This window comes from Electrophorus electricus, chromosome 11 (assembly GCF_013358815.1).
Source record: "Electrophorus electricus isolate fEleEle1 chromosome 11, fEleEle1.pri, whole genome shotgun sequence".
Classification (NCBI taxonomy): Eukaryota; Metazoa; Chordata; class Actinopteri; order Gymnotiformes; family Gymnotidae; genus Electrophorus; species Electrophorus electricus.
The window spans coordinates 17447990-17569968 of record NC_049545.1 but is presented as its reverse complement, the minus strand read 5'-3'; the positions used below and the strand labels follow the sequence as shown (position 1 = coordinate 17569968).

At 42.1% G+C, this 121979-nt stretch overlaps 7 protein-coding genes across 13 annotated transcripts; 3 read left to right on the top strand and 4 right to left on the bottom strand.

The window, feature by feature from the left end:
- The first annotated feature begins 1507 nt into the window (after window positions 1-1507).
- Window positions 1508-9851, top strand: cnih1 (cornichon family AMPA receptor auxiliary protein 1). Of its 2 annotated transcripts, XM_027010575.2 has the most exons (6): window positions 1508-1647; window positions 3144-3212; window positions 3453-3500; window positions 7789-7901; window positions 8042-8185; window positions 8488-9851. In XM_027010575.2, exons 1-6 carry the CDS (start codon window positions 1567-1569, stop codon window positions 8513-8515), a joined length of 483 nt encoding a protein of 160 aa, XP_026866376.1. In that variant the 5' UTR covers window positions 1508-1566; the 3' UTR covers window positions 8516-9851. The 2 variants fall into 2 exon arrangements, with proteins under 2 accessions (XP_026866376.1, XP_026866378.1); XM_027010577.2 differs by lacking the exon at window positions 3453-3500 and having other exon boundaries at window positions 1512-1647; window positions 8488-9847.
- On the bottom strand, window positions 8586-13725 carry cdkn3 (cyclin-dependent kinase inhibitor 3). Its single transcript, XM_027010574.2, has 8 exons — window positions 13680-13725; window positions 12807-12898; window positions 12667-12722; window positions 12535-12579; window positions 11899-12121; window positions 11247-11278; window positions 11016-11119; window positions 8586-10787 (listed from the first exon to the last, which is right to left on the bottom strand). Exons 1-8 carry the CDS (start codon window positions 13689-13691, stop codon window positions 10692-10694), a joined length of 660 nt encoding a protein of 219 aa, XP_026866375.1. The 5' UTR covers window positions 13692-13725; the 3' UTR covers window positions 8586-10691.
- Window positions 13726-14243: 518 nt separating this feature from the next.
- Window positions 14244-22143, top strand: LOC113577725 (rho guanine nucleotide exchange factor 33). Of its 3 annotated transcripts, XM_027010555.2 has the most exons (16): window positions 14244-14488; window positions 14796-14862; window positions 15301-15345; window positions 16295-16459; window positions 16950-17050; window positions 17393-17547; window positions 17637-17702; window positions 17805-17925; window positions 18068-18206; window positions 18477-18578; window positions 18815-18898; window positions 19826-19971; window positions 20172-20384; window positions 20502-21174; window positions 21482-21570; window positions 21966-22143. In XM_027010555.2, the coding sequence occupies exons 3-16, from the start codon at window positions 15304-15306 to the stop codon at window positions 22069-22071; spliced, it is 2202 nt and encodes a 733-aa protein (XP_026866356.2). In that variant the 5' UTR covers window positions 14244-14488; window positions 14796-14862; window positions 15301-15303; the 3' UTR covers window positions 22072-22143. The 3 variants fall into 3 exon arrangements, with proteins under 3 accessions (XP_026866356.2, XP_026866355.2, XP_026866354.2); XM_027010554.2 differs by lacking the exons at window positions 14244-14488; window positions 14796-14862 and adding an exon at window positions 15169-15226 and having other exon boundaries at window positions 20175-20384; XM_027010553.2 differs by lacking the exons at window positions 14244-14488; window positions 14796-14862 and adding an exon at window positions 15169-15226.
- Window positions 22144-23667: 1524 nt separating this feature from the next.
- Window positions 23668-45702, bottom strand: sos2 (son of sevenless homolog 2 (Drosophila)). Of its 2 annotated transcripts, none has more exons than XM_027010524.2 (23): window positions 45088-45702; window positions 40343-40468; window positions 40091-40222; window positions 39537-39701; window positions 39139-39342; window positions 38514-38657; window positions 37925-38035; window positions 37141-37239; window positions 32650-32777; window positions 30182-30840; window positions 29882-29963; window positions 29566-29688; window positions 29326-29438; window positions 28930-29152; window positions 28550-28669; window positions 28298-28460; window positions 28031-28148; window positions 27751-27923; window positions 27459-27575; window positions 27080-27341; window positions 26925-26966; window positions 26289-26392; window positions 23668-25522 (listed from the first exon to the last, which is right to left on the bottom strand). In XM_027010524.2, exons 1-23 carry the CDS (start codon window positions 45169-45171, stop codon window positions 24977-24979), a joined length of 4038 nt encoding a protein of 1345 aa, XP_026866325.2. In that variant the 5' UTR covers window positions 45172-45702; the 3' UTR covers window positions 23668-24976. The 2 variants fall into 2 exon arrangements, with proteins under 2 accessions (XP_026866325.2, XP_026866326.2); XM_027010525.2 differs by having other exon boundaries at window positions 23668-23893.
- A 2060-nt stretch (window positions 45703-47762) lies between these two features.
- l2hgdh (L-2-hydroxyglutarate dehydrogenase) lies at window positions 47763-55597 on the bottom strand. Of its 2 annotated transcripts, none has more exons than XM_027010564.2 (10): window positions 55421-55597; window positions 54725-54837; window positions 54437-54588; window positions 54168-54299; window positions 53689-53851; window positions 53520-53554; window positions 53248-53415; window positions 52535-52692; window positions 52298-52429; window positions 47763-49599 (listed from the first exon to the last, which is right to left on the bottom strand). In XM_027010564.2, the coding sequence occupies exons 1-10, from the start codon at window positions 55516-55518 to the stop codon at window positions 49404-49406; spliced, it is 1347 nt and encodes a 448-aa protein (XP_026866365.1). In that variant the 5' UTR covers window positions 55519-55597; the 3' UTR covers window positions 47763-49403. The 2 variants fall into 2 exon arrangements, with proteins under 2 accessions (XP_026866365.1, XP_026866366.1); XM_027010565.2 differs by having other exon boundaries at window positions 54725-54857; window positions 55421-55547.
- Window positions 55598-57130: 1533 nt separating this feature from the next.
- Window positions 57131-60363, top strand: mrpl2 (mitochondrial ribosomal protein L2). The gene is made up of 7 exons (XM_027010572.2): window positions 57131-57223; window positions 57601-57698; window positions 57816-58017; window positions 58366-58507; window positions 59213-59439; window positions 59545-59618; window positions 59772-60363. Exons 2-7 carry the CDS (start codon window positions 57624-57626, stop codon window positions 59982-59984), a joined length of 933 nt encoding a protein of 310 aa, XP_026866373.1. The 5' UTR covers window positions 57131-57223; window positions 57601-57623; the 3' UTR covers window positions 59985-60363.
- A 1927-nt stretch (window positions 60364-62290) lies between these two features.
- Window positions 62291-118357, bottom strand: zmp:0000000755 (phosphofurin acidic cluster sorting protein 2). Of its 2 annotated transcripts, none has more exons than XM_027010531.2 (24): window positions 117998-118357; window positions 83655-83742; window positions 77609-77698; window positions 77401-77526; window positions 76144-76303; window positions 75077-75168; window positions 74831-74911; window positions 74023-74082; window positions 73293-73444; window positions 72509-72602; window positions 70980-71060; window positions 69457-69587; window positions 68833-68959; window positions 68491-68595; window positions 68255-68355; window positions 67813-67967; window positions 67530-67640; window positions 66837-66939; window positions 64388-64430; window positions 64261-64303; window positions 63783-63915; window positions 63382-63605; window positions 62705-62836; window positions 62291-62466 (listed from the first exon to the last, which is right to left on the bottom strand). In XM_027010531.2, exons 1-24 carry the CDS (start codon window positions 118207-118209, stop codon window positions 62351-62353), a joined length of 2760 nt encoding a protein of 919 aa, XP_026866332.2. In that variant the 5' UTR covers window positions 118210-118357; the 3' UTR covers window positions 62291-62350. The 2 variants fall into 2 exon arrangements, with proteins under 2 accessions (XP_026866332.2, XP_026866333.2); XM_027010532.2 differs by having other exon boundaries at window positions 62705-62818.
- Window positions 118358-121979: the final 3622 nt, after the last annotated feature.

Sequence of the window (121979 nt, the reverse complement as noted above, 5' to 3'; positions counted from 1 at the left end):
TACTACACACTACTATAAGGTATATACTATATACACTTACCAGTACGGGTTTGGCAAGTTAGAGCAACAACTATCAACACTTACACAGCTGCGTTTAAGAAAAAACAGCGAAACCGGAATGAAAGACATCTGGGCTCGACAGCGACCCGTCCAAATTACAAATAGAATCGATGGTCCACGAACATCGGCATGAGGAGGGAATCGGGGTTTCTGACATTTATAGGTTAGCCTATCTGATTTCGATGCCGGGACATACGCTAAACAAAGCCTGAAGGCGCACAAATCTTTGACGCTGGGTTGCACAATAGATATTAGTATTTTAGTTGTCATTTTAAAAGTTGGAATTCAAATTAACAGTTACTAACACTATTAATATTACCATTGCTAATCATACCTATAATTTAAACCAAAATTATATTGTTTTTACATTTTATTTTAATCTCACTTAAATATGTAAAAGCAGGAGGAACCTCGCGTTTCCTTCTCTCTTCCATTTATGGCAGGTTGTTAGCAGGCAGGTGTCTTCCTCAGTCCCTGAGAATGTTTTACATGATTTGTAATTTTAACTATCCTTTGCTACCATCACACCTAAATATAAAATTATTCTCGGATCATGCTACCAATTACCATGTTCAGGCTAACTCGAGCTCACACCTCAGCAGGGAAACTATATAATGCTAGCTAAATTAGCTAACGTTGCATGTCAATTAAGCAATATTAGCTACTGGAAGACTTATTAGTGAACTATATCAAACTCTCTTTGAGTTTATGTATTACATCAACATTGGTATTAAACCTAAAATATTAAGGACTCGTATTCTACCTGCCATCTGCTACCTGGCTAAATGGCTAACTCCACCTAGCGTACCTACGAAGGCCAAACACTACTAAAGTGAAGCTGATAGCTAAGTTAAAGTAACATGCAGTTCAAACAGATTTCTTACTAAAATAACAACCATATATGTTTATTAATGTATTTACTGTTTCAACGAAAGAAATCCAAGTTGTACTGATATCTATAGACCGTTCGCCTGCAAGTCGTCGCTGAACCACCTATGTCGTCCACCATTTTTTCTTTTTTCCAAGTTTCCAGGCACTAGTAGTTTCCAGGCACTTTTCCGTTTTGTTTTTTTTTGCATTACATTACGGGACGATAGTGTCAATTCAAACCAAACTCAAAAACGCCCAGTTCCAAGTATGCTTCTTGGATTTTTGAGTATACTCAGATTTGACAGCTTTAATTACACTACATACTATATACTAAAACCTAGTTAGTATTAGTAAATAGTACGCAATTGGGACTCAGCCTAAGGTTTTTGTAAAACCCTAACGTACGTAGTGGAGAGACAAAAACATGCAACCAACCATAAACGTAGTATTTCCAAAAATATTTAGATGTAACCTACGTGTGGCAAAATGCACATTTGGTTGATTACATGTTTTATGTATGCACACCACAGGCATATACATGCATGTCGTGTCATAGTTGGACGTAACTGACGTCACGTTCAAAGCTTGGCTGTTCTGGTGACGATTCACGCGCTAGTTCCACTCTAGCTAGCTAAAATGGCGTTCACATTCGCGGCCTTTTGTTATATGCTTGCGCTATTGCTTACAGCGGCTCTCATCTTCTTCGCCATCTGGCACGTAAGTAACGCTACTCAAATATAGGGACATACATGCTGAACGACATCGGGTGGTGTGTGTGCTAAGCACCGTAACAAAACGGCTCTGGCAGGCACACGCGAATGAATGGCACGCTCCCGGCCTTGATATGAACCGTCTTGGCTAACTAGCTAGCTGCCCAGCTAACAGTTTACGAGAACCGTGTCTTCGCTTGTAATTGGATTCAGTGGTTCTATTCTTCATGGAGCTCGCTGGCTAACTAATCAGACTGCGTATGGCTTTATTGAATTGTTACACATTCTTCTCTTGTCGTGAGCCGCCTAGTTCGTCTGGCTAGATAGCATGTCACCTAAAGTAGGCAACGCTAGCTAAAGCACATTCAGCTCAAAACTGCTTGTGCATGATGATGACGCGACCCACAGAGGCCGTTCTTTCTTTAAACACACGTAAGCCGATTTAGGCAGTCGTTTAAAGACAGATTTGACATTTTGTTCATACGGCATCCAGAGCAGGCACTTGTTTACTTAAAGGTAAATAGCTAGCTAAGCTAACTAGCTAGCTGGCCAACCTTTTATGTTTGTGTAGAGCTATCCTAGCTTGCTTATCATCTTACACGGATACTGCGGTTTTGTCCCCCCTCTCTAACTGAATATGATTTGATGGGCTAATTAATGTCTGGTTTTGTTCAACGGGTGTAAAACGGAGAACCCAACTGGTCCGAATGCCGAGCAGTTCTTTGGGTTATATTGACTACGCTTGCATGTTGCCGCACCTGCAATCGATTTCAGTTTCACAGTTCGAAAGGGCTTAGACCACATGACCGTGTAGAAAAGGATCTGAAAGTCGGATCACAATGAGAACGTACTCTGCTAACATGTCCTTTATATATGATGGCGTAATAAATCTGAGAGTCACATGTGCGGTTCGTAGTGTCTAGCTTGCGGGCTAGTAATTCCTCAGCTGCTTTCTGGTCTTAATGTATAGCTGCGCTGTTTCCCTCGTATTGTCAAGCAGTTGGTGTACCTGCGTAAGAATACTTATCCAGTCCAGGAAAGCTACAATCGCATGCTGGATGTTGGGCAGAGTAATACTGGTGTTCAATCCAGACTCTGCTGCTTGCTGAGGTCGGTGTCTGGACCAGGTTTTGCATTTCATGTTGAAGAGAAAACTATTCCACAGACCAGTGGTGTTGGACCTAAATCAGGTGGCTACTAATGTAGGTCTAGACACACCTCCTTTGAACAGCACAGCCACCGTTGGGGTCAGATCTTTCAGTACTGGCTTTTATCTTCAATAATATATTTGAAAAGAGGCTGACATGAGGGTTAATGTGCTTTTAAGTGCTTTAGTTCAAAACAATACCTGCTCCCCTGTCTTCAAACGGTCTTTGTACTGCGATGACACTTGAGACATTGGCCTGTCACTGGGAACAGCAGTCCTCCTCTGAGTGGCGCCAGACACCTGTTCTGTGTTGCTTACACTACTGAATTTGTAATGCACATGTTTTCTGAATGCAGATAATCGCTTTTGATGAACTGAAGACTGACTACAAGAACCCTATAGATCAATGCAACACGTTAAACCCGGTGAGTGTGTGTGTGTGTGGTTGTGAGGTGTAGCACGCATGCTGTTTGACACGCACTCTAACCGTGTTTCTCCTCTCCTTGCAAATTCTGGTGAGCCTCTGCATTCTCTTGCTAAACTAAATATCGCTAATCTTTAGTGACTGCCGGCTTTCCAACACTAACACAGTTTTCTTTCTTGTTTTCCTGTCTAAATTTTTTGTTTGTTTTTACTTTATGTTCCTTTATCCAATCGGCACAAAGACAGTTGAGAGGGTGAAAAAGATTAAAAGGGTCAGGCTTGCCCTGAAGGTTGGTACCAGTCACCAGTTCAGCTGAATCCTTCAGTCTGTGTATGCACGAGGAGAGTGCTTGCAAATGTCTTTTCAGTTAACGAAAGCACCGTGGCCCTCTAAACCTCCTGGAGCACTGGAAGACACCAGCACCCTGGCCGGAGGCCTGTCCAAAGCGGACTAATTCTGGGCTGCTGTGTTTGGCGGTGTTCCTTGGTGCTCTAGACAAGGAGGCCTGGAGTTAGGGATTGTGATTCCAAGGGTTCCATGCCCAGCTGTGCAGGTCTGCTAATGAAGTGTCCACAGATTGCCCTTGTTTCCTGAGCACTGAATGGGAATTCCACTTTTCCTCCCATATTCCAAAGGTGCATGTTTGCTAGATTGGCGTCTCTAAATTGCCATGGCATGAATGAATGTGTGTGCGTGTGCCCTGTGATGAACAGGCATCTTGTCCATGGTGGGTTCCTGCCTTGTACCCTGTGCCATCTGGATGGGATGTTTTACTGGCATGTTTTCAGTGAATGTCTGCTGTCCTTCAATGAATGTCCTGTAGTCCAGGACTAGACTTGCTGTGTCCAGCAAGTGGAGTTTTTCCACTGTACTCTCCTAGCATTGTGAAAAGTGCCAAATACTTGGCAGATCTCTCACACACACACACTGTTCAGAATGTATGAACACACATGCAGACACTCCTGTGCTCCTGTTGGCTTTCTCTTGTCTAAACAATGGATCTGCACCCTGTCCAGCTTGGAACACTGGAGAGTTCAAAGGGGCTTACTTTGTGTTGCATTTAATTCTATTTTAAGGACTAATATGCAATATTGACATCAGTCATTTTAAATGGCCACTGCAATCCAGATTCAAAATATTGGAGAGAGTTGTCTGCCCATGCACCCTCCCCCATATAAATCATAGATAAATCATTTCACATTTGTTTAGTAGTAGTAGCCTACTGCTCTTTGTTGTAGCGCAGGGCATGTCTGACGTGATGCCATGAATTACATGATGTGATACCGTCACAGCCGTCCTGTCAAACAATTAGTTCAAAGTATAGAATATAGATTACTGACATGATGTGTTGTTGCAGTAGTAGAGTACAAGCAGATCTGTTTGTTGCCAAGCTGGTAAACATCTGTGGCCCATCCACTCCTCCGTCAGCTAACTGACTGATGGCAGTTAGCTAGTTAACATAACGCTAGTGTGTTATCATGACCGCTTTATCCAGCACTAGTTGTGATCATATCGTTGTGTTATGTCTCTCAAATATTCACTGCCTTGATAACCCAGCTGCACATGTACCACAGAGTATGAATGAAAGTACTTGAATGTTGAAATTACTTAAAATGCCCATTCCTACTAGTAGCTGTGATCAGTTAGTTAAGACTTGCTAACCGTAGCTGAATATGGATGTTTACCTGTTCAGGAGAAAATTGGCCAATTTAGCATCAGTCTTAGTCTTTCTGGGTTCTAAGCTGTCTCCATCTTTCAAATGCATTGCCAGTATTTACATGCATTTTACTATGTACCCAGTCATGGAGCATTTTAGAAATATGCTGAAGCTTTTTAGGTTGGGTAGTATCTAACATTTAATTCTCTTAATCCAGTTCGTTTGCTTGCTTGACAGATGCTGTGTTTGTTGCATATCTGGCAACCCAAGATGTCAAAATGGTACTAGGAAATGTGTTGTGGGTGGGATTACAGGCCAAAACAAAAACAGACTTTCTGCTTCAGAAGGGAAATTACAAAGGACAACATACTGGCTGTAGCTCTATTGTTGGAGAAGCCTGTGTTTCAACTTGGCATGTTTCCTTAATCTCTCATCACAAATCTTGGTCATATGATTGATTTAGAAGAGTAACTATATTACATATTGTTCGTTTCAAATAATGGCAATTTGTCGGTGCCAGTCAAGTATTCATAGAACAAAGTGTTTAAAGCAGTATTTTGTGTTTGTGTGTACGAGCGTGCGCACCTGTGCTTTTGTGAGACTAAGTGTGTCTAAGACTGTGTTTGTAGGTTGGGTTGTGGTTTACACAGATTACAGGTGTTAACTGAAAAGACTTGCAAGTGCTCACAGCATGCATGATCTCTGCCAGCATCCCCCACCCTGTCCCTGTTTTTCTGTTTGCATTCAGCCACAGGGTTGAACCCCACCCATCATTCCCACCATACTCCAGAGTGGCCCACTAACGCACCTACGGCTCGTCTCTACTGTGAAGCACTATTTAAAGCATTCGTGTCACCAACGTTTTCGTTATCATAAAAGAAGTCTTCACCAGTACTCGCATAGCCCTGGGTAAAATAAAGAGCTGGTTTCGGTTTAAGGAATGTGTGGTGTGGTTCCTGGTCTGCTCCGGAGGGAGGGAAGGAGGTGGGGGGGGGTTGGTCATGTAGTTGATTTGGGAATAGGCTCTACCACATGGTAGGATTACAGGAGAACCTGATCCCTGCCAGTTTAATCTGGAGATGTATCTTAATGGATTAGTTACTTTATTGGCATATGTAGCCAGAGATTCAATCAAAACATTATGTAGCTAATTTTGACCAGGCACCATTTGGTCACTCACGAATTAGAAAGAAATGAGAGAACCATCACCAAGAATAATGGTCCAGTTCTGCATGAAAGTATATTTTTGGTCATGGAGGGGTATGCATGTCTTAAGAGTAGATTAGAGCCCAGTGTCTCCAGTATAGATCACTGGGGGGGACACGACCAGATGGAGACCTTCCTCTGCAGAGCTCAGCAATTTTCCCCCACAGCCAAGCAAGCAAGTGAGAGGGAGGGATAGAAAGAAAGGAACCTTTTTAAGAAAAATGAACATGCACAGTATTTTAGCCCTGATTTAATATTCCACATCACGTGTACTACTTTTGCTTCATTCCATTACAGTGTTCATTTTATATTATTTTATATTATATTATTATATCATTCACAAGGCCTTTTATACAATTATTTTTTGTTTGTTTCTTTTCATTTCTCATTATTTCAGTTAAATGTGTTAAAGTGTTGGGTGATGGCAGTGCAGGATCTGGCTGTTCTCTAACACACACGTGTGCATGCATCCTCCCGCACACACACACAAACCAATCACATGCACCCCGCCACACTTTATACATCATGCTCATCCTGCATGGCTGTCATATAGTGCTCCCATCTGGCCATTCCAGTCAGGGACTGCAGGTTGTAAGGTCAACTCTTCACCCTGCCCCTCAGCATGCCTCTGCCCCACTCCTGTCTTCTGCTTTAGCTGTATGTTTTAGGGAAGGGAGTGGAAAGGTAACGAATACACATTTCATAATGTCACATTTTGTCTTGAAAATGTGACGCTTATTCACCATGTAGCCTATGCTGATGAGGCTAAATTGCAGCAGCATACTGTGTAGTTCAGTGGTATCTTGGACTCTACCCTACTGTACTGGCTAGGATGCATTCTATGAGTAGATGACAAAGCACTTTTGTAAATTGCTCTGGATATTATCATCTTCCAAATGCCTAAAATGTAAATGTGTCTAACTTCTTTAGCAGATTCCAAGCATCCTTGCATCTAACGATGTTTTTTATACTAAAACATGGTCAGTTTTGTGGTTTTTGTTTGTTTGTTTTTCCCTGAAAAGTTGTTCAGAAAGCAGAAACACTTTTAGCGCATTCATTGTATACTCCAGTGGTTGTCATGCTTTCTGAGTGATATCAAACTCATGGTCTGGTCTGCCCTCCATGGTCTTGTACAATTGGTTTAAAATTTAAGCGTCATCTCTCCAAAACTGAAATGTTAGTGCTTGGCCTGCATTCTTGTTGTACTATATAGATGGTGTGATTTCCATAGCTACAATCTCAACCCGTTGAGGCCTTACTGTAAGATCATTAGTGTGAGCTTGGGAGGCGAAGTTATAATGGCAGGGCGGAGCCAGTGTTGGGGGGGGGGTTTGAAAAGGCTTAGCATGTTCGTCTCAGGGCTGAGTTGTGTTAGGGACACAGCAGACTCCTCTTCTCCCCCGGCTCTGCTTCTCCCGTTTGGAGAAAGTTGTCCAGTTGGACTTTGGTCTTCTGCACTGGATTGTGTCTTGGCTTTGGGGGCTTTAATCCAGTCCAGAAGGCAAAATCTGGTCAGATGTCTCATAAAAGAGGGGAAAGAAGCAGTTTTGTCTGTTACAAGGTCCTGGGAGCATCTAGTAGAAAGCCATTGGCTATGCAGCTCTGCACCACTTAAGCAGTGTCTTGTAATGGGCGTCAGGGCACAGTAATGGTCATGCTACAGATCACACAGCTAAACTTTAGCACTGAAATCTGGACACGTGACCTGTTTCAGCTGGTGCTGCCAGAGTACCTCATCCACGTGTTCTTCTGTGTGATGTTCCTGTGTGCCGCCGAGTGGCTCACACTTGGACTCAACATGCCCCTGCTGGCCTATCATGTCTGGAGGTAAGTGGGACCTGCTGCGTTCGGCTAGTCAAAGTCCAGCACCCTTCAAATTCATTTGCCAAAGAACAGTGTGATGGGACTTGTGGTGAAACATGTTTAACAGGTCAAAAACTGTTCTTGTCCTGATTTTGTGTGTACAGGTACATGTCTCGCCCTGTGATGAGTGGTCCTGGTCTCTATGACCCCACCACCATAATGAATGCTGATATTCTGGCATACTGTCAGAAAGAAGGCTGGTGTAAACTTGCCTTCTACCTCCTCTCATTCTTCTACTATCTTTATGGGTATGTACACCTGCACCTCCACATGAGACCACCCAAGACTGCATTGCACAACTAGTGTTGTTATTTTTACCTCTAAAAACATCTAAATGACTTGGAATGCCCTGTCACAAGTGTTCACACAGCCTTTTTGCTCTGCACTGGACTTCCGCTACCTGTTTGTCATTGTTGTTTTTACAGCACTGAATTTAGTCTCTTTTGTCAGATGTATGTTTGGGCATTAAACAATGGTTATGAACTCCTCCATTTCTTGATCCAGACCACAATGTCAGCAGCACTGTTTTGAGGTTTGTTTCTTCATTTAGGATGATCTACACGTTGGTGAGCTCTTAGAGCGGACGCCGTGGGTCTGGAGAGATGTGCATGCAGGAATGTGAGGCGCATCTGCCTAGCTGAATTCGGACTTTGGCCATCTCTCCTAGCGCACTCCGGTTCTGTCCCAAACGGACATCCTGCTCTCTATACCCTATTTCCCCCCCTAGGGCTGATACAGGACACCAACAGCCATCAGTACAGCAGCCTGCCCTGCCCCACTCCCACACACCCCACTACATGAACTGTTCCACTCTCTCAGAAACTCCCCTCTCCTTATTGCATTTTTTTTTTTCATTTTTTAAAAATGCTATTTTTTGCTAAGTTTTTTTTCCCTTCTTTTTGATGTTTACTAAATATTTTTCATGATTTTATAACTTCAGATAGACATTGAAGTTAATTTTTAAATAACTATGGTTTGTGTGCCAAGTTGTTATGTTTTAAACCAGATGTGTTGGTTTCACCTGTCAGATCGTAGAATGCTTTGTGCTAAAGTTGGCATTTTGCACTAGGCTTAAGAGTGCAGCACTTTTGCCATTTTGCAGGATAGCAGACATGGGTAGAAATTTGCATGCTCATGACCTTAGGCCTCTCAAAGTGCAATTCTACCAAACTGAAATGCTCTATCCTCTTAAATTATCCAAACCTTGATTCAGATTTGTTGGTCATTACACCATCGTTATCCTTTTTGTATTGTCCTACTAGATTTCACAGGAGTGCTTCACTTCAGATACAGATGCAGTTCTTTGGCAGGTGCCGTTGCACCAATGCTGTTGGTGAATGGGTGTGGTGGCAGTGAACCCTCCAGGCAGAGAGCCAGCAGGTTGAAGGGTTTTATCTTTGCAGTTGCAACATTGCAGCCTCATGTATGAATCACAGGCCAGTATCAGATAAAGAACATAACAAATGTATAGCATCACAACAGTGGTGTCAGGTGGGGCTTTCTTTCTTTTCTGTAGAGGTCCATTTGGACTGTAACCCTAAGACAAGCCAGGCCAACTGCTGTTCAGTGATCCAGAGTGGTGACACTCCAGTCAGCCTCTCTGTGTAAACATGTGTTTAATGAATATGTATCCAAAAAGGCTGAAATACTAGTAATTTTAAATTAAACATCTTCTCACAGAATTGATCTACTCAAAGTGTAACTCAACCTTATACTTCAGCAATGAGGAAAGGCTGTGTAGTTCTGATACATGAAAGAGTTCTCAGTTTATCATAAAGATGGTGGTGTGAGAAGTTCTGGAGGATGCAGTTTGCACTGTTGGCGTTGTTCTGAGTTGTGTGTCTTTAGTTAGAAGTGAAACACATACCACAGAAAGAAAACGATAATAAAACTGTTCCACCTTCTTTAAACATGCATTTGGACAGTGTTGTGATTACTTCTCACACAATAGCATAGACTAATCTCAAGTAGTGTTGGGTTTATAGAGGACACTGAAGAAGTCATCCCTCCTCTGAACTGCTTAGTCCCCTTCAGGGTTGTAGGGATGAAATCAACATCAGTGAATTACTCTAGACCAGACCATATCTAAAAAACAAAATGAAGATTCTCCCTTCATTTGTATTTTAAAAAACTCGGCAAGGTCAAATTTATAAATATACACAGACTAAGAACCACAGCTTTGTCTGGTTAGTGAAGTCCAGTGCAGTTCTGCACAAGCAGAGATTAAGTTCTTAGACTGCCTTAAAGGCTATATTTTAGACAGCAGATTACTTCTCAATTAATTATTGCTTTATTAATGGGTATCTTTCCTTAAAGTTTAAACAGTAATCACATTAACAAGATCTTCAATTAACTCATTAATATCTGAACTGAAATAAGAATTATGAAGAAAATACAATTGGAACAGTTGCCCTGCCATTGAACTGTACCCACTGTGCTGCTGGGTTGGTCAGCACTTTTGATCATTTGAAAGCACAATTGAGCCATTGGAAGATATATTTCTGAAAAGTGAAACAATTCATAACTCGGAGCACATACTGATTTATATGTAGATTCTGGTTTAAGACTAATGTAAAACAAGATTTTTAAATCAGATATGAGAAATCTGTGTTGAGTGTCATTAGAGAAAAAAGCCATTAATGTTTAAATTACATAATCACAGGGAAAGACAAAGTTGTGATTTATATTCTCTTCTAGTCGGTAAAAACGATTAACGCTGCATAAGGCAGAGTGGCCACAGCAAATCAGATGTTTTCATCTGGACACAGATCTCTCTGAAATGGCTGGCTCCACTTTGGTTTCCTGATAAGCTGCAAACTTCTCTCGAAACTCATGAAGAAAGTTGTATTGCTATGAAGAAATGAAGGAGATACACAGATGGGAAATGATGGCTGGTGTAAAGTGTGTGTTGGTTAAATTTGTATACTAAAGCGTTGGCACATTTATAAATGTAATGTATACATACCATACAGGTATCTTATCTTAATGGAAAATTTGATTGCAAACATCTCACTGGGATCAGCTATAAACTCCTACATAGTTTAAAAGGATAGACAAAGCTCAGAGGGGGTGACTCACCTTGACAGTCTGGATGGCTCCGCCCCCTCTTACATCTCTAATAATGTCAATGGCTTTACTGGGTGTCATGGAAATGGAGAGATGTAGTAGCAAGCACGCAGCAACTGGGACAGTGGAACAAGCCAGAGCTCTTACACAGCAAGTTTAAACTGCTAACAGGACTGTCAGCGTTTCAGAAAAACCTATAGTAATTTAACAAATCTTTGGTGAGACTGAAATGCCAATACTCACTGAGCCCAGAGCGACCCAGACCCCCATAACAGCTGAAAGAAAAACAAAATCTACCATCGACTCCTTGCTCATTCTCTTAAGTAAAGGGAACATGGACTAATTGTACAATATCACATAGCACATTATTGTTGAAATAAAGGCCAACTAATTAGTTAACACGGAATTAATGTAAAATATAGCAGCTGCCAGGTTATGAGGTGCATCTCTAGCAGTGTGTTCTGTGAGCAGAGTGTCTACGATTGCTGTTCAGGAATGCACGTAGAAAGAACAGGACTGGGCATCCCCTAACTGCTTGAAGGGTGTGGGCCACTGAAGCAACGGAAACTGCGGCTTTCTGGAACCTTCCACTGGCAATACATGCCTTGTGACATGGTGCATTACCATACCAAACGTGTTTTTCCAAATGTAGCCATGATGGGATGCACTTGGTAGGTTGATACAGAGTCTGATAAGTAGCACATTTTGTGATGATTTGGCTAAATCAATCTATGACCTGCTCAGTTTTTTGCTTTAACACCATTCTTGGTAAATCATCTTAATGGGTGTGTAGCCACTGAGGTTGGAAATACTGATCTGAAGTAACTTCATAGAATGTATCATTTGTGTTAAAGAAGGGGGGGGGGGTGTATTTGCATGTGCACATATGACTCACTGTATGACAGTCCTGTGGTGGTTTTGCAGACTCTGCTGTAGCTCCTCTAAAATGCGACAGCATTGAGGCAACTCAGGGGTGCCCCCATCTGGGAAAGGTAGGTGGTGCACCCTCAGTCCCCGCTGCGTATAACACTCCAGTAGACACGGCACTCTGTATTTCACCAATTCTGCTCTCGTACAGAATACAAACACATCCTCCACTCCCTGCTCACACAACTCAGCTGTGCATGTGCACAAACACGCATACAAACACCCCCCCCACACACAGTTCAGATACAAAAATTAGCATGCAAACACACCATGTTCAAATGGTACATTGCATAGTACATATTGCAGATGTGTTCTAAGACATCTAAAAATATCAGCCTATGCTGCACTGCATGACACACACAACTATTTTACCCTCAACCTAACCATAACTGTACCCCTAACTCTTATTGTTCTACTTGATCCCCAGTCCCAGCTTTGATGTGGTTTACTGGTCCACCAATGTTATGCTGTGCACCTGCGGTTTAGTGTGTTTTAGACACATTATTTCCAATTATCTCCAAAAACAAATCTGCTATACTACTCCAGAAAAACAATAACATCTATTCATATGTATAAAGTGTATGTATGTGTCACATTGACTTACCCACATCTTTCTCCAGGTTTCTTCTGATGTCTTTATATCTGCATCCTGAGAGAATAAAAAAACTTTAAGGACAAAATGTTTAACTGGTCATTAATATAATAATGAGAGTGAGATGCCCACACTTGATTTTACCTGGCAATGAACATATGCCAAGAAACTGAGTGCACTCTACCACTGACAAGGACAACCTGTAAACATACAGAACAACCTGTAAACATACAGGTAACAAAACACTGGTAATAAACTGGTAGTCAGGCCCTCGTGATACTCACCAGGAGATCTGCAGGGGAGTGTGCTCTGCCTCCCCTGCCTCCTCTTCATCAGATGAATCAAACTCACTCACTCTCCTCATCATCTGAGGACGCTAAAAACGAACGTGAATCAAAGAAGGTCCAGATGCAATTTTAATATTCTTAGCGAGCTTCCAAGACAACGCTCGACAATCGCATAAAAGGTCGATAAATTACTGCATCATATCGCATAAAACTCTAGCTAGCATGCAAATAAGATCGGGCACTTGTCAAGGGGACAAGACCGAACATCTCGAACAATCCCTGTGTTCAAATAACCTTCGGCGATGTGACCAAATGAAAAGGGATCAGCGTCTCTAGATCATCCCTGTTAGCGTGTACTCGACACACAAACTGACGACCCGGTCAGAATTTGATATTTCGTGGCTTCGGTCTTTTACTTCGGTAACGTTAATTATCTAAGCTAGCATTGTTACATTACTGTCATTAACAAATTTCGTTCGTTAGCTAGGTTAACTAGCTATCTGGCTAATTAGAAAGTTTGCACCTTCTTCGCAATAAGATAGCTAGCAATCACACTGTTTTATGCTAATAATAACGTGGTAATAATTACTATGTGCTAATAATCTTGAGGTTTATATAGATATCTTAGCTAGGTTAGTTATCTACCTGCCTTGTAATTAGCTACCGCTAGCTAACTATCCGTAGTTGTCATTTGACGTGCTAATTTAGTGATAGTTAATTAACCAGATAACTTAAATTAACGCTACGTGACTAAAACGAGAGAGAAACTGAACACAAGTAGGTTGTCACTATCTGAACAAAATGATGGTGACATATTATGGGTTTATCCTACTCCACTGTCAGATAGTTAGCTAGGGTTAATGGACTTACCAGCTTAACCATACTCCTCTACTCGACCACAGCTAGCTTGTGTTTTGATATTTTTAAAAAGGTCAGCTAGGGGGACATTAACCAATCAGATCGGAGATTAAACAGAGACACGCCCACTTCATAACAACATAACAACCAAGCCGTTTTCGTGTTTTCAATGGTGCCAACAGCGCCATCTGAAGGACTCAGGTCAGACGTTTGGTGCAGTTTTCGACAGACACAATTGGATGCACAACAAATTTAGAAACAAAAATCATCATTCTTATATTAAAACCAGGCTGTATTCTAGAGCTAGCTAATACAGTAGGAGTAACACCTCAGTGCAGCACACCGTTTAATTAAAAAAGCAAGGATGTCTGTTAACATATCTAAAAAACGAAATATGAATAATTTTGGAACGGTTAGTGTAGAAAATGTCCAAAAAGTATAGTCGGTAATAGTTTTTGTAACGCTCAAAGGTGCTCCACGTGGCGTAGATGAGCTCGAGCGTAAAATGCGTTTACGACGCATTCAGCTGCCGGTGTAACGGCGCTATTCTGCGGACTGCACGTGCATAAGCGCTGACGTACCAGCGGGACGGAGCGGCGCGCGGTGTCGGGTTTTCGTCCTCGTTCCCAGAGTGAAATAATCACCTAGCAGGGACGATCGGGCTGCGACATCCCGCCAGCTTTATCGGACACCGGGGCTTTCGGTATCGTGGAGGCAATTTTTGCATCAGGAATCATATGATGCTCATTATGTCGCCTTATAGGAGAGTGGCAACAGCGTTTAAACTGAAAAAGAAAACTTAAAATCTGTCCGTTCTGTTGGTAAGTGCCTGTTGTATAAGCTTTTGCAGCACTTTAGACCACTTAACTGCTTTAATATATTTTAATTAATCTTGATATTTTCTCGTGTTATATAGTAAAATTTTGTGTATCGTATTTGAGTACAAGCATATGCAGAAAAACTAAGAAGTATTTTGATCAGAAAATATATAATTTTGCTTATGACGACAAAATCCAAATGTATATTAATTTATTAATTTATTCTCTCTCTCTCTCTCTCTCTCTCTCTCTCTCTCTCTCTCTCTTTCTCTCTCTCTCTCTGTGGACATTGGGGATCTGGAATCTGTAGGGTGGAGCTCTTTGGCAATTGTCACTTCCTTCACCAGGGGAATTGCTGGCAGGGCAACCTGGTCCAGGTTAGCAAACACACACACATGCTCACTCTAGACTATGCTTGGGACTGCAATGAAGTGACCTAACTACAACAGAGACAGATTCCTCTTAAACATCCACAGAGCTACATCTTTCACAAGAAATTCTTTAAACCATTTGAACCCAAAGGGCATTGCTCATCATTAACTGCTGCATGAGAGTGATTTGGTGATGCGGAGGACACCAAACTTCTGTTTAAATCATGAAAAACCATCTCTCTGCACTCTCCCTTCTCTTTCTGTCCACTTTATGTTCAATTCAACCTGTCAGACAATTCTGTCTCAGAGTCGCAGAAAATCTCTGTTTGTTTCTCTACATGTCTGAGACTAATTGGGCAATTAGGATATGGTATGGACTTTGATTGCAAATTCATATTCACTGTGTGTGTGTGTGTGTGTATAAAACCTCATCTGTCTTTACAGAGGATGAAGTCTCACGAGGGAGAGCTTGTGAGAGAGATCTCAAAGGTAAAAAAAATTATACCACTTATATACACACACACACACACACACACACACACACACACACACACACAACTATATATATATAAATGTGTATGTGTGTGTGTGTGTGTGTGTGTGTGTGTGTGTGTGTGTGTGTGTGTGTGTGTGTGTGTGAAGTGTACAAGTGTAAGTGTAAGAGATGTAGAGATATTCAAAATTGTAGTGAAGTACACAAGGTTTTCAGAGAAATAATGTTTTGGACATAGCTCTTTCATCAGCTTTGCAAGCAAAAAAGGTTTGTAGGAGAAGCCAGTTGAGAACTTCATGGAATGAAGAATGTAAGAACCTCATGGAATTAACGTTGTGATTTATATATCTGCTTTTTAAAAAACCTCCTCCTACAGATTTAGAAGCACTTTGCTTGCACAGATGATAAAGGACCTCTGTCCAAAACCCTTGTGTACTTCACTACAACAATTGTGAATCTTTCTTTCTCTCTCTATACACACACATGCGCACACACACACACACACACACACACATGCACACACACACACACACACACGCACGCATACACGAACACACACACACACACACACACACACACACACACACACACACACACACACACACACACACACACACACACACACACACACAGAGCTGCTGTGAAACAAGCCAGCTGAACAGTGCTGAGGCAATGGGAGAAAGCAGCTGAGCTTAGTTGAGTCTCCACTGTCTCTTCATGCTGATTCAGGCAGTAAAGCTCTCGCCCCAGCAGTAGGGGGTGCCTTTGTCTTCTGCTTCACAGAGTTGTGCAAAGATGTGACATTTCTCATCGACGTTACAGAACGAATCTGCATGTATATATTTAGGTGTCCTAAGTGTATGCCTTCTGTATGTATCTTTATGTATGTATGTGTGTGTGTGTGTGTCTGTCTGTGTGTGCTTCCGGTTACCTTTCTTTGTGTAGCTGCAGGCGATGGTGCTGGAGCTCAGAGCCGGGTTCTCCCGCGCTCTGCTAGAACTGAATCAGATTCAGCTGGGTGACACGGAGCTGCAGTCTCAGCTCGAGGAGACTCGTCACGGCTGCAGCAAGCGCGCTCTACACCTAGAGACGCTGGTGCTCTCTCTCAGGGTCAGCACACACACACACACACACAAATGCATGGAGATGCATAATTTTCAGACCTCACAAGGATTCAATGTGATTTACAATTCTTTAGGAAATTATTTAAAGGATTTGATTCAATTATTTATTTACTATTCTGGATTATTTGTAAAAAATACACTGAATACACGAATGTGACTGCAGGAACGTTTTACACAGTAATGGATCATAGACAATAAAAAACACATACAAATATATAAAGCTGTGGTTTTTAGAGAGTTTCACATTTGAAAATAGCCTGAGAATTTCACTTTGTCAAAAAAAAGAGCATGTCATGAGTTTTATTCTCAATGTTTGTAATTAGTTCTAATACACCAAAATTGATGCACTTGAAGTTTCATATTCAGTCACAGCCCACAATGCACTTTTTCTTCCCCTCACACAAGCATATCAAGCTCTATCCTTGAGGGATGTATCGTTCATTTGTGTGTGTGTGTGTGTGTGTGCATACAAATAGGAAGAACTGGAAGAGGTGCGCTGGCAGATACGTCAGATGTGCAGTGACCAGATCAAAGCGGATCAGGCTTACAGCAGCACCGGGGCAGCACCAAGTGACAGGTCTGCTCATCTATCAGCTAATACCACTCAGCCTTTATCATAAAGCTCTGACCATTTTTTTTTACATGATCAATTTTGCTTTGAGGACCTTTAACTTCTAATGCATCTTACATTTTTTTACAAAATAAAATCACCTTGTTTTTGTAATGCATGCAGAATTCGAGGACGTCATCTTTCTTAATTGAATGTAGAAGAAAGACCAGAAGGACTGTTCATAGAAAATCTATAAAGAGACTTAAACTTACACTGATGTTGTAAATTGGCATGAATCCACAGTGATTATAATAAACCCTGTTAAATTACTTTGCTATAATAATAAAAAGCTCATGTGTGTGTGTGCAGTTCTGCTGGTTGCAGTGGGGTTAAGGATGCTGGCAACAGTGTTAATGGTATTAGCGATGCTAATAGAGGTGTAGCGGCTCCTCCTCTTTGCTCTGTGGGCGGGGACCTTCTGCTGCACTGCTACCTGCAGGGCCTGTGGGCGGGGAATAGCTCAGGTGAGCTTTAGCAGAGCACACAAGCATGGCATAAGCTAAGCCATTAAGACCCACGAGTTTGAAACTCACTGAGGCTGCTGACTTTTTAGATGGAGACACTGTCTCCTCTCAGGTGAGTGGCAGGCGGGACGAACCCCAGAGCTGCTCACTGCAAGGTAAAGCTTGCACTTGTCTTATTAGTTTCTATCATTGTAAACAGTGGGGCTTTGAAAAGCTGTCGTGTGCATGAAATCCACGCTGGCCGATTGTGTTTTCAGGCAGAAGGCAGCGGGTGGCTCTGTCTCTGCTGCGGTCCGAGTGGGAGTATGTGTCCAACCTTGGCCAGCTTTACGACAAGTACAAAACCCCCTTTAAAACAGACAACCATGCCAAGCTACAGTAAGGCACAGCACGCTCACAGTCATATTCACCAGTGTGATCAGTTCCATTAGCATCATCACTGCATTTAACAGCATCATAGTATTTACACAGCAACACTCAGTTCTGTGTGTCTCTCTTACTGTGTGTCTGTGTTGGTCAGTAAGGCATTTGCGAGGCATGTGGATCAGATGTTGCAGCGCCACCTTCTGTTCAGGAACTCTATGGAGGAGCGGCTGACTGTAGACAAGCAGAGCTGGGCTGTGGGAGACGCTTTCCTCAAACTGACTGGAAACGACAATGTACATTTAATACCATTTGTTATGCAGATGTACCTGATAAATTAGACACATATTGCTTATCAAACCAGTCAAGTTCTGTTGCTGGATGTTTCATATATTTGGGATTCATGCATAAATTATTGCAATTCATTTATTTACATGGTACAATGCAGTAAACATAGATATTTCAGTTACCTCTATTCGCTCTCTTCTCTAGGCACCCATCTTATACAGTTCTTATACCACTGTACTGAGTTTATTTTATACATTTGTGACTGTGTTTCTTTGCAGTCAGCTTTCTGTGATGCATATCTCGGCTACATGGCCTCCCTGGCAACAGTCCTGTCAATGGAGTTTAGCCAAGAACAGCCAGACAAATTACAGAATACACAGGCAAGGATCCTTCTATACACAAAAGGCTGAAGATCAGGAATTAACTTTTAAACACACAGAAGGGTGAAGGCACAACATAAGGACTCTTTGTTTGTTTTGGGAAGTAAAAAAGTCGAGTTTGCAACAAATTTTAATCCTGTTTGATAAAGATGAAGGTAAACACACTTCAAGCCTATGATCAAACATTGTAATAATGACAGACATGTCTGTGTGGTGTTGTGGTGGACATTCACCAGGAGGAACAGAAGGAGCACTTTAAACTTCTCACACTGCTATTAGCACCAATATCACGCATACACACCTACCTGAACACTGTACAGGTAAGAATGACAATTTCACGGTTTGTTTGGTTATGTTTCATACTCATTTTATAATGGATTAGACACACTAGTTTTAATAGTTTATTAAATGTATTAATAAAGAACTGAAATATTCAATTTACATAAGTATTCAGACCTTCTACTCAGTACTTTGTTAAAACACCTTTGGCAGCAATGACAGCCTTAAGGCTTCAAACCTCAGGTCTTTTTCAGGTCTTGATATTGGCTGGGACACTCCAGGACCTCAGTTGTTTTTCTAAAGCCACAGTATGGCAGTATGTTTCAGGGTCATTATTTTTGTTGAAGTGTAAACCTTCCCTTCTGTCTGAGATCTTAGGAACTATGGAAAAGGTTTTCTGCCAGGAATTCTCTATATTTTTCTACGTCCATCATTCCCTCTGTCCTGCAGTTTCCCTGGCCCAGGAAAACCATCCCCACAGCTTATGCTTGTCAATAGGAATGGCGTTAATGTAATGCTCAGTGTTTGGATTCTTCCATATATGTCACTGGGAACTGTGGTCAAGTAGTTCAGTCTTCGTTTTACTAGAGGATCTGGCTTCTTATGGTTTGAGATTTGTTCAGATGTTCAGTGAACTCTGGATGTTACTCATAGTGACCATTGGGTTCTTGGTTTCCTGTCTGACCAAGGCCCCTTGTCCATGATTACTCAGTTTGCAGTGGACTTCAATAAAGCTAATAAATAAATGTATTTTAAGGACCATTCACAGAAGGAGGTGAGACCACAGATCAATTGGAAATGTCTTAACAAAATGTCTGAATACTTAAATGTGATAGTTCAGTATTATTTGTAAAACATTTACAAATTATAAGAAACCCCCCACAAACTATACGCTAAACTGCATTCTATGACATGCTCCTCACCATTTGAAGGTTCACAGTAATTCTCTTGCTCTGGTTCTCTCTTAGCTCCTGCTAAGCTGTTCCGGCAGTGGACACTCAGACTATCGTTCTCTACAGGAGAGTGAGCATGTGCTGCGTAACCTCTGCATGTGCTGTCACATGACCCTCAAGAGGTCAGGGCAGTGGGGTGAGAAGGCAGATCCAGTGATCAGGTCAGCCTATGACATACTACTCACATAATACCAAAAATGACTATACACTGACTTGATGTCTAATCACACCTCACACGGAAGCCAATTTTAGATTTGCTGCCTGAAGTCTGACCATAGGCGTGAATCTGTTAACCTGTATGCTAGACCTTCTTCTGTCCAGTGCAGATGGCTGACTGTAGTTTGTCTGTTTGCGTGCTCAGCAGCAGGTGCGAGGTCGTGAGTTCCAACTGTGGCCGCTCCGCCTTCACCAAGTACCGTGCCAACCCCAGAGCGGGCACTGACTACCATGCCAACTCCAGGGCAGGCGCTGCAGAATGCTACGCACCTATCAGTGTGCCCAGCAATGGGCACGAGAGAGGGCCCTGCCAACTTGCTGTACCAAAACCAGTACTGCCCACTAATGGCATTTTACGGTACTACATTACTGGTTTACTTCTGGGCGTTGGAAGAATTTAATTATGAAACATCCAACATGTCCTCTATTCTCAGTAAACCAGTGCTAATTATTTATCATGTCTCTCTATATTCAGTAATTCTCGTGAACGCCTGTGTGAGCTGCAGACCCCTGGTGGTTGGTCAGAGGACTGTGTGTGGGATTGCCAAGGTGCAGAGTGCCACCCCATCCCCCTCTGCATGCCCACTACCCACCGACAACAGCAGCTACTTCTGAACACTGGATCTTCAGCGGTGGCAGTGGATGTCCGGGGTGCTGCAGCCCAGAACCAGAACTCCCTGTCCGGGCTGGCGGAGCGGCTGTGTGGGTCCCCTGGGCCGGACGGGCGCGTGTGCCGCTCAGATCTTTACTCTCTGCCGCAGAGGATTGACGAAGGAGACACAGACGCTGACCTGGGCGACGCCTCCGTCTTTGACTACTCGTCCGTGACAACGTGCAGCCCCGACAACACACTGGAACTGCGTGGGGGGAGAGGCGGTGGTGAGAGCCGCGAGGATGACGACGATGAGGATGACGATGAGGAAGACAGCGAGATCCCGGTCCTACTGAAGCCATCATACACACCCTCCATCATGTCCACGTCTCAGAGGGAGGGCAGCGTGTGTACCAGGTGGCAGATCCCCCGAACAGCCCCCCTCCCTCCTGAGGTGGGTGGGGCGGCGTCAGGGACAATGCGCCGCAGCACGAAGGCACCCCGCAGGATGCCTACTGGGGCCTTCCGCCCTATCTGGGATGCCCCCAACAAACAGGTCTTAGGCAGCTCTCTCTCCCCCCTTGTTCATACGTTACATTGCTCAACACTCTTCATGTGGATAAATGCTCACATCACCTCTTTAATGTTACTTTTAATGTAAAGTAGGAGTAGTAACTGGATATCATTTTGAAGGAATACATTGCCCAGTGCTACTTTAAGACGAGATTGAGCAAGCTGATAATAATAACTTCCATTTGAAAGATCATTATATGAAACACATTCCACCACTTGGCACAAAATAAAATTTTTTGACTAATTTAGAGTGGTGTATCTAACTGTGCGCATGTGTGGCTTTGTGGCAGGGGGACACCACGCCTGGGAAAGAGAGCACAGTGACTTTCAGTACAACCAATCAGATCATAAATCCACAGCGACAAACAAAGCCATCCCGGTAAGTGAGGCAGGGGAATGGTTAATGATTTGGTGAATGGACAGTCAGTGGGTGTGGACGTTTGCCACGAACACTGTGCGTGTTGTGTGTGTTATGTGCATGTAAGCAGACCTTTTGACAGCAGAAATTGTTTTAGCTGTTGCTCCCTGAGGTTACCTTAGGCACATAAATGTTGCTGGAATGCTTGCAAAATTATCTTTCGCTAGCTCATACTTGCCAAGAAAAGTTTGGATAATTCATTCAATATTTGTAGTGTTTTGAGAGTTCTTCCAATGAATAAAATCATGTTTTTAATTGAATACAGCCCAGGAAATAGCTATAAAAAAATTCCTCAAGCCCAAAACGAGCTCTGTTTACTTAGTGTGTGCACTAATGTTTCTGTGCATGTGTTTCAGGTCAGTGTATAGAAGTGTGTGCAGTGGCAATCCTGTTGGGGCTCAGACAGAAGAGGGTATCTGGAACGAGAGTGAGGATAGCGAGGGTCCCTGCAGCACTGTCTGACTCCCGTGCATCACACACACACACACACACACACACACACACACACACACACACACACACACACACACACACACACACACACACACACACACACACACACACACACAGCAATTTAAATGAGGAAAGTTCAAGTCCAAGAAAGGTTCCTTTCTTTAACTATATTTCTACAAACTTGCCTGCCTTATTTAATCCAGGGTCCTCTCACAGCTTCAGAAATGGTCTAGAAACACTTTAGAATGTGTTGTTCAAGACACCATCAAGACAATACCCAGGACTACAGCACTACCTAATTCAACACCAGCAAAACTAGGACACATCACATATCAGGGTGGGGCATTTTGGAAAGACTCATATGCCCCTAGCAGTGCTGGGATTTGTGGCACTTGGACTGTACAGAACTTCCGCATGTTTGATTATCTCAGACAAAGAACCTCACAATTGATCAGTAGAATGTTAGAATGTGTATGAAAAATACAATGAGATCCTCATATTCTGTACAAAATAAGACTGGCTGTTTTATTAATTAATCCCATGAAGGACATGATACAAGACCCCCCCCCCCCAAAAAAAAAACAACAACTCCCCCCACCCCCACCCCACACACACAAAATAAACAGAAGCACAACAGCCTTGGCTGCCGGAGAAACCAAGGCGAGTGTATACACAGACCAGGTGTGACATCATTAACAGAGCTCTTAAAGGCCCAGTGAGGCTGGTTGCCTTGGACACAGTTCCTGAGGTGATCCCTGCAGGTGTTGCTCGTGTTACGGAACTCTTATTGTGAGTGTGAGCCGGATGCGGTTGTTTAGAGACCACACCCAAGCCAAAGCAAAAACAGAAAATTGAGGGTGAACAGGGACTGAGATTAAACCCTGGCAGACAACCAGCCCCATGATTCCGATTTTGACGCCATGACCGCCACGAGGCTGGGAGAGGCAGGCTGTTCCTCAAAGTGGCTACAATTCCGCAATGAGTGTGCTAGTGTTGGAGGATTGAGGGGTGTGGAGTCAGGGTTTGGGAAAACAGACTGCAGTATGTGCACAAGCTTGATCAGGACTAGGGCACTAGTGTGCAAGGTAGAAGGCACTAGACAGTAGGTAGGAGGACAATATGTAAGAAACATGCAAGAGGGTTAATGTCCGAAAGGAAAAGGCAGGATTTTTTTTACCATTAAAATATGTACAGATATATTCAACAGAAACAGATGGCCCAACACCGCCTTCAGGCAGTGCAGTATGAGCTCATCAGGGTCACTTAAAATGTTTGGTACATTAGAAATCCAATTTTCTTGTTGTACATGTACTCTTTGAGTACTCTTTTGTGGAGTATGCAAGCACAGCACAAGAAGGGGACTGCAGTAGGCATTAGTGAGGATGTGAGCTGTTCAGACACAGCCTGGCTGTAGTCATGATTAGAGAAGAGGGTTCAAAGTCAGAGGACTTCAGAATACCTCTTTAACAGTCCTGGCCTAAAGTGCAAAGAAAAACAAAAAAAAAAAAAAAAAAAAACAACCCCAAAACAAAAGGCCCCAAATAATAATTGTCTCTTCACACACACACACACACACACACACACACACACACACACACACACACACACACACACACACACACACACACACACACACACACACACACACACACACACACACAAGCCCATGAGTGTCTCTGTAACAGGCAGAAAGAAGTGTGTGATACAGACTGCTAGAGGAGACTGCAGTGGACTGAGGCTTACAGGATGTTCACTAAGTCAGTTACTATGAAGTAGCTGCTGTCTTCTCCATTGCAGGTTGGTGTAGTGCTGAGTAGAGACAGTGAAGGGACTGTAACAGGACAGCAGAAAAGACACTGTACAGAACACTAAAAACGTTTGCGTGCACACACATGTAGTGTACATCTTTGTTCTAAGCATCATGAAGGCAAATAATTCTTACATTTTTCAAGCCTTTTGGTTTGGTTAGTAATAGCGTGAGTGAAATAAAAAGGCACTCTGAGACTGGGGCTGAAAATCATCATCATCATCATCATCATTATTATTATTAATCCATGAAATCAAATTCTTCCTCTTCCAGCTTTCTGGTATTCAGAACAGCTAATCACTGAGAAGATCTACTGGCTCATATTGAAGAGGTGAAATTACTAGTGATTCATGGGAAACAGTGTTTGAAAGCTGAGAATATCTTTGTGTTCATGGGAGTTAAGACATCATCTTGGCTTTAAATGGCTTTAAATAAAATGTTCAGGCATCAGATGTTTAGAGCCAGTCGGTTTCCTCTGAATGAAAGGTCAAGTTCATCTGAACACTACAGTCTCAGGTCAGAGGTCATGGCTGTAAGTAAAAGGCATCTTAAGAGAGGCAAGCTGTGATCACTGTGACACAGTCCTACCACACACTCTGAACTGTAGAGGAGTCAATCAACTTAGAACTATCCTCTCTGTAGACAGTTGTAGACTCTGTAGACTTTGGCCATAGTGCTGTGGTTCTGTCCCTGCAGACTACCATCAGGATGAGCCGAGCTTTGCTGTAGAGAGTGCACGCAGATTTGAGGCCTTAAGGAGCATCCTTAATATCTGTGTGAAGGGCAGATCTCCAGTGTCTATCCAGTCACCAAGTCCCAATCCCAGTGCATCTCACTGCTCATCAGCTGCAACAGCAGTGTGTTGTCACTGTTGGGTCTTACTGGGCCTAACAGTAATCCACCAGTGGCAAAGATCTTTATCCCTAAACTCTTCATCAAGGTTTGTCTGTTCTTAAAAAAAATCAGTTTGGTTGGTTAAGAGGTGAAGTGTTATAAAATCAGTTGTTTTAGTTCCATTTCACAATTAACTCTCTTTCTCTCACACGCATGGCATGGACACACCCACACACACCCACTTCCAGTACATGACTGGTCAATAACCTCATCTTACTGACTGCTGTCTGTGTTATCCACCAGTGGAAGTGTATGTGCGGGGTGAGAGAGTGTGTGTACAACATGTGAGAGCTCTCTCTTGTAAGTCTTTGGGGGAAGCTTGGGAAGGGTGGGTGTGGAGTTGTGTCGTGGTGGTATGGGCGGAGCCACGCTGGGGAGGGACAGGTGGCACAGGCTGGTCTGGCTGGCACTGAAGGGGCAGGAGCGACGGGGCACACGGGGCGATGGCGTACCCGGTGGGGGCGGGATGCGTGGTGAGGGCGTGCCCGGCGGCGTGCAGGGCGACGTGGGTGAGCTGCCGAAATCCCACTGGATGCGGCCGACAGGCGAGGCGGCAGAGCTGAGTGGGTAGTTGATGAAGCTCTCCTGTGGCCTCTGTGGCACAGGGGGCAACGTGTCCGGGATGGGGTCGCGGGGCGGAGGCGGGGGAGGGCTTGGCAGCGGGCTGTCCGTTGACATGGCGACCCGTGGCTGCAGGCGAGGGAGGGGAGGCGGTAACCGGGGCGGGATGGCAGGAGGGCTGTCAGACCTGGAGCTCAACTACGCACATGCACATGCAAAAACAGTTTTAAGGTTAGAGGCCTGACAGTTAATTAAGGGAAGCTAATTGACATGTTTTCTTTTGCATTTATCCTGTAAATCCCACAGACGTTATTTAGAGCTACACTGTCTATTCTGCTGCTGCGATGATGCTTAAGAGTGTTGGTCATCAAAGCTCCCCCCCCCCCCCTTCAATCCTCTTCTCTCTCCACCATCTTTAAACGTTCTTTTCCTGATGACATTCCGTCTCTTTATAATGGCTCCAAGTAAATTAGTTTCATTTCGCATATGCATATCCAAGTGGCCCCATTCCATCTCCCTATGCTTTAGTCCTGAGCTTTGCACTCAGCACCACAGGTCTTACACACCGTTGCAAGTCAAACTGTCCTCTTCGTTCATTGTACTGGTTATAGGCCCAAAATGCTTCTTTTATCTGCCATTAGCCCTGCTTCTACCGAACATCCTGCTCTGTTAAGTAATGGAATAGTTAATGTCTTTAAAGACAAAAGCAATGAGCAATATTTACCTATATTTCTCCCCTGGACACCTCAACAGCTGATTCTAGTGATAAGCCTGTCAACTCAATTCTTATTTCACAGCTGAATCTAACTGATCTGTCTACTTGATCCTGTTCCTACAGTAATGTATACTGCACTCCTGTATAGGAGTGCAGAATACAGGGTGCAGAAATGGAGGAAGAAACAGTGATGCAGCCAGGATCTCCTTAGAAAGAGTGAGTGAGTGAGTGAGTGAGTGTGTGCGATACCTTGATCTCTGAGGATGTGTCTTTCCTGCGTGGGGGTAATGGTGGAGGCTTGACAGGTTCGTCTCCAAGCTGATGCAGACTGCCACATGACACAGAGTGGAACTCTGCAGACATGAAAACAAACACACACCCACACTAATGTATATATCTGTTTGGTTTTCAAAAATAAATAAATAAAATACATTATTCCGTCTCAATTTTGAGAGCACTTTAGCTGTCAGCTCTGGCAGGGAAGCTTCTATGAAAGTGTTCTGAAGCCTGGTTTTGACTGCTTTCCAGTTGTAAACATATGCTGCCAATTTAAATATCACCTATTAGAATGCATCAGCTGAAAATAAGGGCTTTATATATTTCATGTCTGCTCCTGAGAAATACTCTGGAGTGATGAATATTTATGGGGCCACTAGTAGTCCCCTAGGCCCCTGGAAGAAATAGAGGATTACCAAAAGTATTTAGCAACCTCCATTTTTTCAACATGGAGAGACGTGGGAAAAATTGAGGGGAAAAAGAACATGTATATAAGGGCTCAGTATAGTTGAAGAACTATACAGGACAGTCAGGGAAAACCCTCAGATCTGCAGATCTGCAATAAAGCTCCCAATATAAACAGCCTAAATAACTAAAGCTCACACTTACTGGAAGGGTGAAGCAGTACAGGAGCAAATATACTGTTGTTACCTGTACAGAGAAAACACACAAACACACCTCTTAAGCTCTCATCACTGGAGGATGTATTTGAGACTGTAAATCAAGTGCTTTTAACTTATATGTGCCTCCTGCTCCTCTCTCACCGTAGGAGCTGGCGAGGTCCTGCTCCATAAAGACAGAGGAGAGGTCGGAGCTGGCAGACTGAGGGGGTGTGGGCGTGTTTGGGGAGGTGGGCAGGGACATCGTGCTCTCCACCTCCGTCTCAGCAATGCTCCTAAAGGTGATTTTGTGGGGCGGTTCCCTCTCCAGGGGGACAGGGTGGCCTCGCATGGTTCCACCACTCCCTGATGCCTGCCGCACAGGACGAATCCCTGGCGACTTCAGACTGTATGTTGTCTTCCTGGGCTGCAGGGTTCATGTAGAGTTCACACAAATGAAACAGGGGCACTGACGCACACCCACAACCACACCCACAACCACACCCACACGTCTGTGCTACCAAGATATGGTGAAGACACTCACAAATCGTGGAGGTTGTTTGCAGTTGCGTGGCTCAATCTCCTGAGACTTGTTGAATAGGTAGTCAGAAAATTCCTTCTCACTCATACTCCCCATTGGGTTCAGATTCTCAAAAAACCTCTGAAATTAAAAAAACAAACACACACACACACGCACGCACGCACGCACGCACGCACGCACGCACGCACGCACGCACGCACGCACGCACACAAGCTAAGACGAGATTAAAAATAAAACCAAACAAAAAAGAAAAGAGAGAAATTGATAAATGAATAAGAGAGTGTTAGTAGCGCACCTTCATGTCGTATTCTACCCGCAGGCAGTACGGCTGGTTCTGGTACTGCTGAATCTCCCCAGTGATCTCTGCCACTTTCCGCCTCTTGCTGAAGTTGATCAGCTCTTTTCCATGACGCTTCAGGAAGTCTGGGTTCCCCTCCTCAGTCTTCAGGATGTTTGTCAGGTAGATACCTGCAAGCATGCACACAGTTTGGACATACACATGCATACAACACCAGAACACTACATGCAGCCACTCACATAGAGACTCTCACACACACACTCACACACTCAATTACCAAAGAAAGGCACACAGGGTGGGTTGATGGATTTGAGCTTGGCAAGGTATTTTTTGAAGTGATCCTGACTGAGTTCAACTGCTTCTTCCAGAATCTTTCTCTTTCTCTCAGGAACAGCCTGCACCAAGAAATTGTTTGCAGATACACAGACACACATATGCACACACAAACAGGCAAACTATTTAGAACCTCAGGTCAAGTAAGTCAGGAATATTAGTGTATGACTGAACAACTGCATGCATTTATATTACAGGTTTGATCACTTACCTCAAAGGTGTGGTCCAGACGGTACACAGGCACCGAGTTGATTGCACTAACAATTTCCAGAACACCATTAAAGTTGTTCAGCTCCTGGAATAGCTGTAGGATCTCAATAATACGTGTGAACACAGCCACTCGCTCATCAAGATTCTCAGCCTCCACTATACACCTGAGAAACATACAGAGAGAAAGTAAGCATGTTTATGTCACAAGCGAACTACATGCCTTATGGTCCACTTGGGTGAAATGCTAACTCACTTCTCGAACCACAGTGTGAGGTTGGTGGTGTGTCTGATCATCCTCAGCAAGTTGGGAGAGTTCTTCTCCTTATCTTCTTTAGTCCACACGCTGCCGACAAGTTCAGACGGACGAACAGCCCTACACACACACACACCAACACACACACACACACACACATTTGATTTGTATTAACCTGATACAGATTATCTCTCTCAAAATATACATGTCTTAGAAAAGTTGGTGTTGTGCTTTATATCATTGTTTCAGTATTTTCTCTCATATATTTCTAACACCCTGGATAATACTATAAATAGCTCAGATAATAAATCATCATATCTAGCTCTGACTGGCAGTACAGAGACTCAGTGCTGCTCCTGATTGGATATGGTGGATCGCACCTGTAGAGGTCAGATTCCAGCAGGGTGAGCTGGCGAGCAATCTCAATTGGGTGAAGTGTCATCAGGTCAAAGGTGTCGACCTGACCTGGCCGACTGATGTGCCATTCAATGGGGGGTGGGGGACTCTCGAAGGTTATGTTGTGGCTCACTCCATTATGTTGAGTCTGCATCTTACGCTTGATTATCTTGTTAATGGATTCCACCCACTTCCGCATGGACTTGCCTGCACCAATGGAGAACCATTACACAGACATAGATGCACGAAAGCACACATGTACGCACGCATATACACAAGGCATTGTTGATGACGGTGCATGAGGCTGTGTGTTAATATAATTCTGTGTGTAGTGATTGTGGAGTGTGTAGTGCTGTGTGTCATGCAGTGTCTGAATGTACCTCTGAGCTGTAGGGTGTTGGTGATGTACTCCTCTAGCCTACAGCGTAATTCTGGATCATTCTCAAAGTCATAGAAATGATGCTCCACCCACTGACGGAATACATTCAGAACCCTGAACAAGTCACATACAGACATGAGTGGATAAGTCTGTACACACACACAAAAAAAGAGACACCCACAAACTATGCGATAGTAGATATACTCCATCGTTTCTCTATGCATGCCTCTATGCTGTATACCTGAGCTGAACAGGTTGCACATATTCTCTGCGGAATCTCTGGAGTTCAGCTGCCATTGGCTGATCCCCGTTCCATAATGCCTGCAGGTCTGCCTCAGACTGCTCAGGCTCTGGTATCTCAATCCTGTAGAACAAAGGGGAAGACAAGCCACACCAAACTCATGTTATCAGCAGGAAAAGAGATGAACAGCTCAACTGTGTGCTGCCAATAAGAGCATTAAAAGAATGAATGTGTGTGTTGGTGCCCATTCAAGGATCACAGGTAGACTTTATATTTTTGTATGTGTGTATTTCTGTGTGTGTCTGTCTGCACTTACCGTTCAATGAGTAGAGTGAGGAGGTCCTGTGGTTTACAGAAGGATCGATATGTTGTCAAGAAAGTGCGTACAAAGTTTGGGTCTGTGAGAAATGAGATAAAAGGAAAGGTTTTACTCCAGCAGAGTGGAGCCTAGGCAGCATTAAGAGACTTACAACAGAGCCAACAACTGCTTCTGGCCCCAAACCTGACAAACCCTAACCCTGGAAAAGTTCTATTCTGAGACAGCAGGGGGCTCCACTGCTCCATCAAACCAGCCGGCTGCACTGCAGCGTGAGCCTAATGCTTGCACATCCCTCACCTGCATACATGTGGTAGGTGAGTCGCTCAATCAGCTTGTCCACGGTGCCCGCCCGGATGATGGGGATGCCCGTCTTGCTCTGTGTGTGTTCCTCGAATACGATGTTATCCTCGGCGTCGCGCACAGTGAAGCGGTAGAGGTGGGGTGCGGGCAAGCGCAACGGCTGGGCCTGCTCCTCGCGCTGCAGCTCTGTGTCGAGCATGCGCTCCAGCGTGGGACGGCACTGCAGCGCCACCAGCGCCGCCATCCAGGCTGCTTTCTCTTCAGGCGAGCGGGAGCAGAAGATGGCGCCAGGCTCATCGCGGCCCGCCAGCAGCTCGAAGGCACAGCGCAGTTCGCCGGCATCCTCCCGGTCAACCACACGGTGCTTGCGCAGCACGAACTTCTCCTTCAGGCGGAAGTCAGCTCCGCTGCCGGCGCCTGGCAGCCGAGAGCTCTGGCTGGCCTTGCAACTAACCATTAGGCCATCGAAGAGGAAGTTGTGGCGCTCATGTTTGGCGCCGGCACGCAGCAGCGGGCCCTCCAGGATGAACTGGCTGCAGCACTGGCCAATGTCTCGGCCCTCCCAGCCATCGATGCTTCTCTGGATGTCGCTCATTCGCTTGATGGCCAGCTGCTTGCTGCGCACAGGCCGGCTGTATAGACGATACAGGGGCTCTCTGAGGGGTGGGGACACACAAGAGGCACATCACTCTCAGCAGCAGCCTGTAAGCAGTGCGCTATACCACATTATTATGCAAATTGGATTTACATGTCAAAGATTAAATTTTTTGTTTTTCAATTAAAGTCATGGATGATATTGCATCTCAGGGCTCTTTGGATCACTGAACTCAATCTCAGACACCTGTGATAATTAGTTTGCCAGGTGAGCCCTATTAAAGGAAAACTGCTTAAGAAAGACGTTCCACATTATTAAGCAGGCCACAGGTTTCAAGCAATATGGGAAAGAAAAAGGATCTCTGCTAGTGCAAATAGTGCAATGCCTTGGACAAGGTATGAAAACATTAGATATTTTGTGTGATCATCGTACTGTGAAGAGATTTGTGGCTGATTCAGAGCACAGACGGGTTCGTGCAGATAAAGGCATAATGAAGAAGGCATAATTCATTGTCTTAAGACAGCAGCTGCTAAAATGCCATTACAAAGCAGGAAACAGGTATTTGAAGCTGCTGGTGCCTCTAGAGTCCCGCGAACCTCAAGGTGTAGGATCCTCCAGAGGCTTGCAGTTGTGCGTACACCTACTATTCGGCCACTCCTAACCAGTGCTCACAAGCAGAAACGTACATGAAGACTAATTTTCAAACAGTCTTGTTTACTGATGAGTGCCGTACAACCATGGATGGTCCAGATGGATGGAGTAGTGGATGGCTGGTGGATAGCCACCATGTCCCAACAAGGCTGCGACGTAAGCAAGGAGGTGGCGGAGTCACGTTTTGGGCCAGAATCATGGGGAAAGAGCTGGTAGGCTCCTTTACGGTCCCCGAAGGTGTGAAAATGACCTCGGCAAAGTATATAGAGTGTATGACTGACCACGTTCTTCCATGGTACAAAAAGAAGAACCGTGCCTTCTGTAGCAAAATCATCTTCATGCATGACTGCAAAGAATACCTGTGTTATTGGCTGCGATGGGCATAAAAGGAGAGAAACTCATGGTATGGCCACCATTCTCCCCTGACCTCAACCTTACTGAGAACCTTTGGAGTATCCTCAAGCAAAAGATCTATGAGGGTGGTAGACAGTTCACATCAAAACAGCAGCTCTTGGAGACTATTCTGACATCCTGCAAAGAAATTCAAGCAGAAACTCTCCAAAAACTCATGTTCAATGGATGCAAGAATTATGAAGGTGATATCAAAGAAGGGGTCCCATGTTAACATGTATTGTGGCCTGTTTAAAATGTTTTTATTGAAATAACTTTTGATTTCAGTAAATGTGACCTCTTAATGCTGCAAATTCAACGAATGACCATTTTCAGTTCTTTACAACTTAAATGTTTTAAAACTCTGTGGTGCATAATAATTTGGAACAGTGCATTTTGAGAGCAGTAGTTTTTTTAAAAATAAAGAAAATCATTGGGAGGTTTGTTCAATAAAATTCGATTTATAATCTAATGGTTGATTACTTGAAAATGGTCATTTGCATTGACCATTTAGGAAAAGCAGAGAAAAATATAATTTGCACAATAATTCGGAACACGGTGTATTCTTTTGTGTGTGTACATCTAAGTATATACATGTTACCCAGGTTTGGAGTGTGGCAGAGAGGGGTGGTGGGTGGGTGTGTGTGTGTGTGTGTGTGTGTGTGTGTGTGTGTGTGTGTGTGTGTGTGTGTGTGTGTGTGTGTGTGTGTGTGTGTGTGTGTGCTACCCAGGTTTAGACTGGGGCTGAGGTGTGTTCAATGCAAGTGTAGAGCGGAGCTGGGGTGTTTGGGGAGAGGCGGGTGTTTGAGGATGTGTGTGTGTGTTTTACCCAGGTTTGCGGCGTGGCTGATGTTTACTGTAGATGCGCTCGATGCTACTCTGTAGGATGAGTAGGGCTGTCTGAGCTTGTTTTAAGCACTCTCTATCATCTTGGTCCTCACTCCGCTCCTGCAGTTGCTGTGGAAAAAAAAAAAAGCACAGTTTCCACAGTAATGGAGATTCACCAATGATGCAACAGGTTTAAAACAACAAAATTCCATTCTTCTAAGCTTCTAAGGAAGCTTAGAAAGTGAGAGGAAAGGGGCACAAGTGAGCTAGCAATGGAGTAAGCTGTGTGTTTGGTGAAAATATTTGTTGCTTGTAAATGGCCAGAAATACACAATAACTACGCACACGGGGAGCAACACTGCTAACAGGTATAGTGAAACATCATCAGATAAGAAGGCAGATAAGACAGACATGAAGGCTGGGATTCTCTGCTCTTTAAGAGCAGACATTTCCACACTCCTCAGATCAGTGCTGAAATCCACACTTGCTGCCAAATTGCATGAAAACCGAACTGTAGGCTGTCTATAACAATTGTTAATAGCATCGATCTACTTCACTAAGCCCTGGATACAGTGAAAACGAGAGAAATGAAGACTATCAGCATGCTTGGATAAAGTGATCCTCTGAAAAACTACACATCATCTTAAAGCAGTGGTGTCTAGCCTGCAGGAGATATGAGAATGAGGAGATCAAACATCTGCATATTGAATGTGGCAGAGGGACAGTTGTGTTGGATGTGTTGGCTCATAGGTCACACAGTGGTCTTGAACCAAGACAACCCAGAGGAAAACCAAGGCTTATCGTGGGAAAAATACACTACTATAAGTATTGTGTGGAGATCCTTCACTGTGGCAGGGAAGCTGGCCTTTAACAGATCACAGCATCTAGTAGCTCCATAATCCCAGACTAGTCACCCAGTGTGGTGCACACCAGGGCTGCTTTTAACAAGGTCAAAAAATTACTTTTGAGTACATGATTGCGTTCGCTATGGCATTTTCCATCCCTCCAGGCTCAGTATCACACACAACGGAACAGAAAAGGAGTTCTGGAATCCAGTGGAGGCATCGGCTTATGTGAATTCAGATGAAACAGATTGGTGCTACAGATCTGATACAGGCTCACTTGATTAGAAAATTTATCCAGCCTGACAATCGTTTGAATTTCAGGTGAGTACTTGCACATAGGTTTTGCCATAATGTTTATTGTGGTTGATACTTCAAAGATTACCTGATGTTAAACAAAACTGAAACAAAAACAGCAGCTATTATTCGACCTGTAACATGAAGGCTTCCAAGTATGTTTGTGTTTGGACAGTTGTGTAACACTATATGTCCACTTAGAATGATTTCCCCTGCCATTGGTTTGCTCATTAGGAATCTGGACCCAAACATTTGTGTGGTAGCTCAGTGGTTAAGGTACTTGACTTGTAATTGGAAGGTTGCTGGTTCAAGCCCCCCCTCTGCGAAGTTGCCACTGTTGGGCCCCTTAGCAAGACCCTTAACCTCACGTTGTACTCAGTCATAATTGTAAGTCGCTTTGGATAAAAGCTAAATGCAATAAATGTAAAGCTGCTGTGTGACAACAGGGGTTATAAAAAGTGCTATATAAATAAACCTGATCTTGACTCTTGGGTTAGTCTATTCTAATATGTGGCAGGGGTTAGGAATTTGCAACACAAGAAATTGACTTGAATTTTGTTTTTTGTTTTTCATTTGTTGTTTTATGGCAAGCTAAGTAAGGGATTTTTTTCTATACACACAGTTATCTGCCTGTGGCATCTATATCCGTCTGTGGCACTGATGGGTTTTTGTTGCATTCAATATGGCCAATTCATATCTATTTAATATTTCAGCAAGTTACTGGGTAACTTTTGTGAGATGGAACATTAAATCTCTAAACCATGCAGTTAAATGAAGCAAAGTACCATCACACCTGAAGCAATTAAAAGGTGGGAATTGCCTGCCCTAGGTCAGGCCTTTTACACTGGCACCTGACCAATGTTTGAAGGGTTGAAAGCACCCCCCCTCCTCTGGCCATAAGTACTACAAAGCTTTAAAATGCCTGCAGCTTCCTGTCCAACATCTCTGCAAACAAGCTTAACATCCCTAGACCAGTTGCACGCAGTCCACTTGGGATGAATATTATAAAAAATAAAAACTTTATTAATTTCATAAGTAGTGCTGGTGTAACAGTGATGTTAAACAGTGACCAGTAAAAACTTCATAAACCTGCAAAGCTCTCCTAACATCTGCAGAACATGCATGCCAGTGACATCTACTAAGTTTCAGTTAGTCACAGTGTAACACTGGACAGATTCCTGACTGTTGACTTCCTCAAAATATAGATTAAAACGCATATCTGCACATCATTGTCCACTCATTTATTTTTTGTTACACAACTACATGAGTAGTTCTTTCTAATACACACACACACACACACACACACACACACACACACACACACACACACACACACACACACACACACACACACACATATATATATATATATTATAGATGGAAGGATCAATTGGCTCTAGATCAACATCAGCCAATTTTTAATAAATGCTTGTGAATTCTCTACCTCCAATTACATGGTTCCGTTTAAAAGACTGAGCAGCATCTTTCCACATTTGATTGCGTCAACTTTGTTTTGTTCTGCATTTCATATTGTTCTGCATTTCATATTTATGTAACAATTGGCTTATTTACGTTTTTCCAATGAGGGAGGAGTTGAAATATAAAGGAGACTAAGAAGGAGTGATAGAATTTACAGCGCTAGATAAACAGACATTTTTGTTTGCTGAAGATGTGGGATCTCACTCATATCATCTCACCTGGTGCCCCACTGCCATTTTGAGCAGGAAACACTTTTCAGATGTTGCCCTTCACGAGCTGTATTCCAACATCAATTTCACATCCATGTTAAATGGCTCAGTGGTTTGATCCCAACTTTAAGCTACACTATACAGTTCTACATGCACAAGAATTCAGGTTCTCACACAACTAGAGCTCTGACTGCCAATTTTGATAACATGCTTCAAATGTAGACTATTCCAAAAAGCTAAGTACATGATGCTTTGAGAGAGAACGCACGAAACATTACAAAAAGATGCTGCAGCACCAAGATAGCCAAGCACGGATTGTTAGCCACGTTAAACTCACCTTTGTATTATTCACAGCTTCAAAGTATTCAAACAGTTGAGCTAACCTGCCAGGAGGCTTCAACAAGCTGTTCCAACAGGATGGAACAGCACCTATTACATGTTACAAAGCCTACTGGAACAAAAACTCAGGTTCTTATGCAATTCACTACAATTTGCTGGCCACCTTCACTGCTAATCAGTGGGGGCTGATCAAAAACATCACTCTAACCATATTACTAGAGAAATCAGCGCTTCCACTGCTACTACTGTGCATGTCAGACCCTCCATCAGTTTTGAAAAACATGTTCATAAACGTTTTGGCAAGGATTATGGTGTCAAAGCATCAAAAGCTACCCTTTTGAGAAGCCACTGAGCAGCAGCTCAACACCATCAATGCCTTTTCAAGCCTGAGCAGAGCGTTCCAATGTGCATGTTCTATAAAATGGTGTAAAAAACTTGTTATTTAAGCTCAATGCTCTAAGAAAGGCTACAGCTCAGGAGCTAAATCTGAGGAGGATTTTATATATTTTTGTTGAAAATATATTATTTCTTACAAATAACACAAGTAGAATTATATTCATATAATTATAATTCAAAGTAATAAAAAACCTTGTCTGTTTTATCTAAGGTGTCGATCAGGTAAAAGTTAATACATAATAATCTCTTTCAAATTGTTTTATACGAGTTGAGTGAAGCGAATGTGAAGTTTATCCACAACACTTCATCATATATCAGTATTGGCCCCAAAATACTGATCTCACCCAGTTTTTAAAACCTTTAAAAACCACCTATAAAAACAACCAATATACATTTCAGAAAAGTTATGAATTATTAAAAGCTTGTATTTTCATAGCCATGTCATACAGACCAAATGTGTCATGTTTCAATTATATAAGTGAGAGCCCAAGTCAAATTAAAGATGTTCGTTACTTGATCAATTTAGGTAGACCTATTCACATCATGCCCTCACATAAGTTAACAAAAAACAACAATTTGATTAATCAGTAGCTGTTCTGGCTTTAATGAATAAGCACGCAATGTCTTTCATCTGCAGGACATATGCATTACCATATGGTGTTTACAATAATCTGTTCATTTTCCCCATCACCTTGTTTGTTTTTAAAATTGTCAATTACGACTGTTAACCATGATATTTTAAGACTGGGCCATCTCACCCCTACTCTGTTATTAGCCTCAGCATTAGCAGAAGGGAATATATGCTGTTTTGCATTTTATCTGTGAGAAGTGAGTAAACCGAATTAATCAATCCCTAACCTATAAATCTACACTTATCACAGTTAGTTTGGTTAAATATCTGATGAATTTTAAAGCATGTGAGATACTGACCTGCAGCAGTTCAAAGTAGTGCATGCAGTGGTAGACAGGGACCATCATCAGCTGAGGGAGAACATACTGAACAGCCTCTTTAAAACCCTCAGCAATCGACTGCAACACACACACACACACACACACACACACACACACACACACACACACACACACACACACACACACACACACACACACACACACACACACACACACACACACACACACACGGGGTTAGATCCAACTCTGGTGGACTGGACAGTAATCTGAGTAGGAGACTAGGTTGGGGGTAACTGTGTGTGTGTCCAAGTGAGATCACAGTATCCCTGTAACCAGCCCACCCGCTCCACAAAATAACCCCCTATAATCAATAATCTATGTCTGTGTGGCCATTTCTCTCTTTCGCACTCACACCCACAAACACACACAATCATACGTTTCCCCAAAATAAACATAAATATAATCTAATCACATAAAACATTAACTAGCAACAAGGACAGTATATATTACACAGACAAAACATGCAGGACAGGGAGACACAGAGCGCAGTAAATTCAATCTATCCAAGCACAGAGCCTGCCAAATTCTCTGCCTTGGTCTTGACTCACATACACAGATGCACATGCACACATAATGAACTCTCAAGCATGGGACAGAGAGCTATTTATAAACAGATACATTTACTCACATGAACTAGAGTGCAGCAAAACTGAGGGAGGGAGGGAGGGAGGGAGCAGGGCGACACTCACGGCTGTGGCTGACAAAGCGATGAGCCATTCAGAGTGGGGAGTGTAGTAATTACCTGAAAGTGCAGTGCCACAGTGGGGCGAGACATGAGGTTGTTGAAGTGGTCGTGGTACTCTTTGGAGAGTATGTCCTGTGAGAGGGTCTCATATGGGTCAAAAGCCTGCTCCTGCAGAGAGAACACAGAGTCATTAAAGTCTCAACAAGGTGGTCAGATGAGAATAATTCAGGGTCATTTTACACATCCCTGATGAGACTCCTGGATGTGAATCATATGACCATGAACCTTTACCATTTATTTATTTACTCATTTTGCTCTTTTAAACTGTCTGTGTCCAGCTCCTGAAGTGCAAAAATCCAGCTGCTCATGCAGGTCACATTTCCCTCTTACCTTCCTCAGAGTCACTGTAATAATCTCTGGAAACCTTAGCAGCCTATTGGAGTTGCCCCCTGTAGGGCTTCTGTCCCTCCATATCCAATATCCAGCACTCACTTTCACTGGTCAGAAAATCCTCCCCCAAACAGATTTCAGTATAATTTGTGAAAAAATTCAAAGACACTCAAGGCACAGAGTCCAGCTGTAGTAACAGAGATTGTCAATCTCTGTCTGCCTGTCCCCCCTGTACACACCCACACACACAATGTACCTCTGCAAGGTCTTCGAAGCAGCTGCCGACCAGAGGGTGAGGACTCCCATCTGCGGTCATCTCCACTGCATCTTCTATCAGCCCCAAGAGCTTCACTGTCAGCTCATGAACCTCCAGAATATTACTGAACACCATCTCCACATCCTGCAATCAGAGAGACACAGAGAGAGAAAGAGAGAGCGAGAGAGAGAACGAGAGAGAGAGACAGAGAGAGATAGTTGAGAAATGGACAGGGATTTATATCTGCAAGACACAACTAACTTTTGATAACAACAATGAGAACAGGTGTCAAATTGTCAACAATGTTATGGACAACTGATGTTATGCCTATCAGTGTGTTCCCAAAGATGGGTGCATTAGAAGAATTTTGGAGCAGCCTGGAAGACATTGTGCAGCACATAATCCACAGAAACCATCTAGCTACTGCCCACAGCCAGAGCACTGCCAGGAATTTAGCAAGTCTTGTCCCAGCAAACGGCTGCCTCATTTCCAGTATTTCAACTCAGTTCCCATATTACTTTATCATGTAAAACCGCTGGAAAAACATTTACTAGATAAAGTGCAAGAGAGAGAGAGAGAGAGAGAGAGAGAGAGAGAGAGAATTAAACGGGTAGAGAGGCCTCACCTGGGGGGTGAAGAGCTTGGGGTTGGACAGGAAGGCCTTGCGGAACACTTTGATGATGAGGTCGAGCTCACGCAGGTACTGTCGCTCCTCTGCAATCTCCAGACGCACCAGGTCATCATAGGTGAGCTCACCTGTTGAGGAGACTTCCTCTGGGCCCTGCGAAATCAACCCCAACTCCTCCTGGTCAAACATGTCCATCAGCACCTGCAGACAAACACGTAAACAAACACAAAGAGGACAACAAACCAGTCTCAAATATCCATAGATGTCAACATGTTTGATTCTCAAAAATATCTTCCCTAACAGATTGATATTAAACCTCTGAATGAGCAATTCTAATAGGGCAGAATAAAATGGTACTCAATTATTTTCATCATTTAAACTGGCAGATTGCTGACCTTGTCTGCACACATGGAGACTTTAATGTCCTGCTGGCTTATTTCATAGTGCCGAATGTTGCCCACATAGTTTCCTGCTAGTTTGAGGATGTCAGCTGATATGTACTCGAGCACTGCGACGATGTAAAGAGAGACGTGGTAGTCGATCTTATACCCCAAAACCTCCTATGGAGAGAAACCACATTAGTGAGTGTGCATTTCTTTACCTTTAGGTCCAGTAGAGTTAAAATAATCATGTTCAAAGTAACTACCATTTACTGAGTTAGCGTAGATATCTACTGCACACTAGATCTTGGCACTGGAAAGATATGCAATATAGTCTTTAAATATAGGAAGCAAAGCATCTGTCCCAATCTGGCTCTGGAGGAACGTGAGCACAAGCTTGTTTGTAAGGCAACACTTCTAGGTCGTGTACATTGGTGCAGGTCAGCTAGCATGCTCAGTATTACTACAATTTCTAGCATAATAATATCTTGTCATTGTTACTACACTGTTAGGGTGCTTAAGACAACGTTTCCATGCAATGTTTCCAAAGCTAATCTGTGTACATTTACCTTTAGTAAAGGGTGGATCTTGTCCACAGGGAGCAGTAGAGGGTTCCTGCGTTTGCGTTTCTCTATGGCTGACTGAGCATCAGACATTGCCCATTTATCAATGGGGTACGGGAACGTCTTCTGGATGCGCTCCTGAGCATCCAGATGCGTACATCCAAACACATACATGCATCACAATTAAATAAATAAATAAAAACAGCCATAACATCATACATTGTAAGCCTTTTATGGCCCTGTTCTGTGAGTGTGTACCTCAACATCAGGCACAGTTCGGGGCTGGCTAATGCACAGCATGTTGAGTAGCTGCAGAATGAGCTCCTCTATATGTTGCAGTGCATCCTCTTTAGCAGACAGGTTTGGATGCACCTGCAGCTGCACCTGCAGACAATAGCACACCAACGGTACTACTTTAATGCAGTGTGTGTGTGTGTATATAAAAAATATTTATCATTATATATATATATATGCGCGCGTGTGTGCGTGCGCGTGTGTGTGGTTAGGCTGGTACCACCACACATGTACACACGCACAGCTAAACATAAAAAACACAGCATATGTAGACAACATGCAGACACACACTAATATATCACATGCCCACATACACATTTTTATACTATGCACTGAACAAGTAACAAAGCGACTCAAACGTAAACCAAAAGGCATTGCCGTTTCATTGTTATGTTGAACAGTTTTGCTTTCATTCTTATGTTGAATAGTTTGAGTTCCTTGGTTTATCCACGAGTTTTGCTTGGTTCATATTTTGCTGCATCCTCATAATTTGGCATCTGCTGTTTGGTTTAGCTTGTCAATTGTAGCTGTCAAATAAGCGCTAACCTTTTGTGTTTCACATTACACTCACTACAGTGTACATCCTGTTAAACTGAAAAGCAGTGGCATGAGAAGGCGCTCACTTGCATGAGCTCCACTCCCTGTAATGACATAACTAAAATCTGAATGCATTTTAGAATGGTTCATCTAGGCCTTTCACTGAGAAAAGTGAAAAACCCCTTTAAGGATGACTCTTTTTTTTTTTAAACAGCATTGAAAGAATTATTGCTAGGTCCCAATTGCCTGTGGAAATGCTCAAACATCCGACTGTATATGAAAAAAGTAATCACTGGCTAACCATTAGTTAAGTGGGATGGTTCTATGAAATAGTAGCCTACCCATATACAATGAATGAATACACAAGCAAGTAAGTAAATAAATAAGGAATAAAAAACAAAGTTTGAACGTCCTATATTCTCATGTGCTGGTATGATAGCAGCTCCTGTGTCATCTTGGGCTCAGATGCATGCCCTCAGGCTTTTGCACAGCAGGCTAGGACTTGTGTTCTCCCAACTTAAGCATGCAGAATTACTCCTTACAGTCAAACATTCCAAGAATCCTTCAGCATTCTGATACTGCCTGAACAGTATAGAATTGATTTTTTTTGTTGTTGCTCAAACTAATTTAGAAAGCATCTTTAGTGGTAGTAGTGTATTTCTAGACTTGTAAGAGCTTTCTGAAACAAACAAAAAAACTGTTATATAATTATTTTAGAACACCACCTATGCTAGCCACAAATATCTAAGCGTAGTGCACCACACACGGGCTCAGTCTGGCTGGTATTTCAGGTGGAGAAAGCCACCACCTTTTACTTCTACCATTTATCATCTCAGTTTCTCTGCTTCATTTCCCTCTCTCCATGCAGGGATGTGGCCTGTTAGTGAAATGCAGCCAGTTCAGATGCTATAGTTAATGAGTGAGAGATACGAGGCATGGAGAGAGAGATAGAAATAACGAGAGACGTAACAAGAAAAAGCAGCAGCAGTGCTGTCAGAGAAAGATGAAGGGCTGAATGTAGGCAATGAACTTTTAGGAATTTTGCATTCTTCTTTAACATTAGTAAATACTTAAAAGGGAAACATTCATTATGAGTTTATACAAAGGCTGTTTACAAGAGCTATTTAGTTAGGGTTTCAATTAACCAAATAGCAAAGAAAGCAAGTCCTGAGCAATAAGAGGAAGGTGTACAGGCACTGGCCTCTTCTAGCTTAAGCATGACCCTTGGGCTATATACAGTTACAGAGCACCTTATTTTAAGGTTATTATATTATATTACCCTCCCATAATTTAGTCACAAGGATTTAGCTAACTATATACTTAAAGTGTGGCAGTATATCTTGTGTCCTACTACAGTGTTCTACTACACTGCTTGCCTTGCGTGGTTGCACTGTGTAGCTGTATCTCAGACCACTGCACCCAACTTTACCTTTAATCTAAAAACTTGGTAGCTTAAAAATGATAAGGTTCACTCTCCAACCAGAGTGCTCACATATACTGTTGATTTAAAAGCAGAAACAAATTAGGTTAGATTAACTCTAGAGCTCTGTGACCAAAAACCAAAACCCAGACTCAAATACATTCACACACAGGCACGCATGCGCACCTGCACACACACACACACACACACACACACACACACACACACACACACACACACACACACACACACACACACACACACACACACAAGATAGCCTGTATAGTCCATCTCTGTACTGGTGTCTGGTTTCAGGCTTTCTTCCATTAAGCACTGAGGGGTACTCCACAGGGACACCCCGAGCATGTACACAGACACACAGACACACAACCTCACTCCCTCTCTCTTGCTGGGCTCCAGGGACAGGGGCAAGATAGCAGCAGACAGGGGTATCGATATGTGGGATGGAAGAATCAGCAGAAAAGATATAGAGGATGGAGAGCAACAGAGATCAAGGGATGAGGGAGGAGTTCATGAGAAAAACAGGAGTGTGTGACAGGAGAGGGCTATAGAGATCTTTCCTCTGCAAGGCAGTTTACCATTTTAAGACAAGACTAAATGTGTCTTATTGTCTATATATGCGCAGTTATTTAATAATATTGCTTCTATGCAAAACGATAATGCTTATTAAAGCTACAAATGATATCCTGAAAAGTGAGTCTGAATTCAAAACATAGGGTTTCTACATTTTCTGAAGTTGGTATAAAGATCTAGGTATAGTCATCACTTCAATACAGTCTTTCTCCCTCTCTCTATGCATGTGCATGCTCAGGTTGCTAGTAACATGAGCACATGTGTGCATGATGTGTCATTATGTGACTCACTAAGCATTACATCATCTTCATCACCATCTCTTTATCTCACACACAAACACACAAAGATGGTTTCACTATATACTTGTGTACATGCGCAGTAGTGAGTGTGCACATGGTGATGGAGACAGAATGTTTTAAGTTCTAACTATGCTGATAAAATGCATGCAGGCACCAGTGATGGAAAGTAAATTCAGTCTGCATTTTGATCCAAATTACTGACTGGCTCTAACCATTCTACTTAAACTTTGTAATTCTGAATACTGAACCTGTATTTATGTTTTCTCACGTTTACTGAGCTGTGCTTTTAAATGACCAACTTCCAAACCTCTGACCCACACAAAAGGCACAGGCAACAGTAAGGCAGTGACAAGCAGGTTCTCTGCGAAGCCCACTGGAGGCAGCTACACTACACAAAAGGGCTGTCTGCATTAGCCAGTCCAGCTGTTCATGTTTACCACTGGTACCTCACAGTACATTGAGCATGGAAAGGCCCTGCTCAAAGCCACACTGGGGTACTGTGAACCCAGCGATGAGCTTTGCTTCAAGTTCCTGAACTCTGCTGAACACTGATGACACAAACAAGACAGCAGTGTATCAGGTGCAACATACAGTAGTAGACCACAAATGTGCACAGTTGCGTGGTACAATAGCTAAAGGGACACAATTCTCATGCACAGAAGGGGGGGGGGGGACTGACAAACATTTGTTCCTTAAAAATGAATAACAATTTTAACTAAATTGACTGAAACATTGCCCAACAAGTCAAACAATGTGATAAAAACACACAGTCACATGCACACAAAATTGTTTAATAATTTAACATACTAATGGTGTGACCTCTTTCATCATTATTTAATTATTATCTTTCAGAATTATCTAAAGCTAATTAACTCCCAACAAATTATTATCATTATTTCATATTCATTCGCTGTCTTCAAAAGCTATCACACAACTTTCATTTTACACAGCCCTTAAAAAACAAAACCCAGAATCCAAAAATGAATGTCTAGTGAAAAGAAAAATGACCAACAAGCTTAAGGTCTTTTGGTTTCTGCTTCTCCCTTGTTGACATGGTGATAGTAGCTACTAGTTCCCCATTAAACAGAGGGAAACCCCTCTGTGAGAAAGAGAAAAAAAACAAAACATCTACAGTGAGACAAGAATGACCACACACACACACATACTGAGTCAAGAGTGAGTTTTGACGTCACCATTTCACTGTTTTGCCATAAGCGAATGTATAAAAACAGAAACTTGTTACAACATGTAGAAACACACATACACATAGATGAAAGCACCTGTTCTCAGTGTCACTTGATTTAGTGATACTGGGCAGATACTCATAAATGTTTTAAGTGTTTCTTCTATCAAACATAATCTATGGAAGACATAAATAGGATAGAGATGGTATTCAAAATTCAAGTAAAAAGAGATTGTGAAAGAATGAAAAGAGTGTGAAGATTTTTTTATTTTTTCTAGAGGACTATATGAGAGAACACTTCCTGGATTTGTAACTCTGTGAACGTGAGCGTGAGACTGTTTGAATACCTTTACTTATGTATGAACATGAGAGTGACACTCTTACTTATTTACTTATGTAAAAACATGAGAGTGAGACGGTTTGGATACCCTTTTACGTATGTTACTGATTGTATGCCTTTCCAAAGCTCCATGTTCTTTCAAACAAAATTACCTAAGTAAAGGTTACTGGCTTTCGCTGTTCGTGTGAATCAGTTGTCATAAACCAACAAACTTATAACTTATGTCACAACTGCAAAACACAATCTAACTCTAGATAGTATTTCTATCTGACAGATTATGTAAGGCTTTATTTACAGAAGCTTTTTTTTGGAAAGTTTGAAGGGGTCGGTAATTACCTTTCGCAGCGCCTGCACGAAGAGGCCTCGCCATTTGGGACTGTTCTCTTCGCTGGAGAAATCATAGCCTTGCTGCGGCTGCATGCCTGCGCCGGCTCCTCGCAATGCCGTAGCCGGGACTGGACTGTCCACATCGGCCCCTGTGGTCCGTGTGGGTGGGTTAAACCGATCAAGGAGAACTAAACTTCGACTGGCTAACTAACAGGAGAGAATTACAAACTCTATATGGCTAGCTATAAATATTTTGGAATTTGCGCGCGTCACGACACAAAAGCAGTCCAAAACTTTTCGCCCCCACTGCTTCACGGCTCTTAAAATATTCACTTTGTAAGCCAGCAATAAAAGTTACCGACACCTCATCACCTTGGCTTAGCTACCGAAACTGTATTTAGCTAGGTTAGCTAGCTGCCATTAGCTGCCTAACCTACGGTTATGCTAGTCGGTGTGCTTTTCCCACCCCAATATCCAAAACAAGCAATGTAGCATAACAAGCTAGCAGATATCTATCTAAAGAGACGCTTAGCAGTTGTTAAAGTTAATGTCCAGTATCCAGTATTTATAGTAATATATAAATTTGCTGTTATTTCTATCTTGTTTATGTGTGGTAGCATGAAGGCGGGCTAGCACAACATCTGGCAGCGCGGGGAGCCGCTGTGGCCTCGGAGCTCCGCGAGCGTTGTGGCACGAGAGTCTTCATTCAACACAGGAGAAACGGTTTCTTCAGCGCCGTTCGCGTACATCATCTTGTGTAGCACGTCCATTAAATGTTCCAACGACCAAGTCGATGATACGTTTTTTTTTATGTTAAATCCGTTACATTCCCGTGAAAAGTGGCGAATGTTGCTGTTTTTGTTATTGTAGTTGCGGCGTCGTATCCCCGTCTCAACTCCGCCGTTCAACTGCGCTCGTGCTCTCGTTGGAAGAATCACAGCCTCGCACTTGGTCGTTTCGCGTCCTTGCGTCGCGCGCACTTCCCGCAAATGACGCAAAGGGAGGGATCGCCTGTTGATGTGGAATATTTTCAGTCCCGTAGCTCCGCAGCGTTTGACAGCTCCTGTTGGGGCCGCTCAAATAATCCTTCACTTTAATCTAAAGAACGTGCATGTGCGGAAAGTGCACACACACAAACCTAAAAGCAATTTTCCTTTAATCCTTTATTATTGCGTGTCAGCCATAAGTACAACGCAAGATGTAAAATTTTAATAGCAAATTTTGCCATTTGTTGCATCTCATTTTTCCCCAAAGTAGCCATAGGTAACGCATTTATTTGAAAGGTTCTCTTACACGATAAAATCCTTTCTGGATACTAATATTAGTTAACACTTGATTTTTTTTAGGCTCTGCTAATAGCCTACCTAGTTAAGGACACAAATCACAAATTAATTAATTACCAATTAATTTAAAATAAATAGATATGCTAAATAACAACAAAAACCTTATTATTGGCTATTTAAAATAAAACTCTGTTTGCTTTAAGCATGTGTACATAAATTATATTAAAATACCCTTAAGAAAAAAAACTCAGAAAATATTAGAAATACATTTAATGGAAAAATACTGAAAAGTAATTCTATTTTAAAACAATATGTCAAAATTAGAGAAATAGTAGGAGTTATGTTGTACGAAAAAGAAAACTCGCAATAATTCGTGAATGGGACAAATTCCGATAATCCGCGAAGTGGCAGAAAACAAGAAAGTAGGGCTGCATGTCTTAAGGAACTATTCGATTTCTACTCAAACACTAACACTAATAAAGTAGGTCTGCATGTCTTAAGGAGCTCTATTCAATTTCTACTCAAACACTAATAAAGTAGGTCTACATATCTTAAGGAGTTGTATTCAATTTCTAGGCAAATACTTATAAAGAGATAGATTCCAATGTTCTGGTCAATTCTGGTACAAACTGCACATGAAGATATTGCTCAAAGCCCCTTTATGGTAAGCATTTGCAGAACTGTAAAGGAGCATTACCAGCATATCAGGCCACTACATTTATTCAAATGTGCATGAGTGGCATGGTAACTCTTCCTGTCGTCACGATACCTTCCACTGGTAGCTACTAACTAATCGCAAAATCTACAGAACCTAAACTCTCATGGACATGCAGTGCAGACGTTTTGGCCTGTTTGTGAGCAGTGATATATGAAAAAAACATTGAAATATTTAACTGCCAGATATTTACATTCACTTTCAACATTTAGACAGATATGCTTTTACTTACTTTACATCCTACACAGAGAAAGAATTGTGATATTTTACTGGCCACTGGCTGCTTCCTCTTTTTATGCGGTGGTCATCTGTGAGCCAGCAAAATGGCGAATGCATCTTGCACAACCCATTGGTTCTCAGTCCCACACAGGATAGCAGAACTGCACATTTTAGTGATTTTGCTCATCTAAGCCACACCATTCATTGTACTTCAGGTACTTATTATATCCTTCATAAGCCAAAAGAGGCAAAGCACTGATCTGTGCAGTGCATAGCTTCTCCAAGATTACAAGTGACATCCCTAAAGGTATGAAGTTGACAAGGACATGCAGCAGCTCTGCACTGCCCCCAGGTGGACATAACCATGCCACAAACGAATGTCATATAATTCATTAATTATTAGGTAGTAGTACCTCAGCCCACAGATACTACATGACCTTCAAATGACGAAAGTTTAGTGTCTGCACTGAAAGAAAGGTCTTTATTGTGTACTTTATCAAATATAACTAACTAAAATGTTGAATAACATTTTTAATATAAAAAATTCCCAAAGATTTACATAGGGTTTGCATACACATTCATTTCTTTTTAAGCATATACTTTATCTTTATCTTGGTTAAATGTCTGTAGCGACTTAACCAAGTAAAACAATTACAACACCACCATGGAAGATCCTAGATTTCAGACCTGCAAAAGTCCTGCACCACATTGGAAAAAATATCATTATCCACTTTTCAAAATTATGAAGATTGATTTAATACTTTTCAAAGTATATACTGATTAGCAAAATTTTAACTACAAATGCTATTTTAAAAGCAAAGAAAAACCATCCAACATCCAACATTGGCCCCAGTACACACATCTTACTTCACATCAGTTAAACAACCATACTGAGTGTAATTACATATTTTACTGAGCTCCACAGGTACAGTATTATTCTGCAAGATGGAATTCTAAATAAAAACAGTCTCTAAAATGAGGAGGCTTCCAGTGATACTGCTCACACATCAAGGAAACTGTATCTCTGGACAAAGGACCCATGGACACAAGTCTCTCAAACTTTGGACTTGGATTCTGCGATGTTTATGGAGATGATCATCAGCCCACACAGCTGCAAGCATGCAAAAAGTGCTAGGGAAATTCAGCTTGACTCGATTCCATGGTTAACATTGACACCAAAATATGCTGAAAGTAAGATATACAATCATTACTGTTGTTGTTGTTTACGTAATTGTATGTAATTGCAGTGGGTTTTATTACCCAATCCAATTGTTCAGGCTCTTGCCCTCCAGGTACAGATATATGCAATTTATCTCAACATATTACAGAATACGTTACATTGTCATTGCCAGTGGAACTATAATCAAATATAAGAAGTTATAAAACAATAAAATAAAATAAAATAAAATTGGATACATCATTCCATATGTAACATGCTAGTTACATTTAAATAAAAATCCATGATCAAAATCATTCCTCTTTTATGTTAGTTGTCACTTCTATGTTTGGTTAAATCTACAGGCAAAGTCTGCTGAAGCCTGCCTCTCAAGCAGACTGGAAGTTTGCAATAGTGTATATCACTTCTCTTACAGCATAGCTGAATGGCAGAATTAGACAGCCCATCTGCACTGTGGATTCTTCTGGGAATGTGCATGTTAAGTCTACTGGTCTGCAAGTCCTGAGAAAACCGAAGACTGAGCAACTGAAGGCCCTTTGGCTGTTCCCCTTTTGTTTTCTCTCCACAACAAAACACACACATATACACACGGCAGCATATCAACAAATACTTTAATGCTTGCAAGCTGTGTGTTTGAGTCTCCGAGCTGCCAGTTGGCTGACATCTGCATTGTCATCATAAAGATTTTGCCCTCGTTCACCACAGCTGTTTCCAACATTGAAACAATTGTGGCGAGCTCCTGCCTCCCTAACACACCACAAAGAGAATTCCAGCAGAGAGTCGTTATTGTGTGTTTATACAGAGCAACACCTTGTGGAACCAATGAGCTCATTCCTAATTATTGCAAGGCTAGAGGAAGCAGTGGTGATATTGTCCTACTAGCTCTTACTGTACTGCTTTTATAACACGTCTGCCACAGTCTTACTCCTGCCTATAGGGTGAACCGTGCCTCAAGTTCATCAGCAATCATCTCAGCAATGGCGAGGGAAGAGGTTGCCGCAGGTGACGGGGCATTGCGCACATGGAGTACTCTGCGACCCAGTTCGTCCACACCACCATCAAACGCGAAATCATCCACCAGGTTCCCGTCAGCATCCAGCGCCTGAGCTCGCACTCCTGACGGCCCCCTGCAGGGATGCGCGCACACACACACTTCTGAAGAAGATTCCTAGGAGTAGCTTCAGTGTACGTAGAGGTAGTCAAAAAATTGTAGAGGCAGTCAAAATTGTATTGAAGTACACAAGGTTTATAGGGTAAGAGGACAGAGGACCGAAAGTGCTTCATTACAATTATGACTACTTCTATATATGCACACTTACATACTTACCTACCTACCTAAACAGAGACAGGAGAGACAGGCACTTACTAGGGAAACGTCTTGTTTTTTGGAATCATGTACTAAACTGCAATTTTACTATCGCTACATCGTTATCTAGTTACAGTAGTTACTCCCTAGAATCTTAGGCAAAATGCATAACATTTATGTGTGTTTAAACATATTTATACATGCACATTTATGTATATATCACTCATGAAAAATAGAAGACTCCAGGGAGTATCTGCAATTATATAGAAGATATAGAAGTAGTGGTATATAGTGTAGTATAGTACACAATTGTAATGTAAAGAAAATGACAAATTGTAAAAAAACATTTGCAGTGTAGCATACAAGGCACGGACTCAGACATTGCCCGGATTAACGCGCTCCTTTTTGAATATCGAGGGACCAGGATAATTCGATGGTAAGTGGAACTACTGGAACAAACCTTAGATAGAGGAAGTTGGACAACATGGAGCTAAAAGAATGCTATCACAGCAGCAATGAAAACAAATTACATGAAGTGCATGAGAAAAAGACCTTCATCTACACTCACAGGCAAACTATTTATCCAGTGCTCAAACGTCGAACGATGCCTCCTATCACAACTGGGGATGGATGAAATAAAGGGGAAATGCCACTGCCAAAATCTAACACCTACTGATCTGAGACAGAATGGTCAGAATGCAAAAGGAATCCAGAAAAACTGGAGTATATAGTGGGCACATTGTCCGGCCTGGCTGTGGACATGGCAGATGATCATGCCTAAGCTAACGACTGTCAGCTGCAGGCTGTGCTTGATGTAGTGGCGAGATACCAGACAGTCTGTTTTCAAATATTACTAAACAAACATTATGAATATGAAATACAAATAACCACAACCCCAGCAACTGAAACCAAGAAGTTTGTATATGCTGCTGCAATAGTCATGCTTCAGAAGCTAAGCCACAAAATACAAGGAACAAACCTCGAAAATCAGATACAGACAACATGTATTGGCATCAGAGCACCAGAATGGGGTATAAATGGGGTATGATGCTTGGCTACCGAAGCATTCATAAGCGAGTCCCTGGAGTCTGCTAAACAAAGGTTAACAGAACTCTCAGACAGATTACAGAGATCCAAGAAAGAGTCAGTAGACTCTCAGTTATAGGGAAGCAGATCCCTGACTGTGTATCCACCCATAGCGGAAAGAGTAATACTAGAGGAGTACATGTGAGAATGAATTATCACATAACAGTGGCACTCAGTGTTTAAAGTGTTTATTTTATTATTTTCAGGTTAGACACTATACTTTCTCTTCCTTTTCAAAGTATACCAGTTTCCCCACAGTAGACACTAGACCTTTCCCAAAAATCACTTATATCCAGGATATGTTCACAGTTTATGGCCTTGAATATATGTTTTTTCAATAAGATTAGGAGAGGTTGTGAATATGAGATAGATACTGTTTTTACTGAACAATTGTGGGACAAAGTGATAAGCAGAAAATGATCCAGTGCACGTTGTGCCAGACTTCAACTGATACAGTTCAAAGTACTACATAGAGTTCGCCAGTCTAAGTCACAGCTATATAAATTCTACCCTAATGTAATCAATGATCACTGTGCTCTGCCTCAACATGTACTTTAAGTCATATGTTTTATTTCTGTGCCACTATACATACATTTTGGTCTGATTATTTTAGAATAATGTCAAGGGTTTTAGGCATCAACTCATGCCCCTCTATCACTATACTCAGTGTCTCCTCTGGTTCGTCCTCATTAACTATAGTTCAGTCAGATATTCACCTCTCTCTTGGCAAGGCAGCATATTTTGCTACTGTGGAAATCTACAAAACTACTTTCAGTCTCAATGTGGCTTTGAGATACAAAGTGTTTCCTTAGACTGGAAAAGATAAGATTCACATTAAAGGGTAACAGTGCTGTATTTTATTCTAAGTGGAATTCTTTCCTTTTATTTTTCATTTCACTACAGACAATGCCGGCAGATTACCCCCCCCCCCCCTTTAATTGATGTTAGTGTCTATTTGTGAGTGTGTGCGTGTGCGAATGTGAGCTGTGTTTGGGGCTATGGAAAAGGGTTCTGTTGTAAAAAAACTGGCCTTTTGACACTATTCATTGTTATTGTTTCCTCCATGTTATTCAATTGTCTCAATCTCTTTTTTTTGTTTAATTGAGGAGTTGAATAAAGACAGCGATAGCTCCCAGACAGGACCCGAGTCCTGAGTGGCAGGAATCATAGACAGGAGCATATGAGCTGAGGAGTCATACGGAGCTAAGTGAAGCTAAGATCCAGATCCAGGAAGTAGCAGTAAACCAATCAGCCAGCACGAAATGCCCAAATAAATAAATAAATAACACACACAAATACAATATACATATGTGTATGTTATTTTTTTATATTATATTACATTACTCATATACACTCACAGAGCATCAGTACCACAATCTGCCATCAGGAACATGTGTTTCTGTGTATATGTGTGAGGTAGTGTGTGAGTTTACCTGACTACATCATTGTGGCCAAGCTCAGGTATGTACTTCTGCAGAATCTTCACCTGTGCGCTAATAAACATCCCTCGGTACATCTCACCTAGTCCATACGTCACGTTCTTCATTACCAGCCTATGCAGACCTCTACAGAAGGTGCACACAAACACACACAGTGATAAAGCAAAGTGTTTTAAATGCATTTCCTTCATATTGACTGAGTGAATTAAAGTGCCGGAGGTGAGCGCATGCCTAAAGGAAAGGGCGTCTACAAAGTCATTGCTGTTGAAGTCGCATATCCTGTAGCCCTCACGTTTGAACGCAAGCACAGCGTTTGGTCCGAGCCACACACTGCCGTCCATACGGGGCGTGAAGTGCACCCCCAGGAACGGAAACCGTGGGTCTGGCACCTACAGCAAATGCACACACAGGCACACCAGATTGGACCCGAGTCCTGAGTGGCAGGAATCATAGACAGGAGTATATGCAAAGCATATGAGCTGGACATCCCAGAGTCCAAATGGGAGGAGTCATATGGAACTAAGTGAAGCTAAGTTCCAGATCCAGGAAGTAGTAGTAAACAAACCAGATAGCACGAAACTCCCAAATAAACACCACCCCATCAACAAATTCACACTATTAACAATCCTCTGTGAAATTCTTTTGTAGATGATAATGTTGTTAAACTCCAGATGGTAGCAGAGATCACACAGCAGACAAGAGCATCAATTTTGATCAATATCATGCTGAACACATAATTCTTAAATAATACTGCAAAGGTGGGGAAATTGAACTTCCTGGAGAACTATTTATTTCATATAAAAACTCTTCTCTGCCAATCAACAAGTGAGATAAAATGAGCTACGAATATGTATGTGCGGGTGTGTGAGCACATTTGGGGGTACTCCTTGATAAATGATGTAGGAATTTGTCTGTCTGCGTGTGTGTGTGTGAGAGACGCTCACAGGATAGATGTTGCCCCTGATGAGATAGCTCTTCTCTGGTTTCAGCACCAAGTAATCTCCCCTGAAGGGGATGATTCGGGGTTCTGCCCTACAGCCAGAGATCTCGGCAAGACGGTCGGAGTAGAGGCCACCACACGTCAGCACAAAGCGACACCGAACCTCCTCACCCTGTGCTTGCACACATACACACCCATACAGCCAGAGACCACACTTCAGCCATTTGTAATAACAAACTATTCCACAGATAAGTTAAAAATCAGAACCGGGCTTACCGTTGAGCTTCGGACAGCAACAGGGTACTTCAGACCTGAAACAAGAAAAGAACACTAGCATTTCATCTTAAACCTGTGCAGGTAGAGCTCAGCCTTCTGACCAATCAGGCAACAGTATTAACAGCATATATAAGAGAGTGAAAAAACAAGAGCAGACAACAAGACCTACCCTCTGAACTCCCAGCTGGACTCTCTGCTGCCATGGCGATGTGAGTGGCCTCAAACCCTGTTATTATGGCTCCTCCAGCCTGCTGGAAGTCCTTGCCATAGGATAGCGCCACCAAGCGCCAGTCCACAATGCCAGTATAGGGGGAGTCTAGAGCCATTATCCCCTTAACACGCACACAAACAAAGGCACACACAGCACAGAGGAGACGGGAGATCTCACAGGAGAGCTCAGAGGATCTCATCTCTTCACACCCACCTAACAGTCCTACAAACATACTCTGAGTGTGGTAAGCCCCTGCCTCCGTTTCTTTAAACAGAGAGTTACAGGCATTACACATCCATTACACGTGTAGCCTAATCCATGTCTTACAATTAAGGACATTTATATGGTCACAGCATGAAACCATACTCAGAATTCTCTCTCTTTTACACACACACACACACACACACACACACACACACACACACACACACACACACTCTGCAGTAGGGTTCTCTCTCTCGGATGGATCTTGCATCAATCAGACTGATCTGTTTCACGTTGTTCTTCTGGCCGCGTTCATACAGGGCCTTCAGACGCGGGACCTCCTCTCTATCCAATGCCACAATGAGCTGAACACACACACACACACACACAATTTATGTTTACGCATAGGCACACTTTATAGATATGTACACAGAAAAACACGCTTCAACAGACATATAGTACTGAAATGTGGCCGAGGGCTTTAAGTGTTGATGGTTCTCACTTTGCCGCATCTCCTGTAGGGAATGGCTCTGCTATCACAGTACGCATAGGCCAGAGATGCCCCCCGCACACACAGGCGGGCTTTCAGAGAGCCTGGTGTGTAGTAGATCCCACTGTGTATCACACCGCTGTTATGGCCTGACTGATGCAGAGCTAGAGAGAGAGAGAGAGAGAGAGAGAGAGAAAGAGAGATCAAGTTTTACCAGTGGAAGTCTTAGTGCCTAAAATTGGGTATACACAACACCAGCCGCTTTAGCTCATACACTCCAGTGCAAGCGTTCTCTCTTACCAAGTTCCTTCTCCTTCTCCAGCACTATAAAAGTGAGGTTGGGGTGCCTTAGCACGAGTTCCCTGGCTGTGGCCAAACCCACGATCCCGCCGCCCACCACCGCTATGTCGTACCTGTTGCAGCACACGCATTTCTGTAATGAAACAAAACCGTTCCCCCATTCGCGGTTCGGGAGTACACTTCCTTTAGTGGTCAACTGAACATCGGAAACACCAATACTCGACAGCTACATAAGGCTGCAAGACCATACGGGATTAGACATAACCCCCAGTTTATGTGATCGCAGTTTTGTTGGACCCTGTCCTCCCCCGTTTCCAAAGAGCCAAAGTCCAAACACCAAAGTTTTCCGTGTTTGGCTGCAATTAAATTGTGAAAATTGATTAGCAGGCTATAAGATACTAGGATACGCCCCGTTCGTTACTCTTTGATGCATTTTAATTATTATTGCTCGAACAGCAAGCTACCAGAAATGTATTGTCTAGTCAGTCAGGTTTTATTTTGAGAAAACCAAACACTACAGAATATTGTCAGCACCAAACCACTGTTGGGACTTTCTGTTCATCGCTCGTAGCGACTGTTATGTGTTTGTGTAAAAACTCTTGTGCGCTGACTTTCAATAACAACCCAGCAAGTCTTGGGTAACAATGGACTTGTTGACAGTAAGAGACGCTGGTGTTTAACGGGTTGGTTACTCACCCGACGTGCTGTTGACGTACCGTAATACATCTTAGAAATATGGGGCTTTTAACAAATAAAGAAGCACACACTTGACCGCTAACCAAAATCCGTATCATACTTGTGTATGCATATATGCCACAGTCCACTGTGGCTAGTTTGCGTAGCACCCTGTCTATGCGTCACCTTCCTGTTCCCTTGCTGGTTCCAGCAGTCTACACGCCGTAACGCATTACTGCCCCTACCGACTCGGCGCTGCCCAGCGACTAATTGGACACATTGCTTTCATTTCACGGATATTTTTGCCAGTTATATCAGCATATACGAGTAATATTTTCCTTGTATTTTTCCATCTAACAGTTTAAGTCACAATAACTAAACCTACAAAAGCAGAACCTATTTGAAAATATATTTTTTAGCTAGGTTGTTATACCCTGGTCTATATTAAGATTCCAGGTGTGTAACTGCAGTGTACTATAATAAGAGATTTAGAGATATTCAAAACTATAGTGAAGTACACCAGGTATCCAGTGAAACAGGACATTTTGGACAGAGGTCTGCAAGCAAAGTGCATATGTCGAAACATTTTAAGTGTTAGTATTATTTTTACTTTGCTGAGCTGTACATCTGCCCCTCCTGATGCTGATGCCAGCCTGACCCTCAAGGAAAGTTCCTGCTCATCTCCCATCTGGACCATGGTGGCTACCATGGAGCCACCAGCATGTACCACTGACCCTCCAGATGTGCCCAATAGGCTCATATGCATGTAACACTGACCCTCCATTTGTACCCAATAGGCTCATCAGTATGTGCTGTGCATGCCTTTGATGAGATTCAAACCTGTGGATGAGTGTCATGGAGACTTTAGATATTAGCCTGTCACCACTTCCATCTGCACTGCTGTGTTTAGACGTTTCCTGTGTGGATGCTAAACAGAGCTACGAACTAGTTCTCCCCAATTCATCTGAATACCTCTGTCTAAAGATTATGGTCACTTTAAAAAGTAATCTTACAGTTTTTGTGTATTTCATTTGTCATTCCCTAACTCACAATTCTCATAAGTTTTTCTCTGAAAAACAAATTTATTCATTATGTGTTATTAGTTTGCCAGATCAGTTTCTAGCAGAAAAATAATATATACATGCATTTGCTTATGCCATTATTTACAGTTTTCTGAAGGCTAAACAACTAAAACTAATTTTTAATAAATATATTCATCTATGAAATCATAATAAACTTAGTCTGAGGCCCTAATGAACCTAAAAGGATTTGTTTTTAAAACAAAAATATAAAGTAATGCAAAAAAAGCCTTTGAGTAGAAGTGAAAAATATTACTCGTTCAGAATGCTTTGGAAATGTTAAACGTCTTTGTATATTTTTATGTATATGTAAGAGAATAATTAAAACATTTCTACCCATTTGTCTAAGCAGTCATTTTAGGCCTTCATTTTAAAACATCCATTTAATTAGAGCTGACTAAATCTCTGAACACTAATAATTAATGGATAATGTAATTCTAGCAAATCTATGCAGTAAAATAGACTCTACAAAGAAATCGGTGACTTCAAAATTTCTTTAATATAGCATTAGGCCCAAAACTCTGGACCAAAAGACTGCAATGAAACCTATTTTATAGGATCAATGTTTCGCTCCAAAGCATGTTTTCGTTATTTGTCATGAACAGTTTACCCTGTTTTGGTATTAAAAAAAATCCATGATGTCATTAAAATGCGACACCTCACACTAAACGGATACTAAATGAAGGACATGGGGTAGCATATGAGTTTGCAGTGTTAGCAAGATCTTAAATATCCTGAGTAACCCGTAAGTTATATTCGTCACAGAGAATAGATAAAGATAATAGTAATCTTTAAAACGCGGATATAAAAATAGGCTGCTCAAACTGCCATTTGGTTAAGAGTTGTCAATGGAAGTCAGTGGTATCTAGCTACGCTAGCAGAAATCGTATAGCTGTCGAAACAATTTATTTTATATTGTAATTTTGAAGTAGAATTATGTCTTTTTGGCCTTTTAAAACTGTACTTTAACGGTAATTCTAGTTAGTTAGCTAGCTGATTAACTATCCAGCACTCTAAGTCAGCTATAATGTCAAAAGTCGTTTGGTAGCATGACCTGTCTTCACGAATAAACCTTGTAAGGTAGCTAGTTGTTTAGCTAGCAAAACTGTTTTGATTCCCCAGGAGCTGCAGTTTCATCTTTCGGAATGGCAGTATCGTTCATTTCCCGTGCTTTGAATGCGCTTTCCTTCACCCTCAGCTCAAAGTTCATCTCATCTCCGGTTAGTGCAGCGTTTTATATATGTTGTTGCATCAAGCTGCCGCCTCTAACCTCGCACCTGCTGCGAGCGTTTCGATACGCGAATTGGACGCTGTTTTCTCTTTGTTTTATTTAACAGGTTTTAGTGAACGCTGCACTGAATGCACAGGCAGGTAGAAATGCACTTCTGGCCATACCGCCTGCCAGCATCTCGCTGACACACATACGAGGGTTCCTCACAACAGCGCCTGTGTGGCAGAACAGAACACTGTGGAAGCAGAGCGACAAGTACACGATTCGACCCATTGGGGTTAAGAAGACTGGGGGAAGAGATCACACCGGTGCGTGTCACTTGTCTTGTGTATCAGTAAATCGGTGTTTAGTGTTGTATGTGTGAGGAAAGAGTTCCATGAATAAATAATTTGCTGGAAAAGCAAACACTGTTTGGAACATGCTAACTACTTGGTGTAGTTTTATTCTATAAAATGCAGTCTAACACTGTAAACTGTTATTTAAAACATGTTATGCTTCTTTTTACATAATTTCAACATTTAACTATCATTTTACAATGATAGTTAAATGAATTGTCTTATACTTTTATAACCTTGAATTGTCTTGTGTATGAAATGTGCCATGTAGATAATAGCTGATTGAATTGGTTTGGCCCAATCTCTTCCTGTGAAATGCAGGCAAGATCAGGAGGCATGGGATTGGAGGGGGCCACAAGCAGAGATATCGCATGATAGACTTCCAACGCCTGCGATATGAACCGGGCAAGGAGGGCCAGCTAATAGAAGAGAGGGTTATTGAAGTCCGATATGATCCGTGCAGGTAGGAGACCTCCCCCTGGCCTCGCAAGCATCTTTCAGGCCTTCATAGCTGTGCTACACACTCTTTCGCTCTCTGTGCCTACGCAAAACTAGTCTGGTGTTAATAGACAGTATGTTCACACACAGAAGGGATTTGTCTTTGGTTACACAATATCTTGCAATACACAGCTGAATTACCATCACATATATCCTTCTCTAAATCTTCCATGCATTCAAACAGACACAGGCACAAATTCACCTATATAAAAGCATTCAAAAATATAAAAATGAATATGAAACATATGGATGTGTGAATTTTGTATAGGGTGCAGAATACAGTAATCAGATGAGATACATGATTAAAAATACTAATGCAATGTAGCATTAGAATAGAAAAACACTTATGTGCATTAATCCGTTTAATTATGCTTACATGGGACAAAACGTTCTATATGTGCAGTTAACACTGGAGAGGAAATTAGTCTTACACCTTAAAGTGGACTAACAATTTGGGATTAGGGTTAATATTCAAGATGAATGTGTAGAGGACACAATTTTTTGGAGGACATCATGGATATACAATTTACTCATTCAAGTTTATTAGTAAGCAAGTAGTTTATCACAAAGGGTTGATGGTAACCCTCTAGTAGATTTCTCATGCATCATTGAAAGGGGGCAAACTGGTGGAGTTTTGTCTGAGTTAACATTGGCTGTTTTTGTATGACAGAACAGCAGACATTGCCCTGGTTGCTGGAGGAAACCGCAAGCGTTGGATCATTGCCACAGAGAACATGCAGGCTGGAGACCTGATCAAAACCTCAACTGAGATTGGACGGATGGCAGTATTGGCTAATGAGGGTGACGCCCATCCTCTGGGGGCCCTTCCTATTGGGACTCTCATCAACAACTTGGAGCTGTACCCAGGCAAAGGAGCCCAGTACATCCGTGCTGCAGGTATTGCCAGGCTCTCGCCTACTGCTTCAGCACCTACGTTAATTTTACTCATGGCTGGATAGATAATCTGTTTGTACAGAATTGTTTCAAATTATCTTTGCCCAGGCACTTGTGGTGTCTTACTTCGCAAAGTGAATGGGACAGCAATCATTCAGCTGCCTTCCAAACATCAAATTCAGGTAAGTGCAGCTGGCTTATCATTGGTCAGATTTATCACATTTTTTTTTTCTTTCCGATTTATGCATAAACTCAGGGTTAGCAACACTTGCTAACCTGCTAGGTGTGCTGATCTTCGAGAATGCCTTAAACTTGACCTACGATCCTGTGCACAGATATCAGAAATGTGCATGGCCACTGTGGGCAAGGTGTCCAACATCGACCACAACAAGCGCGTGATTGGGAAGGCGGGCCGTAACCGCTGGCTGGGCATCAGGCCGTCCAGCGGCAAGTGGCACAGGAAGGGCGGCTGGGCAGGCCGCAAGATCCGACCCCTGCCACCCATGAAGTGTTACGTCAACCTGCCCTCTGTAGCTGCCAAATCATAAGTGCTAGAGGGAGAGGAAGCAAGAGCAACTGTTCCTATAGGCTGGAGTCACAATTCAGGCTGTGTATGTGTTCAGAGAGTCAGTTGCCTTTCTCTAAGGTTTGCCAACAAAGTCGAATAAAATGCAATAAATCCTGTGTTTAAATGTGCAGCACATGCTGCTTTGTCAAATATATTTGAACGTTAGTCAACTGCTCTGTCCTTGAAAGATGGGGTGGAGTGAAAGGTACCCACAGGAACTTGGAAGTATTTTATTAATTAAACACAGAATGGAAAGAAATAAAATATAAAATTTTGTACATTTGTCATACACATGCAAAGATTATGCCAAGTTTTTCCCATTAGTGGTAGACTTAAAAGTACAACCATAATTTCAAACAGGTTTTGTGCAAAGATGCCTTTCATAGATCTCCCAAGCAGACTGAAAGTGAAACTCCTGCCATGGGGCTGTGGCTCCCTGCTTAAAGGGTTTATTCCTTCAGGAACTGCTGCAGTGCTGGTGCTGTGAAATTGGCTAGACCCACGGACATTACAGTACAGCATTCAGCCCCGAGATGCAAAACGGACACGGTTAGGGAAGATCATCATGAGTGAAATTAGATGGTGAGATGTGGACCTCAGTTTAACAAGACCTGCTTAGAAGTTTTCTCTAAGGCGAAGGACGTGTGAGCGGGGCTAGAGTGGGTCTCGTGAGGTGAGCAACAGCAGCCAGATCACAGAGAGTCACGTTCCCTCCCCAAAGCGGTTCATTTGTCATCGTTTACAAATTTCTCTTGTCAAAAGTGCTGACACACATCCATGCATATTTATCAATATTATCACCTCTGACTGTCCAGTTCTTCCTGTCAATCCAAAATAAAAAAAATTTAAAATCAGAACAAATTGTAAACATAAGAAATAGTAAACTGCCATAGTCAGGTAACAGAATTCCTGCCAACAAACACTTAAGGAGAAGTTGAGTGTTTTCTCTTTCATCAAATGGAGAAGCACTGGTAACCAACATAATACTTAGAAAAATGTCACTTGTAGTACTTTTAAAATGTCCCAAGAGGAAACAGTGTTCCTATAGATTCCATCCAAATCACACAACCCAATCAGAATCATCATTCTGACGATACAAAAAACAGTATTCAATTCAGTCACTCTCTGTTGGGGACAATTTCTCAACACAGTTCAGTCTGATCTTTTGATTGGTGGCCAATGTTTCTCTGCCCAGGTTTGGCAAAGCTTAAAAACCAGTATGATCTTGATCTATCACACTAGCAGGTGTATTTGGATATAAACCTGTTGCTCACTACTGACCTTGCATATAATTTTCTGGAGATTTCTATTTTAAAGCTTCCATTTCACATATGCATGAAATAATCAGTTCATCTTTTATAACCAATGTCTGGAAAATACATTCTGAGCTTCAGAGCGGAACTCTCCCGTATAAAAGACACTATAAACGATATATTTTGGTATGAGGACACCCAGGCATGTTAGTGTAGAAGTACTATATGTTCCTTCATGTTGCACTACTAGGTGAGCTGGTGGGTTTCGGTAGCTGTGGCATGAACCACCTGTCTGATGTTGGTACAGCTTCATTCCAAACCAGCGAGCTACATCAAGAAATGCCTAAAAATCTTTCAGGCTAGTGGAGCCGCATTTAAAGTGCCTGTACGAGTGCTGTAGAACTTTAATTGTACTCTGCCTGGGTCTGAATGAGTGCTCTAATACTTTAACTGTACTCTCTGCTCTACCCTGCTTTTTGTTCGCTACATTCCAATTTTTACCCCCTCTAACACAATGTGCTGTAATAGTAACCAGGCAGATTAATACATTAGGTATTGTCTGTCATAGTTTAAAAAAATGCTTTAAAAAGTTTAATCACTGACCCACAAAAAACAAACAAACCCCAAAACCCCACCCCCCCAGCACATTGCATTCAGGAGGTCTGAAATTCACAGCTATATTCCTCTCTGCCTAACAAAAATTGCAGATAAACAAATACAAATACATATACACACCCACACTATACATGACAACATTCACAGCATTTCACTTAAATGGTATAAACATAAAACAAAACAAATGCATACACACAAAGTGCATAAATAGCTGCCATCGTAAGGTGGCGATTTGTCAAGAATTAAAAATACATTTTCTTTTAGAAGTGGCAGCATATTTTTTTATATAAAATAGTAGCCAACAAAAAACAACAAAACAGCTATCAGTATAACAGACCAATATAAATCTGAAAACACCAAAAATGAGACAGTACAGTTTCCACAGGAAGCTGCTTGCTGCTACGTTGAATTGGCTTGCACCCCCCCCCCCCCCCCCAATCCCATATTGTTCTGGGACTCAAGGGTTTCAGGAGGTGGGTTATGTGGGTTTAGTGTAGCCAAAGACCCCCACAGGAAAGTGTTTGACATGGGTGGGCCATTGGGCAGCCAGCTGGAAAAACTTCACATCGTTCCACTCCACCCCATCTATGGACACTGCAACACACACACACACACACACACACACACACACACACACACACACACACACACACACACACACACACACACACACACACACACACACACACACACACACACACCTGCAGATTGTAGGCAGTCTCTTGAGCATGACAAAGTCTGCCCTCCTGCAGATGGCAGCACTGCCTAACTGTGCTTGTGCTGATGGGTGCACTGATGAGCTGGTCAAATGATCAATTTATCAATTGCTTACCTCTGAGCATGGTTTGCTGGTGCTTGGCGGTACAGATGAGTCGGCTAATGCCATCGATCACCTGACTCTTCGAGTCCGGCTCCTTCTCCTTCATCTTCTTACTGAGGAAGATCACTGAAGCAGAATGCACACCTGATAAACACACACACACTGCACTGCAACAGTGGCTGGTGCACTAGACAACAACAACAAAACATTGCGAAGCTGTCCTACACAGCACTGCAATAACAGCACAGCCTCACATTGCACTGCACAAAACTGTAACAGCACTGCACGGCAAAAACAAGGCACTGTCAACACTGTAATAGTATAGCCTTAAGTTACACATTTATAAGTTATACATTCAATTCACCGAATGTTCTCAGTGCTGTTACACTGTGCTTTGTGGAGCCGATGAAGGCTTTTTCTGTTAAATCTGAACACATGGTATACTTTTTTTATTATGATTTGAACCACATAGTGCTTGTAAATAATCAATGACAGGAATATAAAATTAATTAAAAATGACAATGAATACAAGGGAGCAAAATGACTAACAGTGTACTTATAAGTGTATTATATATGGATAGCACTGCATCACTAACTCTGATTATACTGATAATGCTAATCAGGTCACCATTGTGTGTGTGTGTGTGTGTGTGTGTGTGTGTGTGTGTGTGTGTGTGTGTTAGGCTGACCTTTCTTGTTCTTCTCCTTGGTGACGACAGTCATGGCCATGCAGGGGGGCGGGATAAGCTCGCCCCTACAGGGCAGACGGCTCACCTGTAGAGAGCGGAAGTTGCTCTTTAAGGTGTTCTTTAGCCCCGCCTCCTTCTTCTCACCCTCACGCTTCCTCTCTGCTCCATGCCACGTCCAGTAGTCCACCTGCAGACCCATCAGCTCAGCACTCGCGCCTGGGGAACTGAGGGACAAAACACACACACAAACACAGCACTTTCATTAGTCACCTCGTCCATAAATCATTTTGTATGTAGGAACTGAAGTGACATGCACTGAGGCTGGCTCTGTAAATGTAAATTAGATTGTCCAGTATTGGGCTGTAGTAGAATCTGGTGCATCTAGTATGACAGCAGCATACCTAGCTCCAGACAGGCTTGCAGTAACAGAAGGAGATGGAGGGGGGGTTCCACAGATGTCTTTCCCACAGGGCGTGGCTACCTGGGATGTGGGTGAGGCCAGAACGCTGCTGCCCACGGCATCATCGGAGTCCACTAGGAGGGCAAGAGGAGAAGAGTGCCTACACATTCCACACTTCCTGCAGGTACAGCGCAGTAAAACTATCATTCAACTCTATAATTTCTCTCTGATAAACCGTTCTTTGGAACAAGACGCCTGCATGCTAAATGCTGAAACAGATCAGCAGTCAACCCAGTGCTGCTTTGTCTCTTAGTGCTCATGCATATAAGTTTGGTGAGGGCCTTCCTGTCAGTCAAGAGCCTTCCCATAAGTGATGTGAAATTAGGATTAATGGTTGCTGCCACCGAAACCAGTCGTGGGGCTTGTGTCTTGGGGCTCTTGATTTATGATGTTTATGAAGGATGTAGGAAAAATCTCACCGGATGTTGATACACTGTGCTCCACTATTCCCACCTTCACAACCTGGGATAACAAGAGGGAGTTATTTCCAAATCTCCTTTTACAAGTTGTGATCTGTATTTGCAACCAGTAAAAGCAAAAGCTTACCCCGATAAACGGCACAAATTTTTGGCAGGAGTCTTCATCCGGGCTGGGGAGAAAACGAGGACAGTTGCCTTTGAGAAGAACAACTTGCACCAAGATAAGCATGGATAGTATCAGCACTTTGAGGGCTCACATCGACAATGGACATCTCTATGTCCCATCGCAGGGAGTGGGACATTGTCTGTGTGGTGGAGCAAGGTCCAAATGGACAGCAACAGAACACATCACAATGAAACGTGGGAGCACGTCCTCTTGATCATTTGCTGCTTGAAGAAAAAAATGTGTAGCAGGCTGAACTGAGTTGAAGACAAAGACTGAAATGGAGGCTGTGTTACGTTAAGCTCTACCCTCACCGGATTTCAGGGTTTGATTATGCGTCATCTGGACATAGAAGAGGGAGATCACAAAGACACTCAGACCTGCTGTTAACGTTGTGACTGGAGGTCTTTGTGCACTATGCCAGGATTCATGCCACACCATGGCACCTTTGATACGACTGGCTCAAAATCACTGGCAGCAGTCTGGCAGATTCACTCCACCCCTCACTTAGCGATGTGTTCTGTGAAAAGCACTACATTCATCGTTCATTTCTTTGACTCTTTTCCTTAGAGTTAAATGTTTCGTATAAGAGTAAGAAGAGAGCAACTGAGAACGGTAAATCTACCATAAAGCAATCTTCCAGCAGAGGGTGCTAGAGAATAGGCTACAGAAGCGGTCTAGAAATGATTTCCTGTGTGTGGGTGTGTTCATTTTGTGGTGGACCAGCTGCTTTACTTTCTTTAACTGTAACATTCATGCTTGTTGACTAAGAGAACCACATTATCCCAGTGTAGGTGTTTTATGCAGGCTTTGGTGTTGGCTGATAAAGATACATCAGTTCCAACAACCCCGAGTTTTTTTGTAAATTCACAAGGAATGCTCTTTCAACATGCTGCATATCGCAGCATACACACCAAGACCGTGTGTGTGACGTGCCAACACGATCACTGCCTTTCACCGCACACATTCACGCTCGCTGCACACACTGAGGGAGACGATGCGGCCTCAACTCACACCTGCAAAGCGACTGGCCCACGGGAAGCCTAAGCCTGCTAGAGCCTCCAATCAGAAATAACCTCTGTGCCATGTTCCTGCTCACAAGCGTGCAGTTGGCTACAATAATTGCCATCCCTTCATGCATTAAATCACCACTACAATGACAAATGACAGCATACCCTAAGGCATCTTGCAATACATGCCTTATAATATAATACAGTCAGCTCCACACGTCCATCACTGACAGTAGCTGTCACAAGAGATATAGATCCTTTGTTTGCATTACTTATGAAATAAATGTCATATGTTGCAACCATACACACATTACTTACACACAGTTATTGGTTAGAACAGCTGGTAAATGGAAATGTTCTATGTATGAGGGGCTCCATAATAACAGCACTCAGTCTGCAGCTGAGTCATTAAATTGGTTTAAGTCAACAGTGTCACGTGTCACAGGCGTGTTTGTGTCACGTGTGTTCACAGTGGACGGTGGATGGGTGTGACGAACGCCTGTGGTGGCGAACGACAGGTGTGAGCGGAGCGACATCTGGCCGACCCAGCAGGAACGCTTAAGCTTCCCTCTCTCCTCTCACCTTCACCATGACAAATGGTTGCTGTTAGTTATGCGCTTAATTGGCTGTAGCTAAACGAAAAGGATGCTTTGAGTGTCCCCCCCCCCCCCACCAGGCTTGCATTTGTACGTGGTGTGGACACACTGTGTGGCCATGTGCAGCTGATGTGTGCATTGCCCATTAGCTGCTTGTTCAGGCCACATTACACCACACTGTAATCACAGAGCCAATTAACGTGTGAGGGGAAACCAACAGGTTCGAGCCAACCGTGATGCTGACAGGACTGGAAATGGAGGCAAGATGAACTTGGGAACTAGAGTGAGACGGACAGGTGGAGAGAAAACGGATACGAAACAACAGAGAAGCAGGAGAAGCGACTACCTGATGTAAAAATCAAAATACAAGCTTCTCTTCCTTGGAGGCAAACAGAGGTACAGAGGAGAAGAGCGAGCAGAGAGAAGAATGACCAGTCAGTAAGCACACTGCTTCCCGCTCACACACAAATTTACATATCTATTTACCCAATGGAATTAAGAAAAAAAATGGACACAATGCAAGAAAGAAAAAAACAAAGAAAAAATATTAAGTGATGTGCATTTGAATTAATCTCCATCACTGGTAGTTTAAAGTGTAAAATGCAAAACAACAGAACAGCCTAAAATTGTAAATCAAAATGTATAATGGGTTTTAATTGAAACAACCTGTCGTCTCAAACAGCCTTATATAATCCTGATATAAGCAGTCAAAACTCCTGAATATGTACTGCCTACAGTCCAGAAATGTTCTGGGGCTCGATGGTGATTCTTACACGCATCCACACACATGCACATGAGTGGCCATACCTCTTTTGTCTGTAGGTAAGCATAGCTTCAGAGATGGGGAACTGGTGGGAAACATTTGCTCCGGCAAGATACTGAAGGATCCGTCCGGCAACATCGATGCTGTCTGCAACCATACAAAACATCTTTAATCAGAATCACCACTGTTACAGCAACACACAAGCATTCAATGAGAACTATGATTGTCTTCAAGCACACAAACTGCCAATGAGTAAAAGCACTTTGTAATATCATCACAGTTAATGCTTTAAGACACAAATATCCACAAACCAGTCACAACACTTTAACCATTACGCACACTAAAACAACCAATCACTTAGCAATATCACACACAGAAAGCGCCAATCAGAATCAACATCTGCAAATAACAATTCACAAACAGTTAATTATAACAACACCCTAAACAGTTACCGACCAAGCAGTCATCTGTATAATGTCTGTCTTATAACAAGCCATCTGTCAAATACCTCATGAATGTACCTTTTTAAAACTATACCTAATCTGGGTGAATATGAACATCAAATGTCTTTCAACATCAGCAAACCCCTCCAAAGTCCAAAACTGCAGTTGTGTGTGAAGATGGGTTTCCCACAGGCCTAGGAATGTGCTTTATTAGACAGATGGAGATGCAGTTAGTGCAGGGGCTGCAGCTGTAAAGCCCCGCCCCTTAGCACATATAGCCCCGCCCCTCAGCACCTGAAGCAGGAGGCTCCGCCCTGCAGAACAGCTCCCTCCATGATGTGTCCATGAACACGCTGCTGAACTTGCTGTCTAGGGACGACATGTACTTCGCTAGAGGATGAGAACCTTCAACGGCAAGGAATTCAAATTCGATTCGGTTCAAGAAAAGATGCAAAAGCATGTTAAAAAAATGAAAGTGCAGATATAAGTAAGAAACAACGATGTTAGCTTCGACGAAGCTTCACAAAACCGGCTGTCTTAGGCGTGTTGATGCTGTGCTGAGGTCAGGTTGGCGTACCAAGCGGGATGACAAGGAAGCGGATGTAACCAAGCCAATCGGGCGTCTTGTTGGCCAGCTGCTCCACAAAGAAGCGCAGGACGGTGCTGAGGTAGCCCTGGTCTCCAGCCACGGCCAGCTTGATAGTGGGCGGAGTCTGGGCATTGCAGTTGCAACTGTGGCAGTCACATTAATACGGGGTGGGGTCAGGGTGATGGAAATGTTTAATTAGGCCAATTAGTCTGTGTGTTATTAATGTTGTAAGGAATATTCAACAATTTTTCAGCGTGGAGAAAAAAAAAGATTATCCTTCATTTTCTTTTCATTTAGCAGTAGCCACATACTTTCCAGTGGGCTGCAGGCAAGCTCTGAACACATGAGAGCCTGACATCCCAATGTGATGCAAGCAGTTCAGAGGGATGTTTGTGTGTGCGCGCGCGCATGTGTGTGTGGCTCGGCTCACAATCTTTGGATGCGAATCACGATGGTGTTGAATGCAGCTTGTACGTCTGCAACAGAGCAGGTCGACACAATGGGCTGATTATGGAGAACTCCTGCTACATACTGAGAGAAAGAGTGATTGAGGGTGAGTGAGAGAGAGATTAGAGACAGTGATGATGAGTGCTAACACTAATTTGATTCATCAGACACACACACACACACACACACACACGCACGCACACACACACATGCACACACCTGTCCCTGCCACTCCACAGTATTAATCAGGATAATACTCTCAGGCAGTCTGTCATCAGAGACCAGGATCTGATTCAGCTGATCGTACACAGACTTTCTGGGAACCTGAAAAGAACATGAATGCGCACGCACGCACGCACACACACACACACACACACACACACACACACACACACACACACACACACACTTATACACACAGATTAACTTCATAGATTAAGTTCACAACCTCCAGTACTTATCCACAAATGTTCGCTGATGTGCTGGAGGTTTATTATTACCTGTGCTGCAGGGTGTGTGTGTTTAGCACCTGTGCTGATGGGTGTGCACTGGGTGCGGTACCTGCGCCAAGAGGCGGGACTCGAAGGAACTCTCGCTGTCCAGGCTGGATATGCGGATGCCGCGGGGTCGAGAGTTCTGTCTGTCTTTCATAGACGTGCTGCGTGGGCAGCGATTGCTCGTTCTTTTACTGGGTGGGAATACAGTACCAGCAGCATGTAACGGGAACATGCAGCCTAATGAACCTGCCAGCTGCCTTAAATGTAATGACCGTGTGTCTTTAATCAAGAAATCGACTCTAAAGAGACATTGTGGAATGGTCTGTGCCGTAGTATGGAATATGCTTACGCTGAACTCTGGTACAAAATGGAAACTACACAGCAACAGATGCCAACACGGACCATCCAAGCTGGAAATCTATAGTCTGTGAAATTCGCCTGCATGCTGGAAATGTAACTAAATGTGAAGCTATGAACATGGATTGGTTTGGGTGTAGTTATACTGAGTGCTGAATGCTTAGTGAGGCTAAAGAACTTGAATCAGTTCTTTTAATAGCTAAATTCTATTTTAATTGGGTTTTTAAAGGTAAAAAGGTTCCTAATCCATGATGAACAAAGTAAAAATGTAGCAACTGATTTTTACCTGTAGGTGGGAAAATTCGGGGTGTAAACATTATTAGAGACATACCTGGGAGTCATGTGGTTCTGGGTTTCAGTCTTGCACTGGCTCCCAGTAGAGCTGGCTAGCCAGTCCACACTGGGCTCCCAGCCTGTGGTCACATCTCCCATCAGGAGTCCATAGTCCTCCGCCTGCACCTCCTGCAGCACAGGTACAAAACTCCTCTTTCATCTCTGTAATCATTTTTGGCTGCAACAGAGAGCGCTTCTTCCTCTCTACTGGGGTACTGTCTTTGAGGCGCAGGGCTACCTGTGACCCGACACTGGTCGTGGGGATCTTGTGCTGAGTTTAGCTCTTGTTTAGTACCCACACACCTGGCTCTAATATACTGATAGTAGTGAAGACCTTGATGAACTGGTTCAGGGGACTGGGATTAGGGTTGGGGCTAAACTGTGTGTGCTAGTTGGGTGACGAGCAGAGAACCGGAGGGTGGTCTGGGTGTGCTGGTGAAGAATCGCCAGGGAGTAGAGACTTGCATACATCATTAGTGAGTGAGGTCACAGATACTAGAAATGATGGGGTCAAGGGTCGCAGCAAGTGGTCTTCTCAGTTCCTCTCTGTGTGTAAATAATGCAAGGAGCACACACCAAGAGTGCAAAACATGATGAGACTACGCACAGAGCCGGGGTGGGTGGCGTTTAGAGTGGGCAGAGAGTACAGTGGACATGAGGAAGGGAAGGAGAGAAGGAAAGAGAGGGAGATACGTACAGACAGAGGGCTGGAGTAAGGGAAGGAGAGAGCAAGAGAGACAGAGAGAAAATTTGCATTCCTGCAGCCCTCTAAACATCCCTAATTCCCAGTGTAGCAATCCACCCGCTGATTTATAATGGAGGTCTCTTAGCACCTCGCCCATGTGGAGGGGTCTGACAGAGTCGAGAAGTTTGTAACCAAACAAAGAGCTTAAAGGCTTGCGTAGCTCACCAGGCCGAGCAAGGTGCTAACAACACCAAGGTCATGGGTTCAGTGCCTGGTGAGCAGGCATGCTGTTGAACTGATGAATATGTAAGGGCATCTGCCAAATGCTGTAATTGTAAAATGTAAAAGGTGCATGAGAAAATGTGTGGGATATATTAAAGAACATCAGCTGCATAAGAACAAAAGAAAGGAAGAATGAAACTGATTTCAGGAAAAGGTGAGAAATAGTGAAAGAAAAGCAGATAATGCAGGAAAAAGATTAAAAGAGGAAGGGAAAGTCTAGCGAGTAGAGTTAGCAGGGGTGTGTGTGTGTGTGTGTGTGTGTGTGTGTGTGTGTGTGAGTCAGTGAGGAGAACAAAAACAATGCAGATGACAGTATGACTCAGGAGTGAGGTAGGGGTGTGTGTGTGTGTGTGTGTGTGTGTGTGTGTGTGTGTGTGTGAGGGAGAGATGATTGTGAAGGATAGGTGAACTTGAACTCAGTGGGTGTTTGCATGGAAGCAATAACAGGTGTGTGAAGATACTGAGAGACAGGTGTAAAGGTGAGGTGATGCTTGCTTGTGCTTGTGCATGTGTGTGTTTGAGGTAGTGAAGTGAATGTGAGGTAGAGTTCTAACCCCAGGGCTAGCGTTTATGCTCGTCTCCTCCTGGTGCCGTTCCTCTGCAGTGCTCCGCTCTACCGGCAGGAGGTTACAGCTCTGCAAATAAAACACACCCATTATTACACAACTCTCCTGGCTGGGGTCGCCCTCGAGACAGCCAACCGAAAGAATTTCAGCCGTCTCTACTGGATCCTCAACTGGTGACGTTCCCAGCGCTAATAATGGGTAGTATTCAGTGTTTGGGCTCCGAGTTTAAACACATCTCTGCTCTCTGACATTAAGATAAAGGCACTGCAGTCAGTGCTACATAACCCAGATCCTGAATCTCACAGGACAAAAGGTTTTGGGTTGTGTATGAAAACCACACCAGAGAACAGTTGTACAGTGGTAATCTTGTCAGGTTTAGGGTGAGGCTTAGAAAAGTCACACAGGTAATTTAATTTACTTATGTGACATATGTAGGATCATACATCCTGCAAAGTATAAAGCCAAACGTGTGTGTGCATATCTATGTGTGAGTGAGACATTAAGCCCAAGGCAATGGTGAGGCAAAGTATGCTTTTGCACTCTTTCAGGTGACAGCAGGAGACACATACTCAGGAGAGAGACACACTCAAGAGACTGGATCACACTGGATCTTTCAGCTATTAGGCGGTTATTTGACAAAATAAGTGATCCCTTTACTGAGATCAAAGAAATAAACACACTCCATCTCAAGTTCAGTAATAAAAACTACTGAAAAACTTCAACATTCAATTCATGACTCATAGCAAGTACACGTTGACCACCGTCTCCGTCCTGTTCTGTATGCGAGAAAGCCTTCTGGTTTGTGCGGTGTTGTCATCTGAAGGTGGAATGTGCAGTGTGTAGATATTTGTGGCTGGCATGTATACTCTCTCTTACATGTCCACGGGTTCACGCCAGGGCCGTGTTCCATGCTAATCCGAGCTGGGTGCACAGTGGAGCCATCTGAAGTCAAACCCTAAAAATACCCCTCACCCCTCTGTCCCAGGTCTCAGAGAAGAGGCTGGAATGAGATGCAAACGCTTACAAATGAATGTTTGGAACGAAAGAATGAGAACCAGTGGAGATCAATCAAAGGAGTGTCTCAATCTTTCTGTCTGTGTCTTTCTCTCTGTCTCTCGCTCTCTCTGGGTATGTGCTTATTCAGAGCTCCAAAATTCCTCTTCTCCATTCGGGACTCCGGTATGCCCTGCATGGACGAAATGACGACACTCCCCTTGGGGATGGACCCCGCCCCTTTTAAAAGTATGGTAACGCGAGAGCCCTTATTCATGTGGAGCAGCATTTAGCCTCAGTGGGGCAGAGGATGTAATGCAGAACCTCGTGGAGCTCTAGTAGGGTAGAGGCACCTGCTCTCCAGCACCCTGATGTGGACAGACCAGGTACCTTCAGATCTCTTTTATTCCAAACAGGATTGTTGGAGAATCTGGAGGGAGCTCAGTGCAGGGCAGTAAGGAAGAGTGTGCCCGTTACATGACCATAACATACTACTCCTCTGTGCGTGTGTGAGGATGTCTGACCGTGCAGTATAGCTGCTGTGGCTGGCTCTCCTGACTGTGTATGCTTCGCAGTTCAGTCTGAGAACTGCAGTGGGACATCCCCTCAAAGAATGGCCTAAATTCACACACACACACACACACACACACACACACACACACACACACACACACACACAAAGCGAAATCAAAACAAGCGAGTTACACAGGTTCACAATTTTACACGAGGTTACACAATTTTAAATGTTCAATTGCTCCATAAGACATAAAACATCAACAGGATATAAAACTGCAGTGATTAGCTTAAAAGGTGATTTCCTTATGATTAAAACAATACCAGTGTTCATTTAGCAGTTACGTCTCACAGCTGGAGATCTGAAAACATCTTACCTTGGGTCAAGATACTGCTATGTGTGTGACAGTGTGCTGTAATGGTGTGATCAGACTACAGTTTACAGTGTGTACAGGGGGCTGTGTGTTGTCTGTGTAGAATGTGTTTACAGTGTATGTATACATATTGTATAGGTTGTGTGTGTGCACTTCTGAGTGTGTGCGTGTGTGTGTGTGTAGTGTGTGTTAGTGCTGTGATCTGGTGTTGTACTTGAGTATGGGACGAAGTGTTGTGGGTTGAGTGCGTGTAGGTAGTGTGTATGTGCACTCACATTTTCTTGAGTGTGAGTTTGACAGTGCTGCAGTACCGTGTGTGAGAGATATTTTAGAGTAAGTTCATCAGTTAGGTTTGTGGGCGCTATGTGTAGAGTGTGTGCAAATTGTATGTGTGCAAATTGTGCACGTGTGCCCGGCGTACTTTAGCGTGGGTTTCGGGGTGCTAAGCACGCTTTCATTGTCCTCAACGTCAGGGCCGCTGTCACTGTGATTGTAGACCTCCAGACTGTCATAGAGCAGGTTCAGTCCCTCCTCTACCTCCTGGCTCTGAACCACAGGGTCTGAGTCCAGAACCTGCACATAACAGACCCATCAGTAACGATCAGAACACCATCCAATTAAATAGCACCCAACTAATCCTAACCAGTCGCCAGGTGGGATCTGTGGGCATGTTAGCCACACATGGGACTTAAACTATAGTAATGATACAAAGTGATCCTGACTCTGTAGGTAGAGGGTGGAGTGTAAATGGGAGGAAAGCAGGGAGAAGCTGTTCAAGCCCACCGATTTGAATGTTGATTATGGCCTAAGCATTCAATGGTTCTCAAGACTCATGACTAGCGTAGCAAATTGCTCATCACCACCATAACCTTATCTCTTGGATTTCCTTTTTCTTTTTCTCTCCATCCATCCTTCCCTCACTTTCTCTTTCTCCGAGGGCCTACTAGTACACTTTCTGGCGATAAGCAGAGTGTGGAATTCAGTCAGATGGCCAACAGCAGTGCTTACACTGCAGGCCAGCCAGGAATTAGTTTCATTAAAAGCTCTATGAGATGACTATGAGAGCCTCTTGTCTTATATCACTGGTGGGCCAGGGCACCCGGATCTTGCAGTGCTTCCTGTCACTCAGAGCTCGCGCTCCGACGACTCACCTCATCCGTCACCTTGAACCTCTTCAGCAGGGCCACAAACTTCTGCTTGAAGTTGGGCTGCTGTGAATGACAGAAGGGGCAGGGTTAATAGAGCAGATCTGGGGCATTGATTCAGTGCGACATACTCATCCTCAGCTGGACTGCTTCATCTTATTTCTAAGTCCTGGCTTGGGTGTAATAATCATAAACATGCTTACTCTTCTACATAAAGTGTTTGAGTGAACATCTTGTTAAGTGGTGCCAACACATCCTCTCTCTCTCTCTCTCTCTCTCTCTCTCACACACCCAAAGCTTCATTCCTCTCTGATGGTGTATCCACTGAGTATCCACTACCGCCTCCCTTCTTGGTTTGTTAAAGATCTGCTTCCAGCCCTGTGACAGTGTACCTTGTATGAACAGGCATTAATAAAAAAAAAAAAAAAAAAAAAGGTAGTAGTACTCAGTACTACATAATACTGTGTAGTACTAAGGCTCTACAGCTGAGCCATGTTCAGGCTCTAATACTGTGTAGCATTCAGACAGAGTGAAGCATAACAAGTCAACTACATCTTACAGACATATGCATCGGTTCCCAAATTTACTTGCTGTCAGCAAAAATAGCACATTATATACAACTTAGCCAGGCATATCTGCTGCATCTATGTCACTACATGCTATCCTATATACCATCATGCTATCCTATATACCATCATGTGTACATAAGAGGTAATGAGACAATAAACCACCAGTTCCACTACAACAAAGGTGATGTTTGGTCTTTGCAAGAGGAAAGAAAAGTGAGACTTAGCACGGATTCTGCTCGTCTCACCCGTGTCATGGAAGTTGTTCGGATTATTTTCCGGCGAGATTTTTTAGGCTTCCGGACCTCATCATCCTCATCATAGAGATCCTGGAATACAGGAGCCACATTGACTGTATGCAGTATTTATGAACACAAAGGGTGGGGTGGGGGGTTGTAGAGGCTTACATCAGCACTGGGAGTGTGTGTTGGGGCATATACCATAACTCTGCTGGCAGGTGTAAGTATATTGCAGCGACATGTTCGTTTTTTCACCTGGCCCTGTACTGCGTCATCGCTGGCGTCCTGCTCAGAAGAGTAGCTGTCATCCTCCTCCTCAGAGTAGTTGTCCATATCGGGGGACCGATCTGAATGGAACACACACACACACACACACACATCATAGAGCTGGATGTGCATATGCCTTACATTAGCAGATATGTAAATAAACCTTCGGTTGACACTTTTTTCTGCGGCATTCAAACTCCAAGGTGTGACATTTAGGGTGTGCATATTTAGCCTGAGGTTTGCTGCTCAAGGCATACGCGTGCATTGCATGTGGTGGTGCTGTGGGAATTTGGGTGTGTTGCACATGTTGCTGCTGTTGAAGTTGAGTGTACTGTGTGTGTGCAGGGTTGGTGCCTGGGTGTGTTACATGTTTGGGCGTATTGGGTTTGCAAATGTCAGGGCACTATAAGTGATAGTGCTTGGGGAGTCTGGCTGTATTGCGTCTGGGGATGTTGCGGGTGTTTGGGTGTGTTTTATGTTTGCATACTATTAGAGTTTGGATGCCACTGTGTGTTGAGCTGGATGGTGGGGGGGGGGGTTGGTTGTGGGTATAGTTGTAATTTGGGTGCATTGTGTGTATAGGGGCAGTTGGAATTTGGGTGTGCTGTGTTGATGAGTGTAGTCGGACTTTGGGTGGAGAGACTGATTTAAAGCAGGAATGACCTCCGTGAAACCTAAACTCAGACCTGCAGTCCAGTTTACTGCAGGGAAACCGACCCATTACAGCATCCAATTGTTCAACATTTCATAAAAATAATGAAAAGACAAAATGTTGCTTGTAGATACCAGGAAGTACTGACAGAGTTAATAAGAGAACTAGGAAGGGTGGGGTGGAGCTGGAAGAGAGAAGGACAGCAAAATAATTTGCAGATTAGATAAGGGGGTGTCTGATTGCTGCTCTGGCCATCAGTAATTCTCTACATCTGAGATCATGCATTAGGTTTCAAAGCAAATATTACAGGAAAGAAAGTCCTCAGCACGTGTGTGCGTGTGTGTAAGAGATAGTAAAAGAGAGAGAGAGAATGTGAGAGTGAGAGTGCATGAGTGAGTATTACCAGAGGCTTTGGTCTTGTTCCTCCTTTGGCTGCTATCCTCATGGTCGATGGGCTGGCTAGATAGAGAAAACACGCTGATCTCTGCCACGCGTGCTGGAACATCCTTCATGTTGCTATGGAGACCCAGGACCAGACCCTCGTCGCTGGGGTGCTGCATCACCTGACCCCAATCAAACACCTTTCTGAGCTCTGATAAAAACAGTGCCTCTAATATCACTCTACACTAAGCCTCTCAGGGTTGGATTCCCAGGCCAATATTAGTCCCAAACCTAGGCTACAAAGGACCTTCAATGCTGAATCTCCACTGACATTACAATTTAGTCTAAGATTAGGCTTAATCTATGTTGAAGAAACTGGTCCCTTAAAGTTTAGGAAATAATAATGATATTATTGAAAATAATATCTTTGGCAGGTCTGCAGGTCTAAATTTTGCACCTCTACTGTGTGTGCGTATTATGTCACGTCACCTACACACTGCATTTGGGCAACTTGCGTATTTCAAATGTTCTGCTGATTCTGTTGCTGGAAGTTGTACCTCCGCTTGTCATGCGTCACGTTTTAGGAGATAACAGTCTAAAAATGTGTGGGGAAATGAACCCAGAGGTATTCAGGGCTGTGCAATACAACATTTTGCCCCGTTTGCGATTTTAAAAATATTCTCCTCAGAGATGCGTCTTAATTCACGGACATCCTCTGCTTTATCGGGATTTGCTAAGAGACCTTGTGAAACCGCTCTCCCATCTGAAAGTAGCTTCGCACATAAAAAATGACCACTTTCCTGCACATAATTCACCCTCTTTTTATGGCTGAGTGAACCTTAACTACACCAGCTAGCATTTTGGATACACTATTTTGGCATTTACAAATTTTAGAGTGGTCTATTTTCCTGTGGCTCCAGTGGGCTAAACGATCCTGCCTGCTATCACGTACCACTACCACTGAACTGTTTACATTGCCAGAGATGCCACTGCCAATCATTATGTAATCTGACACACCCTCACAATTCTGCACATACAGAAGCTGGAAGTTTTTGGAGAATTTAATAACTATTAAAATGCATTAATACATGTATATTCTTGAATATAATATTGGTTAACTTTTGTTGTTTTTACACGAGAGACTCTCAGATACCTAAAAAAAAGGTATTAAACTCATCCCCTCCTGTTAAAATACCAGTTGCAGTCATATTTTAATAAAGGTGTCCAATAGCATTCACAGGACTGGATCTTGGATCTCTGTCCCAAGTGCAATATCTACCTCAGCCATGTTGATGACTCCAATGGCGAGCGTCTTGTAACCGAGGATGGTGCGGTTTTTGTAGCGCTTGCGTCTCTGTAGCATGACCTGCAGCCGGTTGGCATCCCTCTTCAGAAAGTGTGGGTACTGGGACCAAAAAACACACAGGCCACATTCATGTCACAAGCCCCCACAAATGGACTGGCACTAATATTTATCCATGCTGTACCTGCAGAGAAAAGGTGAGCTCCAGATCTGTCTCCATTAGCCCACTGGGAGGAAGTATGTACTCGTTTGATCGCAGCACTCTTTTGGAACCCTGTAGACACAAGTAACAGACCAGAGGAGGATGGCCCCCCTTTGAGTCTTGGTTCCTCTCAAGGTTTCTTCTTCATGCTCTATGGAGATTTTCCTTGCCACTGTCATCCTTGGCTTGCTCACTGGGGGCTTGGATTTGGACATTTGTAAAGCTGCTTTGTGACAACAAATGTTGTAAAAAGCACTATATGAATAAATTTTGATTTGGCTTGAAAAAAAAAAAATCTATCAGTCTCATTTATTCTAGAATGGTGAAATCCCTCTCATATTTATTAATCTAACTTTATAATTCACATTTTTGTGTCTTAGCTTGCAAAGGATAAAGGTAAGAACTCCTCCAGCTCTCCAGCCTCAGCCTGTCACCATGTTCTTGCTTTTCTGAACTGTCAGTGTGCAGCTTAGATAGCACAGATGATACCTGGGGTCAACATTTCTAGAACTCCCCCCCCCTCCTTCTTTGCTGAATGATCCTAGCGCCTCATCTTCAGCTAGCTGGTGCTGAAACTGTGATAGCTGCTGTGGTTACTGTCATTTGTGGCCAAGGAGCATTTGTGTGGGTGTGTGCAGAGGATTAAGTGTTAATAATGTGGGTACGCTGTTTGAGTTGCAGACTCTGGCAGACTTAATGCAGAATCAGAGACAGATGAGAGATTCAATCAGACAACCTCATTATCTCCGTCCTCCCTAGGGAAATGGTGTACCGGCCACGCCAAAGTTTGATTCGAAAGCATCCTCGGAGTGCTGAACATTGTTGTTTTTTTGATGACCCCAGACTTAGGGAGCCCCTAAACACAGATCATACACACACACACACACACACACACATCCCTCCCTCTTTGAGATCATTTATGATCAGGGAGCGGACAGCTGAACCTTTGCGTTAATGCGCACACTAATCTACGCACACACAGCAGCGAGCAACCCTCCTCTGAGCCTGCAGGCTTTTGGGCTACTCACACACATATGTATGCATGAAGGCACACTTGAGCACACACACAGACCCACACACCCCCATCTTTGCTTGCTGAAATACAAAGGAGTGTGTGAATATTAGATGCAGGTGCGTTAGGCTGGGGATAGAACTAAATCCTATAGGAATGTGGCACTCCAAGGAAAGGACCCCCCTCCCCCAGTCCAAACTACTCTTAAACTAAACTGGAGTTTTGTGCATGTCTGTGAAAACAGAATGTTTGCTTCAGTAAAATCTAAAAGAAAACTGGTCAAAGTAAAATGATAAAAGAGGGTATACAGGTTAATTAAAAGTGCATAATATATTTAAGGCCTTCTGTATAAATTACCCTTCGGAAGATGTAACAAAAAAAAAGAAAAAAAGAACAGCTAACATCATCTGTGTACTTTGTAAAAAAAATTAGAGCTACTAAAGTTAGTTTTATGTTCACTGATTGGCTACTGAGCTTAGGCCAACTCAAGTCAGTACTGCCTGGCTGACTGATACTTTGACAGTTACACAAGAATGAAGGCAAATTGTTACACATATCCAAAAATGAAAACCAAATATATAAGTGCTATGCTGTTATGCTAATACACACCTACAACACACACACACGCACATACTTGTCAACAGGAAATCTCAACATATTACTGTTTAAGGCTACCAGGAGGAACATTAATCCAAGCATCCACGTATCTACTGATGCTCCTCAAACGTTTGGTTCACAGCAAAAACCCCAGTAGTAAATTAACATCTACAGTGTGAGTTATAGCAGAGGGGATCCTTTCTTGAAGGGATGCTAGGTACTTTGCTAATGACTTGGAGACAGCAGGGGAAACTAACATGTACAACCCTAAACCGTGAAGGTAATCTGACTCATTACCTAGAAGTAATTGTATCTGTAACCTAATTCAAAGAATTACTATATTAACGGAAAATCTGATTACTACTATTGGAATAGTATTACTATTAGGTTACATTTTAAAGCTTTATCTACAAAAAACAAAATACCTTATTGTCATTCTGTCCATGTCCCAAGCTCACTACAGTTCCCAACATGCTGTTTGTCACCCGGTTAACAACCTAGCCAATCACCTGTACTTCTATTCCCCGTGTATTTAAACCTGCCAAGTCCTCCTTACCATTGTGAAGTATTGCCTCCTGTTTCACGCTGCATACTGAGCCTTTTCTCCTGTTTTGCCCTTTTGTGTATCACAGTTTATTTTTTGTGTTCTGTCTCTACTGTTTTGTGCCTGCCCCTTCGGATTAATTGGCCTGTTTTTGGATTTGTTTTTGGTTTTCGATTTGAACTGTCTTAACTTTATGATTGCGATTATCCTTGATCTTGTTTTTCTGGCTCTGACCCTAGCTTGTTCTTTGACTACTCATTTGGATTATAATAAAACCCAAACCTCTTATTCACGAGCGTCTGACTTGGTCTGCCCCATTACACTTATCCACAAATACAAAAACTCATGTCCACATGAAACAAATCCGGTGTTCGCCATAAACGAAGCAATTTGCACTCCAATGGCATTGTAGGTGTTAATGAAAGGAGTGTCATGGATTGCCTCACAAATTCACATGTTTCCACTCACATGTTACATGGGAATGAAATAAAAGGCCCCAACTACACCCTGGGAAGACAGCCATTCTATTCCAGAGTTTGAATACCAACACAGGCACATCGCATGCTTCTTAATGAGGTACTGATTAGGTCATCACCTGAACCAAATCTTAATTATTGAGCAATGTGAGAATGGTGGAGAGCAGGCCAAGACACGTAAAAGCTGTGATTGAATATCAGGGTTATTCCAAGAAATATTGTTTTATGAACATTACCAAAGTGAAAATATTAGTAATGTGTTGTTTCTAAATTAATTTTAACTTCTGTTTTGCGTTATTCAAAATCTGATAACTGCATGTTTTTTTGGTATTGCAAATAAATGCTTTAAACAATATTTTATGTGGAATTGGTGAGAAATGTCAGTAGTTTATGGAATAAAACAAAAATGTTAATTTTACTCAAACACATACCTATAAAAAATAAAACAATTTTAACATTTAAATGCAGGCTACACTAAGTGCAGATGCTCTTGCAGTGTGACAGCAGTCGTGGGAATCATTGACTCGCTTGATCAGAACCATTTTTAAAGAGGTGAAAGGAAAAAGGAATATGCTATCCTTGTTAAGCTGTAATGTAATCCTGCTAGTAATCACATTTTATAAACCAGTAATCTGATTAGTCTTTTTTTCTGCAACTATAACAGAGCAGTTCACTCTATTGTATCCTGATTATCCTGTTACTTGTTTTCTGTAACTACCCAAACATGGTAAACCGGAGCTTTGCACAGTACTGAATGTTCAAATACATCTCCAGATAAATACTGGATGTAGTACTAAATTTACTAAATAAAAACTTCACACAATTGAGGAAATCAAGCCTTCCATCTGCACTCAGTGCCTAGTCCTCAGTGTGGGTGCAGGTGTGTGGATGTGGAGCATGCAGTGCTGCTCAGGATCTTCGTCTTTCATCCTCTAGCTCAGTGCAGTGGACTGCAGCAGCTGCTCACTGCTGGGTAGCCTACCCAACACGTGATGCGCCTCTACTGATCACATGTGTGGTGAACAGACAGAATGATGGTATTGCTGAGGAACCTACCCAACACGTGATGTGCCCCTGTGGTGAGCAGACGGAATGACGGTGCAAAGCATTTGGTCAAGTGGGGCAAGAGCCATTGAATTTTAAATTTTCAATCTAAGGCACTGACATGATTACAAATACTGTATGTTTAGCTTTAATTCAAAGGTATTTACATTTACACTGAATAAACCATAGAATTGTTTTAATTTGTTTTACTCATTTTAGTGAAACATAAGTACTTGGACAAATGAGCATAATCAAAAATTAAACTTGTTTATTACTTGGTTGCAAATACTCTGTAGACAATGACCACTTGAACCCCATGACCTACAGACGTCAACAGAAGCTGAGGATCTTCCCTGACACTCTTTGAGAATTTTCATTCAGACAGGTTCCTTTCCTGTTTGTTTCTTTTTGCATTGAAATAGATCTTCAGCAAGTGAAATATATTTACAGCAATTAGCTGACACTCTTATTCAAAGCAACTTACAATGACTGAGTACAACTTGAGGGTTAAGGGTCTTGCTCAGGGACCCAACAATGGCAACTTGGCAGTGGTGGGGCTTGAACCAGCAACCTTCCGATTACAAGTCAAGTAAACCACTGAGCTAACCACTGCCCCTGGTACACACCCTAAACACTCAGTTGTGAAATACATGCTCATGTTGGGGGACTGATCTGACAACTCACAAATCTTCCATTTTTGGCCTAAAAAAACCATACAAAATCTAAAAAATACTAGCTCATAAATAATTGTTTAAGTAGTCATTTTTAGGGCAAGTCCTGTTGCAAGGTGAAGTGACATCGGATGTTTTGCTTTGGTGCTACTTTTAAGATGCCGTACCTTTCAGAATTCATTCTGCTTCTGCTGAGAGCAATCACATTATCAGTGAAGGTAACATAGTGATCATGATCTGTTCATTGGTGTTTCCCCATCTCCTACCAGGTTGTCTGATTTTGTTTGGCTCTCCTGAGAATTCTTTCTTCTTAACAATATATAATCCAGTATATAATATAATGCAATCCTGACACAGCTGATGTTTTGCCTGTGTCTGATTCTGTTTGTCATCCTCACAATGGCCTTTTCTGGTTCTCCTGTTGAAACACAATCACTTCTGGACCCCTTCTTACATGGCCATTCTTTTCCTCTAGAAATTAACCTGTTACAGTTCGGTATTGAAACATTAAAATCTTTTTTTTCCCATGGGGAAGTAACTTTATTATCACAAATGCTCAGCTCCACTGGTCTTCCCACTCAACCCACCCCAAGCTTAAACCTAATGCTAGCTAATCCCTCCCCCATTACAGACTCTCACCCACAGGTGATGTAAGAATTTCCTGGTTTGTCTTATCTTTGCAAGGTCTTACCATTTCCTAGCAATCCCGAACTGTTTATTTGCTTGCGTTTCAATGGCTGTCTAGCATTTATGCTTTATTACGTTCACTTGCCTGTGACCTGGTGTCATAATTAATATTATTTGTCTTCTTACTATAGCTTTTTTAAATACACATTATTATGCTAATATTATGCTTAAACAATAAAAGATTGTTACTGGTTTATTAGCATTTTTTCTGAATTCATATTTGTATACTTGTTTGGAGACACCAGGGCGTACCAGCAAAATGGTATTCTGGCCAGCCTAACTCTTCTACCATTGTGGTGTTTTAGCATTCATTGTCTAGTTGTAGTACTTCCTGCCTAGATGCGGTGTTTCCTGTCCTGCCTGGGACAGTCTCGTTCATATGCCCTGTGACTGGAGCATTGTGGGGACTATATTTAGAAAAGCTTGTTATAAAAAAGGCTTCTTTTGTGGGATTACTAAAGAAGTGATAAAAGGACTTACTTTCTCAGAAATGGATTTTACGCAAGGGGCTTAATAGCTATGTCTGCTATGGTCTTTATGAAAGATGTCTGACTACTGAGTTTGCACAAGCAGAACAAAACATGGCTAATCCACTGTAGCTTCAAGAGTTACAACTGTACATGTTATGATAGTGATGTTAGTACATAAATAGTAAAATGTCATTAAGAAATGACAATTCATTTTTGTTATGAAATCACAGAACTCGCAGCAATATTAATATGGAATGTTCGTAATTCCATAAGTAATAGAATCTTGTAAAATATTATGACTGGCTGAAATAGTTCATCTAATAGCACCACACCATGTAGATGAGTAAAGAGCAGGGCACTTAGAATGAGAGGGAGAAAGAGCTTACACTGAAACTAATCACGCTCTCTGCTTCAGCTTAGTGAAGTCATCACCATGTGCTGGAACACATCACACTCTGTTACTGTAAGATGTTAATAACTCAGGCTGTATCTCTTTCTTTATCGCCGATAAGCGTGGAGTCACTTACCTGAATTTTAACAGCGATGACAACGGAGCTGAGCTCTTTGTCCAGCTCCCTCAGGATGATCAGCCTCTTTAGAGTGAGACTGCACAGCCTACACATAGCAGAAGACACAGGAACATAGAGAGAGGGGATATGAAAGAGTAAGGGGGAGGGGAGATCAGTCCTTAGTACTGTTACACATCTGGCACAGTAACAGGCAGATATCAGCCTGATATCATCAGCCTGCCATATTACAGGCCTCTGATTGACAGCAGCATCAATAGCAGCTTCAGCCTGATTTACTGCTATTACAGCCTGACACTCCACAATAGCAGGCCACTGAGTGAACTCATCCAATTGTGAAATCTTGATGCAAAGAGAAAAGAATTTGAACCTATACAATGATTTATAAACTCTCTTATATGGAAACAATGTCAATATTCATGAAGACCATGTAATTAATTATAAATTAATAAGATAATCATGTATGGCAAAGTTCTAAACACTAAATACAATGTCAAAACTGTATGACATTCAGATTTTCTGCCAGTAATGCCACTACATGAGGTTACCACATAGGTTACACCTCATGTGGGGCATAATAATTCAGGAAAATGTTCAAACTTGCTAGAAGCAGTCATGTTTGGAGTATGTACTGTTAGTGCAGCAGTAAATAGCTTTGGCATGTGATATGTGGTTCTGGAAGCAGTAAATCTTCAATCTCAGGTGTTTCTACAACTGAGAGGGACTAAAAGCTGTTCGGAGTGAATAATTATGACTACAATAATCATTTAAGATCACAAATCATCACCAAACTGGAACACACTGGCAGCTCTGCCATTCAATATGTAGGCAACAGGATCATTCAAGCACAAGTGGTAGAACAGGAGAGAAAATAAGTCATGGTTACCACCAATTAACTGCTCCAATTAACATCTTGATGCATGTGAATGGGATAGGCAGAGAGAGCGCCAATATAATACATGGGCCTTTTTCCATACGGAATGTCACCCCCCCCCCCACGGCACTGAAACGAGCACACTAATCTCTCTGTGTGAGCTCACACAGGCAGTGTGGGTCAGCCCTCTCTCAGGCCTCTCATCCTGCTGCAGTAGGAGAACCTATCCACTTGGCAGCTGTTACGCGTTAAACTAAACGCAGCACGGACAACTCTCCCACTAAGGCCGACATGCGGTCCTGTCTCATTCTTCCCCGACGGCCGTTCTGGAGGCTCGGAGAACGATCCATTTGGATGTGGATGTGGCCCACAACCTAACCTGCTGCACATAGCACTTTGCTGCATTTGCATTACAAATAAGGGTGACGAGCCCAATAAACTAAACTGTGTTGACTTGTGCAGAGTTTCAAATGAAACACACTAACAGCTGGCAGCAATGCATCAGCAGTGTTAGGGAACATGCAGCACTGTGAAATTTGACTCCAAGGCATTTCCTTGTTGAAACAGAGCAACAGAGCGCTTGGTTATATTCTTCTGTCCCGAGTACACACAAACTACACATAAAATATAACACACACACCCACACCCACACTTCCTAAAGGTCATGTCAGTGGCAAACTGTTTCCAGAGAAAATGTCCATTCTTTCTCCCTGACCCCTTTCCCATCATGCTTTCCATTTCTTCACATACAGTTCCACTGCATTGCCCAAAGCCACATTCTTTTGTAGGAAGCTGAAGGGCTCCAGGTCACAGCTTCCATGATCCTCCAGCCAACATGCTTCCATGCTCCCCTCCAGCACCCCCAAAGCAGAGTAAATGTGCAAAGAAAAGTAACATCAGCTCAGAGCCAGAATGTGCTCAACTTAGCAACACAGATCTGTGGCAATTTTTCCCACCAAAATTAATTAAATGGAACTTAAGATCTATCAATGCTGAGGAACTCCATGTAATGTTAGTTACTCCTTTAAAAACATCTGAAAATGTCAACCCATTTATCTTTCACATTAGTGGCAAAGTTCACACTGTACACCAATTATATTATTCAAACTTCTAACCACTCACTGCAGACTACCCACTCTCAAATGGCAACTCTGCAGGCCATTACACCGATATATAATTGATTACTAATCATATGCACTACTACTTACCCACGCTGCTAAACACTCTACACTACACCAATGACTCACACTACTGTTAACTACTCAAACTGCAGATTGTGTAAATATCCTTCTTAATGCAAATTCATCCTAATGCAAAAAAAAAAAAAAAAGACACCACAATTATATAAACTTAATTATAATTATCTGGGGGGGGGACCAAATTGACACAACAGATGCAAAATGTAATCTGATGGGAGAGTGTGAAAGCAATTAGCACATGACACAGAATACCAGAAGGAAAAAGCAGCTGGTCTCAGCCAGGGCCACGGTACCACTGAGGTGAGATTCCAGGCAGTCTTCCAGACCACTGGACTTCATGCTTCAGCCAACACTGCTGTATGACATATCACAGTGTTTGTTTTTTGAAATAGGTTCTCATAACCATAGTGAAATTATATAACTGTCACACTGTATTCACCATGTTGTTAAAGTGCAAAAAAGAAAAAAACAACAACTAAAAAAGTAGCTCTAAACTTTTCATGTGAGAAATCATAGATTCACAGGCTTATTACAAGCTGGTACATGGTCAGTACACAGTCTGAAGTTTGCAAAGGGAAGGCTCCAGTTACAGTAAAGGAAGCTCTGGAGTAAACATGTCAGGCCTTCTTGGTGAGGAATTCTCCTCGATGAAGAGTGCTGTGAAATCAAGGGCAGATGTAGCAGGGAGGGAGCCCGATTAGGGATGAAACGGCTGAGGTGGCTTGTGGGAGTGGAATGGACTAAATAAGCAGCACAACTGCCTCAGCTCCTGCACCTCTGATCTTTCACCAACTGCATTCAACGGCCTTCTGTTATTTCCAGGGACCTCCAAATTTACATAGATGTACATCAAAAATGTACAAAACAAAGAAGAAAACAAATGAACATACAAGTGCACAATAAATGAATAAAAATGAAAAATAATGTAAATAAGTGTAATACAAAGGCTTCATAAAACTTTCAGAAAAGTCCCAGAAGTGACAGTGTGCCTAATCTCATTTTTGACTGGCTGATATAAAATAGGTGTGGGAAAACCCTAGACACCACTGATGCATGTCAAAATGGGTCAACATGAAATGAAAGTGAAAATAGGATCCTATGAGTCTCTGAGATGAATTATGAACACTCAAACCACATTGGAAGGTTGTCAGGGATGCACAGACAAGCAAGCAATGGATACAATCGGCTATTTGAGTGTGGTTGCCTGATTTCAGTTAGGGCACTCAATGCATAAGCACAAGGACTCTTAATTCTGTCATAAATGTGAGGTGCGTAATTTGACCCACAAGCAGAAATTAAATCTGAAGTATGAAAACTAAACACAATTGGTCAGCTGAGACAGATCTGAGATGCATGGAAAGACCATGTGTAAACAGATATGCGTCACGGCTCGCTACTTATGATCGGATCACTTGAGGCGAGAATTTAATAGCAAGTGGGAACAGGCCTATGAGTTACTGTAGAAAAGTTAACTACAGTCAGTTCAGCTATTCAGGAAATTAGCTCCCTAAAAGAAGATAAAAAAATAGCCTTAATGCAAAGTTTTTTTTTGGCAAAATTACAAAAAGCTTGGAAACAAAGTAAAAAGAACCCAAAATAACTTCAGGATGAAGAAATGCAGCTAACATTCATCTTGTCCAGTGGGAATAAGTAAGCATTTCATCTTATTTCCAATTGCTAATAATTATAATTTGTAGTAACAAAGTACATAAAGATTCATGTCAATTCTAAATTTAACATAGACTTTTTATGTGGGCCTATGACAATGAAAACATGTTGTGCTCTGGAATGTCCAGTGTCTCACCATGGGCCTTAGGGGCACTGTGCTGGGAGCCCTTATCAGCACTGATGCCTTGTTATTTACTGTGCACTCAGTTGGACTTGTACCATCTCAGAAATCCTCAGTGGGGAGGTTGCACTCCAACATAAGTGCTCTCAGTATACAAAGTAAAAAAAAAAAACAAAAAAAAAAAAAAAAAAAAAAAAACCAGACTAAACAAAATAAAATGGCATATATAAAAAACATTTGACCATGGAGTTAAACCATGGATGAAACTGTAAATGGAAAAACTACGTAGGTCTCATTCACATGGGTGAGAAAAAGCAAAACAAAACTCAAAACAGTTAAAATGGTAAGGAATAAAGGGCTATTTAGAGAGGAGTGAGAAATAGATTAAAGAAAGAATGAAAGAGATTAACAGAAAGTAGCCTGAATTAAAAAAAAGAAAAGAAAAAACACACACACACACACTCACTTGGCCATCTCTACCATAAAAAAAACAAAAAAAAAACCCAAAACAAAACCGCTCGTCCTTCTCTCAACCAGAGGGTGATGCCTCCTGAAGATGCAAATACTTTTTTTGTGGCCTGACGCGATCCGCAGTCAATGCTCTCAGCTGGAGGGCAGGGTGGAGCTCTACTCCATGCAAAATCTACACTTTATTGAATGACTCATTTGCAAGAAAGCACTTCTCATTAGAGCCTTTCGGTCCGTTAGCTTGGTGATTAGAGTCGGGTTCTCTGGTCAGTTCAGGCAACGCTGCGTTCCCAAGCACATGGTCTGACTTGATCGATTCTCAGGGCTGTTTTCTTTAGATAGTACATGAAGAAGAAGATGTAGACGAAAGAAAAAAGTCACACAACCAGCTCACCTTAATAGTACTGTGGCAGTGAAAGAATTTCCCAAGTGGTGATTTAGACTAAACTATTTGCTTTATTTATTTTCCTTTCACAATGTACATTTTTTTCATAAAGGAGAAAAGGCATGCACACCTCAGTGCCCTTCTGTTTTCAGCATTTAACAATAAACGAGTATTTAATTTGTCTTAAAATTGTGCTCTCTGTCTTTTAAGAAGCAATCACATATCTATTAATAGCCTAACAAGAAAACTTATTTATATACTACTAAAATCAGGATAAAATCAAATCTGCAAAAGAAAGTAATATCCGAAAAAGTTTTTTGCATATTACATAAAATGTAATATGCAAAAAACAAACCAAACAAAATGGCACTAAAGTCATACTGCAGTGTTGCGCCTCTCTAAATCTTTTATGTGAGATATGGTAAAAAAAATAAATGAAAATGCAATATTTCCTTTAGCATAAAGAAAACCTTTATAAAATTTAGACCTGAGCCATCAAATCCTTGCTGCTCATCTAGGAAAACCAGCATGTTCACCTTATGTGGTTTCAGAAAGGACCGAATGGGGTAACAATGCTCCTGGCAGCACTAAAAACTCTATGGGTCTATGGGTTCCTATAGTAGGGAGCAGGCGACTATCTGCTTGAGCTCGCTTAGACATAAATGCAGAGGTGGACGTCTGTGACTTCAGCAGGTCTCCAAGAGTCATCTGTTTTGCTTCATGGAGCACCACTTTAGCAGAGTACTCTTTGTCCCCAACCACGCACTGGAACTGCTCCTTCTATTCTACATTCCCAGTGTCTCTTTGTTGAATACATAATTCATCTCCTCTGTGTCATCAATATAATTCCACCTATATCATGGTCCAGCAAGCCTTTGCCAAAAGTTTTTGTAATGCAACTGGTTCGTATATCTCCTTGAGAACACTGCATATCTTTCACTTAATGTTTGTTGTCAAGGTGGTGTCCTCCTCTGATGGCTTCAGAACATCTCCAGTCAAGAGTTTCAGGAAGGGTTTGTCTGATAACATGGTACCAATAGCTTCCAACAGACAGCAGATCTGTAAACTGCAGGTATCAAGGCCATGTTCACAGACTAAAGGACAGTGATGTCCTGCCAGCTCAAAATTAGGTGCTGGCATCACTGGTCATGCAAAATTCTTTGGATAGCTGGGATTTGCTCCAAGACATTCTAGCATCTGATTACCTGGAACACACCTGTGACTTTGTAACTTTGACTCTTACGTTACTCACCTGCTGATAAGATTAAGTTATCCATCTTACAGACATTCAACTAACAAACTAATAATGTTAATGTTATTGTGGGTCCTACAGCAAGTAACCCAAGTAAAACTAATAATTTTGTAGACAATTACATGTTATATACAGTATTACCTCAAACTCAGAAAAACATAGCTAGCACAGTTATTTTTCTATACTTACTTTCCTTCATCTGCAGTTTAGCCTCGCATAGTGTGTATTGAGTCCTCGTTTAGGAAAACTTTTGTTGCCAGTCCTGCATCACACTGACCAGATTGGAAAAGCAGTCAGACACAAAGTGGTTAGCACACACATACAGGATTTTGCTGACAGTAACTGGGATGTTGCCATCAAAAATAAACTTTATCCATTCTGTCCTTTGTGACTGGGGGCCGATGTAGTTTTGTGCTGGTCTGTGCAGTTCCCATGCTTAGCTATTAGCGTTGACATTATGATAGGAGTCCTGGAGTATGTGGGGAAAAAAGTATGCAAAAGTAGTTCTCATACTGTGGTTGGACATACTTGTACTAGTGTGGTATAATGCTAATGATGCCAAAAAATAACTAGGCCTTCAACATATACAAATAATAAGCACTGAATATATGCAAATATATACACAAGCACTGAAAAAGTTCATTTTTCATAACATGTCCCTTTTAAATCATTGTAGCAAGCCAGCAACAGATTATTCACAGGTTGCAGTGTTGTCGTTAAGTGTTAAGACAGGTCCATGCTGACGAATTTAGCCTCAATTACAAGTATTTATTTACTGTGAAATCTATTAAATTTGGCCATTGATAAACTTGTCTAGGATAAACCTAATAGGCTCACTCCCATACCTTACCAGAACAAGGCCATACTGGGGGGATTTGTAGATCCAATTGGGCTTTCGCCAGATCTCTTGCCTTCAACCATCTCTGAGAGAACATACTGACCATGGTGCGACACAGCCCCATTTCTTGGGCTGAGCAGTACTTAGCCTTTGCCTTTGCCAAATGTAAATTGTGCCCAAAACAGTTCAGCCACAGCCAGTTCAGCTTGTTCGCTGCTAGCTAGGTGAGACCCCAAATTTGATACATTTTCCCATTTCACAGTGACCTTTCTGGCAAAGATTTTGGACATTAATCTAGATTAGTTGGTTGAATAAAGAGACTGACACTCAGTAGCACTGGGAGCAAACAGAGAAATGTCATGAAAACTATACTTTTGTTTTCATTATGAATCTATTTAACATTCATTATACATGTATTGAAGTGTAAATCAAGAAGGGCCTCACCTCATGACAAAATGTAACACGTGAACATTGTGGTTGACTTGTCAACAGCATGGTATTGCAATATTGTACTTATTGCGACAACTCTAAACTTTAAAATTAAAACCAGATTAAATGTAAAACTAATTGACTTTCAGCATTTGAGTCGCTTTTACATATTATGTTACATATTTACCTGTATAACAGTATGTGTGCTCCCCAGGATTGAACCTTTGACCCTGATGTTAAAACCTTGCTCTACCTGCTCTACAAGGTGAGCATTTACATTGTTCATGATGCAAATTTTGCCCCCAAGCTGTTTCAGTGTCCTGCCATGTTCCTCCACAGTGCAAATCTGTCTCTGCAGTTAACCAGAACATTTAAATATGTCATAGGCTCGTATGTGCTGAACTCACTTAAAGGTCCCGGAATCAGTCAAGGATTACTGGGGTCAGGGGGAACCCCTGCTTCATATTACTTATGAGAAACATGAAGATGTAGATCACTATGATTTCCACAATGCAGACAACAAACAGAATCCTGGAACTGTTTTGCTTCCTGCTGACCGCTTTGGGGGTGTGTCCCTAAAACGCAAGCAAGTTTAACAGTCCAGGAAGACCAACTTCAGGGACATTTTTCCACGCTTCATTAATTTTGTTTTAATAGGTCTCGGTATTCTTACATTATTGTGTTGAAAAGTACAGTAAAACCCAATGCAGCAATAATAACCATCTTCTCATCTCAACACTGATTTCAGCTTGTGGCTTGATGTGCCATGGCAAAATGGTTCATGTGGTGCTGACTGGCTGTAGTCCAGTGAAACTCACTTTTTCATTCGCATAAAGCTGATATCTTTTTTCCTGATATCTTTTTTTTTTTGTCACACTTAAATGCTTCAGATCATCAAATTTAAATATTAGACAAAGATAACACAAGTAAACACAAAATGCAGTTTTTAAATGAAGGTTTTTATTATTAAGAGAAAAAAAAATCCAAACCTACAAGGCCCTGTGAAAAAAAGTGATTGCCCTTAACCCTAATAACTGGCTGAGCCACGCTTAGCAGCAACAACTGCAATCAAGCGTTTGCGATAACTCGCAATGAGTCTTTTCCAGCACTGTGGAGGAATTTTGGCCCACTCATCTTTGCAGAACTGTTGTAATTCCGCCACATTGGAAGGTTTTCAAGCATGAACCACATTTTTAATGTCATGCCACAGCATCTCAATCAGAGGGGGGAAAAATCCAAACCTATATGGCCCTGTGTGAAAAAATGATAGCAGCCCCCCCCCCCCCCCCCCCCGTTAAAAAGAAAATTAACTGTGGTTCATCACATCTTTGGAAAGCTGAGTTCAATTTCTCTAGCCACACCCAGGCCTGATTACTACCACACCTGTTCTCAATCAAGAAATCACTTAAATAGGATCTGCCTGACAAAGTGAAGTAGACATCATGCTGTGATCCAAAGAAATTCAGGAACAAATGAGATACAAAGTAATTGAGATCCATCAGTCTGGAAAAGGTTATAAAGCCATTTCTAAAGCTTTAGGACGCCAGCGAACCACAGTGAGAGCCTTTCTAAGGTCATGCCACAGCATTTCAATCAGATTCAGGTCAGGACTTTGACTAGGCCATTCCAAAGCCTTCATTTTGTTTTTCTTAAGCCATTCAGAGGTAGACTTGCTGGTGCGTTTTGGATCATTGTCCTGCTGCAGAACCAAAGTGTGCTTCAGCTTGAGGTCACGAACAGATGGTCAGACATTCTCCTTCAGGATTTTTTGGTAGACAGCAGAATTCATGGTTCCATTTACCGCAGCAAGTCTTCCAGCTCCTGAAGCAGCAAAACGGCCCCAGACCATCACACTACCACCACCATATTTTACTTTTGGTATGATGTTACTTTTATGCCAGATGTAATAGGGCATACACCTTCCAAAAAGTTCAACTTTTGTCTTGTCAGTCCACAGAGTATTTTTCCAAATGTCTTGGGGATCAAGATGTTTTCTGGCAAAACTGTGACGAGCCTTTGTGTTTTTTGCTCAGCAGTGGTTTTTGTCTTGGAGCTCTGCTATGCAGACCATTTTTGCCCAGTCTCTTTATGGTGTAGTCATGAACACTTGCCTTAAGTGAGGCCTGCAGTTCTTTGGATGTTGTGGGGTCTTTTGTGACCTCTTGAATGAGTCGTTGATGTGCTCTTAGGGTAATCTTGGTTAGCTGGCCACTCCTGGGAAGGTTCACCACTGTTCCATGTTTTCGTCATTTGTGGATAATGGCTCTCACTGTGGTTTGCTGGAGTCCCAAAGCTTTAGAAATGGCTTTATAGCCTTTCCTGATGGATCTCACTTGTTCCTGAAATTCTTTGGCTCGCAGCATGATGTCTAGCTTTTGAAGATATTTTTGGTCTACTTCACGTCGTCAGGCAGGTCCTACTTAAGTGATTTCTTGATTGAGAACAGGTGTGGCAGAAATCAGGCCTGGATGTGGCTCAAGAAATTGAACTCCGCTTTTCAAAGATCTGATAAACTACAGTTAATTTTCTTTTTAACAGTGGGGGGCCATCACATTTTCACACAGGGCCATGTAGGTTTGGATTCCCCCCCCCCCCCCCTTAATAATAAAAACCTTCATCTAAAAACTGTATTTATTTTTGTCTAATATTTAAACTTGTTTGATCTAAGGCATTTAAGTGTGACACATGCAAAAAAAAAGATATCAGGAAGGGGCCAAACACTTTTTCACACCACTGTATCTTCAATTAATGATAGCTAAACTGACTGTCAGTAAACCTAGGCTACATTCACATAGTAGGTATATGTGGCTTCAATCCGAGATTGTTATTTTTTTTTTTCCATATGGGACATGGACAATGAATGTCATTTTTCAATTCTGATTTGGGCCGCTTTCATATGTCCAGACATCACCAGCTTATCTCCATGGGTTGTTGTGGTAATGACATAGGTGTCAGAAACTATGCATCAATGCTGGTGATGTGGATTTCAAATGTGGATACAGGAGAGATGGAGGTGCACCATCTCACTCTCCAAACAATACCTCTGTTAAATCATGGTTCAGAACTTATACATTGCAGCAGACAAACCCAGCAAGGGAGGAGGCTGTTTTACATTTCTATCTCTCTGTATCTGACATTGTCACGTTGCAAATGGTGCAAAGGACACCCTGAAATATGATTGAGCGCCCAGACTGATGCAATCCACCTCCAAATGTAGTTTGGATCCGATTTTTTTTCAGACTATCAAAAATCAATTTGGATACAGTCTGAATATGCCAAAAATCAGATTCGGCAGGCTGAACATGGTCTTTGCCTGAACAGCTACATTGGAATTCATGCCATGTTTTATGTGATGGAATTATCCATGGCATCCTCCCTCAGTCTCGCAAACAGTAAAAAAATGGTTCAGCTCACTCCTCTGCACAGCCTTATAAAAAGTCTGTTTCTCTCTCACCCATACAAACACACTCCATCTAAACCCCATCCATTTTTCATCTTTTCTTCATCTTTCACACAGTGAATTTTTAACCTCCATCATCCCCCCGCCTCTCCCACCTCCTTTAGTTCAGCCCTTCAGATGGCTGTTTGTTCCACCTGCCTGTTAATGCACAAAGATGCACACTCAGTACATGGTCAGAATTAGCACAAAAACAGCAGGAGTGTTTCACATTGGTTTGGACTTGCAAACAAATGATCGGAGTAGGTACAAATTAAAATGACAAGAATTACAACAGAAAGAGGAAGAGAGAGAAAATAAAACAATGCAATGAGTGAAGAACAGACACAAAAAATGATGCATCAGGAGTTCTCACCTGGTAGATCATCAGCGAACAATCAACTCCAGTACTTAAGGTACTTGACTTGTAATCGAAAGGTTGCTGGTTCAAGCCCCACCACTACCAAGTTGTCACTGTTGTGCCCCTGAGCAAGACCCTTAACAAGGCCCCTCAATTACTCAAGTTGTACTCAGTCATAACTAAGTCGCTTTGGATAAAAGCGCCTGCTAAATGTAAATGTATTGTAGTTGCTTTACTGCACGTTTGGTGTAGTTGAATCATCTGAATGTAATGTAATGAATCATCTGAAAAAACACTGCCTATTCCTATACTATCCCTTCTTCTACTGAGACACATCCAGATAAACATGTGGAGGAAGATAAGAGGTCATTGATTGCACTGCTTTGCTCTATCCGTGACCGCAGTCATGACATTCGCAGCTGTGAGTTTTATGGACCATCCAAGAAAACAAAATAAAGAGAACCTAAGCCTGCTCATGCACACTTACCAGCTACTTTATTAGAAACAGCTTTTAGGTGTACAGTGGTCCAGGTTTTTGGTTGGCATACTGCAGCAACACCTGTAAACCATCCAGTGACACTGCTTTGCCTGATAAATTTGCACCAGCTTGAATAGCGCAACCATGCTCACTACTGTCAGTGCTCATGCTGTGAATGAGAACGGTCTGGCAGCCCAAGCATCTAGTCAGCACTGGTTCTGCAGGCAAAAACTGACTGATTAATCGGGTAGAGGGTGACTGCAATGGTGTCTATTTGTGTTTTGTGTGTTCATATTTGTACATCTATAAAATGCACAGTATATAGTAGACATTCCTAATAAAGTAGAGGGTGAGATTAGGTACAAAATGGATACTGGTAAAATGACTGGTGAGTGTTATGTGGCTGTTTGGGTGGAGTGAATACCCACTACCAGTAGCACTGCTGTCTGCTACTGACCCGATGCATTTATCTAAAAACAGGTCTCGGTCCAGATTTTGATGGTCCCTGCTGGGTTTTGGCCATAGTAGGGTCGACATCTGCTTAATGGAGGACTTGGACGTGCCAAATGCTGGAGTAGTGAAGATCGAAGATTAACGGCACTGCGCATGTGTGAAAACAGGAAAGTTGGTAAGACTCTATGGCCCTACAGCCAAGACTGGTTAATTGGCTGAGATGAAAAGAATCTTAGCAATGACCCCCCCACACACACACACAACTCCAGCACAGCAAGTTCAACCACCTGCTAGAGGCAAAAAGGTACAGGCTTAAATACAAGGCAGTTCTCCTGCAAAATGTGAGAGAATGAAAGAGGGAAGAAAGGAAGATGGAAATGGAGAGTTTGAGAGGCAACAGGGGATCAAGTGAAAGATCAACTCCTTGACTACCACTCCTGAGTAGACCAGTATACAGAGGGGAATACACACCCAAATATACCCAAACACAAAAGGAAAATTCCATTTCATTAGCCCCTGTATGACCCTGCTACCACACTCTCTAGGAACACGGCAGGGTAGGAAATGAGGCAAGGCCTTGCTTCAGAGCAGCGAGCGAACAGTCTGAATCAGGCAACAGAAGCAGAACCCCTCAGCGTCACAGTCAATAACACTTTATCCAGAAGTATTACGCGCACACCAAGAATCTGCTTTGCATACACGGTGTGTGACGGCCAGTGTGGAAGCACACAGGCAAACTTTCCCTCAACTTTCTTAAAACAGGACTACGATAAAATTGATATTGATGAGGATAGGGTGTTATTTTTATTCAAAATGGGTAGATCTGTCAAAAGCATATCACACAGTAGAAATAAACCTGACAACAGTCATTCTGGAGTTTTTGGCTTGCATGTCAAAGTACACGCCTATTTTCTACCGCAAAACACTGTCGAGCTACCGGTGCTGAAGTCAACTCTAGAAATGAGAAAAAAAAGAGTGTGGAGCCAGAGAGGGGCACAGAAATGAAAGTGAATTTGTGATATCCTCCAAAACTGAGGAAATTTCTGACAAAAAAGTTGATATCAGTTATATGAAAGTGATTTGGATATCTGAGAAGTGACATCTGAAACACCTGAAAAGGTACCATACCAGTGAGCATGTTGTCTATTCTGGCCATTACCCCATACGAAAAGTGAAAAGGTTCAGTGTTTATATTCTTACACATTTTAATTTACATTAGAGTTGTACTTAAGTGTGCCAGGCCCTTTTTGATCAATTTGTTAACTTTTTTATAAAACTTGGTTATAATTTTATAAATATTTTATGTTTGCTGCAATTTGTTATAATAGTCACAGCTTTGTTTAATTTACCTTATTTTAATACATTACTAAGCAAGTTAGGTTTTATGGTTTTCTTAAGGGAGATAAAGCATATTTGCCCATTTAGATGTTTACATTACATTATTGTATTTTAACAAATAAACTACATCCTACAGTTTCACTAATGAACTCAATAGCTTTTTAAGGCTTCAGTCATTATAAGGATACTCTTCACATTAGCAGCATTATAAAATTATGTATTGTGATAAATATGAATATTGATCCATGTGAAAAAATATATCGTGATCATATTTTTGTCATATCTTCCAGGTCTATTTTCATATGTTCACTATAAGAGAATATTTCCTGCCCCGAGTGGCCTTCCACACTGCTGGTAAGTGCTGGTATGCAGGCCATCTGCAGCCCCACACCCAGATAACAGCAGACTAAATAAGGGAGCGGAGATCCACTCATGACTCGCAGGCTTACACAGATAGCGACTGCAGAATAGTGTTCCCAAGACCATAGGTGTGAGACCATAGGTGTGAGGCCATAGGTGTGAGGTGTGCAGTACATAGAGCCTGTGACACAGATGTCACACAGTGGAAATGGCACCGATCCAATACCATGTATTGAAATTGGGTCGATATCAGATTTAGTGATTTAGTATATTCAAACCACATGAACAAGTAGAATAGCTGCTGAGTTTACCGTTGGCCTGATGGGTATTAAAGTGAATAGAAAATTTGAATAAGAAGCTGAACAATAAGGCAACTGACCATATGTTTTTTATCTAGAAATAATAACCATCTTTTAATCGATTCAATTTCTGTTGGGTTTCAGCAGAGGTCGAGTTAAGAGAGATTCATAGTACAGGTCTTTCTGTCTGCTCACTTAATGTCTGGTGTGTGTGAGATGTGTAGTTGGTAGAACAGCAATTTACTGCTGAAATGTACAAGTATTAGGAGGTCAATATAAAAAGTTGATGTGCTACTACAGTTTCATTCACTAAAGAGAAAAATGCAAAACTACAGTGTCAGCTTCAAGAGTTAAGCAACTGTACTGAGCAGAGAGAGAAAGAGAGAGAGACAGAGACAGTGTTTGCTAGGAAGTAAGCATGTGATCAGGGCAGTAAAGATCACCTCACTAAGAGAAATGTATTGCAATTGAAGGGCAACCAATTAAATGCTTCAAAAAAGTCTTCAAAACAGTTTCTCTTTGTTTATTTTTAATTATTATTTATATTTCTCATATCTGTGCATGATATGGAGAATTCTAGCATATATAAATACATCTCACCCACCCACACCCACACACACACCAAAAACAAACAAACAAAAACACCCCCCCCCCCCCGCAATAAGTTTCATCCAAAACAACTCTACAACAGAAGTTTTTAAACATTTCGGATAGGTATCGATATCGTGCAAGATATCAGTATCATAGATACACAGTAACCCACTTTATGTAATACTGCACACATATCACACATACCGCAGGATCATCTATCCTCAAATATCGCTCAATATACAGAACCCTCTGCTGAGAGTGATTTGTATCCAAGCATATAGATATATTGTAATCATCCAGCACAATCATCCAGCTGTTGTTTTGTCTCCTTTTCCTACACAGATGGTACGATAGGCTTGGCACTTGGATGAGTCATATGCACAGGAACAGGAGGAAAGGAAGAGAGTACTCAGGTGAGCAGACTGCCATAGTGTGAACTCCATCAGGTCTTTACATCCTCCATAAACACAAGCGAGCATCCTCAAAGAGCACTTTGCACAGTCCTTAAAGCAGGAAAGTTAGAAAGCAGCTCCACTCACACAGAGCAACTGTGCAGTTAGAGCAGGCAACTCCATTCATATGAAGCAGCTGGGCAGTCTTTAGAGCAGGCAGGTATAGTGTACTCTGTCATCCTGTGTGTGGAAGGTAAAGCTACACTGATTTCAGACTGCAGAGTGCCAGTGTTGTCTAAAAAATATCGAATCTGTCAAACTGGGATTTAACCTCCATATTGTTTAAAACAAGTTCTTAACCTGTACTGGAAAAAATAAATCGGTTGGCTTGGAGATGATGCTATGTTGAAATACCAGCTTCTGTGGGATAAGTTGTACAACACAAAGGACCTTAAGCAGTTTTCATGTTACAGACCCCACCTAAACAAACCCACATCTCCCCCAGGGGCCGGAGGGTCAGCCAATGCTTTGCCATTACTGTTTTTTCAGCTCACTGCATGCTACTGACCTGGGGAACAAGAGAGCAACATAGAACCATAGACATAAGGAGAGAGTGAAAAAGGGAGAGGCTGGGAGTTGCATTAAAGGTGTTTATGCACTCATGCTTCTTTATGTCATTCAGCTCCTCTGGAAAGGCTTCAGCGTTCTGCTCCTAAGTTCCTTTCCCGTTTCTAGCAGTGATTACCTCCAACAGCCTGGAGCCTGTCCCACACTCCACATGCCAATACAGCCTATTCTCTGCATCACATCAGCCTTGCTTTCACGACCTCCATCTCTCTTCTGAAAAGCACCTGCTTTCAGATGCAGCACACAAGTTCTTGTGTAAGAGCATTATCGGTACAATCTCAGCTGCATAGCCGAGCCAGAGAACTGCGTCTCCAATGGATTTAAAGGCTCGATGGAGCAGAGGTGGGTTCACAGACCTGGGAGTGATTCCACAGTGGAGTTAGCGAAATACCAAGCTAGCCTGTGGTGGCACAGGACAGAGAGACTATTGCCTGACCGTGTTTGTGTGTGTTTGTGAACACACGCCATATTGGCCTGACAAAGCATAAAAAGAAAAGCTTGAAAAGAAAATTAACAATGTTGAGAATGTTTCTCAATACTTTTACTTAATCAAATAAGAACAGAAGACAAAGAAAGACAGATTTCTAATGATCAAACTTTAGAGGCTGAGAAATGGCAGGATTACTCTGTACTGGCTTTGTAGGTATCCGAATTAGGGTATTTAGATGTGGTTTTTAATATGTGAATATACACTGCAGATCAAAATTAGAGAACAATTTATGAACACTTGATTTTTTCCAGAAATAATGTAATCTTCATTGGTCAACATTTGAAGGAAACATTTTATTAGGGGTATACCATGCCACTAGTACAGTGTTTTACAAAATAACCGAGGTATTTCAACATAAAATCTTTATTTTGCAGAAAACACAATGATCACAATTAGAGAACAGCAATCACTGTAGCACAGAGAAAGATTCCAACTAAATTTTCAGAAGGTTACAACAGTCACCAATCAGTAGGAAGTGTACAGGCCGTTGCTTTGAATGACTTCAGCACATCTGCGGCCACAGGACATCACTAGTCTCTCAAACTGCTCTGTTGTGATTTTGGTCCACTCTTCTTGCAGTCTCTTTCACAGTTCAGTGACTGTTGTGGGTTTCTTGGCCATAACTTTGTCACCAAGGATTTTCCAGAGGTTTTCTATTGGGCTTAGACCAGGACTCTGGGCTAGCCATTTCATTGTTTCAATGTTTTTAATTTCAAGCAACTGCAGTCATTAATTTCAAGCTTTCCCCAGTTTGTCGACGAACATAATGTTTCCCATCAGACCCAAATAAATTAAACTTGCTTTCATCACCAAGTGAACTCTGGACCACTTCTCCTCTGTCCACAAAACATGCTCCTCAGCAAAAGTTAGAATCAAAAGGCTAGACTTTCTTCTAATGAGAGGTTTGGTCACTGCAGAGTGGGCTTTCAGTCCAAATGCTCTTAAACGTCAAGATATCGTATGACGAGAGAGATCCTTACCCTGTTCAGTGCTGAACTGGCGAGCAATTCCAGCTGCAGTGTTGAACCGATTACCCATGGACATTCTCTGCATTATCCTGTCCTCTCTTGCATTCGTCTTTTGTGGGGGACTTGAATGAGTTTGTGATGTTGTACAGATGCAATAATTTAGAAATCACAGACTTGGGATGACCAACTTCTCTTGCTATGGCTGATAGGGTCACCCCATTGGCCTTCATCTGGACAACCTGCTGCCAGAGGGTTTCAATCACTTTCAATCACAAAGTGAGTGAAAAATAGAAAGTTAGGCTGCCAGGTAAATAGGGTTTGTCAGATAATTAAGGAAATTGGCACCAGGTGCCAGATTAACACCAATAACTTGCAGGTATCTCAGTGTTTTTGATCAGTGTTCTTTTTCAATTATCTCATTTAAGTTTTTTATACTGTGCTTTAGAATATATACAACTCATGAAATAAGCTTAAAATATTGCTCTTTTACTCCTGTTAGGATAAACTCACATAGGACTACACAGTGACCTTGACATTTAGGAAATTTTGTGTTGTTCTCTAATTTTGATTTGCAGTGTGTGTGTGTGAGATTTTGTGTATATATATATTTTGTGTGTGGATTTTTGATACGTTTAATATTTATATGTTAAAGTTTCTCTCTGCTGAGCTGCAATTAAATACTAAACATATTGGTTGGATTCAGAAAAATAAAAATATTATTTCAAAATAAAAGAGTTGCATATCCTTGCACAAAAAATAGATTGTGTGTGAACTACAATGAACCATAAACAGTCTAAAAGTAGTTTATGCCACTTTTCCTCTCAACACTGGTCTGGTAAAATATTTGATGATATGCTGTGGCATGCTGACAGTAAGTATAGTCAGGTATGTGAACTTTGATTCTGAGTAGAATACTGTGAGTGGCAGGTGGATTTACCTGCTCTCCCTTGCAGAGCAGGTTAACATGCAATCCATACACTCTGACCAGCTGTGTGGTACATTTACCTACCGGCAGAGACCAGTGCTCAGATATTTCCAATGTAGGGAATGGTGCAATAATAACTGGATTAGAGAAGATCAGGCTGACCACTATAAAAGCAGTTTTTTTAAATTTTCTCTGGAGAACAGAAAGAGTCAGACAGGGCACTGTGGAGAAGAGCTTACTGTAACTACACAGACAATGGACATCAAAATAAATAAACAGGGAGAGCATTCTAAACAAGCAAACATACAATCGAACTTGGGAACACATGACCTTTCGCCAAAAATATGAAGTGTTATGATAAAGCTTTAGATGACTTAACTTACAGTAAACACACCTACACAAACACACCATTCATTTACAGCACTCTTGCAGACCAGCAGAAGCCATACAGAAGGAGGATGATGGTTCAAACATTTAGGCCACAGTCCCATAGAAACAAAATCTGGTGTTTTGGTGAGGAGGCAAAGCTAGCAGAAGGAGGAGACCTCCAACAGACTTACCTATACCTGCACACCAGTAATTGGGGAAGAGGATGGGGAGATGATACGCAGAGGACAGGGCCAGCAGGAAAGCGGAGCCTCTGTAGCAGACCACTGGATGAAAGCAACCTCCCTCCCCACTGCGTCTCAGAAAAAGTGGTTACATCAGTGTATCTCTGTTGTGAATGGCACCATGGATGGAGTGCTTTATATATAGCCCAAGTGGATGCTTTTAGGTGCTGGATTGAGTAAAGATGGAGCTTTAGGCAGTGTTTCCAGGAGCTCTTCATAAAAGTCAGCTGACCAAGGGTGAATCAAATCTGTCACAAATACCATAAGAGGGCTGTAAAATTGGCAATAGCTAACAAAACACTACTAATAATTATATATATATATATATATATATACACACACACACACACACACACACACACACACACAGCTTTGATGTAATGTACCTACAGAATGTCATTACACGTGGTACAAAATAAGAGAAGAATCATGTTTTGTATACATCTTAAGAATATTCCAATGGTATGAGCTTCTGAGTGACCAAAAAGTCATGTACTAAGATTTAATCTTGTAATTTTCCAAAAGAAATGGCAAGAGACATTCCAAATAAGGGTAGGCGATATAAGCTTTATATAGTATTTTGCAGTACCCACACAATAGACATGATAAATATGATGCATCAACAGAAATAATACAATAGATTGTTATTAATATTATTCGTCATGGCCCAAATGCAGCAGGGCACAGACTCCTTCGATTTTGAGTCATTTATTATTAACATATAACGCATACGACGACGGCACTCACGCAACATAAACGGTGAACACAAATACACATCTAACTAGTACAAAACTACGTGAAGTTAACAACGATGACATGAACAATGACCACACACAACAACACGGGTTTAAATACATACAGACAAATAACGCTAAACCGCATGCAGGTGTGTGCCATCAATGAGGGCGTGGATACCAACAAGACAACGTGAATTCCATATCACGCGGCGGGCAGTACCTCATGACCGGTGGCAATGGGAGTGTTCCGTGACATTATTATTAGTTAATATTAGTTTATTATTAGTTAAATAACAATAGTAATAAATATTTTCAAACATGTAAAAAAACCAAAACAAAAACTGTCAAAACCTTAGTCACTAACTTGCAGTAGAAATCTCGCTTTTCTTTGTTGTGCAAATAAAACTATGCAAGCATGAAATATGCAAGCATGAAATATAAATAAAAAGGTATTCAAATTAATCAAATCAAATGTTTTATGGAAACATCAAGATATTGGGAAAAAGCAAACAATTACTGTTATGTTTAAATTATTTAATTATTGTAATGCAACTTTTTCCCTGAAAACAAAAAAAGTTTTTTTTCCCCTTTAAATAAAAGTAGCCCATTATTCCGATGGGGTTAGTTTTCCACACATGTATCCATAAAAATAATTTAACCACAAGATTGTAATGTAATATTCATGACCATATTGCACAGGGATAAACATAGATGGGAGTGGCTATAGTTCTTTGTCTGTAACGTGCATGATACGTCTGTGACATCATTGATTCACCATCTTGGAGGTATATCTACAGTGAGCAGTACAGTAAACATGAGTTTTCAAGTAACTCATTAAATCATCAAACTTGAGAAGCAGAACCAAACAGAGAGAATACCACATGGAGACAAACTTAAGTAGAGATCAACACTTAAAAAAACCAACCAACCAAAAAAACCAAAAAACAAAAAAACCCCCAAAAAAACCACAACCAAAAAACACAACCAACCTTACCTTACCCTGTGTTGGTTTGCATAAGCTAACTAACTTCATTTGGCTTATGACAAGGAAATAGTCAAGAAAAACATTTTTATAAATGTCACTGTACCATACGTACTTTATTACAGAAGGAGAAAAGGCAAGCAGGATAAAGCACACAATGTAACTTTTTAACATCTTAACAAGACCTGATGAACTAATTTCTGTTGCCCTCCTTGGATGTCTTTTGTTAAACTGGACAACAAATATAAACAAAAGTGTATGGACAAATGTTAATCACTTTAAAAGAAAGAAAAACAGCACTGTTAATAAACTTCATGAAATTCCAGACAAATGTAACGTCAGCAGGTAACCATGAAGCGAGGCGAGGTGTCAGATGCAAGTGAAGAGAGAATTTATTAATAGACATACAATGAAACACTAACCAGGGATGAATCAGGATGACAAAAATAACGAAGGCTAGGGCACAAAACAGCAAGAACCATACATACTGAACGAACTGAAGAACCAAACAGACGATCACTAAAATAACTGACAACCAGAGTAACAGAACACAGGGCTTAAATACTGAGACTGATGAAGGCTAACAAGACACAGGTGAACATAAATGCAAGCGGGGATACAAGCTAGGGGGTGGGACAGAATGAAACCAAAACAAGGAAGCACAAGGAAACAGATCCAGGAGTGAAACAAAAACAGCATTGCTGTGGGAACCGTGACACCAGGGAGGGGTGATCGTGACAGAACCCCCATTAACGCATGCCTCCCGATGTACAAAACCAAACCAAAAGAAACCAGGAACCAGGGAACAGAAACAAACTTGGACAGCTATGGGCACAGGAGACAAGGTCAACTCAGGAATTGATACCGGCAATGAAACAGGGCGAATATCAGAAACAGGAGGATCCAAGGTAACACTAGAAGCAGGAACTGGGGCAAGGTGAGCAACGGGAGCAGGAGTCACAACTAGATGTGGAGTTGGAGCTGAAGCAGGACCAGGGATGACATAAGAAGCAGGCACGGGAGTAGAGGTGAGGCGGTGAGCAGGCAGAGGATCAGGGGCAACACCAAAAACCGGGAATGGGGACACCACAGGACACGGAGTAAATATAGGAGACCTAAATGGGGACATGGCAGATGACAGGACAGGACGTTGTCTAACAGAACTGATTAGGGACTGAACAAATGACACGGGCACAGGAACAAAGACTGACGTGGTTTGTGGGACTGACATTCAAGGGCACGGGGATCAAAACAGAGGCAGACAATTGGACTAACAGAGGCATGACCACAGACAGTGGGACATGAATAACCACAGAAACAAGCACTGTGTCAGGAGAAACATGGGGTGGAAACAGGTGCTAAAGTAGCATTTTCAAAGGGTACACGAGTCACTAGGGCCTGGGAGGCCGACGAAGAGGCCTCAGGAGTCGGTGGCCGGCTGTGAGGTGTGGCCACAGGAGTCCCAGGAAGTCCATGTGATGTAGCCACTAGGGGCACAGTAGAGCTGCGAGGTGCAGCTACTGGAGTCATTGGAGAACCGCGCTGCCTGAAATTGGACTTGCACGAGGGGTGGGGACATGCTTGACACACTGTACAGGGACAGGAACTGGCAGGGCGGTGACTTCCATGGGAACTGGCAGGGCTTCAGGAAGGGCAGCAACTACTGGCTGCTGACCTGTGAACAGAGTTGCTGCAGATGACGGGTCCGGAGGCGTAGCTGCTGCAGACAGCGGGTCCGGATGTGCAGCAGCTGCTAGCAATGAGTCCAGGGGTGTGGCGACAATCAGTGGCAGGTCTGACAGGTCCAGAGGAGCATGGGACGCAGTCTGAGCATCCACAAGCATGACTGGGTCTGGAGGTTATAGGGGAACACACAAAGAACAGCTCCTGCATGCTCCCTCAGGCCCGTAGTCCTCCCCGACGCTGGCGCATAGAGCCCCCCCCCCCCCCCAAGAAAAAAAAAAATACGTGGATGCCGCCAAGGTCTTGGGCTGAGGGACTGTAACAAGCTGGGTCTCAGACATGGAAACATAGGAAAACTCCAACAGGAGCTGACTTTAGTTCTTTTGTTCTTGTTCCGTTTCTGGCCAGGCTTAGCCTAAACACTTACTGTCTCTGGGGAAAGAGTTCTTCAGGGGGCTAGTCCAAAATAGTCCACTGTGGACCCTCGGTAAGCAGGGTATTTGCATCCGCTGTAATATTCCTGATCCAGCTCTCTCCCAACCTGGAACTGTCCCTTTCATTGAGCCAGCCCAAGGTGTCCGCCAGCCGATGCGCTGCCAATCTCCCCAACTGTCCCTCTTCTGTAGTCCATTTAGGTAAATTTGAGGAAGGCAAAAGGCTCTTTAATTATATTGGCAAGGTCCCTACGCTGACTCCTCTTATGGTCAGTTATTCTGTAATGTCAGCGGGTAAGCATGAAGCGAGGTGAGGGGTCAGACGCAAGTGCTGAGGGAATTTATTAACAGACAAAAGCAAACACTAACCAGGGATGAACCAGGGTAACAAAGATAATGAAAGGCTAGGGCACAAAATAGCAAGAACAATACATACTGTATGAACTGAAGGACCAAACCAAACAGACATGGATCACCAAAATAACCAACACCCAGAGTAACACAAAAACAGTGCTGCAGTGTGAACCATGACATCAGGGAGGGGAGATCATGATAATAAATGTGAATGAAAGTGTATCGCCACTGCAAATCAGACCATTCATCTCCTCTACCAGCTGTCCATAGCCTTTTTTCCCCATGCAGGATGGACACCTAACAAAATCTTGTGTGGTTAACCATTTTGCCTTATCTGTCATGGGACTAATTTTCACAACATGAGCATACCATTTCACCAGTAAACGGAAGCAATCACTAAAAAAATGCTTAGAGTTGAACATCAGCAGGCCTTGACCACAGAATACCTCCAAAATGGCAATTAATCCCAAAATGCACTTTGGTTTTCACGGGGTTGACGTCATCTGTCAAAGAACAAGTCCATTTCCGCATTGCTTTCACACACAAACATCCATGCTTAAAATGTAGCTTAGCCTTTCACAACTACAAAGACTTAGATAATATTTACTTAACATTAATATGTCACAGTTAGTCCCTCCCAGCTTCCATGTTTTCCATGTCTTGTGTATTTTAGTTCCATTCCGTAGTTTAGTTTTCTCCGACCCTCGTTTGATGATGGCTCACACCTGTCCCTCGTTTCTACCTTGTTAAGTTAATATATTTAAACCTTGTCTGATTGCCCGTTTTGCTGTTTATTGCGTTTATGTGGTTGTACTGAATGTATCGGACGTATGTATGTTTTTGATAGCCTGTATGTTTCTGAACATATTTATCCTAGCCTTTGCGCTTTTTAGTCTTCTTAGTTCTTCCTAGCATCTTTTGTTATAGCCTGCTCCCTGTTTGCATTCGTGTACTTTTGGTTTGTCATTACAAGCCTTCGTTTATCCTAACTCTTGTTTTATTTATCATGTATTCTACGACTCTCCGTGTTGGCTCTATGATCTTTGACTACCCCAACGACTATGACTCCGGCTTTGCCCTTAATAAATCTCGCTCTTCTCCCCACATGCTTCTGCCTCCTTACCTCTGACTGTTACAATCTATCTAGGGCTATTATGAACCAGTACCAAAATGTTAATAAAACCATCTGTAGTAACAATGACATGAGTTGAAACATTAATAATAGAATACACCTAAAGCTAGCACTCCTCCTAGAAGGCTTTTGGCACACAGCCTAAATGCCAAATGCAAATAAATGCTTCCATTTACATTTAAGGAATTTAGCTGACTCTTTTTACCAAAGCAATTTACAGTTATAACTGAATACAACTGAGCAATTGAGGGACAATTGATGGCCCTCCTCATGGGGCCCTATGTGGCAGCTTTGCAGTGGTGGGGCTTGAACTGGCAACCATCCGATTGCAAGTCAAAGACAATGCTTGAGGAAGCAATTTAATTTTCCATAGGATATGTAGGAATATTTATTGACAGGGCAATTCATACAGGATTAAAATAATGGCCAATTCTAAGGATTTAAATGCCTTGCTAATGTTTCAGCATTTATATTACACATGTCGACATAACTTGCACAGTATAGTTTGCTGGATATTCACAGTGGCAATCCTTCAGTCTGTTGGGGCCCTAGGTAAAAATGAGTTATTTAGCTCTATATGTAATCGTTATTACCTGCTCTACTCACCAGTCACACTTTTTGTCTATTCTTAAGTTTGTTCTTCTCTTTTTAAATGCCAGAAGGGTGAACTCCTTCATTTTTGTTTACTGGCTTTCATTGCTGACAACTTCTTGTCATTATTAAACAACCATGCACGCTACTTGCAACGGGAGTGAGTAGAGTCAGGCGGGGCCACCTTAGGGAATTCAGGTCTCAGTGTCAGTGAAAAACTTTGCACATTGCCACTGCTGTAGTGTAAAGCTCGTCAGCCCTCGGGGGGCCCTGGCCCTCCAGCAGTTTCCTGGTAGTAAGCAGTGCCTCTGATGTTCACAGTTTTCAGGCACATAACTGATGCGGAGCCCCCGTAGGGCAATCACTACTGGACACTCCATAGAACTGTAGCAGAGGCCTGTTAATTTCTTGAAACAGATGGGGAAATGAATATTTAGGTCACTTACCAACAGAAGAAAAGCAAAAGATATAAGAATCTGTTTTGGGCATTTGTGATCCATGTACAGCAGTTGCCAAAATAGTACCACTTTGGTGATGTCTACTTAGCTAACTGGTGTATCCAAATCTTTCTGCTCAACACTGCCATCAGGATGAAAGCTTACAAAAGCAGAGAGATTTTCGATTTGGATGGATCAGTAATGCTGCTGTATGAGAGCTGAAGGACAAGAAATTATTGTCAAAGCAAAGGTGAACCCTTATTAGTTAATGATGATCTAAGGGTGGAGAATTTCAAGGTCATCATCATTCCAGAGCATTATCCACAAAGCTGTAATATTTTGGTCAAGGTAACATCATCTGACATAAATCTAATCAAAACCATAATTTCTGCAGACTGTTAAAACCCCCTTTTCCAAAAAATCTGAGGTTAAGTCAGACTGAAAATGAATCTTCTCCATAATGAATTGAATGGAATCTTCCCCTCTAACTTATTTAGCTATAGTTAGCTGTTGGTTGTGTAGGCCCATGAAAACTAACCATGTCAGAACAATTAAACACGACTAAAAATACAACACTTAAAATACTTTTTTAAAAGTTATGCTTAATTAAACATTGTTTGCAAAAGATGTACTTTGTTGGCTTGCATGCCTTCATTCCCATCCCAGGGATAGAGGAACGAATCCACAGTCTCCTCTGGGCTTTCTTTGTCAGGTGCTGTAAAAGCACAACCCAGGATTGTCTCCTTGTTGATTAGTGCATTAGTGCAACTATACAGCACTTTGGATAAACAAACCTGGTAAAATATGTGCTGGGCAGTGGGAGAAAGCCTTATTTTGCCCTCCAGATGGGCGTTCCTATAATGACATTTGCAGTTTTCACGTGCCTTAACTTTGGAACCATTTCTTCAATGATGTCTGCTTTAGCCCCGGTTGCACTTGGAGTATCCCTCCTCATACATCATCTACTTGATTTTGCAGCAAGCCTCCAAAATAATGTTTAGCAAGTGACTTGGCAAAGGAAGCTAATATCTAAGTGTAATATTAATCTAATACTTAGTGGCAAGTATAACGTGTGTCTGGTCCTGCAGGGGTGTTAAATGGAAACAAAGTAGTTAACAAATAGTTAAATGTGATGCTTAAAATGGCATATGCTTTTGCTTAGCTTCTAATACAAATGACAGCGAGTGGCTTTTCTGTGCGTTTGCCAGTTGTATCCATTTATGTTCATGTTCATTTTGTCTGGGGAGCAGGGCTTTTTCTGACTAGCCATTTTTCGAATGGCAAAATCCATATCAAGGCACTGTGTCATACCGGAATTCACGTTAATGCTGGTATACCGCCCACAGCTAAATCCAGGCCCTAGACATTGTGACTCTTATCTAAGACAGCAACAAGTAGTTTGTCTGTAAAAAAAAGCTGATACTGAGTTTCCATTGAGTTTATCTGCTGTAAGATAGTAACATCATTTCACTGAGAGGGGTACTTGATTATACCTGGGTCATGAAAAGCACATCAGACTTCAGAGTTGTGTGCTACTAGGAAGACTAAGATTCTGCCCTCCAGGTAATGAACACATATTTTCAATGAAGCATTTGTTTTCCTGTAATATTAGTAGTTTTCCTGCAGCATCATTGCATTTTCATTAAACCAAGGAGCTAGAATGCTTTATCCTGACTCCTGGATCATGTGTGCCAAAGTTGGCTGGCTGTCAAACTGAAGTCACATCTTAGCAAATACAAAATGCTGAACCTGCAAGGCACAGACTGGGGCACATGGGTCCCCTGAAGTAAAAGGCAGAATGAAAGACACAGCTATCTAAGCCTTTCATTCCTGAAGCCACTGAAAGCTGTTAGAAAGCTGATAGTGAGAAAACCTGGGCTCTAAACAGTGAACAGTGAATATAACAGTGAATTTCAGAGAAGTCCAAGTGAATCAGAGAAATATCCTTTCTTGCCAAATAAAGGAGCATCCTAGTGGAAGGCCAATCTTGCTAGAACCTTAATAGTTTGGATTTATAATTTGTAGTATAAATATTAATATTTTTATAAGAAAGAATTATACAAAGCAACATAATGTTGAAGATATTTGTATGTTTTAAAAAGATCAGATTAACCAAAGCAGATTAAGTGGTTATCAGAGTAATTGTTAATTGCAGCCCAGCTGTAGCAGGCTGCTCTGGAGAAGCTTCCACTGAGTCAGGAGATTTTGAACACAGAAAGCATTGCTGAGAGAGAAAGAGAAAGAGAGAGCGCGAGCGCAAGCAATGAAGGAGAAAGAAAAAGAGCTGCCTGTATCACCATCAGTAATTGTTTGGGAAGTACAAAGTTCAGGTGGTTGCAGCAATTTTTGTTTTTCTCTGAAAAAAACTGAAGCTCAATTAATGTAATCAAGCAAATAGTGATCTTGCCTAATCCTGACTAACCCAGCCTACATAACTGTTAGCAGCTGCAATAAAATTAACTTTCTTCAGGAAAGTGATCTAGCATGCGTGCACATGGCCACACCATCTCTCTAAGAACAAAAAAGTAGGCATACTGAAAAAACAAAACACACAAAAAAAAACAAAAACAAAAAAAAAAATAAACAACCAAAAAACAAAATCGAACAAACAAAAAAAAGAAACGAAGCAGAAACTTATGTCTCCATATATCAGAAAATAGCAAAGCTAGAGACTTATCCGCCTCAAACAGAGATGTGGGCAACAGAAGGCCTACCCCCCAGGAATCTCACTGTCAGTCCGAAATGGAGGAGGAGATTCACGCACAAACCCACACACACTTACATGCCCAACTTTTTCAGCTCCCTCCATCTGAGTGAGTGCAGAGGGGAGGAAACCAAAGCCCTGTCCCTAAACCACTGCCACCACCTCCATATAGAAGGTGCCTGCTTCATTAGAGAAAGCGTGAACCCCAACAAACAGCTCCTAAACCACAATTTTACCCACCCACACCTACGGTCCACTCTGAGAATGGGTGGAGCTTCCGCAGACTCAGGAGGCTGTTGGTGAAACTGCTTTTGATCTGTTACTGAACTATACACTGCTTGTACTGATAAAAGACAGCAGCCGTTTAAGGGTGGGGACACCGGTTCCACATTCCAGTAAGCTCTTCTCTCTGGGATGCAATGCTTCGATTAATTTCCATGAGGATCATTTTAGGACACCATTCCAAATGGACATTAACCGAGTGACAGGGACATTGTAAAAATATCCACAGCTCACGCATGGCTTCACACTGCAGAGCACAGAAAAGCCACATCTTTCCTGTCCTAGAAATAAACAGGCTGTGTGTGTTGCCACTGGCACATTCAGCTCAGGAAATGCCTGAGTAGAGTGAGAAAAGAAAAGAGGAAGAGAGAAAGAGACAAAGAGAAAGAAAGCAACGGGGAGAGAAGGAGGGAGAGGGGAAGAGGCAGTGAGAATGCCAAAACATGGTTTCTGCTCTGCACATGGCTTGCACTGACAGGGTTCTCCCTATGTGTGGACATTTCCATGGTTCTCAGAACTCTGCTGAAAAAGAGTTCTCCTCCAGGGATACTCCAGGCCTCTGGCCTTCACCAAAATACAACAACAACAAAAAAAGCCTCCCAGAACTGGGGCTTGTGCTGAGGCACAGAAAGGGGATATAAGCCCTACTCTTCCTTTCCTTCCCAAGCATTCACTCCTTCTTCTCTTCTGTAACTACATACAGTATCACTTGTGACATGCATCCTGCTTTCTGGTCTGTAGCCATGGACATGGTAGATCGCACACACACACACAAAGTCTTTAACATTTAACACTGATCTGAAATCAACTTAAAGGTTTGTCTATTGCATCATCAAACTAAAGCAGGATGGCAGTCTGTCAGTCCTCATAAGAAACTACTGTGGCATATAGGTGTAAAGCCAAAGACCTGGCCCAAGTCTGCAATCCTCTCATCCCCTCTCACGTTCCCTCTCCATCTGTTCTTGGCCCCCATCCAATATCTGAGTGAGCAGAAAGAAAGCAAAAAAGTAACACATGAAGTGCAGATCAGGGGTTGCACGCATTACGCATCACTGAAGCAGATCCAGCAGTTAGACCAGGAAAACAGCTGGCAAGGCAGTTCTTAAAGAAAAGACAAAACCTGAGATACTGGGAGTAATACTGGGTCTGTTCTCTGAGTGAACTGCAGTGTAGCTGCAAAAAGACACTTTACATTAAATGGAACTTGGACGTTACGTAAAACTACTTTCATAATTTTAATCACATTTTACCAATGCAAAAATAAGTGAATAGTTTTCAGAAAAAAAAGATTATTTCTTACAGTCATGTCATGATGTGCTGTCTGAATGCAAGAAAGCAGCCTGTCTGCCATTTGAAAAAAGATTATAGATAAGCTATAAGATAAGATGTTATTACATGGCATAGCATGAACACTAACTCTTCAAACTCAAACCCAAGAAACAGTGGACAGACTAGTTCAGAGTCAGACTGCATGGAATGATTCAGATTCAGACTGGACAGACTGATTCAGAGGAAAAGAAAGCTCAGCATCAGATGGTGTTGGCTGAAATAAAAATGCAATGTAAATGGCAGCAACTGAACATGTTAAATGGAATACATCCTTTAGTAGTAAAAATGCACAAAGAAATTAATGTGAAAAGGCTGATCAGCCAAATTAGATCTTCCTTTTTTGTTTGGGTGGTATTTCTATAATTAATATATTAAGTCAACTCGGGACAGACTGAACCGGGCAAATAAAGTATTGCTATTACTTAATTGAGGATATACTGGTTCACTAGATGAGCTTCTCTAGATGAGAACAATCTGCAGGCTATGAACTGGATGAGCAAATCTTTAGCAGTAAAAATAAAAAAATAAAAAAATAGATAAATAAATAAATAAATAAATAAAATTAAAATCTCTCAATGAGGTGGTTATGAGATGGTTATGATTGGTTATAAACTGCAGCATGCACCTGTAACATACTGGAGGAAAGCCTGTGCTCTGCTCATATCAACAATGGATTAAAGCATGCATCTGATTACAGACCCATCAAATTCACTAGGTGAGTTCAACTCCACAGCCAGGACCAGCCAGGACCTCTCCAAATCAGCCACAAAACAGGGAGGCCATTTGCAGTGCAAAGGAGCCATTTAATATTCACTCCTTTCTACCAATTGGGATGGTTTATACAGCCGAACTGCATTTAAGTGCCACACAACTACCACTCATCATGTGTAAAAATTATACAGGTGCATTACAGTATAAAAATAATATTGCTATTATACCTGCATCTAGTTCTTGGCATTAGAAGGATAAATGAAAGTTTACAGCTATTTAGCACCAATGTGATTAAGTATTCATGCCTTTTGTGATCTTCCAGATTAATGAATATTTGGGTATTCTCTAGTCATCTGCTGCCAATCACTGTCTCCCTGATTTGCTCCTCTTTACTACTAGAAAGCCCAATTTATGCTTCAGGAGATGAATTTTAGCATTTAAATGACAGACTGTTGGAGACTTGCTCACAGAAATTGCTTAACATAAAACTTTCATGCACACGATTATTTCAGCTATGCCATGCCTCCTGGAACCTGGCAGCTGAGCGGCCATCAAGAGAAGGTAAAGTCCATGCTGAAGCACGCCACTGCACATTAATAAGAGCCAGCAGGTTGCAGCCTCTGACCTCAGAGGACCCAAGACACTTCATCACATGCCCATTTATCCAATGCGCTTAACACGTTGGAAAAAAAGCTAGATATGGCATCATCAACAGCGCTTTCTTTCTGAGTGACTTTTTGCTTTCTGGTACAGAGAATAACAGTATAACAGCAGTCACGTCTTGCTCTGAGATGCGCTGCGAATTTATTAATTCAAAGCACTGTGCAATTGATGCATCAAATGATTCATTTACAGAGAGATACAGTTAAAAGCATTTAAATGTCTTTACATTGCAAGCTTTCTTTGTAACAGCAGCCTGAAGTGTGTTATTCTCGTGTGGTTTCAGAAGTGATAACTCAGCAGGAGGTGGCCAAAGAGCCAAAACACAGGAGCAGGCAAACAAAAGAGGAGTGAGAGGAGGAGCGTTCCCCCTTACTGCCTCTCTGCCTTACCGCCAGAGAGATCAGAAGGGTAGACCACGTAAACTCTTCAAAAGTACCCAGTCACTTTCAGTACCCATTGTCACTTTCAGTACCCATTGTCACTTTCAGTACCCATTGTCACTTTCAGTACCCATTGCAGCACCGTTGCAAGCTACGGAATCACATTGCTCACATATAAGCCTGTGTGTGAGGAAGCCTGGATGCCAACACTTGGGAACATTCGTGTTTAGGAGTGGCCCTAGGTGAATCACTGAGGTGATATCACTTACAAATCCTTGGCTTGGAAATCCCAGTGTCTGTCCACATGTGCTGGAGGAACAGCTATGAGAGGGGGCCCTGCCCCTGGGCTGCCTGCCAGGGCTATGACCCAAAGCGTACACAGGAGAAAGGCGCCTCTCCCTCTGTCTACACTAGATGGAATGATGCAGAGGCCGCCGTCTCCAGGAGGCTTGTTTCAGAAACAGCAAGACAGAAACAGGATAAAAGTTGGCAAGCTAGCACTCCTCATCAGCACAAAAGAGCATGTACATAGCCAGGGATGGCTGGTTAAGACTGCAGACACTAGTTCACCCCGCAGTTTGGCCAGTCTCTGGAATCCACTTCTGTTGAGAGCGACCGACCGTTGTTACTGTTAATGGTGGAAAAGAATTTCTGATGAGACAGGCATTCAGAGAAAACGGCAAACTGCCATCTGGAAAGCTAACACTAACTTACAAAATCAGAACAAGCAAAACACGCACTTTAAGGGCCATTACATCCAAGTAAAAATGGGGAAATTTGCTTTGCCTTCTCATCAGGACAAAAACAGACTTTTCAAATACAAACCACTTGGGGAGCTGGGGCAGTGGTCTTGGCAATAAATTAAGGCAGTAGGCTCTCAATTACCACCAGTGACCACAAAACAGCAGAAACAAGAGCTCCAAAACATGTTCACTCCCTATGACAGAATAATCTCTCCATCTCCCTTAACATTGCCACGTGACCAAGAAAGCTTGGTCCAGCATGTTGACTGAGATTTAACACTGACGGCAACAGGAGTACATTACATGAGTTATTTAAAGTTAGAGGTGGCTGCTAGATGTGGCTGTCAGAGATGGCAGTAAAGCTGATTGCCCTCTTGAAGTGCACACATCTAAGCAGCAGCATTAACAGCTCCCTACAGTGCCACCAGCAGAAACAGGCTTGCCCTTTTCAGGTAAAACACAGCACCACTAAAAGCTGCACTCAAGGTCTCTTCTGTACACAAAGCACATTTCTTTGAATTCCTGTAGTCACCAAAGCACCACAAAGCCACTGAGTGCATTCTTCTATGATGAGCAGTGGAGCCCAGCTGGAGCCCCACTGGAGTGCTGTCCCGGCAGGCTCCTCTCACATATCTCTACTCACACCAGTCACCTTCCTGCAGCCTTCAGGTCCCTCACCACTGGAACAAGTGATTGAGTGCTCATTTCTTGTAACCCTGGTTTGCACAGACTCATTCAGAATGTCTCCCTCTCTCTCATACACACACACACACACACATACATTACATACATACACATACAAACATATTATATATACATACATTATATAGTGTGCGTAATTAATATTATATACATTACTTACACACACACACACACACACACACACACACACACACACTTACTTCAATAAAAAGCTATAGTAGTCAGTCAGATACTTGAACCCCAAATTATGGCATATGACTGACCTCAATGGCATGACATCAGGGGAAGGAGAGAGGGAGTGAGAGCAAGAAGGAGAAATATGCAGCAACACATCTAGGTCAGGGCTGATTAATGCCACCTCTCTGCCTCTCTGTTCCTGTGAGAATGCCGTTCAGGTGCCTGTGACACTGTCAGCTGCCCTCTTACCTTGTCCTGAGGTGTGAAGAGTTCTCTTTCCACAAGTGAGCTGTGATATGATGACAGCACCACTGACCCTTGACCCACTCATATAGTGGGTTATCTCACTACTCCCAGAGCTACATGTACACTCACATTTATGGCATTTAGCTTTTATCCAAAAGCAACATACAATTCTGACTGAGTACAACTTGAGCATTTGAGGGTTAAGGGCCTTGCTCAGGGGCCCAACAGTGGCAAATTTGCAGTGGTGTGGCTTGAACTAGCAACCTTACAATTACAAGTCATGTTCCTTAACCACTTAGCTACCACTGCCCTAGAATAACAAAAGATCAGCACACCAGAATATCAGCACTGCCAGAGCTGTAGGGGGCACCATACCTCATGTTGTGCACATTAGTTTAACAATACTACTGCAAACATATGCATTTGAACACACTGCATTGTTGCATTATGAACAGCTGCCACAGCTGGAGTGAGTCAGTGCTCTGAACCCCTATTCATACATATGGCCCCATCATAACTTTGTCCTATTGGTAATTCCTGTTAAATGGACAGACAGTTTTTCTTTGCTCTCAATGGCTACAAGACCTACATGAAAAGCAGTGAAGTATCCAGAGGAAGAATGAATCACGTGTGCTTTTCAGTAGGCACACACATTCTGCCAGACCCTCCTTTGTGACAAGACAAGATGGAAGTGCAAGAGATGCCACCTCAGTGAAAGTCAACACAATCAACATTCATCTTCACTACACCCTGTGATCTGTGCCTGAGAATTTACCATGGAGAATAAGCGATTACATCCAAACTCACAGGCCAGTAGCCAGTTCTGTAGAAATTCCTACCATACTTCAGTTGTTTGCACAGTCTGAATTATTATAAAAAAAAAAAAAAAAAAAAAAAAAAAAAAAAAAGTCAACACACTGGTAACTGTTAAATGAATCATTAAAAATGTCAGGACGTTAGAGTTTCCTTTGACTCCAAAATAATAGCTCAGCATAATTTCAGTGCCATTAAAAACTAGACATAACTTTTATAATAACTGGAATAATGGAACAAAAGGTAGCCAATTATTTCAATATTCTCATCAGTCAAGCAAACCAGCTTGTAATAAAACCGTACATATAACTCAAGGACGCCTCGTTTTACATAAATATGCTGATCACCCTGAGAATAATAATAATAATAATAATAATAATAATAATAATAATAATAATAATACACCAGATACAAACCTTGTTCATGACAAATGTTTTCAATTGGCAGTAGACTAGCGATACATTAAGGGATACCCTGATTTATTCATTGTTCCGGCCACAAATTCTGATTCTGTAAGTGACACACGTTTTATTCCTAGTGGGACGATCACTCGCTCTAAGACCTCAGTGAGTCCTGAGTACTGAACCAAATCCAAATATGTTTCGCTAAAACACTGAGTTACACCAACTCTGAAACTGGCTAAAAAATAGCCCAGTTAAATGTACGGTAGGTGACCTTACCTCGGCACACAGCTCGGGGAAGAGCGGTCTATTTCCCAGGTTGCAAAGAGGTTCATAGGCACGGGCATCGGGCCGGAGCCCCCCGGACCCAGCACAACTGTCCCGCTTGCCGTTCCAGCTGGGAGGGCTGCTGGTGTTGGTCCACCGCCGCCGCTGCCGGTGCTCAGGAAGGCGGCACGGACACCCCCTCTCTCAAGGGCCGCCGCCATCATCACTTCAGATGGGAAACAGCTGAAATGGACTGTTTAAGTACTGGGCTGGCTTACTTCGCATTCACTACTATCGCGTTCACTCCCCTCCCTCCGTCGTCCTCGGCTGTCACTAGACATTGATGAAGCTTCCTAACGCTCCGGCTGCAGAATTTGACCACCTCGACTCGTAGGGGCGGAGCTTTGGAGCACGCGAACTGCAGATGGCGCTTTTTCAACACCAATCCTGTGACAGAAAAAAAGGCACGCGCTACTGGCTACTTCGTTGATTCGCTGACTAAGGGGGAACAATACCAGAACGAACCTCTTTACTACAAATACTTTTAAAATGTACTTTACTCCATAAAGTTACAATTTAAAGCATGTTTTTTTGTGTTTTTTTTTAATATGGCGTAAAGGTTGTGACAGTGAATTATTAAGAATTATAACACTGAAGATGCAAGGTATTCAAGAAGTTATACTTTAATATAGTATGAAGTAATTATTCTAAGCACTAAATTAGATTAATCATCTTAAACACACCTATCGTTACTGACTGTCCCACGCCTGAATTGTTTCCTGTATCCTAGTGGATACAGGAATCCCTTTATTAATTGACAAAGTAACATATTAATTTAAAATTGCCATCTCTAGTTGCAATCAATGATTGCCTGAAGTGAACAACCCCCAGATGTCTTCAGACTCTGGTGCCTATGGAGGTTTTCAGTCATACAGACCACTGAATTTAGGTCTAATAGTTATAAACCAAGGTGACTGCACTTGTGGGATAATCTTTAGGACATTTCAATCATGAGTGGCTTCATAATTTCAACTGAATAGTAGGACACTACCTGACAGTTAAATATCTTTATAAGGTATCAGAACACTATGTTTTCTTTGTCACAAAACCCACCAGAGTCTGGGTAACTTTACTGGTAATACTCCGCCTGATCTAATGCAGCCACTTTCACTTCCAGTTTGTTGGTATTTTTGCCAATCATCTTATCTTCAGTAAGCAATTTCCATGCTCAGTGCTGCTCAAGTTGGGTGCCTGACTCAGCTACTCAAAAAAACTCCACTCACACTCTAAAGAAGCCTTAGCAGTTATTGTCCCACTACAAGATCAATAGTTTCAAATGAGTTACAAGGAATCAGTTGTTTAGTGATCTCAGCAAAATGCTTCTGTACATTTAAAAATAAACACAAAGTGAGATAATTTGACTGGCAGTCACATATGCCGATCCCATCATGTTTTGCAGATGGCGTGGTATGCTTTGTAACATCATGTCCTTTTTTCCCTGCTATGTTTTCCTGTTTCTTAACAATGTCCTGAACAATGTAAAAATCCAGGCTTGATTATTACTCACTTGATATTTTTTGCTTTGTCACCGATTGACTGATTTTCAGCCTCTCATGCTGAATCAGACTCTGCTGTGCTGCTGTCCCAGTAGAGGTGGCACAGTATACACTGTCACTGGAAGTAGGCTGCAGTCAGATTTCATTTTGCTTTTACTAAAAATACACAAAAAGGCAGTGCACAGGGTACATTTTCTCTGCATTACATCAAAATCAAAAGTAGTTACCAACATGTCGGTGCAAAACAAAAGGCATAACAGGTATAGGGAGACCAAGTCTTCCTTTTATTGATAATACTGTCATCTAGTGGTGAAATGGTAAACAACACCAATGTTAGCACAGCATGGGCTATTTCAGGGGCGCAGGATAGATTTTTAGAGGGGACCAAACTGTGAGCAAAAGGTCTCAACTTTTAAGCTTATACAGCTATACTTGATGAGTTATTTTTCATAATTTTGACTAATTGCTTAAAACTCTAAAAGTCGTAAGGCACACTGACCTTTTTATGAAGCAATGAATGAACAGTCACCACCGGTCAACATAGGCCTATGTGATCATCACTGCTCAACATATATGATCAACACTGGTCAACACTGGTCAACATACATGATCAACATTGGTAAACATTGGTAAACAAACTGTTACTTCACTGTCTGGTATGGAGTTGCTGATCACCCACCTAAACCACAGCAAGCTTTCTCCACAATAGGTTAACATTAACTGATTCTCAGTATACTGTAATGTTACGAATTATGTGAGGAGACACTGATAGATTTATTACTTAATTCTAACAGTATATTATATCAATACAGCAAAGACCTTGTTAAAAATTATTAAAGAACAATAAAGTAAAGAAAAAAAACCAATATAAATAATATATAGGGGAAATATGTTGAATATGTTGATGTTTTCATTAAACATCAGTTGGGAATATGATTTAAGTCAGCTTACCTTGTTTGAGAAAAGAATGCTATGATTTTTCTTAGTTTTTTCATTGGTTTCATTTTGCTGTTTGTGCCAGTAATGCTGCCCAGTTGCTAATGTCACTTTTAAAATCACTTGACCTTGTGATCATAAGGATTACATCTGTGACAGGCATGACCAAAGAAGCTGAGTTTCCAGTTCATTTTAGGACCCTAGGACACTATCAAAAAGGGCATATCATAGCCCTTCTCTGGACATGTGCATGTAGGTAACACCAGTGGCAGATTTAGATGTTTGGAATAAAATGCTTTAGAAACTTAATTTGGTGTGAGTTATTTATTCGTTATTAATTAATTAGGGCTCTATCAGGCTTTCTCAGATAGCTCTGTCATCAGGGATCAAACTCTCTCTCTCTCTCTCTCTCTCTCTCTCTCTCTCTATATATATATATATATATATATATATATATATATATATATATATATATATATATATACACACACACACACACACACAGACACCCACCCACCCACACACACACACACACACACACACACACACACATAAAGGGTGGGTGTGGTGCAGTATTTTTCCTGTTCCAAGGATTGCGCTCCACTGGTCTGAGACTGACATTGTCATTCCTGGGATCTATTGACAGCTTGAAGTGCTTGTCAATTATCACCTCTGGGGCAACAGAGGTGTTAACCTTCCACATTCCCACTATTTCTTTTTTCAGTCCTTGATATTTGACCTATTTCTCATATTCCTTCACCCCTTCTGTTTTCTATGATTGTCCACTATCCCAATGTCTGGTTGGTTTGTCACTACTTTTTTATCTGTCTGGATTTGGAGGTTCCACAGGATTTTAGCCTTTCTGTTCTAGACCACTCTCTGAATTTCTCCCAATTTGGGCTTTGGTTCATCCAACTCAAATGGTTGTGTCACTCAGTTGCTCAGTGTAGGCTTTCCCTGCAAGCATCTTTTATCCTATTACTAGGTGCTAGATTGTGTCAGAGGCTCCTTTGCTCAGTCTGCATTTCTGGTCTCCTCTGGTGTGAAACACCCCTTCTTCAATCAGTCTAGTGCTTAGTGCTTGTTCTTCTGCTTTCCATGTTTAGTGACCCTGTGCTGTCCTTCAGTCTTTATTATTATTGTTATTAGTTACATTTATATAGCGCCTTTCTCAAACCCAAGTCTTTACCGGCCACCACTCAGATCTTCCTCGGACGGGCTGCTTAGTATTCCTTTCTCCAGCCTGCTCGGCTATGGTGATTGTGCTTGTAGATGTACTCCTCGACTCTGGAACTCTCTTCTCCCTCTGGTCCAACAGTCTGCATCTTTTTTCCCTTGTTTATAATATTTCTCAAACCTAAACTCCTCTTTCATCAGATTTTGCCCATGCTTTGTAAGTGCTATTTGTAAATATTCTGTATACTGTATATGTTCTGTTTTGTATGTCTATCAATGTTTTCTCTTATGTACTGACTATTGTAAGCACATTTGGGTCCTTAAAA

Bases quoted from the DNA above. Each gene is read 5' to 3' on its own strand.
- cnih1 (XM_027010575.2), top strand. From the start codon at position 1,567: ATGGCGTTCACATTCGCGGCCTTTTGTTATATGCTTGCGCTATTGCTT. The intron at 3,213-3,452 runs GTGAGTGTGTGT...ATCGGCACAAAG, and splicing joins AATGCAACACGTTAAACCCG to ACAGTTGAGAGGGTGAAAAA. The intron at 3,501-7,788 runs GTTGGTACCAGT...GACCTGTTTCAG, and splicing joins GGGTCAGGCTTGCCCTGAAG to CTGGTGCTGCCAGAGTACCT.
- cdkn3 (XM_027010574.2), bottom strand. The intron at 12,723-12,806 runs GTGAGTATCACG...GTATGTTTACAG, and splicing joins ACTCCCCTGCAGATCTCCTG to GTTGTCCTTGTCAGTGGTAG. The intron at 12,122-12,534 runs GTAAGTCAATGT...GCACATGCACAG, and splicing joins AAACCTGGAGAAAGATGTGG to CTGAGTTGTGTGAGCAGGGA.
- LOC113577725 (XM_027010553.2), top strand. The intron at 17,703-17,804 runs GTAAAGCTTGCA...TTGTGTTTTCAG, and splicing joins CCAGAGCTGCTCACTGCAAG to GCAGAAGGCAGCGGGTGGCT. The intron at 19,972-20,171 runs GTCAGCCTATGA...TTGCGTGCTCAG, and splicing joins AAGGCAGATCCAGTGATCAG to CAGCAGGTGCGAGGTCGTGA.
- sos2 (XM_027010524.2), bottom strand. From the start codon at position 45,171: ATGCAGCCGCAGCAAGGCTATGATTTCTCCAGCGAAGAGAACAGTCCC. The intron at 29,439-29,565 runs GTATACAGCATA...TGACTTGTTCAG, and splicing joins GTGCAACCTGTTCAGCTCAG to GGTTCTGAATGTATTCCGTC. The intron at 27,576-27,750 runs GTGCGCTACTAA...TTTTAATTTCAG, and splicing joins GGGTAGAATACGACATGAAG to AGGTTTTTTGAGAATCTGAA.
- l2hgdh (XM_027010564.2), bottom strand. From the start codon at position 55,518: ATGATACGGATTTTGGTTAGCGGTCAAGTGTGTGCTTCTTTATTTGTT. The intron at 54,300-54,436 runs GTGAGAACCATC...GTGTGTGTTCAG, and splicing joins CCTACAGGAGATGCGGCAAA to CTCATTGTGGCATTGGATAG. The intron at 53,852-54,167 runs GTGTGTGTGTGT...GTGCGTGTTAAG, and splicing joins AGAGAGAACCCTACTGCAGA to GGGATAATGGCTCTAGACTC.
- mrpl2 (XM_027010572.2), top strand. From the start codon at position 57,624: ATGGCAGTATCGTTCATTTCCCGTGCTTTGAATGCGCTTTCCTTCACC. The intron at 58,508-59,212 runs GTAGGAGACCTC...TTTGTATGACAG, and splicing joins GTCCGATATGATCCGTGCAG to AACAGCAGACATTGCCCTGG. The intron at 59,619-59,771 runs GTAAGTGCAGCT...TCCTGTGCACAG, and splicing joins CTTCCAAACATCAAATTCAG to ATATCAGAAATGTGCATGGC.
- zmp:0000000755 (XM_027010531.2), bottom strand. From the start codon at position 118,209: ATGATGGCGGCGGCCCTTGAGAGAGGGGGTGTCCGTGCCGCCTTCCTG. The intron at 67,968-68,254 runs GTGAGCCGAGCC...TGACTGCCACAG, and splicing joins GTGATTCGCATCCAAAGATT to TTGCAACTGCAATGCCCAGA. The intron at 66,940-67,529 runs GTGCTGAGGGGC...GTATGGTTGCAG, and splicing joins GGCGGAGCCTCCTGCTTCAG to ACAGCATCGATGTTGCCGGA.